We start from the raw sequence: 141,074 nt of genomic DNA on the forward strand, positions 1-141,074 counted from the left end.
ATAGCTGGTGATATACATCTGAGCTTTTACATGTGTGGGAAAAAACGCATCAGACAGTGGGTAAGTGTCAAGTTGACTGCTTTTAAAGTCTTACACGGTTTTCACAGTCAGTGCCATTTTTAATGACAGTCTCCTGTATAGTGTCAGAAGAAGAAAGGGAAAGAGCTCTCATGCTGTTTAGAATGAGTTATGGATGAGTCAGAGTTACAAACAAAGCTATGTGGCTTAACAGTTTTGATACAGGTGCTACACGCGTCATACGGGCTGTAGCAGATGGGAAGGAATTGTTGACTTTAAGCAGGCTCATCATGGGTAGCATCAAACACACTGCAGCAAGGCTGCTGGTAGTTGTACTGCACTGCAGCATATAGCTCTTCACTTCTGGCTTCTTGGACTAGAACACTGCAGTTATGCTGCAAATTAACCACTGTAGAGAAAAGCAAACATTCATTTGTACTTGTCTTCCAGCTTAGGCTAGCATTTACAGTTTCCAGTTTATCACAGGACCAACTATTATTAGGGATGTTAATAAAAGTTCTGATGTAATCATTTGAATATTAGGAGTAAAAGAGAAGTTTAGAAAGTGGCCTTGAAAAAGGAATCTCCTCCACACTGAACACTTCTGTGAGTGACAACTCTTCAGTTTCTCCACAGAAAAGCATCCTGGTGTGCACATCACAAAGAGCTCAGGTGGATAATCAGTTGTCATGTTTTTGGTTATTGATGTTATCAGTTCATTATACAGAGTGGGCATTTTTAGCAGCCCACCACTATTAAAACAAAGAATGTGTTATGAAAATGAATACCAAGTACAGTGGGTATAAAGAAGACTGAGTAGATCAGCGCAGGTATGCTGCAGTGCGCTGTGCTCCATTATAAAAGAACTGTCAGAAACGTGTAAGCCAACACCAAGTCAGCAGACTATAGCTCCAAGATCACTGCGCACAGTGAAATGGAGTGCTAAATAAAACAGCTGAGATATAGAGTTGTCATGATCACAGAGACCAAAATTCAGTCAGGTGTGTATCAATCCATTAAAGGCTCTGGTCAGAAATTCTGGCCATCATTCTGACACATGGATTAGCAGACTAAAGGCATCAGAGAATTCAAAAGTTCAAATGTGCATTTCTCCATAGCTGGATTCTTGTCTGTACTTTTGATATGTTTCTTCTTATTATTCCAACTCTTTTGTTTGTTTGTTTGTTTTTGTTTTCCAAAGAAGTAATAAATTAATAGTGAAGGTCATGGAAACTATTTTAATCCAAGATATTATTTAATTCACTTGCATTCTACAAAGATTACTATCCACTTCATTCTCCTTGTCCCTTATTCCAACAGGGTTAAACAGTCATATTTTGTTTTTACTCTACCCAGGTCAGATTTTCATAGCAAAGATTTTCGTAGCATAGATTTTCTTCTTGTTGAAGAAAAAAATCCTTTAAACAACAAGTGACCTTTAGTTTCATCATCACTACAAAAGAAAAGGGTATCAGTACAGCTCAGTTTCAAAACAGTTCATCATTAAAAGGTGTATACAAGAAAGCCAATCCTGCACACACGGTTCTGCATGTAGATTTCGTGGCTTTCCTTAACACTGTGTTTTATTTATGGGATTTCATAAAACTCCACTATTAAGACAATTTTAAAAATTGAATGAACAACTGTGAGATGACACATCAGTTGCTTCTGTGAAAGTTACTCTTCCTCTTTTTCCTTCACCTTTGTGGTCTGGGGAGGCTGGATGAAGGGAGAGATTGAAGTTAAGAAAAATTATAACTAGCAGTAAAAACTGGTGAGCAAAAATAGAAATTGATTTTAAGGAGATCTCCATTAAAAATTTAAGTTGAGTCAAGCTTGCTTACAGTTGTTGAAAAGGATAAACAGAGCTGCTGTCAATTCTTTCTTAGTTCCAGTACTGTGCTTGTTCAGTTGGTCCAGAGTTATTTATATGTTATAATTCAAGACTGAAACTTTTTCAATTCTTTGTTAACTTTATTTTCTCACTTCTTTCAGTACTTTAACATTGCATTGGTATGTTTAAAAGTTACAGGTTTTTAAATGAATGCTATCAATATGTCTCATATAAGTTTTCTCATTTTATCTGTTGCACATAGTATGGGGGCAGTTGATATTTTCACAGACTTCTGAGGGTGATCATGATCAATAGGAATTTCTGTGTTCTGCTGCTGCTCTTCTTCCATACAGGCATTTTTTATTGCAGGATGTTTCTAGCAATAGGTGCTGTTTGTTCTACTGGAGCAAGTGAACTTGAACTTGTCCTTGGCTGTCCTATATGAAAACTATTCAGGTATTTCCAGATCTTGTCCAGTTGACTTGACTTGAATACTAAGATGAATTTAAAGCTTCTGTACTTAACAAGAGGCTAGCTACTTATCTTTAACGAACGACATACACATAAAGTGATATTTCAAACATATCCAATATCTGGATTGCTTTCAGTTGCCGAAGTGAACAGAGAGGAGGCTATGAACCACTATGAAAGGCTGCCTAAGTTAAAGGGACAAGTCATCAATCATCCATGTGTTCAGTGTGAAAGCGTGGCTTTCTGGGAGTTAATTATATTTGCTATCCTCGAGTTGTTAAACAAGTGCTTCATTTTGTATGACCTGCTATGTTTTCCGTGAGAAGTGCAGATTTCAGGACTAGTTTAAGTTTTTAAGCTTTCAATTGCCAGTTAACAACTCTTGGTTCACTTGACTTACTGCATTATCAGACTTTACTTCTAAAATTCATTTAAGCTGGCCGCTGATTCACAACTGCTGTCAACAGGATCGTTTTTGATACAGTGGCTTCAGGGTAATAACTTAAGGGTTTTATAAGCAGCATATTTGGAGAGGCATGCTAGTATAATTATCCAAAGGTAATGGAGTTTCTGAGGTCTGAATACCTGAACAGGTTGAGGAATGGAATTTACATTAACACGCAGCTGAACAGTCACCTTTCTATTTATTGTGGAAGGCTACCATAAAAGCTTGGTGACATCACTGAAGTTTAGGCATAGACAAAAGTTTTGTGTAAATTTTGTCTTATGGAAAAAGAGCCATAGAAAAATACCATTGTCCATCATGCCATCATGGAGGGAGAAAACCAGAAAACTATTAATTTGCTCACTAGATCCAAGGGCTGTAAGGGAAACTGTTGATCACAGCCTGAACCTCTGATTAACCATCTGAGGCAAGCAACAAGTCTTACAAGAAGGTAATTCAAGCTCCACCCCTCCTAAGATCCCATTTAAGGGATGACCACCACTAAGGTAGCATGCTATTTGTTGGCAGCTGCAACGTTTTCCTGTTTGTTGCAGGGGAATTAGACTAGATGATCTTTAAAGGTCCTTCCAACTCCAAGGATTCTATAATCTCTTTCTGGAAATTGTTCCTTTGTGGAGTTTTTGTGGTGAGTCTTAACACTGACAAGCATCCATCTCAACTGGAAGTCTCAGCACTGGTGAGCCTTTTCTGAGATTTCTTCTGGCTATTTACTCTGCAATTACAACTATACACTTGTATTATTCCAGCTATACAATGGCAAAACTCAAATAATGATTTTTCTCAAAATAATAGGGCAATATTTTGTAATTTGTGTAATCAGGAATCTAGTCCTTTATCTTTGCTAGAATAAAATGTGTGATTTTCTCAGTAAGCTTTTGTAAACGTATGAAACGTAATAAAATAAAACTGTCAGGCAATAAGCACTCCTTGTTTTCCCAAAACTATAAAATTCAAACCCTCAAGAACTGACACCTCAGAACAAATTAGAGACTCTCAAAGTTTGGTCTGTTCAAAGAAGAACAAGAGTCATTTTGAAATGCAAGCTCATGAATAATTCTGATCTCTCTCTCTCTCTCAAATTGTTCAAAATTCAATCTTATGCCAAGAAGTCTCCAGTTAAACTCCACTAAAGCAAAATCCAAAGGTGTTTCTCTTCCTTGCCATTCTGAATAGGTATAATAAAGCCAAGCTGCTGTGAGCTGCTCCTGACAGATCTGCTTCTGTTCTTCACCAGTCTGCCTCACAGAAATTATGTAAGGAGAAAGTCCTTGCAGCAATTTCATGCAGTGAAGATGGGAAGTAACATGGATGCATTCCTAAGGTGGAGACAGTGTTCATCAGTGTTCATTACACTTACATTAAATCTTCTATAGAAGATCCAAGATGTTACCTATCTTTCTGGCAAGTTATATTTCAAAAATAAGCATAAACCTTTCTTCAACTCCACATGCTTTTAGGAAGCAGAGTCATGCCTGAAGCCTTTACCAAGCATCTTGCAGTTTCATTAATCCATAAGTATTTGCAGTGGGTCACTTTGAAACGAAAAACATAGTGTTTCTTAGGCCTTTAAAATGAGCTGTGACTTCTCTATCACCTTCAGTCACTCCTGTGGATTCCACTGGGGTTCTGGCTGATGGCAAGTTGAGCGTAAGCCAGGAGTGTGCCCTGGAAGCCCAAAGGGCCAGCCATACCCTGAGGTTCATCAGGCCCGGTGCTGCCACCAGGCAAAGGGAGGGCTTGTCCAAGTCTGCTCTGTGCTGTGTGGCATCACCCCCTGTGATGGGTGTAACTTTGGATGCCACAATGTAAGACTATTACACAGTGTTCAAAGGAGGGTTATGAAGATGAGGAAGAATCTGGTGGGCACGATGAGTGAGGAGCAGCTGAGGTCTGCAGGTGTCCCCAGCACTGAGCTGAGGATGCTGAGGGGCCATCTTATGGTGGACTGCAGCCTCATGAGGGGCAGTGCTGAGCTCTGATCTTTGTGACAATGACAGGACCCGAGGGAATGGCATGGGGCTGTGTCAGGGGAGGAGCAGGTGGGGGTCAGGGACAGGTGCAGCACCAGAGGATGGTGAGTGTAGAACAGGCTCTCAAGGGCAGCAGGTACAGCCTCAGGCTGCTGGAGTTCAAGGCACATTTGGGTACCACTCTCAGGCTTGGATTTTGGGTGGTCCTGTGTGGAGCCAGGAGTTGACTCAATAGTTCTTGTGAGTCCCTTCCAACTTAAGATATTCTGTGGGTAATACTATGATACTAAAGTCTCAAGCTCACATTTTTTTTCCAAGGCTCAATAGTAACCTGACACAAGAAAACTGGAATTGCAGCTCTAGTTCCACTGAACCTAAGTGAAAGTGCTGTAATATAACCTGAGATGTGATAGAACTTGGATTGCTTCCACAGTATTACAAAAAGCAGATGTTCTTTTCCTTACATTTTTAGTTGCAGGAAGGAAAAAAAAAACAAAAAACAAAAAACCATCAGTACAATTTCTTTTGCATTAGACACATGGTAAACAGCGACATCAGCTTACTTTTAGCTGGAGTGTCAGATGGTTGCACCCTTGGAGATCTGTACAGAATCTCTTTACCATTACATTTCAAATAGTCAATTTTTTTAAAAATACTGACTTTCTAATGAGAAACAGCATGTAGCTTTGTTAAGCTTGATTAGGCAAATTTAATTGGCTATACTTAACGTATTTATGTGAAAGACAACTACTCAGCTTAAGCACGGTTCTTAATCTTTCAGTAATTCAGAGTAATTTAACTAACCATAAAATCTTTAACTTTTAATGGGCTGCATTTCAAGTAACTTCCTACTTTGTCTCTTTATCTCGTCCTTATACACTGTATGCTTTCATTTCTAACTGTGATTCACAGTTTTCGTGCCCCAGACAGATACAGCTATATGCCTTTCCTCTACTTTGGTGGTTTGATCTTTTTCCTTTTATATGCATCTTTTCTGACAATCAGGCATTATCTATTTTAGGATTTTACCATTCTGGATCACAGAACCTATAGATGTAATTAGTATCTCAGCACACCAACAGAGTTTTCCCTGATGTTTATCTCCTTCTTCTCCTTGTTCATTAAAGCAGCTACATTCACATAACTGCAACCACCACAGGAGTCACAAGAACATGGTAATCAGAAAAATCAAACCTTATACCACTGAGCTGTGTCAGTACAACAGATTTGTTTGAGGAGCATTTTAACCTTTCTAAACATGTCCTTCCCTCTGGGAATTTATCGCCTTTTTTTCTGCATTTTGTGTTTTGTTCTCAGTTTGTCAGTCTCTGGTAGAGGGGTAACAATTCAGTAGGATATTCAATACATAGATGGTCAGTGTCAAACATCTGCCAAAGAAAATCCCTCCTTAAAGAAACAATTGTTTTGTTGATTCTTATTTCATACTTCAGTCCTACCTCTTATGGTACACCTCAATGCATGTCCACTCCGGCTACTCAACTGTAATTATTTCCTCTCAACAAACACCAATTACTTTTGGCCTGTTTGTGGTTTACCTGTTTTTCTCTTATAAGAAAATAATTTATCTTAATTCTCACTTAATAGTTAAAGATGTCCAAATGCTTCTTATGCCTGTAAATTTCACTTCATGTCCTATTTTATCTGATGAACACTTCAATCAATCAACTTAGAGTTCATATTGTTTGAAACATACAGTGTGGATTCTAAAGAACAAACAGCTGTTTGAAAAATGGGACCCTGTCTTAGCTTATTCTGTGTATTTTAGCCTTAATCACATCCTAATTGAAATCTAATTTAAACCTTCAGAATTTTGCTTAATTGTTATTATGTGTTATGTTCATGCCTGCGACATTTGAAAGTAGATCTCTTCTGAATCTTTTCAAAATCTTTACAAAATCTCTTTTCAACATCTACTTTAGAAAGCAGAAAATGTATTTAATTGCATTCTCTGCTGAAGAAGATGAAGTTGACTGTGAAAAGGTGGGAGCATTTCATTTAGGTGGAACTGTCACAATGCTCAGAACTGAGCAGAAGCTTGACTTTTGCTAAAATACAAAAGTTCTCTAGTAATCATACATATTTACTGTTCAGAGTGGCATGTGCTATATGATCTGTCAAAAAGATGCATCAACTCATGCTGTTACACCAGAATGAGAACGAAGAATACCAGTGGTTGAACTTGATGATCATTGTGGGTACTTTCCAGGATATTCTGTTTTTCTACTTTTCTCTCTGCTTTTTAGCTTGATAGACCATTATGGCTACTTAGAGCCTTGAACTTAAGGTTTATGAGATTTAAGTCAATTAAGAACAACTCCATTGGATTACGTGTAACCAAAGTAAATTGTTTTGATTATCAAAAGTCTGCTCACATGGATGGTATGGCTTCATTTGCTCTTTAAAATGGCATTCAGTTGTTAATGTGTTACTAAACGTAATGTGTCCATAAAGCTTTAAAAGATGCTACTTAATCCCCTACATTCAACTAGTCACATTCATTTACCTTAAAGTTTATTATTAGATTATTCTCATGAGCTGTAAATTTGCACATAAATGCAACCAAGTGCAGCAGCAAACTGTTTTCTTAGGCTTAACATTATCATCTGATCTTTACACACTACTCCTGCTGATTGTCTGAACTGAGCAATTAACATTTAAAGCCCTTTCCTCTCCTTTGGACTGCTCCAGATGTCTAGCTGTAGGTAACTCATCACCAAGGTCCCCTCCAAGCAGCCTGCTTGATGAACAGAGTCTATTCAGGCCCCTGAGCAGCCCCAGGCTTTATCCGCTGCTTTGTCTGGCCTAAATTGTTATATTTAAGCAGGAGCAAAGATGCTTAGAGATGGCTTGGTTTTTTTCAAGATAACGAGTTGGAAGTTGTTTCTTGCCATACTGGAATGTTGGTGTTAGAAAAGCGTAATGCAAAAAGTAATGTCTAATATTTATAATCTCTAGCTCTTACTTGTTGAAGTAAAATGCTAAATGTTAAACTGTCAGTATGATAATACAGATGAAAAAGTTAAAAGGCAGAAATGCAGACTTATAGCGATTTTGAATTGTGCTGATGAGACTAACAAATGATGCATTTGGACTCTTAATCCCAAGGCAGTCATGAATTAGCGTGTATTTTAGCTAAACTGAATTTCTTTAAGTTATGTATCACATACTGAAAGTGTTTCAAGCTTCTGCATGCCTAGCATCAGGAAGAACCTACCAGTTCTTCTTAGTGACAGATAGTATGAGCTTCATAGTCCTAGCTGCATTAATAGCTAGGTAGGTGCACTGTTATTATTATTATGAACTTAATTCTTGCAAACTATAGGAAAATTACTTTCTGTAGTATATTTACAGGCATCAAATTCAGCTTGTGCTATCACGAGACAGAAAACAAAATATGTTCCTTCAATCTACAATTATTGATGCAGTATAATTTTAAAATAAAAATGTATCTACATGTTAAAGAGATACAATCCTTGTTATTTCTGCAAGTTTTCATTTGTTTATGAAATAAACTCTCCAGTTATTATGCTGTCCATCCCTATTCCTGTGTAAATGAGAGTCCTTTTGAAGCAGCATAAATTTCAGTGCCTTACTTTCTTTAAATTAGGTTGAAGAACTCTCCTAAATGCAATATATAGTACCATTGTTACTTCACTCTCCACAAGGAACAACTTTTAGCAAATGAAAACATTGTCTGTTATAATCTGAAATGCGTTGTCACAGGCAGGCATTTCTCTTCTATGCCATAGCAGACTAAAGAGTTATTAGCTTGCAATATTGCAAGTAAAAGGCCTTGCCCACTGTTTTTGTTATATTGATTTTGTGCAAAATATCCTATTTCTGCTTCTCCTAAGAATGCCTCCAAGCTTTCTTTTAGTGCATTTCATCTCCATGCTACTAGTTGTTTCATCAGATTTTTTCCATTCTCATATTTACTAGAGATCCTATGACTGATCTTTACAGACTAATTAACCCATGACAATTCTACCATCATCTTCCATTCCAGGATTACATTTCACATTTCTTCTGCTAATCTCTATCTTTGTCTGCCCTGCACCATTTTAATTTGATTTTGTTGGTTTTCTTTCTTTCACAAAGACAACTGCCTCACGCTAACATAATCTATCTTCATTCCTTAGTTAGCACAGCAAGCAAATGGCTGGAAAAAGAGTTTTTGTCAAATGTCCAGCTTTGTTGCTTAGTTTCCTACTCCATTTGGAAATACTGCTTGCAGCTTTACAATGGGTTAATTGGTCAGATTATGTTTAACCTTTATTGTTTATTTAGGAATAATTGCAGAAATTTTTCTCAAAGACAAAACTCAAATTTATGGTAGATGCACTTCCTCAAAAATAATACTATGTTATATTCCTTTCATAAAAGCCTTCAGTAGAGAAATGCTTCATAAGTGGTTTTTGATGCCTCTGAAGTAAAATCTCTATTCAACTCAGCAACATCAAGGTGTTGTAAAAATGCAAATCCTCTAAGTGAGCTACATGTTTCCCAAGAGAAATAACGAGCATCCAATCGTTCCTTTTTAAACAGAGCAAGAAACTGTTTTGTATCTTGTGTATACTTAATAAGAACTTGATAGGTCAATTTAAAACTTCTGATGTGGATTGCTGTTTCAGGCTTTAAAGAAGAATATCTAGAGGAGAAACTTTCTTTGTATTCCTGTATGATGTTGTCACATGCCTTATTGTCTGATCTTTAATGCTTTCCATGGGCCAAGGCTGTATGAAGGTTACTGCTAGGCTCTCCTTCAGTTTTCCTTCCTCTTTGTCTTTAAATAAATGCTAACATACAAATTGTTATTTTAAGCTATGAAACTAGTTTGTATTATGAAGCTTCTGCTTTTGAAAGAGCAGTTCATCATATCAATCCAAAACACTTCACACCCTGTCAGGAGGAAGTGATGCTTGTTCAACCTAAGTGTATATGTTATAGTCTTAAATCTGCATTTTCTTGAAGGGCTGATATCAATTGCTTGTCTGGTATCAAAGAGTTAGCTATTATCAAGAAAATTTCTCTTATCTGAGCTCCCTGTTTAACCCTAAACTGCAGCATGAGTTAATTTGCCAGTGTCCGCTGATTTAAAGGCTTGTATATAAAATCATTTCTATGTATCCCTCATACAAATATACCACATCCACAATACTCTGAAAAAAAATAACTCTTGAAATGTCACTTAGAGATCAAAGGTGAGATTTCCTCTGACAGAGAATTGTCACAATATTATTAAAATTAAAGGAAAAAGTCTCCCCTAAAAGACTAAGTCCATCAAGATTACACAAATTCAGATGCCGTTTTATAAAACTCATGCCCAGTGGACTGTAACCTCTTTCATTCTCTCCCAAACTTTCTCTCTGTGGTCTCAAAGACTGATGGAAAATAGACTGCCTTTAAGCAAGAAATGAACATGAATCAAAACAAGTCATTATCCCTGTTGGTAGCAACGATTCAATTTTCTCCTGTTTTTCTGAACACTGTATGGCAGAACTGACCAAGTGGCCTACATCTGCTACTACTGACATCTTTTCTGTAGGCTTCAGCTCCTTCACTCAAGGCTGTCTCAGAACCCTAATAGATGAACAATTATTCTTTTTATTTCTTTTGATCACCAGAAATGGGCTTTGATGCCAGCTCCCTAAGGGACTTTGACAAATGCCCAGTATTAAAGAGTGCACTTTCTGGAATAATTTGCAGGTGGAGCTCCTTTCCCCTAATCACATTAAGAAAGCGCTGGCAGGGCCCTCTGCCATGAAGCTACCTCCATCCTGCTTGGTACGCCTGACTGATCTAAATACCTGTGTACAAATACTAGAGTCCATAGTTTAAATATCTTACTGAATACCATGTCTTTTGTGTGATAAAACATTGGAAGATTGCATTTCAGATTCCTTTGTCCTCCCCATTCTGAGGATAGCCCTTCTATTCATTCTCCCTTTTCTTGTTTTGCAATGTGCCCTGGAAAACCAGTTTAGCTAGTTTTTCAGTTTCATTGACTGATTAACTTTTCTGCAACCATGCCACGCTGAAGTCTTTTTTCAGCAGGACTATTTCTACTTGCATACTAAACTTTGCAATAGGATTAATTGCACTAATGGATGCGCTAATGATAGAATATGCATTGTTTGTTGGCCTGATGCCTGACTGTGACCTCTTTTTTTGATCAAGCTCTGTATAATCTATATAAAGCCTTCCCAGAGTAATGAATTTAGTATTCCATCTAGAATAAATAGCTGTATCTGTCTGCAGAGTGTTTGTGTATAGTTTTCAGTGTTGATCTTAGTATATCACCTTTGAACGAAACTAATAACTTTATCTTCTGCATTGCCCATAGCTTTCTAGCCAAGCAGTGTACTTAGAGCATATTAGGACAGTAAATGCCACATTCTAACAACCAGAATAAGGAAGGATCATTCCACAGGCTGACTCCTGTCCTCCTGTCCACAGAGAGCTTTTAACTTTTTCCAAGTAGGGCTCTAGTCAGTCCATATTGCTATCCAAGCCTGTAAGAGCAAGCTTTGGATTTGAATCCATGTAGCATAGGGGTTCTGCCTGAGTGGCCAACAAGTGATGCTGAATGCTGCAGCTAAACTCATGATGCTGGCAGTGCACAAATGTGTTCATGTTATTTTGGAGGCAGAAACACAAGCGATGTTATGTGCTTGCTGAGCTCCTTTTGCCTCTGGATCCTGTTAGTCATGTCTTCCCAGCTCAGAAGACTGGGCTATTTCTTACCTGGGGGGGATCAAGAATTTAAATGCTCTCTTCCATTCCAATGTTTCTAGACTTTAGTGCTTTCAAAGATGGCCAGATCTCCATCAGCAGTCAGCCCTCGTTAGTTTTCCTCTTCCACTGTGGGCTTTTTATCACTCCCTTAGCAATGCAAAAAAAAAAAAAAAAAAAAAAAATCCTATTCATAGGCAGCCAAGTTTTTACCAAAGGATTTAATTTTAGTTTAGCTTAATGACATAAAGTCTAGAAATATAAATGTATGTTCCTGTAGAGCTTTTAGGGTTGTCAGATTTAACAGCATTTAAGTATGCATTGTTCCAGGCATGTCATTTTCAAGACTTAAAATCTGGCAATATAAATCTGAAAAAAAATTTCTATTACCTGAAGTTTAAAATGCTTCTTCTCCTACTCCGTGTTACCCTGTAAGTAGGGTCAGTTTGAGTTTCTTTTTGTTACTTACGTATAGAAAGATCTATTTTTAACCTTTTCCAGAACTACTCCACAAAATAAAAAATGAGGCACAAAAAACGTGGCACATTTAAGTATCAGCATTTTGTGTCATGGGAGGGCAGAATATGTTAATCTTTTAGTTTAACCTCTTTTGCAGCATTATGAGAAAATTTTCAAGACATTTTGCTTTGCTGGGTATTAAAGCATACAAATTTTTACCGTCACTGCAACACTAGTAGTCATTATTTTATTCTTGTTAAGTACAAGGAGAGTCAAACCATATGGTTCTTCTATTACTTCTAAAGATGCATGAGTAGGGGGAAAAATGTTTTCTTTTTTCTTCATGTCATGTGGGAGAGAGAAAGACTAATTTGTCTGAAATGTAGCTTGTGGTGAAATTTAGAGTTGTAATTGGGATGTTCTCTAAAAGCATACAGGAAACATTAAGCTGCAAAAATCCTCAACTCAAAGTGTGAAAATCATAATGAATGCAACAAATTCAGGTTTTAAATTGCTCAGATATACAGTGATTGGAGATGTTAAAGAAAGCATGATATATGCTTGTATTATCAAAACAGGAACTGAAAGCTTTATTTATGAAATGTCTGCTATTTGGGTACTCATTATTTGTTAAAGAACCAGCATTTTTAATTAAAACTGAATACGTACTGATGCATTTTGTTAATATCTTTAATATAGTGTCATGTTAACTAGACTACAGTTTGCATAAAGTACTCATTTCACAGTTTTTATATCTGAAAAAAATAGATCATATTTTTATTTCCATGCCGTATTGCTGCTACTTACATACTATTTCTAAGTTGTACAAAAATGACACATCTTGGCATATACACCAGGAATATTCATAACTTTTTTTTCTCACATCATTTCTTTTCTTTTTATTTTAAATGAAATTCACTATTTCAGTTTTCGGTATTGTTTTGTAATCAGTACCCACACAATGACCCATTGCATCTGTTACTATGACAATAAAAAAGAAAACCCAAACACCCAACAAAACAACAACAACAGAGAAAGATACTGATTCAGAAATCTTCCTTATGTATGTAAAATATAGCTAATTAGCTGTAAAGTTTTGTTAAGTCATTATTGCCCAATACCTTCCTTCTTTCTCCACCAAAACTCTTCCAGTCCTTCGTCTCTTCTGGAAACCTTCCAGCACTGAAACAACGGTTCCACCATACTTCTCCTTAAAAACATTATAATAGGTATTCTGAAGCTTACTTCATCACAGGCTTGCCACATTCATTTTCACCATATCTTAAAACACTTACCTGAGCTTTCTGCAACTTTAGATTGCATTTCAGGTCTTAGTATATCTACAATTTGTTTTCCTGAAAGTAAAGTAGAGTTTAACAGGTGTAATTACATTGATTTGGTTGTTTCTTTTCTCTACTATTATATTCTCTTATATTATGATAGAATAATCATCTTCTTATGTTGTTTGTTCACACACATCTCTTTCTCATCCCACAAACTGCTTTTTTTCACTCGTACTGAATTTTTCATGTCTGGAAAGGAAGCAGAAACCATGTAGCTCCTTAAGGGCTAGTTTATGCAGAATGCTAATTTTTGGTGGAAATTTCTTTTTTATTTTATTTTTTTTAAGGTGCCTAGGAGGATGGGACTGAATTTTTCTCATACCTACTTTTTAGACTTACAGTACAAGAAGAACACAGATTTGCCTTCTCCTTTCCTCTAAGCAGAAGAGGATGTAGCCAAGCTCTTGCAGAAAATAGGCATCAGATACAGTGTCATGCACGTAGTGACTGTACAAAGTCATCAGCTAAATGGCAGACCAGGCACAACCTGACCTAACACAGAATTTAAAACCCATCTTCCCGTACACTTCTTGGCCAGTAGAAAATCTCAAGGGAAAGAACATAATAAAAAGCCAAGGATAGCACAGTAGTCCTTCTGGTTATAGCTTCCTACATTTTATCCTTAACCATTAAAATGCAATCAACCACAGTTTCCCAACATTGAGAAGTGCAGGTTCTTCACCTCCAAATTATATCTTCTGAATTGCTTTTTAGACATTCTTCCTGATAATTTAGTTATCCAACTATCCAATTAAATTGTCCAGATTTCTTGTTGTAGCATTTGACAAATAAATAAGTAACAATCCCATCTTTTTCTCCATGATATAAATGGAGAGAGGAAAGTAAAAGCTACTGGGAATGGACAGAAAGAATCCTGCTTGTCAAGCCCATATGTGCTAAAAGATCATAGTAGTTCTGGAGATACTTTATTTATTTCCTAAAGTATCACATTTCACACAAAAATGTCAAATATCAGAATGGTAGTCACCTGCAAACTGTTCTTTTTTTCCCCACAGTAGCATTACAGTAAAGCAGTTACTTGTCCTTTTATTGCACTGTAGGTTTTAGAACGCTAATGTGACAGCCACAGTATTAAAAATCAACTTTTGACACATATTAGAGGGTGAAATATTCTCAAATGAAGGAGCATGTAATTCTCTATTTTTCCAAGATTAAAGTATTAATTACACTGCTGGGTGACAAAATAATAATCATAATAGAGATATAATTTATTCTGGGCTTGCAAGGGAAAAAAAAGTTTGAATAGTTGTTTCTAAACTCACCCATTTATGACGATGAACTACTGGAGTTATTAGGATTTGCTTTCCCTTGCAGTGATATTATCTATCTATTTATAGGCACACATCTTTCTTTGAAATTCAAAGTTTCTTCTGTGTTAGTTATCGACATGAAAGGACTAACTCATTTTTGAAGCTTTCAGTTGGGGTTTTTACTGGCTCAGGTTCTTGCCACATGTTACATTCCTCATTTTTAAATTTGTTTTGCTGCAAACAACCAGCACTGCGTTATTTCTGAGCTTTCAGATCTCAAGGACAGTCTGGCATTTAAGGGCTGGTGTCCGCTGCGTGCTTCTTTGTGCTCGAGGAAGGCTGTGAGCAGAGGATAGCTAAACTGCTACCTAACCAATGATCCTTTAACTTATAGCAAAAGTGACTTTCATCAGATCCAGAAGGAGAATTGTAACTCTTTGTGATTTAGCAGGGCTTGCATTTTAATCTGAATGTATGAAAGTAATTGAACCTTCTGTTTTCTGTCAAGATACAGCATAATATACAGTTTTCTGTGCTTGTTTCATTGTGTGGATCTGAACAGAGCTTGGGCAGCCACTGTCTCTGTCCCTTTTGTGCCTCAGTGTTTGTTAATTGTGAACAATGGGTCACTGTCTCTGAGAATGAAGAGAGGCTAATGCTTCCTAAGTACATTATTGCCTATTCATTTGCCCCTAAAATCATTTGGCTGAATTTCATCTGCTCTTCCATCTGTGAAATCATCATTTAGCCAAATGATGATTATACAGAGTTGCTTTTCAGTTCTTCATTACTGTTTAATAGCTGTGTTGCCTTTAAAATATTGCCTTATTTATACTGTAGTTCAAATACTTGAGTCAACCATAGCTTCATTTATGACAAATCATCTTCTTTTACTGCCACTGAATTACACTGGTGGCAGCCTTAGTGTAGCTCTGGCAGTAGAAGAAACTGGAGGGGTTTTGTTTTGTTTTTTGTTTGTTTTGCTTTTTTTGTCTCCCTATAATCAGATCTGGAATCAGGAAACTTAAAATTATCCCCCTACACCAAAGGAACTACCATGGCCCATTACCGTGGGCACTGAGCTATAAGCGATTCTGAACCATGACTGAACACATTTATAACAGCAAATGGTTACATTTTACATAATTTCCATGTAATTTGTCCATCGCTATATTTCTTCTTAATCACAGTGACCTTCTCTGGCAACAGATGACCTCAGATAAAATAAAATAACCATGATTTTATATCTGGTTCTGCGTGTTCATGTTTGAAAGCATATCAAGACTGTACTGGTAACTTCTGTTAGTTCTTTTTAATATTTACATCAAAACTACACCTGCACAGAATATTTTATCCTGGTCATTCTTGGCATGTATCATCGTGTTACTGCGCTTTTGACTGCAATTGAAGTTAATTTAAATTTCTAGAGTGTATATATATATATATATATATTTGCTTTAGTAGCCATTTTATAATGCATTACATTTTTCTGAAAATAAAACTAATCTGTTTTACTGATTTCTAAGAAAACAAGTAACAAAAGCAGGAGCTGTATTGCCCTACTTGTCCTAGAACAGGCAGTGCTGGATTATTATCCATTACACCTGGCCAGCTTGTAAGATGTACACTGCACTCCTAAGTCACAGCCTAACTTCAGCCAACAATCCCTCCCTTATATTTTATAATAATTTGTCTCATGGCTCATTTCCATTAATAGCTTCAGGGTACCCTTTCTGAATGGACAAGGATGGGTATTGTCTTTTAAAGCTCTTTGGCCACAGCAGAGATTTAAATTGGCAGTCAGGTCTCCATTTTCCAAGTGCATGCCATCAGTAATTAACAAAAAAGTAAAATTTTTGTTAAAGTTTTATATAACTGAAATTTCAACTCACCACAATTTACTGTTACATTCGAGGAGTGATAAGAAACCAATTGCTTTTCATCTCTTTCAAACAATTGAGCCACAGTCCTCAGCTGAGGAAGAAAGAGTCCCCATTCTGGGAGAAAGACTGAGTCGTGTTTTTCCTGTCTAATGGAATCCCTCCTCAGATGGAATTACACAATAAAAGCAAACCAAATATGATTGTAGGAAAGTTAGGCACATCTTGCACAACATCCATAGATGTGGTAAACCAGGCTTAAAACTCATAGAGGATCTGGGAAACCAGTCTGGAAACAGTCTCTGGCAACTACTTTTCACTGTTGTAAACACAGTGAAGCTGCTGTAGTGCTGGCACAACCAGGTATGTCTGTATGACCACAGTCCATCATTCTGCTGTCACATCAATGGTCAATTATGTGCCACTCACTTTCATCATACTGAAAAGAATCAATCAGTACTACAGTGCTAGTCTGTTATGTTAATGTTCCCAACATTAACTGGATGTAATCAAATTTTAATTTTAACTGCTTTGCTCTTTAACCCATCTTTCCTGCCCCTTATCTCCAGCACCAAAGTTATCCTCAACTGAAATGATGTTTTCTCTTGATGAGTCTTCTTTTACTTTTTTTTTTTTACATTTACAGAAGTAAGTGTAGAAGTTGAAGTTCAAATTTCCCTAAATCTGAAGACAAAGGTCTCTATTTCCCTCATGTTAGGGGCTCTTCCCTTTATAGAAACAGTGGCACCATGAACAGCTCTACAGGTTCAGATCAGCTAAATCACTCTAGACTAACATCTATCTAATTCTACTAGCCACTCCTCTAATTAAACCTATCTACTATTGATATTAGATAGGCTTCAGATCAACAATGTAAGCTGAAAGTGTCCATTGAAGGCATCTATTTAAATTTATTATCTTGAGTCAAATATATCTGGGCTGGTTATAAGTTATGCTTGTAATAGATTACCAGTCCTGAGAAGAGAGCGCTAGTAATGATAATTCAGCTCCCATCGCTAAGAAATATCTTCTCACACGCTGCAAAAGAAGAAATGGGAACTTTAAAGAGGTTCTTAGGAGGGCATCCTCTCGTCAGCCATCAAAATAAGATTACTAGTATTCCACATCCTTCTTAAATAGACATAAAATTTTGCTTTGTCTTCCTGACATCTTGCTGAAGACCTCAGCATGTTAAAAAACAAAAAGTTACTTGTGCTGGTTCAGAAACAGTTTGGTGTATTTACTTTCTCTATGAAGATGATTTTTCACTTATTTCAGTAGTCTATAAGCAATGCTATCATATGTTATCTAGCAGTTGCATCAAAGGGAAGCATTTCTTAACACAGACAATAATATTCAATAACCTTCCAGATGAACAATGCAGATTGGCACATCATAATGCTGGGTAGCTACCTGATGACATTATCTTTTTTTAAATCTCTTTTGTGGCTTATTCATGGTCATAATGTGCATTAGCAAGAGCTTGAATGAATTTAACTCTCATGATTTGCACAAAACTGCTTTTTTATTTTTTTCACTCAAGAAGAGAACTATTCAGTTTCAAAGTTACTGAGATAATCATAGAATCATAGAATTACCCAGGTTGGAAAAGACCTTGAAGATCATCAAGTCCAACTGCAGCCTAACCATAGTACCCTAACTAACAACCCTCTGCTAAATCATATCCCTGAGCATAATCATGGACTGGAAAAATACCTGAGTTTGTAGAAGCCTTTTAGAAAGTGTTTTATATAGGGCACTGTGAAGCACTGTGGTACAGACTAGCGAACTTCAAAGAGTTGGTGTTACCATAAGGGGGAAGATGAGATCTACTGAAAATATTTTTTTCCATTAAGATTTATTAACCCATCAAAAAGAGAAGTATTAGTATAGTTATGAGCTCACATTTTTTCATCTACAACCAAGGAAGCACTATACATTGTTGAATATCTGTATAATATCATAAGTTTATATATGTATTACTTGTAGGAGACATAAGAAAATTTGGGAGCTTAAAGTCAAAATACCTAGTATTAAGTTAACTGCCATTCATTACACCAAGTAAGGAAGCCAACTTCCAAATAAAATTAGCATTTTTATCAAGAATAGGATTGCAATATTTATTTCCGGTGATACCATGACATAATGTTAAAGTTCAGAGTGTTTCAACACCACTTTTAAAACCTCTAGAAATTAAATAGCAATAGATAACCTCCTGTTAAAGCTAGTGGGGAAAAAAGAATAAGAAAAAAGGAACAATCAAAACAAGAAAACAACAACAAACATGCTTATCTTTTTCATTTTCTTCCTGTTTCCCTTGGAAGCCTGTTATCTGTTCTTATCTCCTTCTCAATGCAGAAAAGGTACAGCTAACTCTGTCAGCCTGTCACTGTACCTCCTCAGTCTTTTAGCGTGTTGTTTGTATGTGAACCCAACTGTTAAGCACAATACACAGAGTTGAGTTTTAAAGTGAAAATGGGTGTCATCATCCATTTAGCCCAATAAAGTCACAGTACTAACAGTGTATCTGCCAGCGTCAGCATATTTATATAGTCAGATCACAGAATCACAGCAATTCGAAGGGACCTCAAGAGATCATCATGTTCAACTACTATGCTTTAGCAGTTTCCCTACAACGGGTCACAAAGGTAGGTGTTCAGACAGGTCACCAGAGAGCAGAGTTCAGTGGTACCCCTCAGCTCCCCTCGTGAGGGGCTGCTGGCCACAGTGAGATATCCCATCAGACTCCTTTGCTCTGGGCTGAACAAAACAGAGGGCCTCAGCTGATCCTCACACACCTTGCCCTCCAGACCCCATCTATGCAGCCCTCCTTTTGACACTCTTTAACAGTTTTATTTCCTTCTTATACTGTGGCACCCACAACCGCACTCAGAACTGGAAGTGAGGCCACACAGCACAGAGCAGAGAAGGACAACCCTTTCCCCCACCTCATGGCAGTGCTGGGACTAATGCACCCCAGGGTACAGCTGGCCCTATGGGCTGGCAGGGCATGCTGCTGGATCACATTCAACTTGCCAAGAGCCAGAACCCCAGATTCATTCCACAGGGCTGCTCTCTCTTGTACACCAGTCTATACAAATACCCCTGCTCTGTCACACTGGCATAGAATCCAGCACTTGATCTTGTTAATCTTCATGTAATTGATCACTGCCCAGTCCTTCAACTCCTCAAGGTAGTGGCCGCCCAGTCCTCTAATTCCCGAGTCCTCTCTGACCTCATGGGATTCAGCAGCTCCTCCCAGTTTCTTTGTATTACATTATTAGTTAGTATGTGAATGGAAACTTTTATTTGTGTGTTATTCCAGAAAAAGAAAAAAAGAAAAAAAAAAAAAAGAGAGAGAGAGAGAGAAGAAAGCACATGCCATAAGAGACAAACAGACCCTTTAAAGAACCCTTTCTTTAAAGAGCACTGCCAATGTGATCTGAAACTTAACAACAACAACACTAAGATTTTGGTGATTTAAGTTGCCAAAACTGATATATCACATTATTGTTATGATGATCTTTAAGGTCTTCTCCAACCTGAGCAATTCTATGATTCTATAAAATGTTTGAAGGTGATGCTCAAGGACATGATTTAGTGGAGGGTTGTTAGTGTAGTATGGTTTGGTTGCAGTTGGACTTGGTGATCTTTAAGGTCTTTTCCTTAATCAGAGCAATTCTCTGATTCTGTGATTCTATTGCATCATACTGAAGGAAGAATGAGAACAAAAGCAAATGTACAATCTTAAACATGACTTTCTAGCAAAAGAAATAAAAGTCGTAAACCCTGCCAGGAATAAATTAATCCTGTCCCAGAGCTCTTCAGCACAACTTTTCTTTCAACACTGAGGCTTTGAAATTTCCAAACAAAAAAAAAGCAAAGAGTCAATATATTTTTTATTAATTTTAAGAAAAAAAGCAGGAAGTCTTTGTAGTAGTTCTACTTTGTTATATCCGAGCATTCTATCCTCACTAAAAAGATAGTTGTTCTTTTTGTGCCTGTTTCTTGGTGGTACTGCGGCATCTGCCCCAAGCACAGGTTGGGATCCTCTTTTTAATTCTAATGTCAGTCAGCTTCTAATGAACACAGCACATTATTTTTAGGATGAAGTATACACATATGCTTTTGCTTTCAGATTCCAGTGGATGATAATTTGTTTTGAACTTCTAGTTTTGAGCACACAGCTATCTCACCAGAAGCTTTGTTGTTACAGGCATGTTTATAGAGAACAAGAAAATGTTTTAAACATATTAGAAGGAAAGCAATTATAATATCTAGTGAAAATTTATGAAATACACACACATCTCCCCCCAGACAGATGGTTAGCTTGGGGCAAAAAACTACATATGTTTCTGATTCTGGTGAAGTTTGTATCTGCTTAAAGAATATATTTCCCAAACCAGCACATACCTCCCAAACAAACTTGAACATAGATTCTCACCACAAGATTTCAAAATATTTACATCTTAGAAGGCAAACTATGTAGCCTAATAATTCACCTCCACCACAGCTGTATAACTAAGAGGTGAAAAGGGAAAACTGAGTTCCATTGCCGATTAATGAAGCAATTGAGAATCATTCTGCAAATGTAGCATCGCTTAATTTCTCTGTCAATCATTTTAGCTGACTGGTTTCCTAGTGTAAGCAATGATTTCCAGTCTGCTGTCTTCATCAACCACATCAGACATTCTAGTCTTTTATGTGCTGGGTGCCCTTTGCAGGATGGCAAGGGTGTACTTGGCACTTCTGCTCACACTGTCAGCCACCCAGGCTCCAGGGCTCTCTATCTTACAGAAGTATCTTGTGCTCCTGATATTCTGAATTTTATCTTTTCTTGCAAACCTGAAATGATGACACAAACCTTAACTGAAATGTGTTATAGAAATTTATTGAAAAAACTAATAGGTAACATTGCAATTGTGTTTTCCTAACATGCATTTTGTATAAGTAGCAGAAAAGGATTTGTATAAGTAGCAGAAAGAAGAAAACTTTCTTAACCTCCTCTTACCAATGATAAAATTTTATATTAAAAACACAGGATTTCCATTTGCTGTAGGAAGCAAGTAACAGTATGATTCTACACTGTTGAAAGAGTCATACAATTATCCCTCAAATTATTAATATTGCCAAATATTGACTAGCACAATATTTTACTTGTCCAACATGTAGTCTCCTTAATTTTGCTAAACTTACATGTGCAGCTAGAGAAAAAAAAGTCATCTGAACACAAGTATTATAGGCAATATGTCCTTGACTAGAGATACAAAGTGAGAAACCCAGATCCTTTCAAGTAGCACATAAACTACATTCATTGATCGGAGAGCAGAAAAGATATTATGAAAAATGAAAGTGGAATATTTCACCACAAAATAAACCAAAATGAGAGGAGGGAAGCTCCTGCAAACAAAATGGATACTTTTTCTTGTAGAGTGAAACTAAGGGTCTGTTTAAAACCAAATCCAGAGCAGTGGGCAAATCTGCGTCTATAATAAAACCTAGCATGCTGAGCATTATTCTTAAGCAAGAAAAGCCTTTTGACGCTCCTTTGTAACATTTGGGAACAAAGCAGGTTTCTGTTTTGCTGTTGGGACAGTCCTTGTCCTGTTGTTATGCAAAGTGCAAACAAGTTTGCTTGCCTGAGCAGTGAGACAGGGCAAGGCACCCATCCACATTGCACTGCTGAATCCGGTCAAGTGCTGCCGTTAAGCAGGTTTTGGCTCAAAACAATGGAGAGATTAGGAGAGTGATCACACCTGGCTGCCCAGATTATGAGGTTGAATCGGTGAGCATCATTCTGTGTGGAAATATTCCCAGATACTCTATAGATGTATCAGCATCTGCTATGTAATATCTGTGGTATAAATTTGACTCTACATTGAATTATTCAACAAATCTAAAAACCTTTCTTTACCAAAGCACTGACGATTTTCCTTTGCTTTCATGCTCTTTTTCACCCATGCGATCCAAAATTGCATTTCTTTTATATCACTTATTCTTCTCTTAAAATCCATGTGTGAAAAAAAAATTGTATGTTATTAATAAATTTCTGTTGGCTGTCAACTGAACCCCGAAACATTTCCAGCTGATCCAGGTGAAAACACCCTTTCACTTTGGGCTCAGCAGCTGATGTCCCCTTCAGGCTGTCATCTGTGGTGCTAATTTCCACGTCATTATGCACAGCATTGTTCTTTGTGGGGCTTCGGAACACTCCAGGAAGGAGGAGTTACATTGCAGTGGGACAGGCAGGCAGAGCTGGTAGAAAAGACAGGCACAACACTGACAGATGACTGGTTTGCTCTGGGGCCAAGAGCCAGCCACAGGAGTTTGCAGTCCCTTCCCTTCAGACTGCTGCAGAGCTGTGCTGGAGAGGAGGAATATTATTTTTCTCCACTTTGAAAGAAGCTACAATTTTTATTCACACACTGATCATATCATGTTCCTCATCCAAATACACTCTATGTAGAGATCTCCCAGGCAGATTAACAACCACGTTTTAATGTCCTAGATTAACAAGCTGAAAAGCAAACATTATACAAATAAATTTCTGAAATGAGCAGAAGCAGAACTTCCCAAGTTTACAAGACTCACAATAGACCAAATACAGAACATACAGAACATAAATCAGAAAAAAGATTGTCATTTATGTTGTCAATATAGTCCAATCCCATTTTGAAAAGATATTGACATATAGAAAAAATCTGTCGGAATGTACTGACAAATGGCAATCTCATGTAATTGAATATTTCTTTAGGCTGGAGCTCTGTTGCTCTTATCAGCATTGATTTATCAATAGATATCAGAGGCATCCCCTGTACACTTGAAATAATTGTTGTCTTATTATCTGCAGAAGTCCATCTTGCAAGACTCCAAAATGAGAGTATTTTACTACAGTACATCAAAAGTAATCCATCTGTTTGCAGCGTGTGTGTGACAAGGAGATTACTCAGCCCAAACAACTCTTCCAAGTATAGTTTATTGGAGATTTTGGCTAGTGAAAAGTAAAATCAACGCCTAACAGTAGTCAGAATCCTCTTCTGTCATCCAGTGATAAAGTGCATGGCAGTGCATAATAGTTTTCTGGGGTTACTCACAAGGTCCTAGAAGAGTTTTTCTTCTGGGGGGTGGGGAAAGGAAATCTCAGGGCTGGCAGCTTCAGATCTCATCAACTTGAACCTGAGTCACACTGTAATTTTCAAGATCTTTGGATTCTTTCTTTCCACTTCTGAATATTTAGAACCACTTTATTTATGGGTTGCTGTGAGAACTTTGGGAAGACGAACATCACCAAGTTGAGAGCTCTTCTTCAAGTATTCTGTTTGAAACTCCAAGGAGACCAAGTAACTACTGCAGGATGGAAACAAACATATAAATTAAGCTAAGAAATCAGAAACAGCTTCCTGGTTCTTCAGCCACCTGTTGTAGTGAAATAAATAGCCAAGGAAAAACAAGAGGGACTCCATGGGCTAGAAAAAAACCATTTTTTTAAAAAGACAAAGAAAAGATGAGTAAATTCAATCCAATTTGGCTGATCCTCTGCATCTCCTACAGTAGTTTAAGCTGTTATCATGAAACAGATGGTAGCAGAAGGGCAGTCTGACAAAATAGCATCTGACAGTGAAGTGAGTATGCAGCAAAGGTGTGTTACTGAAGTCCTCCATGTAGAATAAACAGCACCCACTGACTTTCTCTATTGCTTGCTGAATGTTTGTGTAGACCAAACAATGGATGTGAGCACACTGAAACAGTGAGTGGTGTATTTCATAAGTGGCAACAGTGACATGAATAACAAGCCATGTTTTAGATGGCCATTCAGGCCATCCCCAGTTCATTACTGGGGAAAATGCATAGCTAATGGTGGTGCCTATGTTGAAAAAGAGTGCTTTGTAGCTGAGAATTTGCTCTATCAGATAGCATTATTATTCTCTTTGTATCTGTTGCAGCTTCCATGGAAATAAATAGAAGACATTACTTTCAGAGCAACCTACATACATGAACAACTGTAGAAAATATTTCAAACACATGTTTTACTTACTATTCTCAGCCCTAAGGGATACCTGAACTCAGACAGTGAAGCTGACCCGTGAATATGATCCACAAGACTAAAGACGTACTTATCCTTCCTACGAGTACAGTATTGTACAGTAAGTTGGTTAACACAGTGAGAAAAGTATTCCTGGCTTTATGCAGTCCTGTAATTCATCTTCTACAGAACTACAGCTCAATTTCTGCACATGTCAAGCCCTGGCATTTTAGCATAATCGCTTATATCCAGTGGTGATTTTAGCAAGATTGGTAAATACACACAAATTTTCCACATAAGCAATGAAACACTGACAACAGCTTATGAATGCCGTGATGAATTTATAATCTAAATCCTAGCTATGGTGTACTAGTGTAACAAGAGTTCATAATTCTTTCTGCAGGCTAAGGAATGCCAATAGGCTGCTCCATAAAATAATGAACATTTGTTGTAATAATGTCATGGGTTGACTGCAATTTAATAGGCTTTATTTCCAATATAAGTTTATGAAGGATATCAGTAGTAAACAGGTTCACATGAAATATGGTCTGTCAGAATTGCTATTAAGCTATTGTTAGTGTGCTTTTTGCAGTGTTTTGGTGGTTTTTTTTGCGTGCTATTACTGTTTATGTGATGATCCAGTTTCATAAAGCTTTATGAGGCAATTAAAAGTTGTACAGTTGCAATGGCTTTACTAAACACTCTTTTCAATCAGTTGGAAGCTGGTGTGACTCTAGGCTGCATCAGTTTTATGTCTGTCTGATTTAAATTGCTTCTGAGTAGCTTTTGATCTACACCATGGGTGTCCAACTTTTAAGTTTACTCAGGCAGCATACACAAGGTCACTCCAAAAGAAATGCCTCCTATTTATTTCCATAGAAACTACAACAGTTACTAAGAGCATCATGACACTTTGATAGAGCAAAACTTCAGCTACAAAACACTGTTTTTCAATATATTCACCACTATTTGCTATGAATTTTCACCTGCAGTGTACAAGATGCTGCATGCCATGCTCATTGAAACGGGCAGTAGCAGGGGTGATTCACTGTGGCCACTGCTGAAGTGCACCACCCGCCACCTCACTGCGCTCACATCCACTGTTTGGCCTCCAAAAGCATCCACAAGCATCAATGAATTTTAATGAGTGCCATTTTTTCTGCATGGAGGAATTTAGTGACACATCTTCGCTTCATATGCACTGCTATGTCAAACACCATTTGGTCAGACTGCCCCTCTGCTGCCATCTGTCACATGGCAACAACATGTAAGTGAATGCTGATGAGACGGTAATGTATATATTGTGTAACATTTATGACTAACAAAACTTATTTTAATCTTCAGTATTTTTTTATATTAAAACATAAAAAAGAGAGTAACAAAAACACAGAACTAATGCTATAAGTGACCCTGGTTTTTATGAAACTAAAAGTATCAACCTGATGTGATGGCAGTGGGTGCCACTCTCGGTGAGCTCTCAAGGTGTTCGTCAGAAATTTTTGATGAAATTTTATTCTTCCTTTACTTATTTCATCCTTGAATCCCTGTTCCCTGGTTGCACCACAAACACTGCTAATAGCACCCCAATGTCTGAGTGCTGCTGAGCAGTGGGTGTGCTGGAGCCTGGCAGAGTTGCAGCAGCAGTGGGGGCAGGTGGCATGGGGTGACTGCTGGGCCACGTTGCCTGCTGTGCCAGGCCTTGGTTCGGATGTGCTTGATCTACACAGTGTGAATCTACGCACTTTCACTTTGCATTCTTTCCCTCCATCTGCCTCTGTGAAACGGTGCTGTTGGAAGGTGTCCCGTTCACTACTGAAGGGATTAATTTTCTAGTTGTTCATGGGAGACAAAGGGAGCAGCAGCATCGAAGGCACAGATCTGCCAGTGTGTTCTGTCTTGACCCTCCTCCAGGGCGGAGGGGATAATGCATTCCCTGTGCTGCTGCCTCTTTAGTAAGAGCATTGAGAAGAGTGAAAATCAGCGCTATTTGCACTCTTCCACTAAGAAATGGACCGCAGATCCTGTGATTTGAACTGTTGACCTAAAGATAAAGACCTTGTATGTTCTTATTGAACCTTTGAGATAGTCAGGTTCAGCATTTAAATGTGTGGTTATTTTATATTTACTACAACTAGGACACAGAACATTCACTGATATATTCATGGATTTCCTTTTCAGTAGCAAAGCTGGTCAGGGCAGTTCCTGTTGTCCACTGACACTCCCTCTCTCCTCCCCGCTCCCTCCATTGTGTGTAAAACAAATGTGCAGTGAACCACACTAAACAATGTAGAGCCATGAAGTTATTGAAGGAGAGGACAATGTGAGAGCTACGTACACTAGTGCTGACACCAAAAGGAAAGTATGTGTAACCATGTTCCTGCTTTATCCTGTACCAGTTCTGATAAAGCTGCTCCAATGTATTAAAAATTAACTCTACTAAATAGCACAGGAATTACTTTAACATTCTGAAGCTCACTGGATGAATCCAGACAATGAAGTAACTAATCACTCTGCAACTGCTTTACATTATGAAAACTATATGAAAAACAATTAAAGTAAACAATAAACTATTGAACCAGTAGGGAGGGTGGTGCAAAGTGCAACAATGAGAACAGGAGACTGACCTGAGCTCTGACTCAACTCTTTCTGCAAGTCACTTACAAGTGCTTCAGTTATTCCTTTAAAATATAACAAAAGAAAAATATATATATATAACCTTTCACTGTTAAGAAGCTCTGAGCCACAGAGGAGATGAAAGGAGTTATATAAGTGCAAATTACTGTGCTTACTCATTTATATTAAGAAAACGTCAGTTTTTCATTAAATGTTTTGCTTTGTTCAGAAGAATGAGATCCATATCTCGATGTAACAAACCTTTTTCAGCCCACTCAAATGACCAAAGTGTGTGATTCATTTGCTGTGTGCAGAAGCATTAAGCTTTGCAACAGCTTTTTCTGTCCCCCATAGTGAGATGGGCTATGATCTCAAAGTCTGGCAGCCTAGGGCACAATTCAAGCTTGGATGGGAGATCTTTATGAATGCACGTTATATAGTCTTTTGCTTCAGCAGGTGTCATATTTCCCTGAGGCAGTATTGAATTAAGAACTTAATTTGGCAGTAGAAAGGAGGTGTCCTTTACCCAATAATAAAGTAATACCAGGAACCCATCCACAAGGGCTTACTTCATTTTCTCTGGTGGCCTTTTATCAGAGTTACCTGTAGGGCTCGTAAGCCTTATTAGCCGCAAAGCAACATCTTGGAATTGGTTTCTTTTTTGGGAAAATTCAAGTATTACGAGGTCTTAACTATATTATTTTATCTTATCTTGAAAAAAATACTTCTTGCTCAGTGGGCCTGGCCAGCCTGTTGTTCAGTGTTTATTTATTTGTTTCTTCTCTCTCATAGACTTTGATCTAATAGCCCCTACTGTCTGACTGATCAATTAGCAACAACTGTCAGATAAGGTCTAGCTTTCAAGGCAGCTGTTGCCAGCTGTTTGAAGGAGGATTATCCAGAGGGCCAATATGGAAGTATGCATGGACTGTCCATTTCAGGTAGTCACACACTGCCTATATATACATATTTTAATTTACAATTCAGCACCGTTTTAAGTGAATAGTAATAATACCCACAGTAAAAATGAGCTACAGTTATTAGTATGAGGAAACAAGAGAGAGAAATTCAACATAAAACTTCTCCATAGCATTACAAAGTGCTGAAGATAGAATGATAGGAAGCAGAAAATGGTTTGAACCTGTTTCATGATCTGCTCAGTTCAGAAGCTGATCTTGATCCTAGTCCATTGGAATGGCTCCTGTGCTGCTAATATCAGCCACTCACAACTGAGGGGAGTGAAACATCTCTTACTGGTGACATCCTGTTAAGAAGTTCCCATTAGTCTGGTGACAGAAGAACAGTTTTGAAGCTGAGTGGTGGCTCTGGGTCACCTGGGAATTCAGCAGTGAAGGGACATGTGCTGAGGGGATATTGTACATAGAGTTGTAAAGCACTTAATATTTGACCTATAAATCTCTAACCTGTTTCAGAAAAAGAAAAGTTATATAAATGTAATGGATTATCAGGACTCATCTACTGTTACTTAAATCTCGTGTTTCTATTGTGTTACAAAGGTATTAGCTGTTCTCAGTATGCTAACAAGTAATTAATGCCTACTTGTCATTTCCAATGACATATTTGGCATCCAAAAGCGCATCCTGTTACATGAGCTCTAGAAAGTGTACATGTTACTATTTCTTTACATAAAGCTTGTTTATCAGAGCAAACAGTGCTTAGCTGTTTAACACTTGCTGTTCCTGTTGTTCAGCTTGCTAGCTTTATAATAGGAAGCCTAACGGAGATCTAAAATCCAGCTTAACAAAAGCCAAACACAAGCAAAATGTTCCATATCCGTTAAACCAGCGTATTGACAAAGCCTCCGTTGGTGGTAAGGCTAGTGAGGCTTTTGCAAAGACATCTGAAAAATGGCACTCTTCACTTTTCCTTCTTTAGGCTTGGGAAGTATTCCTATCCTTACAATTACAGGCACTGAGCAGGAGCCAAGTTTCCCGATGGCTTCATTGAGATGCTTAGATGAAAGTTAACAAAACCACCCATGACAGCATTCTCTAAATTTTGCATTTACCTCTCACTTCTGAAGTTGGAGAGGAGATTTATTCTTGAGCTTTGAACCCCAGGTATGGGAAATTCCTTTTGGTTGTGTCAGTATCTCAGAGGATTTTGAATACGAATTACAACAGTGGGGAATACAAACAAATCTTTCAAAAGGATAAATGAGTATAAATACCCACAAAGGAATATCACCGTGCCCTTCAGTTTCATGGAGATTTGAGACTGGAATTATAAATGAAGTTTTGTATCATTTGTCATCTGAAGTGGATTCTGAACAGAGTCCAAATCTGAGAGGTTTCCTCCTGTTCTCATCCACATCTATTTTCCTGTCTGAGATTTTGTAAAGTCTCAGCATCGCTACATGCAAGGCGTCATCCTGACCAGGCTTCAGACTTGGACTCTTTGCCACAAACAGCAGAGCTATGAATGTCGACTCCATATGCCAAAATGCCACCATGTCAGGGAGCAAAATGGGTTTGTTTTTGTCAGCTGGAAGGTTCATTTATGGCAGCTGAAACTGATCAGAAAACCATGTTGTTGTTATTGTTGTTGTTGTTTTAGCATAAATTTAGACTTCAGTGGTTTTAAAATGAAATAATTGTTTGGCATGATTCAGGTAGATGTTTCAGAACTGATTCACATAGCTGAGCTTTAGATCAAGGCTACGAGTTTTGTTACGAAGTTGAGTTAAAAACATTCAGTTCAGCAGAGGAAAGTACATACAAACATGAACACCCAAATGAATCATAGGAACAGGAGATCTAAGACTCTACAGGTCAAGTGACCCACTGAAATAGGAGGCCGAGGACCTCCTGTCCGTGACTAAAATTGCCCAATATGTTCAAAAACTGTTAAGCACGGTTGCAAGTTGTGAAGCTGTTAAGTTATTCCTCTCTGCTAAAGATTCCGGACTTGTTTTGGTCTTAAAAAAAAAAGTTATCCTTAGAACAAAAGCCCGAGGCAATCTGACAGGGTTAAAAATTGTTTGTAAGCGCACGCACATGCCGCTTCACTGACTGCTCCTTCATTGTTACTGGCAGCAGGAACTTGTCGAATCGATGTGATTCAAACATATCAACCCACAGACTTGTGGAGTTTATATTTTTATTAGGAATACATATGTGTGCGCCTTAGCTCATTTTTTTCACAGTAGGAATTCTTTCAGTGTATTTGGCATGGAGGCATATCAGCACTGTACCACCTCCAGTGAGTATTGAGAGGCTTTCCAACATGAAGCTGATGAATCCGCATGACTCAAATAACTATGAGGGGAAGTGTGGTTCAGTATCATCATGCCACTTGGTTTGGAGACCATTTCGCAGGCAGCTACTTCCAAAAGGAAAATGTCTTGCCCCATCCCTCCTACTGCTGGAGAGCCTATGCCAGGTCACACCTTCCTGTCAGAGCGTCATGGGTATGACGGGGAGAAAAGGGGTAATTTCTCATTAGCAGTTAGGGGAACTTCCAAGAGATGCTTTGTGGCAGTTTTTTTTGCCTTAGGGATGTCCTGCAGCAGTCTCTGCACTGGTGGTCTAATTTATTGCTGCCCTCAGGGTAAGTATTTCTGCCACTGGAAAGGTGTTTGCACCCTGCAGCTCTCAGGAGAAAATAGGAAAAACAGGCACCAGCTTGGTCTTTAGCCAGTCCCTTCATATGTCACTAAAAGTGCATTTCTCTGCTGAAACAATCCTTGGCACTTCTGAGAATTCCACTCAGTCATTTCCTCATGCTTTGCTGGTTTTTTATTTGCACTCTGGTGATGCTGCTTCATTCCTTGTATTGTTTTCTGTGGGGAGTGGAAAAGGCATGCTGCCCTGCTAGCTAAAGGTGGTGCAGGCTGTTCTCAGCATCACTTCTGTGTAAACATATACAGATAAAGATTTTGTTATGTTGTTCAGAACTGCAGGGTATTTTCCTAGTTTTGCTGCTGCCACAAGGTGTGTAGCTCTGAAATGGCTGTCTGCCTGTTCCAACCTTACTTTCGGAGGTGGTATTTAGCATTCCTGGCAAGATGAGACTTTAAAAGATAATTTTTATTCTCATTTTCACATCCAGATTTCTATTTGTCCTCCTTACCTAAAACAAAGGTGAACATGGCACTTCTATTGCATGAATGCATTATGATGCCATCACTTAAAACAGGTGCTTTTCTACTGACCACTTCACAAGACTTACCAGATAATAAGTGACATTTTTTCCTTTTCTTTGTATGTTTTTCTCTTAATAGGGGATAAGAGAGTAGTAAAAGGGAAAAAAATGACTTAGAAAGTGATGAATGACATCTAAATGGTTGCATAGGAAAGTTAGGAAGTTCAAAATATAAGGGTACTGAATTAGGAACACGTGCCAAAAAGTGCAGAAGAATTAAAGCAAAATGTAGGTTAGAAATTCATGTTCTGGGGGTATAACTCAAAGGAAAGGCTATGTGAAGTAAAGAATCAGGGAGGTAGCATTATACGTTAAGAATGGTTAGAGAGAATAAATGAATAGCTTGGTTGAGTTTGTTTGGACTGAGTTAAAGAAAGAATGAAAGGATCTTCTACTCATGATATGCTTTCCACAGGAATGCAGACAAATGTGGATCTGAGAAAAGCTGATGCAGTGATGTCAAGGCAGGAGGATGAAAAAAAAAAGAATAAAATCACTGAATTCTACTTACCTGCCTTTGCCACTGAGTTCATAAGCCCTCACTGATCCCTTGACAGCACAGCTTCAACACTGCTATGAAAAGTGCAGGAGGAAAACAAACCCAGGCACTGAAAACACACGAACTGCTCAGGGGGCACAGGCAAAACAAGGAACTGAGTCTTTTGTAAGCAAGAAAGAGACATATTGGTCAGGGAAGGGAATGGCTTTCATTTTTTTTCATTTCAGTTGCTGTCTGCAGTTCTGTTTAATCTATGGTTAATGTAAAACCTTCTGATAATATTTCCAAACTTAGGTGCTTAGATGAAGGGTCTCACATCCATTTCATCACTAGAATAAAGAAGGCCTGGTTTTCAAAACAAGTACTTCAGTGAAGTTTATTGGTGCTCCATAAGATCCCAGTCAGCTGCCAAAATATGGATTTAGGAGCCCAGACATAGTATGAAAAGTTTGGCCACAAATTCTGCTGTTGCAGACAGAGTGCCCGAAGTGTTTAGGAAAAAAGCCTTGGAGGAAAACCAAGTTCAACAGCATTCCATTTGTTGTTTTCACCTGCTCCAAGTGTGTGACCCTTGGGAGTACAATGTGTGACACATTCTAGGAGTATCTTCTCTATATGCACACTTTTATTTGTCTCAACACAAGCAAGGTACCAACAGAAGGTACATTAAATGGTCGCTTTGTTTTCTGAATTTCATTTTATTTGTACTACTCTTTGGAATATTAACAGTCCAACTGAAGACTTTTTAATCAGTCTGAAAATCACCCAAGAACACTGAGCGTTTGAACAAATCTGAAGTCAACAGCAGCTATGCTGGGGATCTATACACACACAAAAAAGCCAGAATTTGGTCCACGGTAGCCACTGAGCAGTCTGCATAATGTAGATCTGTGGCAAATTACAAGTTATCTTAATTACAGATTCCTAACAGTACTATAAAGAACTCACATGAGTTAGAAGTCAGCTGCAGAGCTGCCTTGTTGCTCTTGATGGATTGATCTCTGAAAACCTGGCAGCCTTCATCCTACAGCTCACATTGGTGTCACTGCATCCGAGCACATCTTCCCCGAGCCTTTAAATGTCCAGATTAACATATTGCTTTTGCATATCATCACTTGAAAATCTCTTGGTGAGAGGGCTGAAAGAAGTGCCAAGCGCTCAGAACAAAGAAGCCTGAAGAGAGATATGACTGTCATGTAAATAGCTGGTGGAGGATTTTGATAGAGACATTATCCACATAAGTGCATTAACAGACTCTGAGCATCCATCAGTGTACTGAGATACATGAGATACATGATGTATTAAAGTAGCTAATAGCCAGGACGTGATGCCCACAGAGGAATCTCTGAGACAGTCCTGCAATTTACATGAGGTAACTCCTGAGGTCCACTTTAAAACTATTTCTCATCATTCAAGGATTTCTTTTGGATTAATTAAGAGATTAATGTCTGGAAAACCTTTGAATTTCCTTTCAGCTGCACAGGGCAGCAGCAAAGTTATTTTCCCAATTAAAAATTTCCATTTGATGTTTCACCCTCATTTTAAAAGTGGTGATTTGGCAACCTAAGTAAATGGATACTAATAACAATTGTCTTCCCTTCCCTGGTTTATCTGTGCTTCATCATCAGCTGCTGCTGTTACAATGATTTGGGATTTTATTCGTATTTAAACGTCAGTAAATGCAGACGCAAATTGGACACAAAGCCGCATTTCCTGACCTGCAGCCTGAAAAAACCCTCATTCCAGAGATGCTTCTCGTAGAATAAACAAATGGGAACAACTTGCTTTTTCACAAAGGCTTCCCCAGACAGTGAACTATGGCTTTCCTTCACAGATCGCTATCAGAGGATCTCTCAAACCGCTGACTGCTATAAAATCCTGCTATTGTCTCTACCTGCGACAAATCACTTACTGAAATAAAACTGGAGTCTTTTCACTGGATTATGTGTTGCCAAAGGCTTTGGATTATTTTGTATGACTAGACCCCTTATTTATAACAAAGAAGATTATGGTATTAAACAATAAAGCATTTTTGGACTCATGAGGGGTTCAAATCTTTAATTATTTTACTAAAAATTTCAGGACAGAAGGCTCTTGATAATCTTCCAGTGCAATTGATACTGCAGCAATTGGTACATTCCTGAACACTTTAAAAATTACTGTGTGCAGCCCCTCGAAGTGGCAAAACAAGACCCACTCACCACTTATGTTGCATTAATACTACTGCAGCACTGAGCTGTATTAACAGGACTCTGCCCGTGCTTTGGCAACAGGTTTAATAAAATTGTCTGAGAATCAATTCTTTTCGGCACTAATTATTATTTTCTTGGTATTTCTGTAGAGCTGACTGTCTTGCAATCTTCCATTTATTTGTTCACTGTCATGTACAGATGGGACATAAGTTGCAGCTCACTGTGGTAGGAGAGGGCCCCCATTAAGAATCGTCGCATGGGACATCCCACAAGTACCAGCCTAAGGAGGCTTATTTTCCTGTGAAGGATTGTCTCATTATTGTCTATTTTTGGCTTTTTTGTTTTGAGCTCAAAGTGAAATTTCTGCCAAAGGTGGGAATTTATCACACTCTCATGCGTGCATTCTCAGATGCATTGTAAAATGGGAGTTTAGATGGTAGATTTTGCCATAAAAATGCACAAAAATGGGTCTTCTTCAGCTCTGTGAACACTTACTTATTTTCTTTAAATCTGTGGGAACTGAACTATCTTTTTTAACCTGTATCTCTCTATCAAAGATCATTGAAATTGCCTTACTATTTCAAATCTACTCAGCGGAGGAAAAAATGTGGCAGAATTACATTATCTTGTTTCTGTAGGAAATTGAGCTAAAAATTAAGCATCCTGTTTTACACCACTGGTACAGATGAAGTATGTTCCAGGAACATGACCCTCCTGAGGTTAGAAACAGGAGATGCTGAAGCTGGATCTAATATGACTTTGGGGAGAGGAAGAAATCTGCCCAAGAACCGATGGCGTCTGTGGAGACAGGTGGGTATCCATCCATGGGGACAAGAGGAAGCACACAGATCCCCTTGGGAGGCCTGGGAGACCTTTGGGAGCCAAAATTTCTCTCTGACTTTTTCCCAGCACAGACTGCAACACAAGAGGAAGAATTAACAGTGATTAAACAAGTGAGAAGCTGGTTGGGAGTGAATGCAGTCAAGGACTGTTTATACAACATGTGATTACTCTGGTACCCAAGAAAGGTATTAGTAGTGGTAGGAAAGAACTTTTTTCACAAGAGGTAAATGAAATAAGTGCAGATGCTCTTCAAGAACACATGCTACTTTATTTACACCAGTACTGAATACAGTTCCTGACTCTTTGCCCCATAGGAATTTTGGTCCAGCCTTCACTATAATGAACCTGGCCCACGCAGGAGAGCAACCTGAAAAAAATTCTATTTACTTGTAGTAAAGTGCTTCCAAGCCTTGTAATCTTCATTGCCTGACTATGTGTTCTCCTACTGCAATAACCAGTGACCTTGGAATGATTTGAACTGTAAATAACGTCCGGGGCTTATCAGACGAGGAACAGCATAGAGAATAATAAAACAGTTACTGTATTTGATATTGTGAGAACTCACCATTAGTCTCACCTGCAGTGAGGCAACTACCTCTCCATGAAAAATAACAGCAACTCTCTTTTCTGCGACAAGGATCCATGCTTTGCAAACAGATGGTGCTCCTTTGCGTGCCAAGAATTCTGCAGTTCACTATTTATTAAGTTGGACAAAGAAGACCATAGCACCAGCTCTCAGGCATTTCACAGGAGCCGTGATGCGTGCATTGTTACACTGAACTCCTGTTTACTCTGAGGACATTTTACACTGCTGAGGAGCGGAGTCTGGACATAACAAAATCAAGCCCGCTGATTTTTCTTTTAACTGATTATTGGGGTTTTTTTGGACCCTGACTTTATTTTATTCCCTTGTTCCTTTTTATTTAACTGACTTCTGGAAGATAACAGCAATTACTTTATTATGCCACCAGCGCAGATCATGTTAGTATCTAAAGCTGGTTGAGAGGAAGCACTGCTGCTTTGTCTTCATGCCTTTCTGGAGTCTGCTTTGAGTCCCTCCTGTGACCTAGTTACACAGTTCTTTATGATTGCTCTACTTTCTCTTACTTTAAGTGCTCATACTCCTCTGTCTTCAACAATGACATGCCAGTAGCTTCCAGCAGAGAGGAGAGCAGACCTTCTAGCTTTCACTTGACTCATCTCTCTACTGCAAACCAATACGCTGAAGCCCAGGACAACCCACTGTAGTTTTGGATGTTTGCTGTTTTACAGGGAGGACTCAGGATCTTTAGGTGTTTGGTATTTCTCAGCCTAGATGCTGATGTATTAATCTTCTCAATTTCAATCACCTTTTCACCACTGTAATATACTGCAGTATTATGATCTCCACCAGAAAAAGAGGCCAAACTGAGCTAATCTCTGTGAAGTTGCTGTTTCTGCAAAGAACAATCTCTGTTATTGACTTCGGCTATTTGATATTTCTGTGTTTCAGAGAGAGCTCTGAAAGGAAACTATGACCCTCAAATAGGAGTTTATAGCACTTCATAAGGGCCTAAAGTACTTGACAAATGCAGTTATGTATAACCTGTAATCACCATCTACACAGGAGGCCTACTCTGCCCCTAGTTGTGAAAGAGTATATACAGTGTTTCTGTACAAATGCCTGCAATTGCAGTAGCAAGGCTCCTGAGAGAAGCAGTTAAGGGACAGAGGTGTTAGACCTTGGACTGGTGTATTTACTGCCAAAAGACTGAAGTTATCTGATAGCAGCACACCGATCACTTTTCTGCATTCACTGCCTAAGCTTCTCAACTTTGTTCCTTTTATTTATTTATTCGTTCTTTAAAAGAAAAGCCCTGCATTCTGTTATCTTAAATAGCAGAAGTTTGTCTTTAGTTTGAAGACTGAAAATGGATTTTGTTACAAATAGACATACATCTTTGGATAGCTTAAGTCCTTAGGCAAATGGACCCCAAGACCTCAGAGATCAGAGTGGCTAAGAAAATGTTAATATAGGGAAGTTGTTCAGAGGCCAAAGTCCCATATTTACAAGCCATGGGATCCTGTATAATCACATTTCTTTATGGTTGGTTCTAAAGTCACCTTGGCAGCTGAGTAGAGAAACCACAGAACTTGTTTATTGAAATTCCGGTGTCTCCAGAAATGGGACACAGCACTGAGAGGGGAAAGAGAAGGGAAGCAGCCAACTTCCAATTCATGACTAAAGCATAGACAGAACGTGAGACAGAGCACTGGACAAGGTGCTTTTTAAAATGAAAAGAAAAAAAAAATGCATTGGGATTTTGGCAGGGTGGTGTGCAGATGGGGAACCAAAGCTCCCAGGTAGGACAGTAGGTCACTGTCCAGCAGCAATGGGGGTATTTCTTGCAATGGTCTTTGGAGAAGCACCTTCAGCAAGGTTAAGAGACACCCCTTGAACCACTGTTCCACTGTTTTGCTCTTGTTTTATAATCCAGCAGGACATGGTCCTATGTGATTGGCCCAGTGCACTAATAATTTGTCAGTACCCATGCATATTACTTGCATAAAAAAGACTTCTTAAGTATCCTAATTACAGATCTAAGAAGTGGCATACGTGACCATTTCTAGAGGAATAGTTTCTATTGAATATTTACAATATTTACGTTACTGTATTTATGGACAAGCTGTCATTTCACCTGGCTATCTTGGATGTGAGAAGGTGAAGATGTGGAGATGTTTTCCTACCCTTAATTTTATCATTCGTTTCTGCATTGTGTATTTTTTTTTCCTTTTTTTTTTTTTTTTTTTTTTTTTCCTATCAAAGCCAAAGGTGAAAACTCAAATACTGGCCTGCCCTCCTTGATACTGGTGGTGACTGAAGTCTGAGCTGAAAGCAGAAATACGTTTTCTGGCTTCATCTGTACTTTTAAGATAAAATTTCAGTTTTAGCAGACCTGTTATCTCCTTCAGTTTGAAAAATAAAATAAAATAAAATAAATAAAATAAAATAATAAAATTAAATTAAATTAAATTAAAAAAAAAAAAAAAGAAGAAGAAGAAGAAGAATTGTGAGCATGATCTGAACTTCCACTTGGCTGCTTTTAATTGAAAGCATATTGAACATTTCAATTCACAGCAAGATTGGAAGAAAACTCAAATTCAATCTCCTCATTATTCTACTGAAGCTATGATTTATTAGGATGAAGTTAGCTTCTTCATATTTGAGAATTACAGTATCATCTAAAGTCTATTACTCTTGATACTCATATTTCATACGGAACACATTTCTGAAAGGAGCCACCCAGAAAATGATTTGAGTAGAGGAGAGTGAAGTAGAAGGGGGAGGGAAGAAGGCACTTACAAAACTGCATTGTAAAACAGTGGAGCGAAATCTTAGTTGAATTGATATAGCTGCAAATCTAAGTCTGTGTTTATCACCCAAATCAGTACCTAAAATCTCAAAAAGCCAAGTATCCACTGATTCTGGTGCTTGCTCCTTTTATATGCACGTAGGTAAAATAATCATTAAAGATATTCAAGGTGCATAATGACATTTATGCGATAATTCTTATCTTCAAAGCTTTTATTCTAGCTTTACAGTATTTCCATCACACAACAGCAGTGTTTACTGAAAGTGATCAGCAATCACATAACTCATCTGTGGATATTCCAGTAAATGTTCTTTGGAACAGTTTCCTGCTAATGTAATGGTAAACACGAAGTGAATGGGAAAATGCTGTGAACCTCTTCCCTTGGGTCCAGACTCTGCAAACACTTGAGCATCCTCAAGATTGGTCACACAATGCTCAGTTCCTCAGTGGAAATGGTCTACAGTTCACAGAATCAGGTCCTTTAATGTCGAAATGATTTAGCAATCTGCTTCAGTAATGCAGATAAAGACAAGTAACAAATGCCTATTTCCAAATTCTATGATTGCTTTGCATCTAAACAAGATATTTCCTCAATAAAATCTTAACTACAGGTATTCAGACAGCTTTGTATGAATATTCAAGATATGTCAGGATGTCCAATAGCTTTCCTGAAAGATTAATGACATATAGCTAATAAAGCATTAAAATGAATTGCTGAACTCAAAAGTAAGAATAATTTTCTTCTGTACCATGCAATAGTCTGGGTACAGTCTTGCATGTTGTGACTTCACAGCTCTTCATATCAGCTTCTTGGTTTCACTTACTGACAGCACCATATGATAGAATCCATCACTTTAATCACTGGCAACATGGTGATTGAAGAAGTCAGTTAAAGCTATATACTACACTTTCTAAGCACATCTGGATTTGTCCAGCTATGAAGAAAGTATAATCAGTAATTTATTAAATCACTTCTGAGAAAAAGACGGACTTTACTGGAATGAATAATTGTGGTGCCAGTAAAATAGAGCAAAACTTAACGTTTATCTGAAAAAATAAACTCATTTTTCTTATTTTGTGGCTTACACTCAAGACTGGAATAAATGAAGTCAGTCTGAGTCTCTTCTACTTAGTTATCTTAACTAACATTTTCTCAACAAGCATTTAGCTCCTGCAGTTCAGTCCTTGTTATAACAAACACCTTCACATTTGAAGTAATAAAATGCCATGCATTCCCATGGACAAAACGAGAGCTTAAGAAAAGCTAAGAAAAGATTTTGCACAGTTCACAAGGCAGACAAACTTGTGCAGGCTCAAATTGCAACAGAAGACAAAGATCAGAGATTCCTGGAGGATCTGTGCATGTGCCTTCACTAAAGTTGTCCATAAGCCTTGAGTAATATTGTTTCACTGCTGAATGAGGGGAAACAATGAACATCTTACAGAAATCTGCCTTACTAGGAGCTTGAAGATCCAAAAAGCCAAACTATAACAAAATTGCAGCTCATAGGGAATTCAGATTCTGGAGTTTTGAGCTTTGCTTCTCTTCCAGCACTTGGTTGTTGGCCATCCTCTCCTCTTCACCAGTATCAATGTATATGAGACCTGCCATCAGCTTCCACGCTTCCATGACACGGTAAATACTGCAAATATGATGGCAGCTGCACACTGCATAATCTGCTTTGTACATTTCCTGGTTCTCATTGAATGACAAGATACCAAAGCATTATTCTGTAGAGTACGTAAGTGTGCAGACACATTTCCTGCCCTTATACCAAAGTCTTAGACAGAACTATGGTGTAACTGATGATGATGGCAATGATGGCAAAGTAAATTACAGTCTAGATATAGCTCAAAATATCTGAGATAGAAATTATGCTTATTATTGATGTGGATTTGAAATCACATCAGTGCAGTTTCAGAAATATGATAAATTCTGATACTCTACATCCTGCAACTGGTTTTTGGGCCTGGCTTTTTAGTGCAAAGATTCTGAAGGGAACATAAACTAAGCTCTTGAACAGCACTTCTGTCTCTCAGACATATGTCCATTAAGCAGCACTAGACACTGAATTACTTTTTCAAACTCATAGTTCTAGAATTTGGTCACACACTACTTCATCACAAGGAACATAAATTAGACAGTTTTTTACACAGCTATTCTCCTAAATATTTATAATTAAAACACTCCCTTGTTTTTGCTTACCACCACTATGTGGAAAGTTGTAATTGTGAACAGTCAGTACTTTGAACAGTAAGAAATCATTTAAAAAATGGTTTTGAAAAAGGATATTACTTACTAAAGCTGCCATGTTTGAAAAATGATGACCCAAACTGACATAACATAAGTAAGATCTTGGGTGATGCATGTAACATTATGTTTTTAATTTATTTACATCAGGTTTTAATTTATTACATCAGAATTTTGCATGATTTTACATGAATTCTGAATGAAAAACATTATCTACTTGGATATCAATATGTATATATATATGTTTTTTCAGTCTATATCTAACTTAAATGCTCCCGAGTAAGCAGTGACCAGAAATAATAATGAAATAAAAGATTTTTGAGCATACTTAAGTATCTATAAGAAATTCAACTAAGACATCTTTCAGAGTCAATATTTAATGAATTATTAATTGTGGCAAGAGTAGATCTTTTCTGTTTAAATTACCACACTTTAGAGAGCAGATTATTCAAAGAACTCAAGCTGCTGGTCAATGACGACTACAAAAACACCTAATAAATTAATTGCGAGTATACATCTCAATATTCAGGTCAAATATTATTTTAGAAAGATACATTTCACAGAATCAGAATCACAGAAACGTGGGGGTTGAAAAGGATCTCTGGAGATCACTGAGTCCAATACTCTGCTAAAGCAGTTCCCTACAGCAGGTCACAAAGCTAGCCATCCAGATGGATCTTGATATGAAAGTAGAGAAGTCAGTTGACATTGAATAGCTGCTCTTTGATACAGTTATGAAGTTTTTAGAATAACCTGACAAGTATTACATGGCTCAGGTGCAGGACCTGTAACTCAGTGTCTTGTCAGAAGTCTTTTCATATGGCACTAAGCCAGAAAAGAAATTAACAGCAGGTCAGTAAAAATTACTGTGATTATACGTCAGTGTGTTTAGGTTTCAGAATGTTAATCTTTCCTGAATCTCATCCTTCATTGGAACTAAAGTGTTTTTCATATTAATTGAAAATGTGGGGGTATGTTTTGCAAGTTACTTCCCTAGTAGGGTACCATAGAGCAAGAAAAAAGGCGTGAGATTTCAAATTTGAGATGGAAGCCTCTGAAGGGGAAATTCTTGGAGTGGAAAGTGGGCTTCTAGTGCCATTTTTGTAATCAGTTATAGGCAAATCTTAGGAAGGAATGATTTCAGACATTAACTTTTATGCTTATGTTCTCATACACATGGATAATACAGTACCAGCAGACATCATTAATTACACCAACACCCAAACAAGCTTGTGTATGCTTTGAAGCCCAGCTCCCCTGAGCGTTTCTCGTTTTAGAAGGTACATATACAAACACTGCCTATACACAGCTATGTTTGGGATTCATGTCAGAGGAAACCTCAACACAAAAAGACTGATTGCTATTAAAGCCTCTGAGGTTTCAACATCAGCCTGTTAGTCTCTTCTTGTGCAGTCCGTGATGTTGCCAGCCTCAACAGCTTCCCTTAGTGCTGGTGATATGCTCTAGGAGACAGCAAAGAAAGCAAAATCTGGCAGAAGTTTAACTTTAGTTAAGTGGAAATAAGTAATCAAATTCAGAACTTACAAGAGGTAGTCCTACCACATTTCTTTTACAGCTGAGGAAACAGAAGTCACTTTTGGCAGTGTTGTTAGATCTCTGCTATAGAGCAGGTCTGGGAACAACATCTAATAAAATTTTGGACTCTCCTTTCTGAAGCTGTTCTGTGCTCAGGTTGGTTAACACACATGGAATCTACAGCTGGCCTTGTGATACTGCCAGCAATGCATGTACATACCTGTGGTTGTAACAGAGTTTAGTCAGTGACTGTGCAAGGTCTCTTCCTTTTGTCCTGTAAGTCATTGTGCCAGTTTTTACTTTACGTATGTTCAAGCACTTTTCAGTTTCCTTTTACACCAGTATGGAGGACACCAATCTGCCTCCAGTCACATAAAGTCTGCTCAATGCATATGTGGTTCTTAAAAAAAGAATGCATAGATTATGATGAGTCTTAGTGCAAAATATATTCATGAGGAATGGACCTCCTCTTTCCTGATTTATATGCCTATCATGCAAAAGCCACAACTGAGACAGTTAGCTCAGTCTTTCTAATTGTTCAAAGTAAGAAGCAGACACTTTTAAGGGTGAACCTATCTACCCTACTTCAGCATGAGGTGAACAACACCACAGAAATAACTTTTCCCCTCTGGCATCTATGGATCCAGCCTGGTGAAAATACATTTACTTTTCATTAGATTAATCTTCTTGTGCTTTTTAAGTCTGAGAATACCTAATATATAATACAAGACTCTTCCTTTAGGTGTCCACGATGTTATCCTAGAGGTGACCATGGTGGTAGGTAGACTGTTGGACTAGATGATCTTGAAGGACTCTTTCAACCTTAATGATTCTATGTCACTATACTGCAATACCCTTAGGGTCTTTCTGTAGGATCTATGTGATAAATCTAGTAGCCTTAGTTTGGTTTTCATGACCTGCTATGATTTTTTTGTTTCCTGGAGAGTTATGCTGAAAGAAGAGGGGAGGGAGCACTGTTATTATCTGTTATGTGACTGTCATTAAACCATGTCATCCGAGGGAGGTTGTAATTCCTTAACAAGAGGAGGGTAGCCATAATACAATAACATCGACATTGCCAAACACCTTTGCAAGACTTCCCAATGGCAGCTGGATATGCCATGGGTATATAGTCCATAGGTGCCAGAAACGTGCTTCTCTAGCACAGCTTAACCCCCCAGGAAGTAGCTGTCCCAGTTGTTCAAAGACTGAAACCAGATCTGTTATGTAGCTGAGACTTGATCCACTAATTACTCCGAGGATTATGTCTGTGGCCTTCAGCTGACTTTGGAGATGGTCTGAAGTCAAAGGAAGGAAAGAGGCAAGAATCTCTTGTACTTGCAAAAGTCTGATGCTAATCAGCATAAGGTGCTAGATTTACAACATAGTAATTTTACTTGTCATCCTCACGTAAAGCTGCAGGTTCAGTGAATTATAGTAATCATGCATGGAAGTGAACAATGCAAAAGTCACTGTTCTCTGTTTTCTCAGTAAGTTTGTGATTTTTACTTGTGTATCAGAAAGTTATGCATTTATGTGAACTTGGGTGTTCAAATACCACTAGTATCTATTCTAAATGATTCTGACTGTCAGCTGAACCTTACATGAGAAGCTGAAAAGAAATTATTCTTGCTAACAGGAAAGCAGATTTTAAATATTCAGATTCTTGTTTGGAGTGACCTATGGTTGGTTTGGAGCTCTAGAATGGGCAGGATTTTTCAGAAGATCATTGGATGTGGCAGTAAATTTCTGCTGTAGTTCTCCATAAAGGCATATCTAAATAGAGAAACCGAGCATTTTATTTCAGAAACACATACGAGACCTGACAGTGTCACAAGTGACAAGAAGTGATCATTTCACCTGGGATGGGATAAATATAAAATCAGAGTATGCTGTGAAAGTGGATTCTGTGGTTTGAAAATGGAGATAAAATGTAATTAATATTGTTTGTATATTTTCAGTAGTCCTGCCGTCACCTTGTACTTAGTGTTGGCCATGAAAGGATGACAAAATCAAACTCGGTAAATATTTATCTAGCTCTAAGGTATTAAGACTAATCCCCACAGTTTTCTTTACACGCAGATGTGAAAGAGTTGGCACACGCAAACTTCAATTTACTACTGATAACCCAGGGGGATATAGAGCCATTTCAACTTACAAAAGGAGCTTGCATAAGCAGTTATAAAATAGCTGATTTTTTGCTGTAATACAGGACGAAGAGTCAGAAGATTGCAGTATGGAGACTCTCAGTAGATTAGAGGAACACATTCTGCACAAGGGCCTATCACAGGGTCCCCAAGCCCTGCCATTTCATTAGAATTCTGCACTGGGGGGGTTTGTGCTGTACCAGGAGCCAACAGATGCCTGGTGGAGCATCACTGGATCAGCTTTACAACAATTCATTGAAAAAAATAATAACTGAAAGAACATGATCTAACACAGCTTCTTTAATACTTAACACTTGTGTGCCCTGGAATTGTGCCATGCATCTTAACTCTTCTTTGCCCAGTTTATGAGATCTGCGTGTTCCATGCCAAAGCTCTAAAGCATGGCTCTGGTGTATTTCAAACATATCTTCCAGAAATTCATTCTTGAGCACATCAGTCTTTCTGCTCCTATAGCTTTCCCATTCTGCTTCTTCAGCACATCTCCAAGACTGGAGGAAATAAACAGAGCCCACGCCTTCCCTTATAACTGCATATATTGTATGGCCTGAAGCCAGTCTTGCAATGAACTTGCAATGGGCTTTTGATGAGGTCCTTGCTGAAGCAGCTTTTCCTGAAAAGCTGCCACATACGGCAGAACCAGGACTCTTCATAGCTCTTCTGCTAACATGCATTGGCTCTCAGGACCTTGTCTGGACAGTCATGCACTCACACATGGTGTAGTCACCTTTGTTGCTTTGTGTGGCATGGTAGCATTATGAAAATATACAATGGCATTGATACACAGATCTGTTGTTTTTCTTCTTCCTTCCAAAAGGAAGGATCTGGGTCTAAACTGAGATGCATACATTGGGCTATTGACATCTACAGTCATTAATAATGCAGAAGAGAAAATGATGATTTTTTTTTTGTTGTTGTTACATAGAATACTAAGGATAAAATTGTCTGCTCCACTGAAATAAAAATGAATGTTTTGTGTGTTTTTCATTTAGACGTTCCATTTTGCTCTCAGAAAATGTACCTCTAATTCTTTCTTCTTTAAAAAATATAGACAACTTACCAATGAAAAATGTTGTTTGAAAGAGAAAGGAAAAGCCAAAATGATTCATTAAAAAATGTCAAAATAAGCAGTTGGTGTCTCTGAAATGAAACATTTCAGATCTTTTTATATTGCTTCCATATTTTTTTCAGCCATAATTGTTTGCCAAATTACACTCACTGGTGTGAACAATTTTGGTCACTTTACAACTACACTTTCGGTAACTTCCCCAGTAACTGGAAAAAAAATAAAGATCTATCCTTGCTGTTATAACAATAAGAGATGTAAAAATATTCACTCTAAAATGGAGCAGGAACAATAGGCACAGTCATTACAGCTGAATAAGAAACAGTATTTCTCTTTAATGGAAGTAACCTAGTAGGCCTTTTTCAGTCTGTCTACTGAATATCTGAACTTAACAGTGATGCCTCTGAAAACCAACCTTCCTGTCACTTGTTTCCCACTTTTTTCACCGCTCAGCTTCATGCTTCTTTCTTGCCCAAGCCAGAAGCTGCACATGGGCCTCAAGTAGCACATCTGCATGTGAATCCTCAAGTGAACACCTCATTGGCTTCTTCCTTTATCAGTTTGTGTTTGTCTGTCTAGTAAGATGTCTCATCTAGCAAGTGTATTTCAGCAAAAAGGCCCAGGGGTTTGCACAGCCATCCTGCAAAGCTAATGTTTAGTCTTAGATACCTCTCTCACTGGCAATTTCAGTCTTTCTGAAACTGGGACATGCATTTTAATGGGAAGTTTTGATTTGAACTCGCACATTTTCTGATGAAAAAAGGAAAAGAAAAACAACATTGCGTCACTAAAACTAACATAAAATGGCCACTTCAGCTTGAAACAATTAAGTGAAAATTCCAGCCCACTCACAGCTAAAGGCAAGTGACATAATCTTTGGTAGGAACATGGAGACTTCTTGGAACACACAACTTATGGGCTGGATAATGCCCTCGTCAACCACATGCAATGATTTACACAAACAAAATGTAAATACCTTTTTAAATCACTTTTGTTACTTATCTAGGTATAAAGAGCTCATATATATGAAGAGATTTAGCACAAAGTCATGCAATTTCATCCACACACATACGCTGCAGAGGGGTCAGATAATGGGACTTTAAGCTCTCACTGATGTCAAAGTGAACTCAGCCACTCTGGAAGAAAAAGTCTGAAAAGCAGGATATGTCAGTTACTAGTTGGCATAATTCTTCGTGTGCGTCAAAATGTTTAGGGAGCTAATCTGAAGCACAAAGAGAAATGAGATAGCATCTGGTGCAAAAAGATCCTCCAAGAACATTTGATAGACTATAGATGTGTGAGAAAGCATGGCTCTTTCGCTGAGGGAAGGGGAATTTCAACAAAGAACTGAATTTATTATGGCTATACTACCTATTATATCTGGGATCACCTTGTAAAACAAAGAAATAATGCATTTTTCTTTTCAAGTGCAAAGCAAGGCTGTGTTTCATTATGTTATTTTTCTTCCACAGATTAAAGCCCAAGTGTTACAAACATGTTTTCACACCACAATATAGATATATGAATAAATCAGTAAATAAAAATGATCATCTGCTGCAGGGCAGATGTTAACAAAGCACTTGTGGTACAGAAGTGAAATTGATATAAAAAACATTTGCAAACAACTCGAGGACTGGCAACCGTCAAAAGCCAAGAGATTCATATTTAATGCTGGTGCTTGTCTCTAATTCAGATGCCTAAAAGAAGATACCATATGCTCAGGGGTGGGAACAGGGTGGATATACCAAAGTATGATTACACAGAAACTATAATAAAATCACTGTCAAAGAATTGATCCCAGCTGACATGTTGTTGATTGTAGTTGGATGTAAGTGAGCTGACAGAAAATATATAATTAAACATATAATTAGACCTTGGAACTTGTTGCTGAAGGGTATTATTGAGGATGCAAATAATTTTACAAGGTGTATTAACAGGTGTGAGTTTGTGGGCAGGGAAAATACGTTTTACGGTCCTTGTTTAGCAAGGTATTTACATACACATACAACTTAGAGCAAGTTTTCTTTCTTGCAGTTGGGTTCTTCTCCTACCTAAATCTACACATGTGCTTTCTATCAGTTTAGTCTGTATTCTTCCTTGATTTTGTCTATTATAGGAAGAATTACAAGCAAATTGCATCTCTCAGGATTGTACACCTAGAATTAAAAAATCCTTCAAAATGATTGTTTAGCATCAGCTTAAAATAGACTTTTGTATTTTCATTGTAGCATAGCCTGCTTTGGGTTATTTAATCCTTTTTGAGCAGATTACAATAAATTCAGAGAAGAAAAAATTCTCAGGCCTTGTGAACCCTCCCGTAAGGTAGAGATGTATCCTTGCCTCCACCCACGGTGCTTCTGACAAAATAATCATAAAATCATAGAATGACTTGGGTTGGAAGGGACCTTTAACATCACCTAGTTCCAACCCCGCTGCTGTAGGGATGTCCAGTATTTACAGATTCAGAAAACACAAATTTGGTACAGCTTCCAGCAACTGGAAGAAGAGTCCAGTTCTCGAGAACTGAAACAATGAGACTGTAAATATTTCCAAACTGAAGCTCTGATACTTCACAGAATCACAGAATTATCAAGATTGGAAAAGACCTAGAAGATCACCCAGTCCAACCATCACCAGTACTTCCCAGCTAAATCATATCCCTCAAAGGTGCTTTTGCCCAGAAACTGACCTAATTCAAAGGGGGCAGAAACGTTAATTTAAAAAAGCCATAGTCTTTTTTGGCACAGATTAAGTTTGTTGATTTTTTTTTTCCCCCACATTTTGTCTGAACCACCAAAGAAAAAATCCTCTGCTCACAAGCGCTTAATCTACGCAAAGTTTTGGTTGTTACATAACAGGTTTGATCAGGAGGTAAAAGCATTACATAAATGCAATTTAGATGCAGTTATTAATAATAAAAGTACTTTTATACAGGGGGAAAAAAAAAGAAAAAAAAAAAGAAAAAAAAAAAGAAAAAAAAGGCTATTCATACCTGTATAAATGCATCTTTCTTTTCTACATGGGAATAATCTAAGCGGTAGAAGATACGATGTAGGTGAAGACTTCAACCTCAATAATGTTTTGTATGTGGACCAGTGTTTACCCTCTGGTTTAAAGGCACACCTTGAGACAGACCAACAATTGTCATGTTAAAGTAGAGATTTATCATACCGTATTGTATCATATATTGAGAATTGTGTATACGTATAAGGGCATCTATTACAAAGCTATATAGAAAAGAAGCACTCAGCACACAGAGACTAGTTTTTAAAGTTTAATAAAGGTGTCTTCAGTTTACAAATGGTTTTCAAAGGATCAAAGGCATGTCGGCACCTTCTAGGCTAGTCTTTTCAGGTTGAAGACAGAAGGGCAAATTCTGAATTCATAAGTTTAAAATAGCTGTCAAAAATTAATACACACTTCTCTTTCCCACTCAGAGTTTTAAAAGACTTGATCTGTAAAGGATTGAAAATATACTCAACAATTATTCAGAGGCTGAAATCTTCATTTAGTTTCAGGCCAACACTAATTCTGACAGACATTCAAAAATGTCATAGCAGAACCTGCAAGGTATGCTGGCTTAATGCTTAATATAGCAGAAATCTACAGGTACGGTTAAGGTGAAATTTTCTTAGTAAACCATGGCATATTTCAATCTTCTGCAGGTCTTTGAATTTGCAGAAGTTAATATGGTTATACGTACAAAACGAGGATGTAAACAGCAGGAATATATATATTACTGCAGTTGCCTTGTGACCTTACACTGATTCATTTTTCTTATATTACGTATGCAAGCTGTGTTCCTAGGACAGATGCAGGCACAACCTTTGGGTTCACGTACCCCACTCCCAAGGAATACCTGTTGCATTTAGCAATTAGAACACGGAGGCAAAGATGATAGGAAAGAAAAAAAAAAATAAGGTTACACCCCTTATAGAAGTTGAAATCTCATGCAACGTGTTATTTCTAAGGCTAAGTATAAGTACACTCATAGAAAATTAAAAGGGAGGAGAAGCTGAGAAGACAAAGAGACTAAGTCTAAGAAGGAAAAAAAAACCAGAAAATTTCTCTGGGGAATTGTAAGCCTGCTTCTTCTCTCATAATTAAGTAAAGCTGGTGTAACAGTAATGATACTAAAAATGAATAAAAGATCCCATTAAAATGAATGCTAAAACTGCTTTTTCCTTGAATCAAGAGCTAAGCTCTCACTGGAGCCGGGACCATGTCAGTGAATAAAAGCAATGAGAAGATCACCGTGAAAGGTCAGCATGCACTATGAAATTGTGACCTCACTGGGATAAACATATATATATATATATTGTTTTTTTCCAGGAATTAATCTTTGCTCTTTTTGTCCCAGCAACAAAGAAGATTCCTTGAGCCATGAGCAAAACATCGAGAGGGACAGCAAGCATCCTCTCACATAGCATAGGGACTACCTTGGTTGACAAACTTTCCCTTTTCTCTTTTTGATCATCTTAAGTATATACTGCTCATGCCTTGGAAGGAAACGTGTTCATTTCAAAATGATATACACAAGCTGTGCATTTGTCTACGCAGCTACACATGAATCAAGGGGTATTTCTGTACTTATTAGTGTAAAATGTCATATGTACTTATCTGTGAAGTACACCTAAATAGTTAAAGATGAAGAGAGAGAAAGCACAGAGAACAGGCTCACAGAAAGAGAGCAAGAGATTACAGTAAAGGGAAGCAGAGCAGAAAGAAAACAGAGGAAGCATTGTCTGGCTTGCAAGCGTCCTTCCAAGAGGAATCCTTATGTTTTCTGTCCTCTTTCTCAGGGATGTTAGTGGTAATCAGAGAGCTGTAACTGCAAACCGGACCATTTCCTTGCCTACTTTTTTTTTTTGCCTGTCAGAAATGGATAAGGAATTTGCTTCTTTGGCTGGGAGTCTAAAACCTCTTGGCTGAGACAACGGAGCTCTCCATTTAATTGAAGAGGGGATGATGTGTACATCTGACCATGGATATGAAACGTAAGGTTAGGGATAATTACTGTCGGGACCTACTTTACTGTGTTGTGAAATGAAGCATGAGCTCTCAGACTTTGCCGAGACACAGAAAAGGCCTCTCACAAACAGATGAGAGCAGGGCTGCTCTGTGTGCAGGAGAACCAAAGTTTTCTTAATCGCGCTCTGCAATACAGAGGGAGTCAGTCATTCAGACTTCTCCCTAAAGGGACAAGATTTAAACGCCATCTTCAATTAATAATATATTTGGCAAATGGATACTTTAAACATCATATACGATACAATTGCATGTATGTTGCTCTCGGCTAAGCTTGCTTATGATTTAAATCAAAATGTTGTGATTGAATTTTCTATGCGAGGGCATAGCAGACCACTCTGCATCACACAAAGCAGGAAGAAAAAAAAGTAAGAATAATCCAACTTTAGAATTTATTTCTAGCTTTAGTTATCTCTTAGTAAGAAGCATAGTTATAGAGCACCCTTTACCTAAAGATTCCTAAGTGCACCCAGCACTATTAAAAGCGTATTTCAAAAGCAATAAACAAAACTCTGCATTGTGAGGAGCCCTTCTAAGCCCTTCCCAAACAAGTTCGTGGACGACCAGAACACTGAGCCCACAGCAGAGATGGGAGATACATGCAGATAAATATGCAGCCCACGTTCTCTGCACCCTTGACCCTTCAGGAACTGGCATCAATCATGCCTGCAGAGATGCATTTCCGTGGCTTCCTGGAGCAGGAATTGGACAGACATCTGTCTCCATACAGGACTGTTAACCCCGTCTGAAGTTTTGCATGGACAGAGACAAGATGACTCCAACTTCAGTAAAGATGCAGCGATGGTCTCAGTCTCTTTGTGGTAAGGCAAGAAACTGGTAGCAAATCAAAGACGCTCTACCCACCAGAAGGCAAAATGTCTCATCTAGAGGATGGTGTGGGGAAAAAGGCAGGATTTCTGCTGAGCTGCTTCATTGTATTTTTATTTTGAAAGGCCATAAGGGGTGGTGGTGCAGAAACATTGCCAGGGAGGCCCCGTCCCATCCATGAGAATGGCAGCGAGGGTTTTCAGAAAAGCGCATTGGTTCTGTTACAAATCTATTTACAAATTCCCACTGAAGTGAATGGCCCTTCATTCCAGCGGGAATTTGTGCCGTCACTTCAAATGTTATGCATATAAGTTAATTTCACACTGCTTCAGAACTTTGTTTTCAAATGACCACAAGGGTTAAGAACTGAGAGGAGAAGCCTTGCCAAAAAAACCCAGCCTAAATGAAGGGGAAGGGCTTTTCTTCATGGGGGGAAGGGCAGGTGGGTGGACAATGGTGGGGGGTAGGGAAATGGGGAAGGGGGAAAGCAGGCTGGAAAGAGAGTCTGGTCCTTTGTGTCTCTGCAGCACAAAGATGCTTTCGAACAGGACCGCTGCCAGCTTTGGGAAATAAAAAAACATCTCCTTGTGGGAAAATATGCCAGTAACAATGGAATTACAAGAAGTGAGCCACTGTGTCCCATATGTATTTATTCAATATTACGCGGGATTAATTGTTTGGAGCATCGTACCTTCAGGAGCGTTCTAAGCATCGGAGAGCCAAATTTAGCTTTGATGTCATGAAGTCAAATTTCCTTTCCTATCACAAAGTCCCCAGGACACCTGATTACAACAGCACTGAACCTGGCACCAGCAGCAGTTACCTACAGACTGGGCACGGTTTTGCTGAAATATAACAAACTGCATTTGCTTCCTTAGCCACCGTGAATAGATGCACATATTTTGGTGCTAGCCCTTCAAAACATTTCCCTTTAATGGAATTAATGCCTTTTCTTACTTTGGAATGAGAAGAAGTGAAAATAATATAGCAGATGACAATTTGATTATAGCTGCCACAGATAGGATTTTAAGGGTTGCGCTCTCAGTTACGTTATGGCCCCATTATATTTCCTGCCCGGCTTAAGAGTGCCTTGAACTTGGTGTAAATGTAATTATGAGATGTAATTTGATTCGATTGTTAAGTATAAAGGGGGATTTAAGGATTTATCTATATGGGACTCGTCTATGCAGGGAAATGGAATAATTATGCCCAATTAATACATCTACCTGGAATGTTGCATCAGCAAAGCTGTATTAACGTAAATTATTCTGCTATAGCTCTGCTCATCAATTTTCCCATGTAAAAAGGCTCTAAGTATAAAAACAAATTAGACTCTAATGATTAATTCAGTATTATATTTATCCAGATTTATTGGCGTGGAGGGATATACTGGTTTCCATGGAATCAAAACGACAAAGATTCCAGCAACAGATGAAACGATCAGACTTTGAAGCATCAGCAGTGGGAAGACCACTCCACTTCATACTCCTTCTTCCTTTAAGCAAGCTGTCCCCTAAAGTTGTTGACACAGTTTTGGACGAGGTCCTATGGCACCACCTGCACAGCCTGGAATCCCAGTCCCAGGTGAAACTGGTTGGAGAAGAATTTCATCTGAGCTGAGCTCTAGACAATAGGGAATCAAATTGATTTGACAAAGCTCTGAAGAGTACTCTCAGTTATATTTGTTTGCCCTCCAAAATGGTGATGAATGTACATCTATCACTGCTAACAGTTCGCCTCAGTAACTCTTTGCCTGAATTTGGTTTTGTTTCACAGCTACAAATTAATGAGGGCAGTTAGCTGGCAAACGTTCCGCATAGCTGAGGACTGGATGAACATTCCATTGTGAGCATCTGATAAGCTTAGCCATGTGTGGCTGAGGGAGAAACTGCAGTTTGTGCCCACAACTAAGGGAATAATATTACACTCATATTACACTGTATTGTGGTTTCCTTCTCCGAAGGTGAATTCAAGACCAACCTAGATGATTTCCAGTGGGGAACCTGCATTAGCAGGTAGGTTGGACCTCCAGAGGTCCCTTCCAACCCCTATCATTGTGTGACTGTGTGAACTGTGGGCTTATAGTGAACCTATTACCAGCTGATATCTTAGCACTTCGTATGAGATAATTGGCCATTCAGTACTTTTCTTGATCTCTTGCAATGATAGTGCATCTGAGATGAAAAAGCCTATCCAGATTGTAAAGACACCACTCTCAGCCCAGTTCTTCCAAGCTTCCACACGTGGCTGCTCAAAGCCCAATTTAAGGGTGTACCCGGCAACACTGAGCATATTCAGTTCGATGTAGGGATGCAGCAGCAAAGCTGCGCTGCCTGCAAGAGCCACCTCCAGCCATGGGACGGACCCCGGGGACCTCAGGCAGGGGCGTGAGGCCCTTTCCCTCTTCGCAGCGTCACCAGCCTGACCCAGGGGACAGCCGGGCACCGTGCCACAGCCCAGGATCCCCGCCGCTTGTGTGACAGAAACTCCCTGCGGGGCCCGAGGGCTGCGTAGGGCCATATTTGGCGTTCCTCGATACCACCACCCGCCCAGCCCCGGGGGGCTTCGGCCTCCGCTCCGGGCCTCCTCGTCCTGCCAGGCTCCCGCCTGTGGGTCCCCTCAGGACTCCCTCGGTGCTCCGGGAGAAGTTCGTGTCGAGGGGACCAAAGCCTGAGGGCACATGCCGAGGACTTGAGGGCGGCCGTGAAGGCTGAGGCGCGATCCCGCCCCGGCGACCCATGAAGGAAGGAAGGAAGCGCCTTTCCCTTCCCTTCCCGCACGGCCTGCCCGCATCGCAGCCCTCAGGCGCGGCTCCAGGGCTGCAGCCGGCAGCTCGCGTGGCGCAGCGTCCTCCCTTCCCCGCGGGTCGGGCGGGACGGGGCAGGCGGGCAAGAGCCGAGAGGGAAGTGAGACCGCCCCTCCCGCTGAGGAGCGCGGCGCCCCCGGCCCGGCTCGGGGCGGCGGCGGGTGGGCGGGCGGGGCGGGGGAGGGGGCGGGGCGGGCCGTACCAACACCCCCCGGGGGAGGCCACCCTCACCCCCTCCCACCGGCTCCCCGAGCCGGCCGCGTCGCTAACGGGAACCCCCCGCGAGGCGGGCGCGGTTCTCGGTGTCCCCGAGCGGGGCGGGAGGCGTGGGGCGAGGCGATTCGGCCCGGGGCGGGGAGGAAGGAGGAGGGAAGCGGGGGAGGAGGTGGGGGCCCGGCGGTCCCCCCGTCCCCGCGGCGGGGTGGTGTGGCCCGCTCTGGAGGGCGGGGGGCGGCGCAGCGCTCGCTGCTCGCCGCTAAACGCGCCCGGCGCGGGGAGGCGGCGGCCGGTCGTGGAGTGGCTCCGTTGAGCCGAGCCCGGAGTATGGCCGCGGTCGGAGCCGCTCTTCGCGTCTCGCCGGCTCCTCTCGGTCGTCGGCAACTTTTTCCAGCGGCCGGTGCCTCCCCGCGGTGGTGGCGGTGGCAACAGCGGCGGCGCCGGGCGGGCTCGGCGTTACCCCCGGGGTTGGGGCTGCTGGGACTGGTGTTCTCCCGTTTCTGCTGCAGTAAGTGCAACTTTTTTCCTCCCCGGGGCGGAGGGGCGGGCGGAGAAGGAGGAGGAGGAGCGGGGAAACCCGAGCCGCGCCGGGGTCGGGGTTTGCGGGAGAGTTGGGGGAAACTTGGTGCGGGAGCCCGGCACGAGCGAAACGGGGCGGCCGCTGGGCCCCGCCGGCGGTGCGGGGACCGTTACTCGTTGCGGGCCCCGCTGCCCGCAGTGTCTCCCTGCGGCGCGGTCGGCTCCGCGGCGGCGCTGCCCCGGCGCAGCGGGGAAGTTTGTGGCCGCCGCTACGAGCGACGCTTCCCGGCCCGGTGCGTTCCCCGCTGGCTGCGGGCAGTGGCCGTCACCCTGCGGGCAGGGCGGGGGGCCACGGTGTCCGTGGGGTGCCCTCTCGTCTCCTCGTACTGCCGGTCTGCGTCGCTCTCGTTCGAATGAAGGTGAAGCCGGTTGTGGCTGTGCTGTAGGGTGGCTTCTGGCCTCATACAGGCAGGAGTTGGAGTCGGCGATCCCCTCAGCTCCGGATATCCCGTGTGCGGCCAGTTCAGCCCCTCCGGGCAGGTGCGGCGAGGCCCTGTGCGGAGCCTCCCCGTGTCCTCTCGCTCTGCGGGCACTGAGGAAGTTGGGAACTAAATCACGGCGCGTTTATTCTTTTATTGCATGGGAGCCCGTGTGCGCGGTGTGGTTTTATGGCAGTGGGAGCGGCGGGGCCGCTTTTTTTTTCCCTCTTCTCCTTCAAAAGCACATTGAGGACCGTCGTTCTGCCGTTGTATTCCCAACGCGGCAATGAGGAGTTGGCAAGGATGTTTTATTATAGGATGTGTCGTGTCCTTCTCCTCTTGAAGGAAAGAGGAACAAGTTAGGAAGAAGCCTCTGGAGGTTGGTGTGATAAAAATACTGCGAGCAGCCTGCAAGCCGTGCCACCATAAAGCAGCTGTGGAGGAGCTCAGAAATGCTTTTGTGGGGAGGGAGTTGGGGCAGTGCTGCTGCGAGATGGTGCTCTTGCATGGAATAGTCTCCCCCCTCTGGCAATGGTGTAGCTTTCCGAAATAGATGATTATTACTAATTTAAGCTTAAAAACATGTGTTTGCTGAAGAAACTATGTAGAAATTGCATGTGTTCTCTGCGTCCCTAAAGAAAGGCGGCTGTGGGAAGGGCAGAAGGGTGGGTCTCAGTGTACCGCGGGTTGATTTCAGAGGAAGAGAAGCAGTTTGCCAGCGCTTCTTGCTTTGACGGTGAGCCTGTGGCTGTTACAGTTTGTTGAGACTTAATGTGCTTGCATGCTTTTCTGCTGGGTTGAATAACAACTGCAGTGCTTCATCACGGCACAGGAGTTCTGCATGACTAGGAGACTGCTCAGGCAGAGATCACTGGGATGCTGCCTTCGAAGAGAAGATGAAATGCTTGTTAGAGAAGTAATCTAGAAGTTGAAGCGCTTATGCAGAAATGTCTCCTGTGTTGCACACAGTAAATATGTATCAATGTCTGTCTTATTTTTTTAATGATTCACGAGATATTGTACCACACTGCTGCAAAAGTAACTGGAACAAGATGCGCTGCCTTACGCGGTGTTTTCTGGAGCTACTTGGCTGAATGCTGTAAGAGATGCTGTAGACTGAACTGCTTCCGCTTTGAAGTGCCTTCAATAGTTAAATGTTCCACATATAAGACTTTAGAGCACTTGATCAGCTCTAGCAGATCAAGATGAAGATCAAGATAGCAAGCACCTTTACTAGTATTTGCCTGTGTATGTTGCAAATTGGCTCCTATATTAATAAGGTGCCACATCTCAAAACTCGTAAGATTTGAAGACTTAGCTTTCATAGAGTTTGCAAACGTCTTGCAGTAGCACATCACTCTCTCCTTTTCACGAACTTGGTAAGGTTGAGGAAGACCACCAAGATCATCTAATTCAAGCAACAACTTATCACCACCAGGTGTTGGGGTGACTTGTGCTCCTTGGAGGTGAGAAAGCTGTAGCGGTTGGCTTGGCATAACCTTGCCAAGCTAATTGTCCGTGTAAAAATGTGAAGATAGCTGTAACAATGACGTTGAGAGCTGTGTCATGTGGCAGCTTACTATTTTAGTCTTAATGAGTGTAAATGAGATGTCAGTCCTCTCAGATTGCTTTTGGCATATGTGAACTTGACTGATAACACTTCAGAACATCTGTCAGAAGTTGGAATGTTGTCTTGAAATAATGCTCTCAAAGCAGACAGTTTTGACCTGTGATCTGTGGACAGAAGGGGGAATCTTCAAGTACAGATGACTCATGGACTGTGAAGTCAGAAGCAGGGGAAGGCAGATTTTGGTTGCTACCTTACTGCTTAGGTAGCTTTTCTTTGTGCTCCTGAAGTTGCCCCCAGTAGTTCTCATTATCTCCTTAACTGTCACAGGTAAGTATGAAGGGAGAAGAGTCTACCCAGTGAATGTGGCTTTTGAAGATGCTAGTGTCGTCTTTTTTGACAGAACCTGAAGCTGCTGATTATATTTGTTCACTGTTCTTCCTTCTCATTGGTCAGTGCTGTTAGTACCTGCAATAGGCAGAATTGGAAAGAGCACCACCAAAAGAGCCCTAGCAGAAAAGCTCCAGAATAAAACCAAGTTTTTATGAAGTCGCTTTGACTGACAGTCAGAAGTGATGATTTGATCTGTAATTCCTTAGAGAAATATTGCCCCCCCAAATAATCAAATAAGAAGGAAAGGAGAGAACGCCTGTGGAATCTGAAATGACTTCTGGATTTTTTTGATTACAGATAGAGCTGCATTAGTAAATACTACTTTTTCAGTGAGGTGTTGAGGTGAGTTCAGGAAAACAAATGCTTTTTACGTACATCAAGGGAAAAGTACAATGTAGTGGTTCATAGAAATTCATGTTGGAATGTGCTTTTTTTTTTTTGAAGATGGTGGGGAGAGATGTGATTTAGTAGAACCAATAAGACAATATTAAGAGGGGGAAGGATAGTATACAAGGGGTTGTGGAATGGTTGTGGAGGATGAAATATTGGTTAAATATGTGGTAGGTACAGGGGTGTGAAACTCCTGCATGAGGAAATAGAACAGCAACTGCACTGGGGGAAGTAACTTGTCTCTAGTAGAGAGGGAGAGTCAAGTCTGGTTTGTTTGAGAATCAACCAAGGTGGAACCAGAAGTTTATCCAACTTCTACCTGTGGAGAACTCTATTTAATATGCATTGTACAGTTTTGGAATGGTTCTGAGGTCTGTTTCGTTTTTTTTATTGAAGAGCATTATTACAGTGTGGTAATTAAACTCGTGTAAAAAGGAATGCATAGTAACTAAATGTAGTTGTGTGAAGTAGTGTCTGAGTTGTTCTACCTGAAAGAAGTGATTATAAAATTTGTATGGACAGGGTGGAAGCAAGGGGTAGGCTTTATATCTGTCGGGATCAGAGGAATCACCAATTTTAGGATGAATGAGAAACAAAGATACCGAGTATCATTTTGGTTTCTGGTGTGTAAGAATACTTCTAAGCATACTGAAGTGCAATTTAATGTTGTTTTGAGGTGTTAAGGTCTGAACACTGAGTACTATAACAGAAGTATTGTGTTGGTTGTAGACCCATTAAAGTTTGACTCATTTCTTGATTCAGTGTGTTCCTCTTCATTGCCTCCTTAAATAACTTAATCTTATGTCATGGAGTATGAAGATTTCGTTGAGCAAAAGAGGTTTCTAGCAGGACTTCTTGTACAACTGAGCAACCTTTTCAGAAACAGTCAGGTTCAGGTTGTTCTTTCCCACCCCTTTATGCAGTATTGCTCACAGGATGGTATTAGAAAACAGGGCTGTTCTGTTACAGGAGAAGCATAATATGTTGCCTTTACAGAGCATCTATACCAGCTGATTACCTTGTAGGTGCTGGTAGCTTTTAAGGTATGCAGCCTTGCAGATTTAAATGCATTGGCTCGGAAGAGGGCATGGGGGTGTGCTATTTCAGCAAGCAGTGTGTGAGCCTAATGAGGAGATGTTCTTAGAGCCTGCTGAGAAGTTGAAAGCTCTAGATTTTCAATTCTGAAGTCTAAGCTTCAATTTTTGAAGTGAGATCCGCATTGAAGAGAAGTAAGGCAGCTGAGAAACGTGGTATACAAACTGGAAAAAGTCTGGCTAAGCAGTGACTATTTGCAGTGCTCCGAGTAAATGTTGGTGGGGTTTCTCTAATTCACTTATCTGTTGAATAGCAGTGGACCTCAGTATTACTTTCCATCCTATATCACACCATATTGTTGCTATAGTGTTAGTCTTGGCCTGCTGTCTTGCAATAGAAGGCAACGGTTGTTTTTTTTTTGTTTGTTTGTTTTTTTTGTGCAAACCAGGTTCTTTACTGGAATCTATGACTACAGACTGAGTAGATAAATCTGCAGTGAGCTGAGAGCCCGTATGGGTCCCCATATTGAAAAGGAGGGGAATTGACTTTTTTCAAGAGTAGCCAGTGGTAGGACAAGGGGGAATGGTTTCAAGCTCAAGGAGGGAAGGTTTAGATTGGATGTCAGGGGAAAGTTCTTCACAGAGAGTGGTGAGGTGCTGGAACAGGCTGCCCACAGAGGCTGTGGATGCCTCATCACTAGAGGTGTTTAAGACCAGGGATGGGGCCCTGGATAACTTGGGTCTAGTACCAGATCTAGAGGTTGGTGGCCCTGCCTGCAGCACAAAGGTTGGAACTTGATCCTAGGGGTCCTTTTCAACCCAAGTGTATGGGAAATTGGTAACCACAGCCTGAACCTCTGATTAATCAGCTGAGGCAAGTGTTGGGTCAGCTGTGGGAGCACAGGTGAGAGTAATTGAGCTGTGCTCCCGGAAGGGGTGGAGCTTGACTCCACCTCCTCTAGACCTCATTTAAGGGCTGACCACCACTAAGGCAGCATCCCTTAGAGATTGCTCCCTGGTGGAGATTGCCTCAGCAGTTCCCAGCAGACCAAAGGCTTCCATACGGGTGAGTTTTTCCTGTAAATAACCTTTTGGGTATTTACAACTACTATCTTTTCGTTATTGTTACCATGTGCCAGGCCATTCTATGAGTGGTCATGTTGTGTGCTTATGCTGTATTCCTTGTTTATTTCATCTTAAAAGAGGAGCTCTGTGATAAGATTGCTTCTTGCTAGTGCTGTTTGTAATCTGATTTTAGGTTTCCAGCTTTGAATGGCTATATTGTGTTAAAGGCTGTTGAAATGCTTTTTTCCTGATGACCACTTAACTTGGTGGTGTATAGATACTGATACATAATTTCTCATGAGGAATTTCCTTAAGACCTTATAAATGGTGCTCACTAGCCAGATTTCCTGTTACACTTGAAGAACAGCTGTAGGTGCAATTCATTAGTTATTTTGTTATAAGGTTTTGTTCTTTTATGAAGGGTGGGATGTGTGGGGCTATTTGATTAAGTAAACTATCTAAAATCAGTTTTTTAAAGCTGCTTATTTAAAGAAGAGTGACATTCAGTGCCTCAGAGACCATAACCAGGAATATATTTTGTTGAAAGGATGGTGAGTTACTGGGTTAGGCTTGAGAGCAGTTGATCAAACTTTTGTTTATAAGGAACTGTAAACATGTCCTGTTTCCTGGTTAGGAAGCAGAAGGATTGAGTAGGGGAGAGTATTATTTAAGTCTGGGGAAAGAAATCCAAAAGGAGTTAAGGGAAAGGTAGGAATAGCTCAGTGTAGGTGAAATAGAGGCAGTTAGATAGGAAGAAGACTGAAGGCTTCTATACAGCTGAGTTTTTCCTGTAAATAACCTTTTGGATATTTACTACCATCTTTTCATTATTGTCACCGTACAGCAGGGAGCAGCCTTCTTTGGTAGCCAGTACATGCAATATAACAACTTATTCAGGTTGCTGTTTGTAGGAAGAAGCTGACTAAAGGTAGGTGGCATTCAGCTGTTTCAGCAGTTTATGGTATCAGAGGTGTAGTATAAATATATGCACCTAGCTTATGTTTTAGACAACTGTTAAGTTCAACGAGTATGAAATAGGTTTTTGACTCTTGTGAAGTGTCTTGATTGTCAGTTGATATGTCAATGTTTTCACAAACATCTAATAGCTTACATTGCCTTCTGCCAAGTAATGAGTTAGTCATGTGGAAGAAATTGTTTTGTGTAAGCTTCAAATGGGTCTTTGTGAAAATTGAGTGTTGTGTCTCTTAGAAAGAAGCAAGGACTGCAGAATCCAATGAAAATCTGGTGGGTATTCCCATGGTTGATAAATTTCTAGAGCCATTTTGCAACTGTGTTTCCAGAGATTTAAGAGGCAGGTGAGCTATGCATAGCTTAGGTGAGCTAAGGCAGTTTAGTTGTAAACTAGGTAAAAACTAAGGGAAGTGAAGGAGTTATGGAGACACTGATTGGAGACTGGACTGTGAAGAGGTCCTGATTGCTGCAAGCAGATGGGATACAGCTATGGGGCAAGGACACGTATGAAATCCTCAAAGGGAGGATGAATTAATGCAGCAACAGAAGTGTAGTGTCAACTGGCAGAAAAGCAGCCTTTTGGGAAAGAGCCTTGGGATCCTTGTAGGTCAGCAGTGTGTGTTTGTGGTGTAAAAGGTGAAGAACATACCGGACATAGCCAGTTTGTTGATAAAAGTAATTATTCTCTACTATTCAAAGCTTCCTAAACTGTACTTGGGATACTGTATTTACTTTTGTGCACCGAGATACAAGGCAGGTGCCGATGCTTCTGTGGAGGTCCGCTGAGATAATGAGACTGCAGTGTGTTGTGTATGAAGGGAGTCTGAGGGTTTTCCCAGCCTTCAAGAAAGTCTTGAAGTATGTGGTGGGAGGAAATAACTTCTGGCTGAAGTAGCATAACAGGAGTGACAGGAAAGGCTTTCCTTAGAGGTGCCTAGGGAAACAGTAAGAGGCAACAGACTATCTACAATGAGAGAAATTCCGATAGTGTATTAGCAATGCTCTTTTTTTTCCCTCCTCCCTACAGCACAAATGAAACACTGAAACATGTTGTGGAATCTCTGTCCTTGAGGGTATTGAGAACCTGACTATGGTATGACACAGAGCAGCATGATCTGACTTCAAAGTTGGCCCTGCTTTGAGTTGGGGATAGGGCTGGATAACCTCCAGAAGTCCCTTGCCTTCTAAAAGAGCCTCATATTTTGTGCATGAGTAGGCAGGGGCTGGTGTAGTGTAGTTGCTAGCCCTTGACGAAATGTAGAAGTGCTTAGAAGTCTCTTTCTATTAAGCTTGAGATGTCCAAGTGCAAGTTTGCAACAAGATTTTCTGTTAAAGCTTTTTCACTTGTAGGTTAAGAATTCTTAAAGCTTACTTGAACATTGGTTCTTGTTGTTAACCCCTGAAATAAGTAACGACTTATAAGGCTTTTTTAACCACTTGATTGTATCTCTTCTGTTAGTTCACTAAGTAGCCAGGAAGACAACACAGCTCAGAGTAGTGCTGGCAGTGTGACAAATACCGAAAATGTGCTTTGGCAGCAGCTTTAAGGCATTAATTTGTTTGGCTATCAGTAACTCTAGCTTACTCTCTTGATGTATATTCTGTAAAGGAAGGGTTAACTTCAGAACTGATTTGCAGAGGAGAGTGGCCTTAAGAGCTTAAAGTCAGCAATGTAGGGGGCAGCAGGCACATTCATAGCTCTGCAATCTAACTGTTAATTCAGTGGATCTTATCACGAACAGAGGAGATCTAGGCATAATGTTTTACGATTTGCTGCTGCTGAGTGTGTTCATTTTGTGTTTTATGATATGATTGCAGTTGTTAACTATTGGCAGGTAACACTGCAACTTTCTAAGTAGGTAGAAATGCAGACTCGATGCTTAGCTGTCTTCATGAGCTTTTGATTTAGCTACTTAATATAGCATGAAATACAACTTAATTTCTCTTTCCCCAGACCTCTGTTCTTCCTAGAATAGGTGTTATGTGCCCATAAACTGACAAGACTGTGTATAGAAAGGGAAGGACTGGATGACTAACTTACTCTTTAAAGGAACTGAGGCTTTCCTGAGGGTTGCATGTCTTGCTCCTTCATCTAGAAAGCCATTGCACACTGTATTCCTCACCGTTTTAAAATGATTTTTCTAATCTGTGTGGAAGGCAGAGTTATAGGAACAGGGAATGCTGAGTGCTTAGAACTATTGCTATAGGACTGCCAGAACTCAGTTGATTATTTTAAGAAACTTAGAATTCCTGTTTGTGCAGGTTTCTCTGCTAGATTATCTTTAAACTTTCTGGAAGTACTGTGTGTTTCCTTAACACAAAATTCTGCTGGCACTCAAGTATTCCACGTGCCTAACTCCATTAGTATTGGACAAGCCTGTCAGCAGAGTGGTGACTCAACTGTCCTCTGCAAAAAAATGTCAACTGAAAGGCATTGGGATAGCTTTTGTTTACTTGCTTAAGGAAGCTTAATAACTTGCTGGCTGCTAGCTGGGATTAGTGTTGATAGGGATATACCTAAAACTTTGATCATATCACTTCTAGTCATCACATGAAAGACATTAAAACTAGTTTGGGATTTCATTTTATGCTTGAACTTTGTTCTGTGCATCATAATAGCTTTGCGTTTTGTGAAAAGAACCTAGTGTCACTGGAAGGAATATGATAGATACCAGGTTCTTGTAGGTTTTTAAGGCATCTGCTGACCTGACTTGATCTGAAGACTTTGGATACATCACCTTTGGATGCAGGATGTTGTGGAGAGAATATCTGGTCTCATGATTACCATTCACTGGAGATATCCCTGCGGTCACTAGTGATTCTTTCAAGGATATTCACTGTAAGCATAGGATGACCCTCGGTCATCGAATGACTTAGTTTGGAAGAAACCTTAAAGATCATTTAGTTCCAACTCCCTTTCCTGTGACTAAGGTTGTCACCCACCAGACCTACTGCCCCACCCAACCTGGCTTTGAATGTCTCCAGAGATGGGGCATCTGCAGCTTCTCTGGGCACCTTGTGCCATAGCATCATCTCCTTCTGAGTGAAGAATTTTTAGCTGACATGTAAACTAAGTTTCCCTCTCTTTTAGTTTAAGACCATTCCCCCTTGTCCTTTTACTATCAGATCCCTTCCCATTTATAAACTATGTTTAAGTACTGAAAGGCTGCACTGAGGTCTCCCTGGAACTTTCTCTTACGTAGTCTAAGCAAGCCCAGCTCCCTCAACCTTTTTTCATAGGAGAGATGCTCCAGCCCTCTGATCATCTTTGTGGTTGTCCTCTGGACCCAGAGTGTGAAGGGCATGGTGTTTTTGTAATCTGAAGTGCAAACATAAGGCACAAAAAGGAAATAATTCAAGAGCAATGTGATGTGAGACTTTTTTTTATTCCCACTTGAGTCAGCATAAACAATTGACCCTATCTCTATTGCCTTGGTGCAAATGTATCCACTGTGGAAAGCAGACAGAATGAATTGCAAGTGTGTGCCAAAAGAACAATATGGCTGGCTAAAAACCATGCAGGAGATGTTTGGGATATGCTGAAGACAATTTGTTGACGTGGGTTATCAAAGGCTGAATAGGGAAGATTGCTGTAATCTACTATGTACCAACAAAGCTGTGACTTTTTAAGGCTGAAGTTTGAAATACTGAGAAAAGTGAAATGACTGGTAATCCTGGGCTGTAGAAGAGAAGATTTCACATTATTCAGCAATCTGCCTTGTAATGGGCAAGCTGTGCTGGTGGGCAGATGTGCTGAAGACAACTATCTGGCTTTCAAGAAAACAAAATCCTCCAACTACGCAAAGTGTCCACTGCACTGTGCATGAAATTCCTATTGGCCATCTGTCAGCCTTGTTGGAAGAGCAGGGAGTTGATCACTGAGATTGAAAAGCACAAGGGAAGTCTGCTAAAAGCTGAAGCAGGAGGAACATAAAGACAGTATCTGCAGGTATGAGTATAGAGCTAGGAAAGCTCAAGCTCAGTGCAGGTGGAGTGAGTAGAAGATGCTAGTGGATGAAGGAAGGGCTGCTATGGCTATGCTGGCAGCAGAAGAACGACTGAAAAGGCTTGTGTACTCACTGGTTGGTGGAGTGGAAGACCTAGTGAGGTAGAACATGGAAAAAATGGAGGTGTACAGTTGTAGTGGAAGTGCTGAGTCATGGCTTGGAGCAGTGATTGAGTACCTGGTGGGAGGACTGTGAGAGCTGTGCTTGGGCCTTATGGACTTGATATGGTAGTTACATTTGAATAAAAGTGGACAGAATTATGGAAGACCTTAAGTAATGGCATTTGATTATTGAAATAAACTTGCTAGTGTAGATGAATTTTAAGTGAAGCAACTGAGGCTGCTGTCATGGAGGGTAGGAGTAGGCTTGCTTATGTTATGGCATCCAGACTATTTGGGAGAAGAGAGGGAGATGTATTGTGGTGTCGATGAAATGAGTGACTTTTGCTTCTTATGCTTCTACATGTATCTGTTCTTGTTAATTTTTTCCTGGATGAGAGCGTAAGTGTGGGTTCTCTATTATGACAAACTAAGCTAGTCTTGACGGAAGTATACAGGGAGTGAATGGAAGAAATCACAGTTCAGGTCTGCATTCTCTATCAAATCTTCTCTTTTTTGCGGCATTTCCAATGATGATTTTTTTGTAGATGAGGCTATGGAAATGGTATCGTTGGTTAACTTTTTAACCTCTGTGGGAATTCTTAGTAGTGTAAGTATTCTTATTTGGCAGGGTATGTAACAGAGGACCTCTATTGGGTTGCCTTCTCTGAGAACAAAAGTGAGTTCTTGCAGTCCTTTCTTGTAGATAATACTTTTGAGGTGTTTGAGCATGCTTTGTTTGCTTTGAGACTCCCTAAGGGGCTAATACCCTGAAGTACAATGTTCAAGCTGAATTTCAAATCAATTCTGACTGATGTTACCCAGAGCAGACAGTTTACTTTCATGTAAGCATGTTCTAGAGCGGCACTTGAGATACAATTCTTGAAATACAATTACCATATGTGTAAATTTGCTGTATTTTCCAGCACTCCCCTGCTACTTATATTCGTTCCTGCTGACTACTGTTTTAATTTGGCTCCGGTAGGATTTGGAGTCCTGCCTTATTTCTTTAGACTGACTAAGACTTGTTATGCGCAGCTTAATGTGTGTTTTTGTCTCTAACACGGTTTCCTGGCAGCCCCGCAAAGACACAGAACAGAGGCACAACCTTACTTCTGACCTTCTTCTGTATTTGTTAGCATTTTGGTTGTGTTTAATCTGGATGCCATGTAGGAGAACCTCAGCCCTTACCTTCTGGATGGTTTGTCAGGGCTGTTAACTCATATGTTGTCTTCAAAGGTTTTGAAGATGTAGAATATTTAATAAACCCATCAAAGATTTGAGTAGTAATGTGAAGAACTTCACTTTAATTTCCCTTGCTTCTTATTTAGTGTTTATACCTAAATGCTACACCTGAGATTAAATTCGTTTAAAATGGGTTTACAGAGTATTTAGTTCTTGGGTTGCAACTGAGTGCATAACTACAATACTCTTATTAGAGTATTTGAGGGAGCAGAACTAAGGGTGAGATCTTTTCCTCTCGTCCTGCTTTTAAGCCTGGAAAAAGGGTGTTTTGTCTTGCCTGCTCCTCTTTAAAAGTAGTGAAATTGGAAGTTTTGTCTGTTTTAAACTGAGGTTGGAATGTTTATTGTGGAAGAACATACAGCTGCCTTGTCGATTGCCTCAGTCTTTAGTTTTGTAAACATCTGAATGCTTAGGATCAGGGTAAACACAAGTGTCTTAATTTACCATATGCTAACATACACAGAAGATAATAGTCAAGGAGTGTGTTAAGCAGACAGTGACGCTAACTTGGTTTAAGTTAAAGTTCCAGAGGAAGTTTTCAAGTTGCCGAGGCTCTGTAAACATTATTTATGAGTAGTTGGATTTAAAGCTTTAACCTTATAAAACTAGCTTACTGAGACTGTCCTTGACAACTCAATTTGAATCATGAGCTTAACCTTTTTAAAGAACTTAGCTAGTATCTTAGATTGCATTTAATTTTCTACTGCTTGATATGAAAGGTCTTCAGAGCGTGGTAGAAAGCAGCATAAAAGGTTGTATGAGGAGTTGGTGTAACTTGTGCTTCTGCTTTAGCTTCTTGTGAAGAAAAACATTGTGAAATAACAATGATGGTGTAGATGTGGACCTCTATGACTGTATAAGTTGAGATATACTATGTTAAACACAGCTTAAAATGACTTGGTACTTCACTGGAATAAAACAGCACTTAGTAACAGATTACTTTGCTTCCCATGATGGAAAATGTCCATCCAATGAACAAAATGCTTCATGTGTTAGACAGTGCTAAAGAGGGGTACAACTGTATAACTTGTTGACATGAGGAAAAAATGGGTGCAGTTACAGATAAAACAAATGAATATTTGGGACTTAACACATTTGCAAGTGAAGAATGTGGACAGCCATGGTAGTGCTGATACATCAGTGCCGTAGGAGAGATTTACAAATATGCCGTTACACAATTGTTTAGGCAGTGTTCATGGTTTCCTTTTGAAATTCAGTGAAGTGGACTTCTATTTTCAAAAGTTTTGGGTCCCTTGAACCCTATTAAAACAAAACAAAGGGGGGGTAAAATGATAGCTAGGGAAGATAGATAAGGGGCAGAGTGAATGTCTTTTGCCTTAAGCCAATACTTTTCCAAGTCTTTGTCTTCTGGTAGGCATTTCCATGCATACTGTACTGTAGTGATCAACACTGAACAAGGCTTAAGAATTCTCCAAAGACAGAAATAATATACCTGTGTGGTTTGTTTGTTTTTAATATTTAAAAAGAAGGTGAACTGGGGTAGTGAACGTAATGGTCAAAGAAGCCTGCCTCATTCTTCATTTGTGCTCCTTACCTACCTCCTTGCAAGGGAACTTTACTTATGAAGTAGTTTCCTGCTTCAAGCAAGGGTTGTGACAAAGCAAATGATGCTGAAAGAGGAATAAGTTTGTTAAAGTAGTAATTCATTGGTCTATATTCAGGGTTTTTTTTTTTTTCCTAAGGACTTGGTTAACAATTTGAAACACAAGCTGATGTTGAAAAATTTTCTGTTGCCTTAGTTCTGATCTTTTTTTGACACTAGTTTGTGTTCTCTGCTGCTGAAGATGTGCACGGATGACTTCTCAGCAATTTAAACATATAATTTTATGAAGCCTCAAGTGGTGATTTTGGGCTTACTTTCTGTAGAGTCCTTAAGTGCTTTGAATGTCTAGCTAAACAAATCTTAAAATGCCATTGGAATGTGTGGCTGTGCTATTGTTGCCACTGTTGTATTGCTACTTTGACTGAACAGGGACAACCCGATGTGGAAGGCTGGTTCAGAAAGAAGCAAATGAGTTTTTCATTATTTTCTAGTATGAGCTTTCTTAGGTAGTTGATACTGATGCAGTAGGGAAAGGACTAGAAGAATGTCTGTTAGTTAAAATTAGGCTGACCTCATGATGTTTAGTCTGACCTTGAAACTGTTATGTGGTAAGTTCTGCTGACCTAGCAACTTGCTGTTACTGAAATGGGATGTCTTCACTGTTTTCACAGAATCACAGTATTGTAGGGGTTGGAAGGGACATCTAGAGATCACTGAGTCCAACCCCCAACTCTCTTGGTCTCTCTTGCTGTACTCTTGATTTCAGTTCTTGTTTAGCTGCTTCATGTGTTACTGAGTGCTAAAGCGGGATGCATCCTTAACTTCTGGGATAACTTGCTGATGTGAAGAAAAACTTTAGGTTTTCTGGTCCTGTGGTGTTTGTGTCTACTGTCTTGTCGAGCTAGTTAATAAGTTGCTAGGAAGTGGCAAGGTTGATTGTCTTCCTTAATAGTATCAGACTACTTAGTAGTAGGCCTCAGTTTTATAACATATAACAAAAATTGAGTGTTTCTGTAATTGTGTATGACCATTCTGTATAGAAACATCTCTATTCTGTTTATGAATAACAAAGTTGGAAATGTGGAGACTAATCTCTAATTTAATAGCATGAGCACTTTGGTGTATTAAGGCTGCTATGTTGTCACGACCTTATTGTATTTTGTTCAACAAATAGGAAGTTTAAGTATTATCAGTGGACAGCTTCAATTGTTGTGGTTGATATTTGGTAGCCTAAAGTTCTGTGGCTTTTAAAACTAAAAGCAAGTTGTGGATTCTTTGAGCAGCCTAAGACTGGAGAGTTGCTGAACCCAACATAAATCTTATTTTTATTTTAAATTTAAATTTTAAATTTCAGTCAAGGTTTTCTTTATGTCTTGGTTTAAACACACAGCCACAACTAGCCTATGCAACTTGGTCTGATATACTTGCAGTACTGTGCCTTGAAATCTGGCCTCAATTTAAATGTGATGCAAAATATGATTGGAAGAATGAAGAAAAGTACTGCAGCTCATTTGGGAAGGGAGCAGTGTCAGAACTCAGAGGGCCAAAGTGCTCTTCCAGAAGGTGTTTAAACAAGGAGTTTATGCTTTCCATCCCTGCTTCCATGAAGGAGCTAAGTCTGTAGCTTTAATTTTTAGACTATGTGTCTTGAGACTTCACTCTCAGGTAGGACAGTCCTGAAGTATTACTAAATATAGAACCATGAGTAGTAAAGGAATACTGATTAAGTCCTCAAAGCTCCTAAAACTGGAGATAAGAGGGACTGTAGTAGTTTGAGAAGCTCGTTTGGTTGTCAGTCCCTGCGTGTGTCTTAAGAGTTATCTGTGAAGTAGATTGAGAGGCTTACTAGTGTGCTTAAAAGTAGAGTGGGGAAGCAGGTACTTCAAGTTGTAGATCAGTTATGAAGGAGACTCAGCTGCTGAAATTTTGTGTTTTTTTTTTTTTGTCATTCTTTTAAAGCATGAACATGTAGGCAAAGGTTTAGCTAGTAGGAGCCTGGCTGGCTAATGCAAACAAGGGTTTTCCAACACTTGTAGAGGCTGAATGTTGCAGCTATGTTGAAAACTTGATGGCATTGGATGCCATCTCACAACAAGATACTGCAGTAATTTTTTTGTAACCCACCAATAGAAGTTATCTGCAAGCATCAATTAGGTGTGTTATGTGGAAACATTCTGTGCTCAAAAGACATCCTGCAATGTGCAACTTGTCAGTATACATGATTGAGGAAATCAGAAGGGAGATAGGAAAGTAGCTTCTGAGAGAAAAGAAAACTTATCTGCAACAGCTTTGAACATAAAGAGCAAATACAGTAATACTTGGATTTGAGCTGAGAGTTTGCAAATCAAGATCTCAGTTTGAGTACTAATTTCTTCCTTCAGGGATCTTGAGAATGATGGTGAACAAGAAATCCAACGTTTTAAGTATGCAAGTAAAGAAGGTCGTATTTCAGTCTTAAGTTTTGAAAGGAGAATAACTAAGTGTTCTTAAAACACTGTGTCCTGTGTGTGGGTGTCTTGGATTAATTAAGGAGATAAAAAATGTGGCCTTAAAGTGACTTGTGCATTATAAGCTTCTAAAGCTGTGTTTTTGAGTAGACATGTGACTTGCTCACTATTTAGCTACAGTCTTTGAGCAAAACAAATTCTTGAATGGAAGTATTTGTGTCAAAGGAAATAGCAACCTTTAATAAAGAACTTTGGAGTCATGAAGTGCCCTGAATATCAACATAGTAATTAACTTGATAGTTTAAACTCTTACCTTGATTGTTCAGCAACCAAAAGAAGTTAAATACTGTTAATCAGAGATATGAATGCAGATAGAGGATGGATGTTTTTTCCTGAGTTTGGGAAGGACAAAGTAGGCTTACAGATATAAAAGTGATGTGTTGGCCTAGGAGGAACTGGAACAAAGAATGCTTGTCAATTCTAATAAACTTTAATGAGTAATTGCTTACATTACCTCTATGTAGTCTTTTTGGAAGGCAGTCTGCTGGTTTATTTAACAAACTTTATAGCCATCCTAAGCCTAACATCAAAACGTCAAGTGATGCGTATAAGATTATGATGCCATACTTCAGAATCTTTTCAGATGACTTTAATAAACTGTCTTCAGTATGTGCACTGTTTTAATCTCTTCTGTAAACAGTGAAGGTGAACAATAAGAGCTTCTGATAACTTTAAGTGCTCTTTGACAGTAACTTGGATGTTTGTCTTCCTTTAAATTATTTTTAAAACAGGTGACTTTAAGAGTTGGGATTTCTTGTGTGGAAATGCTTGAGGTAGAGTCAACTCTGAGCTTCTGTGGTTAATGCAAGTTGCCTGTCAGAAGGCAGTAGAACCTCTTCACCAAACAAAATAAATTACTTTTAGTTGCTTTGACTCATTTGACTGGAAGTGCTAATTTCATTTAATTGTTCTCTTTAGCTAAGAGGAGCTGGATATAGCATGCATCAGAATATGACCTTAAAAGAATAGGAAGGGAAGTACTGTTAGCAAGGAGCTATTGATCCTGAACAGTCATGAAAACATTTAGTGACCAGTAGAAGTGGCCCAGAATCTTGAAGTTCTGAAATACAAGAATAGAATCTGTGTGGTTCTTGTCTACTCTTATTTGTCTTTTAGTACTGAGAATTAAACTGGTGTGCATGTGATCATCAGTGGATTATTACTGCTTTAGGATACCGTGTAAGAAATGACTGTAAGTCCATATGACAAAGACCTCTTTCTTTATCTGTAGTTATGTCTGGAAAAGTTTTGCATGGCATTACAGTGTTTCTAAACCTCAGTGGTATCTAAAAGCTTCTGTCAGAAGTTTTTGGCAATTAATGAAAATTGCAATTGCTTGAAATATGGAACTGACTATATGCAATATCTTCCTCATGATGAAGTAAATGAAGTCTGTTTTTTCCTACAAGTTGTTACTTTTTTGGGGAGCAGAGTCTTGCATGGTCATAACTTTCATGTTCTGCGCAGACCTAACATTCAAACACTGGTCTACTTGAATGAGAAATACTTAGTTTTTCATGTTTTAACAGTTTTCCAATAAAAGTCTCAAAATCTCTAGTGCAACTGTATGCTTTGTTCTGTATAAGGTTATTATTCCTAAAAATCATACATTAACTGTTAGGTTTTGGGGGACTTGTTTATAATGATGAACCTTGTGTTGTAATCAAAGAGAGCCTGCTGGCTTCCCTGGTATTTATTATTCTCAGCCGTGAAAACATGGAGTGTGTCCAAAGTAAAAGCATGTAGACTCTTGCTGTAAGATGGGAGTTTGCAATTGAAGTGAGCAACAGTCTACAGTGAAAGTAGAATATTGTGTTTGATAATGCAAGTGGAAGTACAAAGTGAAGTTATGTGCTGTGTATGCTTCAGCAGTGTATTACAGAGTCTGGAAAAGAAAAATTCTTGTATGTGAAATTTCTAGAACAATCTTAATAGAAAAACTGGATTAGTATAGATGGGTTGGTTTTTGTATTTGGAGTTAGAATGTGTCAAAAGCAAAATAAACATGTAAAATTGAGGTTAATGTTCTGTTGGCTCTTTTACTGGAACAGGTAAATGAAGAACAGAATATAACTGATGAATGTTCTGTGGCTGGAGGTCTATTTAAAGCCTCTTCCTGAAAGCCTGTAAATCTTGAGAGTAACAACAACAAAACTTCACTGCTGAAAATATCCATGCGATCAATATAAGAAATTACACAATGTTCTCAGTGCACAAATGAGCTGTTAGAAGTATTGGTAGTTAAAAAGAGGTTCTTTTTCACAACTCCAAAGAAGGAGTAATGGTTAGTTGAGTATCAATGTGTAGTGTTTTCTTTAATGTGCCGTGGTCATCTTTGTGTAGCTAATGCGTCTGATTATTAGAAGTAGACTTAGCCAAAAAAAATATCAACCTGACAAAACAACAAAAAATCTGAATCCAATTTAAATAGAGACTGTTTGTCTGCTACCAAGTAGAATAAGTCTTTTTAGTGTTGCTGGAAGTCTAAGCACCTTTGGTGTAACTCTCCTTCAGATGCTTTTCTAGGTTTGTTGCTGTTAATACTGCTGATCATTCTATTCAGTACTGTGTAAGATTCAGCGCAAACTAAACAAAACTATTTTCTTACATTAATGGCAGTACAGAGTATGTTCTGAAATACATTGTTTATATTTTGAGATTTCAGAAATCTATGAGCTTTCTACATACCATAAAATAGTTATCCTTCAGAATCATATTTCACCTTCAAATATCTCACTTCAGATTTAAATGTAGTAATAACACGTTGAGAAAGATTTGAAGAGAAATTTCAATTGTCTATGTAGACACGTGAGAGAGAGCAGCATTCTCAGTGGTGTATATTGGTTACAGAAGTATGGAAAAGGTAGAGAGAACATTCTTTTATTACTTGTAGATTAAGAGTATTAAATATTCTCTACTTGAAAGTTGCTTTATTGCTGTTTTGAAATTTGACTGCTTTCCCCCTTATCCTTTCCCAGTGACTGGCCTATCAGTTATCTGTGTTTTTAGTTATGTTTTAGTTTGATTTATTTGTGCTACTTAATGTTTTTGAAGAATTCCTGACTAATGTCAGTAGCATACTGAAAGAAGTCTTTATCTGAATCTTTTATCACTCATTCAAATTACTTCATTGACTTAGCTAAGATTTGAGCACTGAAAAATTGTTTGGAAATAGAAACCTTCCAAGGATGGATTCATGTTAAGATGTATAGATGACTTTTTCCAGAAACAGTATTTCTATTTTATGGAGGCTTGTTGACTAAGATGGTGGCTATTGTATCCATTGGAGTGATTGCCTTGCATGTGAAAACCAGGCTATTAAAGTTTGCACTGCTACTGAGGAAGTTAATCAAGATATGGTCCATGTACTGATTTGACAACTGAAGGAAAATTGGGAAATGCAGAGTAGTTTTAAAGGAGCTTTTTTTTTTTTTTAAACTGGAGTACAGAACAAATAAATTCAGTGTTGACTAAGACTTTGCAGCTTGATTTTTATTAGTTTACTAGAAGAATGGATGACTGAAGTTGGAGTGTCTGTTTAGCAAATGAAGTTGAATCTGTGGTTTAATGAACTTTGTGTGGTTAAAAACTGTTCTCTGGTGGGTTTCTTGAAAGGAGGTGGTTTATGATGCTGAGCTCAAAGTGCTGTTGCTACTTTTGAAAGTACTGTAGGTTTTAAACAGAAAAAGTGTAGTATGAAGACAGCACCAAAGTGTGTCAGAAAAGTTGTATTTGTGTGATGATGCTTATTTTCATGGGGATCTAGGATCTGTAGGTATCATAAGTGGTAAGAGGTTTAAATTGTCTGTCTTGTTAGGTGGTCTTCATTAGCATTAACTTAAGAAAGCAGAAATAACTGAAGTGTTTTTTCCTGATGCTCTAGGTTAGTAATCAAACTGCAAAAATACCCTGTTGGAATGTTTTCCAGTAAATGTGAACATATGCCATGCTTGTAACTAGTTAACTTGCTGGAAGATTGGTATACTAGTTATGTGATCTTTAGGTAACTTTTATGGAGTGGTGCATTTTGACATTTGTGTTCTCAGAAGTATGACTGATCTGTATCTAGCTTGGTCTCTCCTGAGGCAAACTTTTGTTAAGTTCAAGCTGTATTCCCACGTGATTGTGGGTCGGGTAAAAGACTATGGTTTCTCAGAGGAAGGTAGGACTTCTCTATGTTAAAGGTAAGCTAAATAGCTAAATGATGAAGGGTTAATGTGAAGGCCTTCTTATGTGCTAACTAATACCTTTGTGTGTTGTTTTTTTTCTTTTTTTAGGTGCCTTAGCTGGACCAGTTGTTGATCCACATGTGACAGCAGTTTGGGGGAAGAAGGTTGCACTGAAATGCATAATTGACATAAATGAAACAATAACACAAGTTTCCTGGGAGAAGATTTACGGTAAAATTTCAGAGACTATTGCCGTTCATCATCCTGAATATGGAATTTCTATTCAAGAAAAATACCAAGGAAGAGTGTCATTTAAAAACTACTCACTTACTGATGCAACAATCATCTTAAAAAATGTAAGCTTTTCTGATGCAGGAGAATATATCTGTAAGGCTGTTACATTCCCTCTTGGAAATTCACAGTCATCAGTAACTGTAACAGTATTAGGTAAGTAAACCTAAGGGAAGGAATTGAAATCAGTAGCACCAACTTGTTTGTGAAATTCTGTTAACTTATTGATATATTGCATTTTACTTTTAATGTATTTGCTAGGCAAAAATGTGTTCACTTGTCTTTTGAAGCAAATATTTTGATGTCATTACTGTCTTCATTGACAGTGTCAATTGATGTGTCTTATGGGCCTTACTTCTTGAAGAGTTTATATTTTGATTGTCCTTTATAGGTATCTTGGTACCTTTATAGGTACCTTGGTCGTTTATAGGTATCTTGTTAATCCAGACATTTAGACAGTGCTTTTTAGTATTTAGAACTGGAGACAATACTGATTCTAGGGACCTGTGTGTGTACTTGCTGAGAAGCTACTGAAGACAGTGTTAGTCTTCGTTCCCTTCTAAGTTTGCTGCTAGTATGGTACTTTGGGTTTGTATTATAAATTGTTGTCTACACCTTGCAATTGTAAAGTAGTATTATTCAGACTTTTTCCAGGAATTCAAGTCCTTACGTAGTTAGGTAGTTATCTAATGTGAAGTTTTATATAAACTTCAATTTAAATAGTAATTTTGTCTACCTCATTGAGAGTTCTGTATTGTTGTTTGTGTTCTGTTGGAAGGACCAATACTGGTTAACTTAGCTGTGTAATGTGAAGTAAACTAGGATGTTTGTCATGAGTTTGTAATCGTCTAACAATCCAGTTATTTAGATAACCATTGCAAGTAGTCAAGTGCTGTTTTGTTCAGCGGAGTTGACTGTCAGTGACTCTTCCTGTACATAAATTTTAATTTTTTTGTTTGTTTGTTTAGGATATTCTTGGTTTCTGATGTCTTTCAAAATAGCAGAACACCCTATGAATAAATCGGTTGTAACATAGTATGTAAACTGAACTCCACCACAAGGTGGGGCAAAATAGATGCATCAAAGCAAGTGACTTAATCCAGTTTAATACCATTAACTTCTTTAAGGAAGCTTTGTTTGATACAAAACATGTAGTCATCTGATTCTTTCCTGACTCTAGTTTACCTGTTACGATTTTGTCTGCGATGAGCAGTTACTTCCATGGTTAAAGCAGTCTCTCAGCTTTAGGGTTCATTTCTATCACTAAACACTGGGAAGTTCTTATTGCTATCCCTCATCTCTTTGGTTTGGTCTTCTTTTGGTTTTCTTTTATCGCACCTTACCAGCAGCTGTCTATTTCTGCCCCTTTGAATCTTGTGTGTTTTGAAGCGCAAAGAGTCCCTGCAACTTGGAAAGCAAATGTATTGTTTGTGTGCTCATTGTTCTGCATTTAAAAATGTAGTACTGCAGTGTGCTTGATAAGTTGTATATAACAATGTTTATTAGGATAAATGACGTGTAGTATGTCTGGGATAGTGGTCTTCGTCATGGCTTTTTTCTTAATGATGTGGATAGCTACTGATAGTTGTAAGCCTGTCAGAGTGGCATGGTGTCAACCTCTGAATTTTAAAACCTCATCCAATTCTTTGCTGAGATGGATTTCATACTGATAGAAGTTAGTAACAAACATGCATATTTGGGTAGTAAATGTTCAACAGAAGACTAGCTGTTATGGAAGTAGGATAGGGGTATTAGGAGGTCTAAAAAAATATATATGTATGTCAAGCATCTCCTGATGGAATTGAGTCTATTTTTCTTCCTTTAATTTGCAGTCTTAACTGCTTGCTTTTCCATCCTTGTTAGCAAATGCTTAGCTTGCAGGTAAAGCTGGGTAACTTGGGATTTACTCTACCTCAGTGTTTTCTGTTCTTCTCACAATGTTTTGCTACAGTGATGCTTAGAGTTAAGTAATAGGGGAGTGATGGTTCAGAGTGGTCTTCTGGGTTTTCAGTTGCTTGAGTTCAACAACCAGAAGCTCAGATCTGTTTTAAGCCATAGAATAGCTCTAATCAGAACTTAAAATTGTGATGTGACTTAATCAGCTTTATTTTGACTGATTTCCTGCTGTTCTAAAAATTTGTCCTGTGAGTGATGAAAGTCCAGCTGAGGCTGAAACTGGTTATTTCCACTAGAAACATTACCTTTTTACTTCCTGGTTCCTACTTAGTAAGGAATTGATTTGCTTACTACTTAGAGCTGGCATGTTAATTTAATCTAGTAGTAGGTGCTATTAAAATGTAAAACAGAGGGGCTGAGGAAAAAATAACTCCAAAATTATGTCATATTTTGCCACATATATTGATCACTTAAGTTGGTATTTAGAAACTCTTATATTCTGAAGTTTAACAGATGCAAATACAGTGACTTCGTTTAGTCTGATTAGTATTTTGTTGCTTTAAGGAAATGCACTGTAAAAGGAGAGGTAAGATGAAGAAATGTAAGTCAACTTTGGGTTAGAGAGGCTATTAATCTATCTAAAACTATAGTTCTTCAAGCTTCTATTAGCTAGAGCAAAAAAGAAATTTGTGTGTCAGACTGTATGTTCTGCGCCTTCCATTTCTTATGATAGTGAATAAACTGGCCAAAATGGTATTTGAAGAAATAAGAGGTGGTGTATAGCAGGGTGGCTTGCAGAGGTATTTCTGTTGCTAGCTAATTGAATACTGTATATGATGATTTAAAAATTGGGTGTTTTTTTTTTTTTCAATCCCACTATCTTGCAAAGCTAGAATTCACAACTGCAAAAAGGTAAGAACTGAAAGAAGGAAGGTCTGCCTTCTATGAGTGAAAATCAGGTTTTATCCTGCAGAAACAAGTCCCTTCTGCTTTTGAGTCTTTGTAGAAATGTTTGGGATTTTTTTTTTACCCCTCACGTAAATATTGCCTCTGCCATGTTTTTTATTTCACTTGAGCAGAGCATGATCACAGAATCATGTATAATGGGACATAATATTTCTACTGATGGTGGGAGTAGCTTCTCTACTACTCTCTCAGCTTCTTCCTTTTGGTCATCCTTTTTTTTCTTAGTTGCCCAGTGTGAAAAGCATAACTGGGAGATAGCAGTAGACCCTTGTAATTAAGGATTCGTTCAGAAGATAATTTTCTTAAGCTGTAAGTAAGACAACCTGAAAAGCTACAGAATGAGTAGCTCAGTTTCTACTGTTAATTGGCTTGCTGGAGTGGAGTGACTGTGAAAGACAACCTCATTTTTCTCTTAGTTGGTTGGTATGTAGTTCAAAAGCCGTGATTTATGGAAGATGTGACTAAACACTTTAAAAGTGTGCAACAATAAAGCACCAAAGCACTTTGGACAAGAAAGAGCTCTATTTTATCAAGTTGAGTGACTTATCACTTTAGTTTTATCTTTCTGGTGAGTGGGAGACTTACTCTGAGCTGAAGCTGTTCACTCTTAATTATCAGACATCACCTGAGAAAGGAAGCTTACAATTTGAAGGAAAGTTAGTATTAGGTGAAACTAAGCTTTTAAAATCCTGTATCCTGTTCTCTGGAACTGGGTATTCAAAGACAATTTATTTTAATGAGTTTAGTAAGTGTAGTGTCATACTGCATAATCTATTCTGGGTTTAGAGATACAGTGTTAAAGATGTGAACTAATAACTACTCCTTCATAAACAGTGGGAGAAATTATGGAGTTTTATCTTTAAGAAAAGTTCAAAGAGATAAAATAGATGAAGATTTTCATTCCATCTGCCAGAATTTTCAGATAGAAAGTTTTCAGAGAAACCAAATATTAATGGTGGAGCTTTTTGATTTTGCTGTGATGGAGAACTTGTGACAGGGTGAGGAGAGGGGCTTGGAAGATAGTACATTAAAGGTGATTATCCTTATGCTTACGAGGCACAAAATGTAGCTTTGAGTGTTTACTTCTGTGTTAAAATAATAAAAGATAAAGCTTCTACAAAAGCTGTTTAAGAGGTTATTGTTGCTAGTGATTTGGGAAAGCAAGGGGAAAATGCTGATGCTAAATAAGAGAAATGAAATCACATGCCACATGGTAAAACTGTAAGTTAAGTTTTCCATGCTAGGTTTTAAATGCTTTTCCAGACAGTAGAACACTTATGTAGACCAGTGCAAATTTCCAAGCTTAATACAAAAAGCTTCAGTTCTCAGTAGTGTTGGAGAGTAGGATATCAAACTGAAAGAGGAGCTTCATTATAGATGTTACAAATCTAGAACAGCAAACGTAGAATTTGGTGGAAGAACTTTTGCTGTTGGTTTATTTTCAGTAGGGTCATTTACTTAGCACAGCAGGAAAGGCAGTCAGACAAATGATGCAGAAAGCAATTCTGTCTTGGTGTTCCTTCTGAAACAACAGCCAGCCTTCAGTTTGAGGTATATTCTTCAAGCACTTGTTATATCCTAAGCATAGAAAAGAGAACAGATTTTTTTTGGATAATGTTATCCATTTAGTTGTGATCTTTCATTTAAGTGTAACTGGATGAATCAAACTTCTTCCGTGGTGGAGAAGTGGTATAGACTGACTAGAAAGCAGTCATACTGATTCTAGAAGTGAATCCACTCTAGCAAAAATAACTTGTTACTCTGTTATCTCTTTCATGGTTTTGTTATCTTGAATATCTTGCCAGCTCATGTGAAGTGTGCTTTATTGCATTTTAATGTGCACTAGCTTCAGGTTTTTTGGAAGAAATGCTGTGAACTAAACCTCTTCTATGGGGTCTTGAGAAGTATGCAAGTGGAAAGAATTGCCATTGCTTTTGTAATTGAGGACTGATCCACTGAGGTGGTTTGTAAAGTGTAGTGGTGACTTCACTTTGGAGAGCTCATCTTAACTGAATCAAGATCTTGTAATAGGGTGCTGTACTACTGAGAAGCCCAGATGTTCCAGTATTAGAAAGGGAGATGAACCATCATAAAACACAAAACCTTAGTTCCTATCAGAAGCAGAAGACAGTCTGTGGATTTAAGTCATAACTGGTGTATAATTCTTGTTAAGCTGAAATAGATGACTGAAACAGGAAGGAGTAATTCTTAAAGGCTTACAGACTGTGGCAGACCGATACATCAGTAATGTAGCTTCTGTTCTAGGAAGAAGTTTGCTCCCTAAGTCTCTAAACCTGTGGCCAAGCAATGGATTTGCAAGGAAGTCAGGTTCTTCTAGTTGAGCTTCTTGAGTCTTGGACAAAGTATTGAGGTCAGGTTTTTAAATTTCATAGCTGATAGCGTCTGTAAATACATTTTCAATTTTACATACAAAAATTCTGTAAATTATACATATGAGCAATTCCAAGTTTGCACTGTGTATGTGTCTAGACTTTGTATCTTCTTCAGAAAGGCAATTCTTGATTGCTCTTGTTTTTAGCCTGGAATTTGCTTGAATTGTTGCACTTAAGAACTGAGAGAAACTTAGGTTTGTAATGTCTGGTGTTAGGACACTGAATTAAGTAGTTTTGAAATACACAGAATGTCATTGTAGATTAATCCTTTAAATATAGTACTGTACTTTGCAGTAGAATCCAGGCTTTCTTTAATGTAGGAGTATATTTTCAATCTAATACATAACAATAAATAGATATATTTGTTGTCAGACACTGGCAGCGAAGCACTGTAGTTTGTGTTTTGAGCCTAACAACTCTGGAGCTCTCTGTTAGAGCATTAACGAAGGAGCAGCATTAAACTTCAAGTCATGGGCAAACGCAATATTAGTGGGCCAAAGCATTGCAGAGTTTTCATCCTTGATAATGATTTGATCTTATTTATATATTGCCTTTTTCTTTTTCCCCCGTAGTTGAACCTGTTGTGAGCTTAACAAAAGGACCAAACCCTCTAATTGATGGTGCAAATCAAACGATAGCAGCCATTTGTACAGCAGCCACTGGAAAACCTGCTGCAGAGATTGACTGGGAAGGAGGTCTTGGTGAAATGGAATCCAGCTCCACCCTGTTTCCAAATGAAACTGTGACAGTCATAAGTCAGTATACTATCGTTCCTACACGATTTGCAAGAGGAAGACGAATAACTTGTATTGTGAGGCACCCAGCTTTGGAAAAGGAGATAAGATTCTCTCATGTGCTAGATATACAGTGTAAGTATTCTTCAGTAGCTGTTACTACTTGATGAATTTACTATAACTACTGTCTTTTTGTGTGTGTGTTTAGGTTTGATAAGGAAGTGTTGAACATGTAATTCATCAGAAAAAAGAGAAAATAAAAATGTTTAAAGAAGCATGTGGTAAGGAATCAGCCAGGGGTAAAAGTCTAGTGTTTTTGTCATAATTAAAAAAGAAGTTTAGTAAGAAAGCTAAAATAGCATTAAGTTTGTTTGAGATGCTGGCTCATGGGTGAACATATTATTCATAGTGATACTCAGTAATGAAAAAATTACCAGGTTTGGTCTATAAACTGTTGACAGTACCTTTCGATTTCAGCAGTATTACAGGAATTTAATAGAGGTTCATGATTGTAATTATGAGTTTAAAGTATGACTAAGGGAGGAGGGTGTTCAGTAAGTTAGTTTTAAAATTGTACATAAAGCTTTTTCCTTGTTTGCATAAGAATACAAGATCTTAATACATTCAGTACCAGTACTTGTAACTCAACATTAAATTGTTCATGTACTGGACTTGTTTAACAGATTTGTTTTAAATTGTCTTTAGAAGACATGAATATGAAGCAAATTGGTTTACGGCTCTGCTTAGATTAAAACTGCTTAAAAAATAAGGCTTAGGAGTGTTTATTTTGTGAAGCAATTTTGTTAAACACCAAAATAAGTTGTTTTTAATTCGTTCTGTGATGATATTATGATTAAAGGACTTCAAAACAGCATACAGCTGAAGGCTGACAGTTTAGTGGGAAGTAATGTCATGACTGGAAAACATGAACTTAGATACGTTGGTGTGTGACTAAAGTTTCTCATGCATTTTTTCTGTTTGGCAAAGCTTTGTTCAGTTTGTGAAAGGAAACTGCCTTGAACTGAGGTAGCCTTCGCTGCTGCACCTTATTCCCCTCTTTCTGGAAATAATGCTACTGTCCAGGACTCCAGACAGCTTTCTTACATGGGTAGTTTAACACTTGGTAGATGAAGACTTTGAACTTTTAAAGGATGAATGCATATTGTCTTGTGTACACAAGTATCTGCTCTTTCTTAGCACCAAAGAGCAGTTGTTCATTTGGACATGCAGATCAGTTATAATCGCTGTCTTATTGTTGAAATGGTGTCACAGATTTAAGTGATGCCAAAAACAGAAGCAAAGACTACTTGCCCTGACAGTGAATGAGATTGAAGCTCTCATTAAGAGAATCAAGTAGACCTTAATAGCTGAAAGTCACTGCTAGCATGTATTTCAGAGTCTGCAATGCCACCGTATATTGGGCAGCTCGAGAGCAAATNTTGTAGTCTTTTCTTCCCTTCCACTTGCAGCTTTTGGATATATTGCTTTGTCTTTGCTGTAGGAGCTGCTCTAAAGGATAACGATAGTTCTTTCTTTAGTTTTAATAATTCCACTGGGTCTCTTTCACGTGTCTGAAGTGGTCCTCTTGCTTTTAGTTGCAAAACAACATAGTTGCACATTGCAATGGCAGTGGATAATGGTTAACCTTTTCAACTGGCAGGTGTGAACTTCTTGATTTCCTAATTACACTGCTTTTTCAAAACACTGCTTCTGATCATTTGCTGTATCTTACTAGTGAGAAGTAGCTTTGAATTACCAAGAAACATGAAAAGAATGCAGAATTGATTCTTTCCTTTTGTATTTCTTTCACTTTAGTCAAGTGCTATGTTTAAATAAATAAAAATGCAGTGGAACAGCTGCACCAGTTAAAACAACGTTATTATGCCCTTTCTAATCCACTGTTATGCATTGTGCTTATGGTTTAGGGATGTATTTTATTTTTTTTCTAGTAGTTGTGGCTCTTAAAAATCAAAACTAGAACAGCAAAACTGAAAAGCCTTTGCCTTTTGCATCAAGTTGATCATTACTCTCAGTTTGTGTAGAAAGAAAATACTGTGGTTACTGATATGGTAAGCTCTTTTTTTTGGCAGATGCCCCAGAAGTTTCAGTAACTGGATATGATGGAAACTGGTTCATTGGAAGAGAAAATGTTCAGCTCAGATGTAATGCTGATGCAAATCCATTACCTATGGAATTCACGTGGACCAGGTAAATATTTACAAAAAAAAAAAGACTTGTGACTTGATTGTGGTGGTGTAATCTGAAGTGGTATTGTAAACTAGACAACATGACTTGTGTTGGGTAGGATGTAATGGTGTTAACCAGTTTTCTAATAATAGACTAAAGGATTTCTGTGTTGGGGAAGATCCAGGAGGGCCACAAAGATGATCAGAGGGCTGGAGCCATCTCCCCTATGAGGACAGACCGAGGGAGCCAGGCTTGTTCAGCCTGGAGAAAAGAAGGCTGCAGGGTGACCTAATTACAGCCTTTCAGTACCTGAAGAGACCCTATGAACAGGAAGGGGAGTCAACTCTTTGAAAGGGCGAATAAAACCATTTCCCCTTATCCTGCTATTAAGTTGGAGGAGGGAGAATTTAGGTTGGATGTCAGAGGAAATCTCTTTACCAGGAGAGTGGTGAGGTGCTGGAACAGGCTGCCCAGACAAGTTGTGGATGCCCCGTCCATGAAGGTATTCAAAGCCACGTTTGATGGGGCCCTGGGCAGCCTGGTCTAATATTAAATGTATAGGTTGGTGGCCCTGCCTGTGGTGGGGGGGAGCAGGGGGTTTGAGATTCGTAATCCTTGAGGTCCCGTCTGACCCTGGCTATTCTATCATTCTGTGAATATGGATGGGTACATATTTTCGACATTCACAAGCTTGCAGTTTATTGTTACCATTACAATAAGATCTTTGATAGTTAAATTAGTATATCCTGTATGTTGCATTATATTTGGCAGTTTGATAGATCTAGTAGGGAATCAACTACTTGATTAGCTTAAAAAGACTTATCAATCCTTGCATTTTAAAATCTGTAAACTGCAGCTGAGAGGGTCAGCTACTCTTTACTGAATTGTGGGACTTACGTTTTTGAAGAGTGTTTAAGTAATTGCTGAGATTGATAAATACTGTATTTAACTTAATGGAAGTTAAGCTTTTAAAGTATATCTCTAGTTAAAATAGGTAAAACTTAATGTAGATGGGTATTCCAAAATAATATCTTCTTTTAATGTATAAGTGGATTGGATGGCCCTACTCTGAAATTTGCTGTGTAGCTTTTGCAGCCTTACTTGTCCATCAGGCTAGAAACAGAAGATGATGATAGAAGTAAACATAAATCAAAGTTGGCATTGGATAGAGGAGGATGAATGAAATCAAGCTACTTGAAATTGATTTGGCGCTTGTAGAAACCAGAGAAATAACTTCTGTGAGGACAATATGAATTCATATGCAGCTGTGTTACAGTGCTTCTTTTGGTAAAATACTAGAATATTTAATTTTCTTCAGTTGTAATCCATTTCCCTGCATTCCCAATGGCAGCTATAGATTGGCATATAAAAATGATAATCGTTATAAGGTTGGGAAAAAAAGTGGGAATTGATAACTTGAGAATAACCAAGTGGCAGTTTGATGGGGAAACTAAGCATTACTATCATGTAACAGACTTGATCCTAAACTTAGGCGTAGACATATTGAGTATTGCAGAACAATGTGGCTGCACTCAAATGTTTTATCTATATGCTTAACTTAAATTTAGTATGATGAGAGATTGCAACACACAAAAAAATTGTATTTGAAGTAATATGCCAGGATCTTAAAAGCACTACTGCTTGTTTCTTCAGTACTCAACTTTTATTTCAACTTGAGATGAGTTTAAGAACTAACCAATACAATTATTATTAGTTACTGAAAAAGCATGCATAGCTTTTAACACTTCAAGCTTAAGAGGTCACTATTAAGTCACTAAGGCAAGCGGTGAACTAACTTATACTTGAAAGGCTTAAATTACTGGAGTAGGAGTGTGCTTTTGCTTTAGCGAAGATGAAATTGACCTGAGTAGCTGTAGTACTGATGAATGTTGAACTTTTAAGGAAAAAAAAAAAAAATCATGCTTTTTTTCAAGGAAAACTTGAGTTGTTTAAGGAAAAAAACTGGTTGTATTGAAAGTGTGTGCTATTGTAGTGTTTTTTAAGTCATGACTTTTCTGGTGTGGTATCCTGGAAGCTTTAATTACTGCGAGTATGATATTGTCTTTACATCTTAAAGTTGTAAGGAATATTTTAAAATGCTGTGTATATTGAAAGCATATTCTAATGTTTACAAATGTAACAAATTGATTATTTCATAATCTTCAAAGTGAGTAACTAACTCAAAATGTATTGCTAATCATTTGTATCACCTTCATACAGACGAAGAAATTATAGGCAGTAGTCTTCAGGGGAAAAAAAAAAAAGACTTCAAAGGTTAATAGCAAACCTAGTATAGTGTTGAGGTGGCTTTTCTTTTGATGCTATTTATCAAATCTTATTTGCTAAATGCTTGTGTGGTGTGCAGGCCTGGTTATCATGCTTGATCTAGTTCTAGTTGACTTCTAATGGTTAAATAAATGAGCGCAAGATGAGATGCAACAGGATTGATCTTAGGCATTAGATTAGGCGTGTTTCAATAGGCACTTGACAGCTATGTTAAAGTAGTTCCAGTGTCTGTGTCTTTTCTTTTTCATTGTTGTCTTACAGTTATTGCAATTATGTTCAGTTAACTTTGGGAAAATAGTTTTGGAGAAGTTGGTGGGTTTTTTGTTTGTTTTTGAGTGCTTTTTAACCAGTTGATTCCTGAAATGGGTCACTAAGCATCACGTTGAGTGAAGAAGCTGTTATGTAGAGACAGATACTGGAGACAAGGGAAGGCAGGTTGAGAGAGAAGAAACCATTTCAGTTCCTGCTGAGAAGTGCTAGTAACTTTAACCCCATAAGCTTGCACTGCCAGAGGTATTCTTTAGTATGACAGCTGAAGTGGCTGAAAAAAGGCAGATCTGTTAACTTGACCGCACTATAAATTCATCCTAGTTTGACTACTTTTACAATTTGATTTAGTTTCTTCCTCTGCTGTTTTGTTCATTTGTTTTGAGATGGCCTCCTTAGTTGTAGTATTAATTTGTAGGTATCTTGCTCGTACCTTACTAGCCTAGTACAAGCTGCATTTTAACCAAATTGCTTTAGGGCTTCAGTCTTGAAGATTTACAGCTGAAGTATAGCCAACTGTTTTTGTTTTAGGCTGGATGGACAGTGGCCTGAAGGACTGCTGTCTGTCAACAATACTCTGCAGTTCAGCAGCCCATTGACTTACAACTACACCGGGACTTATATCTGTAAGGTGACTAATTCTCTTGGTCAGAGAAGTGATCAGAAGACCATCTACATATTAGGTAAGTCTTACTTCTTAGCAACAACACTATGTTAACTCTAACTTTTATCAGTAATTGAAATAGCAAATTTCAGGCTTCAAGTGGCTCTTCAGTATGTGTCTTCATTGTACAGAAGGTAAGTATGGAGTTCAAAGCTACAGTGAAACTTGGGGTTAAACTGACTCTTCATAACAGCAACAAAGTGGTTGTTTTTATGGTTGAGTTTGTTGCCCTAGTGCTTCTGAGATTTACATCTTGGTAGATTAACTTGCTTTTTCCAATTTTAGTTTATGTTTTAGTAAGATTTTGACTACCATAATCAATACCTGGTCCATAATGAATAGAAACTGATGTAAATGGAATGGAATAGATGTCTTCAGAGAAGTAAAAGATGCTCTGTATTAGGGAAGCTGAGGTAGTATTCAGTGCATGTGCATTGCCCTTAACTGTCTGCTTTTCTCAGTATTAAGATAATAGTAATCGTAACGTATTTCATAGAACTCCTATTTGCTCATCTGTGTGGCATAATATAGGAAACTGGTGTGGTTTTTTTTTTAGCACTTTTTCTGTTGGGAAAAATATTTATCTGTATAACAAAGTACTGTGACTCATCTGAGAGAACACCTTGACTTAACAAGGTGCATTTGAATAGCATTGTAAAACTGTGAAAGAGCTCTCCCAAACTCAACAATGGATCAGTTAAATTAGTATAACCAGCCAGATCAATAAGTGCTAATATTTATCACTAATGAAATAAGATGGGCAAAACAAGTATTTAACTTCTTGTGTGTTGCTGCTTTTCAGTAAGTTCACAATAGTAGCTATTTCACAATATGAAGTAGCATTAAAATGTATTGACAGGTTACAAGCTACATGAAAGGAAACATAAATGACTTCCTAAGAACATAAACCTAAACATGAACACTCAAAAGGTTGAGATGAGAATGAAAGCTTCAGATAAAAACTGAAGATAGAGGATGCCTGAAGCAGTGTCTGCAAATTCATTTTGGGTAGATAGCAGCATTTTTAGAAGGTGCAATGATTCAGTTAATGACACTGATGTAATCATGCTGCATGTCAGTCTTTGCTCCATAGAGTGCCTTTGTGGACAGCGGTTCTAACTATTTAATGAGCTAGTTAATTGGAAATGTCAAAGTACTTGCAGACAATGGAATTACTTAAAAATGGAATATTAAATGCTACATGAAACTTGATTCATGGCTATGTATGTCTGAAAATATTTTTCTATTGTAAGGATTTAATCATGAAAACTAGCAGAATGTCATTTGAGTTGATGAAATATGCTCCTGGAACATAGCTCTGTCATGAGCCCTGTACTAATGTTAAAGTTTGGGGGGAGGGGAAACAAGTTTGTAGTTGTTAGAGTTGTCAATTCTGTGAATGCTGTATGCTGTCAATAGAACTTTTTTTCTCATGAGTGTCACACATAAAAATGTAAGACTGCAAATATAATTTGAATGATAGTGTTTACTAACATACTGGAAGGGCAAGTCTGAGTTCTCATACTAAGTATTTGAAAAATGAAGTAGAAATGCATGCCAGTTGAGCTATAGTTTAAGGTATCTTCTAGCCCATGATAAACACAACAGCTCAAACTAGTTTACAGCAAAGATAGTTAATCTGCATTCATGTTTTGTGCGCATCTTTCTCAGTTTTACTCAATACCTCTTCTTTTTTGCAACAACTACAGTGCGAATCATACCTTTTTCTGTAAGGTTCAGTTTTGGAACTTCCTATCTAGAGATCATTCAATGCTATGGTTCTATCAGTATTATGAAATGTTTTAGATGAGGACAATTAAATCTCACTTCTTAAAAGCATAATCATTATAATTTTGGGGCATACAGCATCATGAACATCCAAGAAAATATGGGTGACTTTTCAGGCAAATGAGAATCTGGTGCTACACTAGTGCAAATAGTACAACTTATCTGAGCACACATTAATTAATGCTAAGTATCTAGCAATTTGTAGTCTCTTGTGAACTAATTAAAATAACAAAATAATTAAAAGCAATGTGTGTCAATTTATGGAAGAGTTGATTAAAGAAGCAGTGGGGCATTCATCAAGTCCAAAAGTTTTATTGCTTTCAGAAAATAATATCAATCTCATTTAACCATGGCTGTAAGAGTAGCTTTTGTGTGTTAACTGGATTATTAAACAACTGAAATGTGCTTGAAATTATGTAGGGTGAGTAAATTGTGAAATAAATTTTAAGTTACGTAGTAACCTCCTTGGCTACTTTGTGGAGGGGGCAAAGTGAAAAGCATAAAACGAGACTGAAACGGTAAAACTTTAAGCTGTTTACTCTCTTAATTCTGTACTTAACCGATCAGATGCTATCCAGTCATGATGAGCATGGCACTCCTATGAGTGACTACTTTGAATGTCCCTCTCCCCCTATGTAAGAGTCAACAATAAACAATCATCATTTGATTGTTTATTTTTCTATCTTAATCATTTTCCATTGTCTGAGTCCTGGCAGTAATGTTTTTGGAAGGTAGTTGACAAAGCTATGTTATCATATGTTATCTTTCAGATTTTAATAATGAACCTGTCAAAGGTGACTTGTGGAGTTGAACAGTAATGGGTACTGGTAATTGTAAAGCTCTTTAACTGCTTTATAAAGTAAATAACTATTGATTTGAAATGTGTCTAGGATTGGAATGTAACCTGAGCAAAAATAATTTTATCCTTTAATATGCATTAGTATTTTAAAATAGTTTGTTTAGAGGCATTGTTTTACTTTGACCTTTAGCTTAATACTTTTGAAGTCAGGAGGCGAGTAGCTGATAAGGATTAAATGATAGATTTGCTAGATTGTAGCTACAGTAAATAATCTGTCTTGATATATTGAGCAATAGCAAAATAGTATTTGAAGCCAGAGGGATTTCTCTAATTTAGTGGTACAGATATCTTCACATCACTGAGCAAAATATTAGGAAGTTAGTATGCTTTCCTTTGCTGAACAACTGTTCAAAGGAAGTCATGCTTCTTATGGGATTTGGAGGTGATCACATATTGTTAAAGTTCCTGATCTAGCACTACAACAAGAAGACTTCCAAAACTGGTTTGCAGCTTAATATGTCAACCACCTCATCTGGTAAAAATATTGACTTCCAGTTCCTTGTGTGAAGCAGGATTCTTATTTTCCTGGCAGCTTGTTCCCTTGCTTACATTGTTGTGGCCTAATTCCTTTTATTTAAGAAGTGACTGGTGAGACTTATGTTTAAGTAAGCACATACCTGCTTCTTTTGTTACCTCCTTCAAATCTCCTTTGAAGGAGATTGTTTCTCTTAAAAGTTAAGTCTGGCTTTACCTAGCAGTTCTAGGAAGATGCAGTTTGTAATTATAGAGCCACCTTCTTGTAGGGTGGGTTTTGTAAGGATTGAGGGGAAAAAAGACCTTGTTCATTATTTTAGCTTTTTATGTTCTTTATATATACGCTTCTATGAAGGAGAGTGAACAGTTTTTTATTATATTAAATTATAATAACACAAACTAAAAAAATCTAAGATATACTGGTAAGCTTTTTCATTCTGTACAACAAAAGGTTTCCAGATACTCCAAATGCAAACTGAAATGCTGTCTCTAAACTTCCTTTCTGAATACATCTAGCAAGCTTGAGGTTGTGTTGAAGAATGCTGAACTTTGAAAATAAGTTATTGATCTAAAATTGTCAGTTGTTTCTGACCAATCTCAAATCTTCCAGTATATCATGCTGCTGAAGTAGAAAAGAGGAACAAACTCAAGATAGAATCATAAAATCAACGAAGATTGGAAAATCCAAAGGAAAACGTTTATTTTTAAATCCAGTGTAGAACCTGTGTATGAAAGACTCTGGGGTGAGGGTTATGGTGTCATTACCTTATACCTGACTTTTAGAGAGAGAATGGTTGGGGAAGAAGCAACAGTGATTTGAAGGAAAGAATCTCAGACATTCACAGAGTCTTCTTTTATAAAAAGGCTGCTTCCCTAGCTTTAGTAGAGGACTTGAAAGGTAAGCTTTTCAGCAGTTAGAGCTATTTCTATAATGCTCAGTTATGTAAGACACTCCAAAAGTAATGGCTCCCTATTTATTTTCATGGGGGCTACAGTGGTTGCAAAGAGCACAATAACACTTACAGAGCAAGTTCTCAGCTGCCAAACATAATATTTTTCAGTATAGTCACCACCATTAGCAGATTTGCACAGATGAGCTGATCAAGATGTTCTTTATTTCATGGTGACAGCTGTGTAGCCATCCAGAACATGGCTTGCCTTTCATGTTACTGTTGCTACTGCTGAAAGTTCCACCCACCGTCTGCCTTGCTGTACTCTCATCTACTGTTTTTGATCTTCGTAAACATTCAACAGGCATCAATGTCAGCAGGTGCCATTTTACTGCATGGAGGAATTTAATTATACCCCTTTGCTTCGTGCACACTTCATCAGATGCCACTTGGTCTCTGCTGCCATCTGTTGCAAAGCAACAGAATGTTGATGGGAAGGTTCAACCTTTACTACCCTACTACCATCATCCTCCTCTGATGCTGTGGACTAATATAATAAGAGTCGTTAATTTCAGAGCAACCCTTGTGCATAGTAATGGCAAGTACTCTAATGTTTAGGTTCTTATTATCAAATTGGAATTACACAATAGCAACAAGTCAAGAAGCAAATAGGGTTATTTCTGTGCAAATAGGTAAGTAATGCACATATAGGCATGTATTCTCTCAGGTTAGAACTGCAAGGTATTTGGTCTTATTAGTGCAAGGCCAACATGCTTCTGGATTGTAACTGAGAATGGTTCTGTCTGTAGAGGAAGACTACAAAAAGGATGTAGGAGTCAAAGTGTGAGTCTTGAATTGTATGGAGTGTAGAGAACTGGACTTACTCATGCTATTTGAAACTAAGCAGCCTTCAGCTGTCAGTGTTAATACACAACTACTAGGCCAAACTGTTTCTTTCCAGTATATTATTTCTGTGATGTGTAAGTGATAACTTGTAGCTGAAAGAAGTTTTCAAGTGCTGATTTATTCCTTTTTCTTTTACTATAGAGTTGATATTCTTAACCCTAAAAGATTTTAGTTGGGCCTAAATGCAAAATCGTTTACAGTTGAAAAATATTGTGCTCTGCAGTTGGTTTTTACAGTGATATACTAGTTGGTACTGAAACACAACTTCTTGAGGGTAATGATCTGTCTGATTCTAAGGATGACCTACCTCTTTATTTATGTGTCTTTAGGACTTAGCTTCTTTTGACTTTGAAGATAAGTCCAGAGCATTTGAATGGGGATATACTGCAAGGGGATTGAGAGGGGCAGATGCGGTATTTGGGGCATGAGGTAAATGATGTTGTTAGGTATCTTTACTGAACTTAATTATAGAAACTTACCTGTCTAAGGTAAGGGTCTTGTATTGGAAGAGGTGGGAAAAATGTTTTAAGAACTTTGGTTAAGGGGAAAATAACAATTACATGACACAAATAGAACAAAACCATTGTTAAAAGATGTTACCAATATTTGCAGGGGATATTTGGAGACAAGTAATGGAAAAGAGACAAACTGTATTGTACTAGGACTGTGGTGCATTTTGAGAAGGTACTAGAGCTATGCTTGATGTAGAGAGTTCATCTCACTTTTTATGATAGAAAATGAACTAAGACTTTAAAATAAAGGAAGATACAGTATCAGCTTGAAGGGAGCAAGTGACTTTTTTCAGCAGTGGTAGAAGGTTTTTGATTTCTCCTGGTTTAATCAGTTATGGTTCCTATTTTAATGAAGATAGAAGCTATGTATAATGGAATAATATTTCTGTGCTTCTTCACTTGTCCTTACTACTTCAGCATGTGCAACTTTAGGATTTGAACAAAGGCCCCCAACACTGTAAGAGATGAAGATAAAACACTGTCATAAGTTAGGAGGTTAAGAAAAATATCAGTAGGAAATAGTCTGTAAATTACCATATAAACATTTAATGTAGGGTTAAAATGATTTAGTTCAGTGTGCTGTGGAAAGCATACAGAATGCAAAGAAACAAGTTGCTGATGGTGTGAAATATTACGGTAATGAAGACAGCTGTTTGACATGCAAGCATCTAGTTTTTCTAGGTTGTTGTGGAAGGGTGAATTGTCTTAATTTAGGGAGATTGCTTCAGACATAAAATTTCAGACAAATGAAATTTTATGGAGTGGAGGTGAGGTACTCCAGTATTCTTGTTTTTAATGTTGTTTTCTATTTGTGAAATATGGTTAGAGATCAGGAAGTAGGGAAAAATTATCTGAATGTATTTTCAGAAAGCTCTGGGTAAAATAAGAAGGTAACTCTGCATGTTCTTGATTGTAATTAATCTTACAATAATCTTACAAGCATCTTCTCCTACAGCAGAAGGACTGACACAGATGGACAATAAAAGTTGCAATGATTATACACTCCAGGGATGCATATAAACAAATGCTGAATTGCTACTACAACTGTAGTGATCTGAAGATCAAGATGCTAAGTAGGGTTTGTAGATAATGCAGTTGAACAACTTGATAACTAGTGAGTAAGATCTAACAGATGTACAAAAATCTTTTATATTAATAATAGTGTGGATCAGCAGTGACAGTTACACATGGTAATTAAACTTCCCAGGTTGCATGTACTTGTGAATGTGCAGGATGAGACTTAAGACTTCATTATCAGAGGGAAACATGAAGAATTACAAGTTAGTTTATGTTTCTGTGTACATATATGCTGGAAGTAAGTATTGCTGGTTCTGTCTGAAACTGTATACTAAGCTAACAAATCTTGTATCTAAAAAATTCAAGAAGAAGAGGTTTGATTTTAACTTCTTGATCTGTGAAACTGTAGGATGTGGGAACCCTGGTAAAAATTTGGATTACTTAATCTCTTCTTCTTTGTTAAGTTATGAAACTCACTTTAAATCCATTTTTACTAAAATCACAACCTGAATTCCTCTTGTTCATTACGGTAGTGCATCTTCCTTGTTCAATTTCCTGTCTTCTGTCAAATTAATTTCATTTATGTATGCCTCCCTAACAAATCACCACTTTTACATAATCAGGTAATATAATTATCTGCTCTGAAAATCTATTTAAAACTTAACATGTCAAGCTTAAAGTGAGAAGAGGTCTGAAATGCAATATGCAATGATGATGACCAGTATGGCAATTCTGTCTGATGTGAAAGAATTGTGTGACAACCTCTAAATAGTAAGACTGCAGATCATGCATTCTTAAGCTTATGTTTTGTCAGGTAACTGGATGCTTAACAAATCTCCAGTTCTAGCCATTTTATTTTCTGTGGTGGTAAATTTAGGGTGCCTCTGTAATACTTAGTAGTTTGATGAATCTTGCTTTTGGGCTTATAAATAACGTGGCTACTGGACTGTCAGTGCAATATTCTCTCTAAAAGATGTAACCTACTATAATATATTTAGGACTTGTTACTTTAAAAAAAAACTACCTTACATTGGGTGAGACAAAGTTATTTTTATTTACTTCACTGCTGAAGTAGAAACTGGTATTGCATGTCACCTTGAAGTTGACTTGGATAATCTCAGGAAGCATCTTTGTGTCAACAGCCCAAGACTTGAAACCTTGTTCTCAGTACAGCTGCATACATCTCCTCCAGTAAACTTAAAGAGCAAAGGACAAAGTTAATGCTGGACCAGCACTCAATATCTGGCAATCTCTTGTTTCCTTGCATAGTCTGACAGAAAATCAATTTTTTATTATTGAATGAATATAGAAACAATTTGACTTCTCAAAACAATTCTAGGAGGAAGGAGAGGTAGCACTTTTCACTGCAGATCTCCTAGTTTTTATCTTGAAGTTCTGAAAGCTCCTTGCTCAGTGGTAGTGTTATTTTGAGATTAATACGTGTGATTTTTAATTATGCTTCCTTTGCTAACCCTAAAGGTGAAGCTGAGTGAGATGTATTAATGCAACAGATAATTTTGGAGAGAATAGCTTGAAATCAGTAGTTCATGTGCTGCTGACTGAATATACAACTTATAGTTTTTCATTCTTATAATACTTAGTACCCTGAACAATATTTGATGGGGGAGTTTGTGGAGTAATTTATTCTATGGCATAAATAATTTGAGTATTCCTAATTGCTGTCTGAAAAGGTAAGAGATAAGGTTTTGTATAGTAGACAGCATTCTTCCACATGGGAGGTTAATTCTGAACCATGAATGGTGAACGTCTGAGTAGAAAAGCAGCTTACATTTAGTGCAAGACAGTTACTTAAGTATGATTTTTCTTGGCACACTAGAAGGAAGTTTCCTATCCTGCAACATAGATCAAACCAAAATGTACTGAAGTGATTCAAGGCTTGTGGAAAGTGTAAGACTTCATAGTAATATGAACTTGAGAATGAAAAACTATTCTTGTAGAACATACCCATCAACTTTTGCTTTCTTATAAACCCTTAACTGATTTAGCTTGCATTGACATTCTGTGCCTTTTCTGTGTCTTGTCTACTTCTTTGCTGTTTTCATTAGATCCTCCTACTACTACCACTCGACTGCCCACGGTTCCCTGGCATCCTTCGACTGATGGCATCACAGGTTTAGCAACAGAACCTAGAGTAATAAATTTCCCATCATCAACTTTGCCAGCAATGCAGGAAGACACTTGGGGTACTGTCATCGGTAGTGCTGTGGGTGGGGCCCTCTTCCTCATACTGGTCAGTGTTCTGGTTGGAATTATCTGCTATAGGAGAAGACGGACGTTCCGTGGTGACTACTTTGCTAAGAACTACATTCCACCATCAGATATGCAAAAAGAGTCTCAAATAGATGTTCTTCAGTCAGATGATGTGGATTCTTACCCTGACAGTATAAAAAAAGAAATAAAACATCCAATGAACAGCTTAATATCTAAAGATTATTTAGAAGACCCTGAAAAACCAGAGTGGAACAATATAGACAATATTAACAGGTACCAGGAACGTTATGAAAGACCGATGGATTACTATGAAGGTGGAACATTGGGGATGAAGTATATGGGTGGTGATTGTTACGATGACAATGAAGAAGACTTTGTTTCTCACATAGATGGCTCGGTAATATCCCGGAGGGAGTGGTATGTGTAGTAGCCACTGAAAACAAAACTTGTATCCACCATTTCATTGGCTGATCACTTTCAGATTGTTTATACTTACATGTGGAGAAGAATAAACTTTTTGAAACTGATTTTTTTTTTTTGGAAGGTTTTTATATTGTGATTTGACAACTGCAAATATTGAATTTGGGAGAAATGTGTTTGAGCTGCTTTTTTTCCCTATGTTGTACTACTGTTTAAGATTTGAATTTGAAAGCGGGATGCTTATAATACTGCTTTGTCAGAGGTTAAAAAAGAGAAAGCTAAATTAAAGCTACCAGTCAAATTTGTGAAAGTATATGAAGTGGCTGTCGTGGGTCTCTGATTTAAAAAAAAAGAAAAAAGGTTTACGTAAGAGTGATCAAATAAAATTTTGTGGGGCATTACATATTTTGCAGATGTAGTAAGTGATTTACTCAAATCTAGTTGCCATCTGTGGTAATCTTAATGCTTCTATATAACAAATAATTTACTGGTTTCAGTGGAATCAAAGCTTTATTTTTAGGTTTTTTTTCTGCACAAAAATGAATACCTCTTAGCATTTTAACGAGCCTTCTTGTAACTATGTACTTAAAGAAGTCATTGCACTGAAAGTAACTTATCTATGAACAAGGGTTTGAAGAGGAACTGTAAACTAAGTAAAAGGCTTGTTTGAATAAGAGAATTATTTTTGTATAGGCATTGATTTATAAATCTTAAGCTTATGTGTAAATATACATACAGTGTGGTATTTTGTTAAGCCTGTACTTGTCAGGATGTCAGAATTCTTTATTGAACATCAGGCTCCTTTTGCAAGTACAGAGTACAATTTTAATGAACCCTTTTAGAGATGGTAATCTCAAGTTTAAACTGGACACTGCTCTTAAGAAAACTCCAATAATTTCTAAGCTGGAGGTGAAAGAAAACTTGAATATTTTCTGGGATGCCAATAAACATTGTGTGCTAAGAGGTGTCAAAATGTTTGCTGGAGTTTACACAACCAGAAGCTAAAACAGTGGTTTTACTTTACTTCTGTGCAAGTTTGAACGCTTCCTTTGTTGAGAGTACCTTGAACTTCAGTTAATTATTAGGGAAGTGAACACCTGTGCTGCTGCTTCACATAGTGAAGATGTGCAATGCAATGATGCAGTTACAGAATCTATAAGACACAGGAATTGAGATAGAAGTATGCAGTCTTTGTACCGCAGTGGATTTGTTTTCACTGCAAACATTTTTAGTGTTTTAAGTGTGCTTGAATTATAAAAAAAATGAATACAGAATGAGAAGGAATGGTGTGGAAATGCCATTTTAAAATGTCTAGCGTGGAAGAAAATGAAACTGAGAAGTCTATTAGGATTTGAAACATGTAAAAGCAAAAAAATACTTAAATTTGAAACAAAATGGGTCACATGCTTGCAGCTACTACATGAGTGGAGTTTCTTGCTGGAATTACTTCGCTATCCTCATGAGTTTAAAGCATTTAGAGCTTTGCAAAAATAGCTGTTTTGAGTGTTGTAGAGAATACACTGTGATTGCGTATGACTGCATGTCTTCAAAAAATATTGATAATACTAAAACAACTTTATTTGAAATTCAAATGGAGAAACTTCCCTAAACAACTCAAGTTCACATTTGGATTAATGGAGTACTGATACATGATTAACCAAAGTCTCAAGAACTAGAAAATTATATTGTGTATCAGTAGCTAGAGAGCAAACTCAGGGTTTGTTTCCAGCTGAGGGTTCTGATGCAAATTATTTCTGGAATAAAGAGACTATACCTCTCTTCAAATAACAGTGCTTGATATGTCATCTTCAAAAGATGGTGTTACAAAAGAAATATAACCATAAACATTTTCTCCACATGGGTTATCTTTTCTCTGTGGAGTTTTTTGCTGCCATTTTTGCTTTTTAAAGAAAAAAAAATCTTTAATTCCTATTGGTTAAGAAGTTGAAGTGTTTTGATGTTGAAGCTGGTAATAGGTATAGGGCTTACAAGAGTTGCAATGTTTTTGTATATTATGTCTGCTGTTTAAAGAAAACAAAATTGATTGTAAGTATAAATGGCTGTTGTGTGAATAAACTTTTTGTTACGTTCTCGAATATAGGTAGTGCTTAAAAAGTTTGACAGATGTACTTAAAGGCCAAGGAGAAAAAGCATAAAACCAATGGCTGGGTAGAAGGAACTGTTCTGATTAGACTGTTGAAACAGCTTTCTAGCATCTCCTCTTAGAGACTCTAAGCTTTCAAAATGAATTTCTTTAGAAATTACTTATAGACTATGAACCTTAGGAATAAGGGGTAGTTGTTTTCCATACAACTGCACATCAAGCATTGTAGGTGCACTGTCTAGGATTCATAGAATTCAAAAAAGAACCACAACAAATAAAAGCATCCTCTTAGCTGCTGTAGTTCTGTTTTAACTACATGTTGTAACTTCACTGCCATCTACTTACAGTTCTTGGTGATCAAAGAATGATGTACATCTTAAGTGCCCTCTGACTTGTTATCTTGGCAAAGTAGTCTGGGTTTATTATTGTTCTTCTAGATTGAAAATCTGTTATCTGCCCAAAACAGTCCAAAAAAGTAAATTAAGTGAGCACTGCAATAATTGCACTTCACGTTTTGTGTACTGAGACACTTGCCTGGATATTGTCTTGTTTCCTGGATGGAAGTGAATTGGTGGGTGCTTTTCTCACACCCAAAACAGAATTTTTCATCTAAGCTTATACTAAACCTAGTGCTATGTATTAAATTCTGGCAGCTCTTCCTTAAATAAGATGGTACTGAGTGTAATCTGAATTTAAAGTATTTAAAATGCAGCAGTTGAGCTTTCTACTGTCTGATGTGCCCCCCCCCCCCCCCCCCCCCCCCCCCCCCCCCCCTTTTTTTTTTTTTCTTTATAGTAAGAGGGGAATTAAGGTTCTCATACATATGGTTCTTGTATATACACTGGTGTCTGATCAGCAGATAAGGCTTGTGTTAGTAAAGCTGTATGGTAAAAGCAGTGGACACCTAAAGCGCTACGTTACACTGATTTTTCTGTAATGAGATTGTTAAAATTAAGGGATAAAGTCATAAATTCACAAATTAAAACAAAACCAACAGCTTAGTTCTGTTTAATGCAGTTTTTTTTCTGCTGCTTAAAAATTTAAGTGGTTCCAGGGGTTTATTATTGCCAGGTCTTTCATATGCTTTTTCTTTTAAACTGAGGGATAAGAAAAGGGATGCTTCAGTCCAGTGTAAAATGACATTTGAACAGCTGGAGAGTAATTGATACAAACAACTTCTATAGTTGTTTTGTTCCTGCATATTTAGGCTGCTGAAAGGGCACCTAGAGTTTCCTCATCTAGGAGGCTATATCAGGGAGGATTGTTTGGAGAAAGGATGTGTGAGCATTTCTGAAGGGAAATAAATGGAGTACGTTGCATTAGAAATGTAACTGTAGAGTTAAATTTAACTCCAAATTCCTTCTGTCTTTCTGATTCTGTGATGTAGATCTGAACAGTTGTTTCTGTATGTCACCAGTATTTTACAAGTAGTGGTTTTAATGAAGCAGACCTGAATAATTCCTGTTTACACAACTTTTGATAAGTTGCTAGAAGATGGGAATGTTGAATCTAATGTTGAAGCAGAGCTTGCTAACAGGTTTTGCACTTACTTTAAGAAGTCTTTTTGCAGCTTAGTGAATTCCTGGCGTAGTGAAATGAGTAATCTTTAATGACTGATATGTGCTAATTCAGTATGACAGTTTGTTAAGCATAAGTTGTAGCACTGCTGTGGTAGAATGAAAAAATGTTCTTTTTTTAAAGAAAAAAGTTGCTGTTCTTCACTCAGCCCCCTTATTAAGTTTACTAGCACAAATGGTTGTTTCTCTTAACTTTAGGTAGTAGAGAAATGTAGGTAGTCCTAGGAGTTGCTTTGATTGTGAGCAAAACATAAGATTTTGAGCTGTTTTTCATGGTATATCCTTTCTTGATTTTATGTTTCACTTTTTCCTTTCCGTAGACTCAATGAATATGAAGAAAAATCACCGATAACATTATAGTTTTTCTAGCTTTTTGAATTAATACATTTGTTTGTGTAAATACAAACTTAGTATTTATCTTCATCTTGCCTTGAAATTTAAAATTGGAGTGTGTAGGTAATATAAAATGCTTGAGTTTATCATTTAAGAGATTGCTTAATTTTACCAAGTTTTGAAATGGGCAGCTGGAGCAAGGATCACAAGAATGCTAGTACAGGAAGAGGCTTTCTGTTTGGTGATGGAGAGAAGAGACGTTCCTCAGCAACGCTGAAATAGCTTGTTTGAGCATTGGAAGTATGTGAACTTCATGAGAGTGTAATCTATGCTATCACATTGCAGATATGCCATTTAAGCAGACATCTTCTGTTGCTGTAGCAGGGGCTGTGATTGGAGCAGTCCTTGCTCTTTTTATCATTACCATCTTTGTGACAGTGCTGCTGACCCCAAGGAAGAAAAGGCCATCCTATCTTGACAAAGTGTAAGTATGTACTGATTTTTTTTTTAATTGAGTGCAATGCGTAGAAAACACTTAGTTCATATTATAATTCAAATGACTGAACTTTCTTATGGTCTGTAAGTGGTCATGACTTTAGGGCTGTATTTTCAGGGTAATCACCTGTACAAATCACTTGCTTTATTTTTTCTTTTTTTAATGAAGAAGTTAAGGATTTGTTTCAAAGATAGTAAATATTCATTTATGTATTCTTCATCTTAGTTGTTTTCTCTTATATTTTTTTTATTGCTTGGAGTTTAAGCTAGAGGGTAAAGGCAGATCCATCTTGACTTGCCACGGGCATAAGACTACTTGTTTATCATTACCGTAGATCAAATATGAAAGTAAGCTTTTGCTTTGTAGAAGTAAGGGTCCATTAAGATTTATCTTGCTGTGCATGTGAAATGAAGCAAGCGTCTTATAGGTATGTATGCTCAGGAACAACTGACTTAATGTGCTTCCTGGCACATAAGTTGTAAAGTTTATGATACAGGCACATGGTTCATACCTGATATCATAGAATTGTGTGGGTTGGAAGGGACCACTGGAGATCATCTAGTCCTAAACCCTTTCCTAAAGCAAGGTTCCCTGCAGTAGGTAGCACAGGAAAGTGTCCAGGTAGGTGATATGGACAAGCAAAACTAAGCAAACAAATTCTGAAGGAATTTAGTCCATATAGCTAATATGTATATCTGGTTTGGAGCATGTATTAAAAAGTGGCAGTGGTGGTGAATATCTGTAAATAAGTTGTTGTGTTTTTTTTCACATATGCTGTATACAGTTAACACTTGAATTAAATGGGAAATGAGTGTCCCTCATCTTTGTATGCTTATTGAGGAAGAATAATGTGCATGAATCTCTTGACCTAGGAAGATAAATCAGATGTTATCCTACAGATGAGAAACTTCTAAAGTGATTAGAAATAATTGTTTGATGTCTGTTTCTAGTAGATTTTGTAGTTAAAGAATATTTACTTGAAGTCTTAGGCATTTAAGTTAATAGCCTTTTGTTTTCACTGAGAAAGCTCTTAACTGGTTATATGCAAGACTTTGGTTACAAGCCATTTCTGACCATTCAGCAGGACTTTACAAATGTGGTTTGTCATCCTGTCATACCTTGATCTTTTAATACAGGATTGATCTTCCGCCCACTCACAAACCATCTTCACATGAGGAGAGAGCGTTCTCTCTACCACAGAAAGAAACTATGATTCAGGTGAGTAAAGGATTATACATAAATAAAGTGGTAACTTTGCTGCATTACTTTAGTTTGGATTTGCATTGCTGATAATATGCAGAGACTGGTTGTTCATAATTGAAAGGTTACCCTACAGATGTGATATCTAAATGTTTACATTCTTGATGTTAATGGAGTCTTCAAAGATTTGGGAGCTGGTGGGTAGATCCTTTTTGTGTCTCTAATAGTGTTTGATAGGCTTTTCTACTCCTGAAGTAGAAGTTAAGTTTGAAATTCTGTAGTTAAGGAAATATACATAGTTTGATTTAGAAAAAACTATTGTACGAGGAGCAGATATGTGTAGTGGACTTAACAAAAGACTTGACCATAATCTTTTTTTGCTGGTAACAGTTGCCTTTTTCATAAGCTACTATGGTTTGAGTGGTTGGAATATTTTGGTATTTTTGCTTTGTTGTCATTAACTCAGAGTGTGCTTTTTTGATTCTCAGTAAAGATTGTGAAATCACTCTGAGAGTCTGCAGTTTCCTAGTTCCTCCTTTTTTCTTGAATATATAAATCAGCAACAAAAGATTCTACATTAACTGTGACAAGCACTTGAATTTTTAGTGGTACTTTACAAATGATATTGGCCTGTGTTTTTTAAAATGTCTGAATATTCCATAGCTGTAGTTTGACATGGAAGTCTCAGTTATTGATGTTCTCAATAGCACTGGAAATTCTGTTCAAGAGAGTCTACAAGTGATTGCTAGCTACTAAACCTTCCAAAGATGAATTGCCAATAAAATCTTTCCTCTATTCCAAGTAATGCATGAAAAGAATATTGTGCATTATAGATTAGATTATATGCTGAGTAACAGTTGCTAGTGTTGTTGCTAAATGAGGTGGGAATCTGAAGTCTACTGTTATTAGTATGATTATATTGATATGAAGGTCCAAAAAGTTTAATTGGCAAGAAATATAGTGAATTTTCATCATCAGGAGTGATGGTACTATAGTTTATGCTAAACATGAAAATAATAGATAATTGAATTGCTTGCTTAGAAGGACATTATAGGTTTTAATTTTGTAAACCAGAGCTCAAGAGGGAAAAGAGAAAATGGAGTAACGTTTGGATGCTTTCTACTACTTGTAATATTTTAAATCTATAGAGCTTAAAGAATAGGGTTCCATTGGACTTAAATATATGGGCAAATGTGTTCTATGTAACATGTGCAATGTATTAGGTGAAGCACAGAAAAAGGACAAGTAAGCATTTGTTACTGAAGTGGTAGAACTCTGTCTTCCAGGTATTCTCTCAGCGCTGTAACTAGCAACTGCGTGGGAATACTTTTCAGCTTGTGTATGTACGTAGCCTGCTCTGAACACAGTGCCTCCTATTTATTGCCATGGAAACTACAACAGAGAGAGCACAGTAACACTACTTGATAGAGCAAATTCTTCGCTACAAAATACTGTTCTTTCAACATAGGCAGCACCATTATTAGCTATGCATTTTTGCTAGCAATGAACAGGAGCCTGTGTGCCTCTTCTGTCAAAATGCTCACTAGCAGAGGTGACCCATTATTGCCACTGTGGAAATGTACCACCCTCCACCTCACAGTGCTCACATCCACTGTATGGACTCCATCAGCGTTCAGTAAGTGTCAATGAATGTCACTGAGTGCCGTTTTTTTCCGCATGGAGGAATTCAGTGACACACTTTTCCTTCATATGCACTTCCATGTCGGATGCAATTTGGTTAGACTGCCCCTCTGCTGCAATCTGTCACACTGCAAAAACATGTAACAGAATATTAACAGAAAGGTTCAGTGTCTACTGCCATGTGGTGAACACCCACCTCTAATGCAATGGGCCAAATTAAGGAGGAGACATCACTCTCAGAGCAGCTCTCATAGACAGGCGCTAGGAACAGTGAATTGTTTGACCTGAAGTTGTGAAGAGGAAGCTGTATCCAGCTAAGTAGGTTTTTATGAACAGTACACAGTTATAGGCTTTGTATTTAGTTTTGAAATGAGCCCCTTTATAGAAATTAGTTTTATATGATATGGTGGCTATTTGTTAGCCTTGATTATTTTAAATGATTCTGTTGCTCCCGATGCAATGTATTTGCTATTGCCCTGTGGAGATAATTACAGGCACCATATCTTTGTCAGCTTTTACTTTCTTTTTGTCATTTAATCCTATAATTTCTAAGATTGTACTCTGGTTGTCCACTAAGTTTCACTTTTCAAGTCCTCTCTCTCTCTCTCTCAGGCCACTGACTACATAACCTCAAGCTACAGTTAGTTGCCTTTGGCCTCATAGCCTATTCCAAGTTCCAGTAATGTTTTACAGCTGTTTGCCTACTTAGTCCCCTTGAAGTTGCTGGTGGCCAGGCAATGGTGAAGCTGTGAAATGGACTAGTGATAGACTTGAACTAAAGCAAACAGTCATAAGGTGCAGATATGTCTGTTTTCTGAATAAATTTGACCAGTTCACTTAGCTTTCAATGACAAATTAGTTGTGTTCCTATGAAGAAATCTCCCTTTACTTGTTTTCTTCACACAACATAGTAAGGCTGCTGGCAGACATAATGATTGTCTTTTCCAAAACAACCCCAGAGGTTGATAGAGGGCTGACTCTTTAGAAAGAAAGTGACTGCAAGAGTAGAATGAATGTTCGTCTTGAGCTTTGTAGAGTAGGGTTTACATTTTGGAGTTGGGGTGGAACTATTTCATTGAGAAGTGCTGCTATTGGATCATGAGTCAAATGGTAGAAGTTATAAGACTTAGCTTGGGTGAGACATCAAGAAAATGTAGATGCCTCTTGTTTCTTGCTGTATCTGTGCTGTGTTGTTCAGATAAATTCATTCATATCTGCTGAATCTAACATTAGTCTCACTTCTGAGTTGTGAGCAAATTTCTCCTCTAAACACTGAGCACATCAGAAGTTATGCAAGGCACTTGAACGTTGTTTAGCATGATTGGTGCTTGAAGCAATATGAGTAATGACTGAAGAAAGTGGTTGACCATTCTGAGAGGAAATATAGAAGGGTGGGGTTTTTCTTTTATGAAGTGACAAAGAATTACACAGAATGGAAAAATCTGTTCTATACCTGTTGGTTAAGACAAAAAATATGTATTTGCAAAAATGTATTTAAGTATTAGGAAAGCTTGCAAATAGAGAAATAGCCCACTGTAGGAAAATTGCTTGTAGTCCAAGCAGGTTTTGAATAGCATCTCCACTAAGCTGTTCAGGCAAGATATAGGTGATTGTATTTTAACCAAATGTCTGGAGGAGCTCTGGATGTTCAGTTCTATCATAATTTTCTAGCTCATTTTCAAGTGCATGCTATATCACTGCCTGTAGTGCTGGTTTTCTAACAATAGATGATACCAATAACTTTCATTTGCTCTGTATATGCATGTTAACCATATACTGTTAACTATAGATAATGAGCTAGCTACATTTAGCTTTTTCTTTAGATGTGTAGATGACTTTAAGCTTAGCTTGTTATGGAGTATTTATGCACTTCATTATGGTTTTATTTGCCATTAATATGTAGTGCATATGTTATATAAACCACAATTATATCCTACTTACAGTATCAGCAGTAGTAATACTCACCATCTGTTTCAAAAGCAGTATAACAACATATAGGAACTTACTAAAATATTATTTTCTATCATTGCTACATCTTCAGTCTTTAAGATATTGCTATTTATCCCCTACTGAATATTCTAATGGACAGGTTTAAAATCTTTGTTTCAGCATTTTTTGTGTTTGTGTGACTTTATTGATACTTTTGTTCTCTGACTGCTAGCAGATACACTTAAATTACAATGAGGCTTGCTTACTCTATTGGTAACAGTAGTTTGCTATGTATGGAGCATCTGGAAGTATCAAAACAAAAGTGATGCAAAGCCCCTAGCACATGCAGGAAGAGCTGTGTTATGAAGTATATGAGATACAATATTGATACAGGTGCTAATGAGTTTGGGAACTTCAGTATTAGGCTTTCTGTAAAAACTGTATTGATCTTGGTCGTGATGCTGTTCTTCAACCAATGAAGGGCACATCTGCAGAACTGATTTAAGCCACTTTTGAAAGTAGGAGGAGTGATCAAATCAGGCCCAGTCAGGTGGAAAATTTGTGGGTATTCTTGTGTCCCAACATTACCAATGTTCCAAAGGACTGGTGGGTTTAATTGAGCAGAGGACACTTGAGTTAGGAAAGTTCTTACTGCTGCTTGTGGCTAGAGAAGAAGGGATGCTATCCAGAGGGACCTGGGCAGGCTTGAGATGTGGGCCCATGCCAACTTCATGAATTTTAGCAAGGGCAAGTACAAGAAGACAGACTTTTTAAGGGACAAGTGTAGGCTTTGCAGAATGAGAACATGGAAAAAGATACAGGCAGTGTGGACTGCCAGTAGGAAAACTAATCAACAAAACAGATGATGAGCAAGTAGATGAGTGAGCTACAAATATATCTATCCTGCTTTAATCAACAAGGCAAAAAGCACTTTGATTTGTTTGGGATACTGCCACTAGAAATTTGTATTTATCTGAAGAGAAGGCTCTACTTAGTTTCATCAGACTGAGAAACAAATGTGTTGTCTCCTTCAGCTTTCATTAGTATACAGTTGAATTGCTTTTCTGTTAAGTACTTCTGCATATTGTCAAACTCATTTATCCAAAGCTGTGGAAACTTTTACCGTATTTGAATTTCACTTTAACCTATCTTAAGATCAATGTGATGAATTAAAGCCTTTTCATCACTTCAACATAGTTGTATTGAGAGTAAAAATAGAATACATGGAAAATAACATTTCTAAACTGACAATAGCACTTTGCTTCTCAATAGATACAAGTTGGTAAGTAGTATTTTAAAAGGTGATCAGTTAACACGCTTTGCAATGCAGAATGCATTTTGTGATGACTAATGTTTTTGTGTAAAATGGATCTCTTCTAGTGTTGAGTTTTGACTTGTTTCCACTATAACTTGTTTTTTGTTGTTGTTTTTTGTTTGGTGGGGTTTTTTTTTTGTTTTGTTTTGTTTTCCAGAAAGAGCATCTTGGTTTGCAAAGTCAGTATGGAGAGAAAGATACTGGGGACTTGCAGCACATGGTAAATATTCAGATAGCTTGAATTCTTAATCAAAACCTTGATTTCATGTCTCTTAAAATAAGGGTATGAAGATATTTCCTGGTAGGAAAAACAAAATATTTGGCCAATCCTAGTCAGTCATTATTGGGCATGTGGATCTGCTATCCCCACAGTGGGATTGGTCAGTATCAGTTTAATATCCTGTATGTCCTAGTTTTGCTGACTAATTCAAATGCATAAATGCTTCCAAGTTCTTGTTTGATGGGAGAAAACATAACAAAATACAGGATTGCTTGACAGATGCTTTCATAATTCTGCATTTTGGATTAGAGTTAGAATTTATAATGTCCTTTGAATCAGATATTTTGACATTAACTAAATAGTTATTAACATTTGCCATCTATCATTCTTAGTGGTTGGAGTTCTTAAGTTCATGTTTCTGGATTTTTTAGGATTATTTTGGAGATCATACTCTTTTCATTTTCATTAGAACTAACAACATTAGGTACTGTGGGTTCTATACATGAACTATAAGACTGATTAGTTCCTGTGTGTGCTTAGAAATCTGTGAATGAAAGGCAACTTATCTGCGAGGCTGAAGAGCTACAGGAACAGCAGTGTCTTCAGCATATGTACCCTGTTTATCAGCAGACATACTACAAAAATTGGAGCAGCAGACACCCTGAAGACTCCGGATGTGGAAGAGTCTACATTAATCCAAGGGAGCACTATGTATGATTATGTATATATACTGATACTAACTTTAAGATGTGAGGTCTTGCATACTTACTGACCATAGGACGAATAAATCTTTTTGGCTTCCATTTCTAAAACAATTGCTTTTTTTTTTTTTTTTTTCCTGTGGGAAGAAATTGCATGGCAGTTCTGTATAAGTAAACCCTATGAAATTTGTGACTGAATTTTGTTTCTAGCATTTCGTATCTATTTTTGTAGTTTGTAGTGCAATGCCAACTTGCCAAAAGAGGAGAGAGCCATCTGGCTTTATTATTTATCCTTTATAGGCTTAAGAAGTGTAGTTTACAGTTCATTTAGTTGACAGACAACAAAATGTGCTGCCCTTTTGATTCCACAGGGAATATTTTCCCTCTAAATGGGTATTTTGAAATTACTAACTTTTACATAAGTGAGGTAAATACTGTCAAGGGAATTGGATCCCTGGTGACATGAGTAGTCTCAGGCTGTGAATCAATTCCTTTGCATCTTAGAAAACTTGAGATAATTACCATTTTGACTAGCCTTAGCAACTGGTTTCTCCACTGCCTCTACCTCTCCGAGTCAAATGAGCAACTAAACTACCTCTCAAGTTCTAAATTACTGCTTTATTACATATTAGGTGTCTTCTCACCTTGTAAAAATAGATGCAATTTCCTTACATCAGAAGCTTTTCCCTTTTTTATTTGGATCTTGGCTGTGAATTGATATACTTTGTTATAGTTTCAGGTAGGACTATATGAAATTTATTTGCTGGACGAGGATTAGTAGACAGATAAAACTATCTGAAAGTGTCTTGCATTTAAGTGCATCTTAACTACAAATTACTGCTTAGCCTTCTTCCTCAGTGAAGTGTTGCAGAGTTTCTTCTTGCTTGGCAATAAATACATTTTATGCTCTTTGTGGTAAAACTACTGCCATGAGGCATTCTCACATCTTAGCAAGATAGGGAGAGCTTTAGTAGTCTAAGTTTTCAGCACCAGTTTATAATCTTAGCCAGTACTACGAAATAACTGCTGAATGTCCTGATGCTTCCAGTTCTAACATTATTCCAGGTAAATTTTTATCAGTGTGGGTAATGGTTGAAAAAAACTTGCTCAGGATCTTCTTAAAGAAAACAAACAAACAAAAAACTTTCAAAGTAAAATAAATATTCTGCAATTAAGTGTATTAATGCCAAAATGAGCTCATGGGACTTCTTTAATTCTTGCTGTCTTAAAATACTTCACAATGCTGACTGGGATTTCTTGGAGAAACTTGCACATAAGTACAGAAAAATGATTTTCAGTCAGATTACTTTAAGATAGAACAGAAGGTATGTCTCGTCCTGAACTAACTGTTGTAAAAGATTAAACATTGCTTCTGTAATATTGGTGTTGTTTTCTCAAAGGTGTTTGAAATTTTTAAGACAGGAGAGTCACCATTGTAGAAGCAATAGAAATGAAAGCTGATAGGTATAGCTAAGTGTGCTGCAGGCAGGATGTTTTATGAAACTTGTGTTCATCTCCATTATAGGGAAGTTAATGACATCCCTAATTACAATAGGGTTAGGTAAATACATTTAGTCTGTTACAGGTAGCAGCTAGAAGCTGATGGCTTAGGTGTTCATGTTCTGGAACTGGATGTTCATTCTTTTCTTATTAAGCAGCTTGGTTTTGCGTAAGTTGCTCCGAAACTAATTTTTCTTATTTATTTCCATGGAAACTTAAGACAGATAAAAAGAGCAGAACCAACACTATTTGATAAAGCAAATTCTCAGCTACAAAACACTTGTCAGCAGTCATCACCATTAGCTAATTAGCATGGATGAGCTAATGGATGAGCTAATGGAGGCACTCTTCATTTCATGGTGTGACAGCTGTGCATGTCTGTCTAGAATGTGGCTTGTCTTTCATGTTGTTGTTGCCACTGCTGAAATGTACCACCCACCACCTCACTGTGCTCACATCCACTGGTCTCCACTAAATGTTCAGAAAGCATCAGAGAATGTCAGTGGGTGACATTATTTCTGCATGGAGGAATTCAGTGACAGACCTCTACTTTATACAAACTTCCATCTCAGATGTCATTTTGTCAGACTGCCCCTCTGCTGCTATACCACCAACACTGCCTCTAATGTCAAGGGTCAACATAATAAAATAGAAGGCATTATTTTGGTGCAGCCTTCACATATGGTGTAGTTTAAGTTGATAGCTAAAGGAGAGGCAGAGCAAGATGTTGGTAAAGATCCTGTTTGGGAGCTTTTCTGAACCACTGAAAACTTGTTCTTATGGACTTATGAGCGTGTTCATTTAAGTTCTGAACAATAATTCTCAACTTGAAACCTGTGTTTGAGACCTGATAATTAGGCAAAGATCACTAAAACTTTATATGAAAATATTTTGAATATGCATTACAGATGGTTCAAAACTTGAAGTAATGCTTACACTAAATTTGTTAGCTCAATATGATGCTCAGCAGCTGATAACTTCCTATTATGTTGACAGACCAGGATTCAGAACTTAAACTTTATTTCTTCTTTGTATTTGTTACAAAAACTTTGAAACAGCGGGGCGAGGGGGAGGATGATGTTATCAATAAAATTTTTAATTGTATTTGAAAAGAGTACGAAGGATGTGAGAGTATGTGTTGCTCAAGTTACATGGGGGGTCTGGGTGCAGGGAGGGAACCTATAGACAGTCTTGCAAGCTGCCTGTTAGCATGTACTTTTCCCTGAAGTAGTCAGGAAAATACATTACTGTGGTTATTATCTGTGAGGACTTCTTTTTGTAATCTATTCAGGGATGTTTAGAATGAGTTTTCTGAGATGTTGCCTACAGTCTAGTGTGCGACTAGATGTTGTGAGATGGAGATTTTGCATAGAGTTCTCTAAATGTAAGAGTATATAATAGGTAGGATTTTGCACAGAAGTTGCACACTTAGAAGTAAGTTTCTGCCTTTTTAAGATCTAGAAAATGTCTTATTTTTGTACATATCAAATGTTTGTATTTTGGATTATGGCTTAAATAAAAAATATACAAAATAAAAGTTTCTGTTGTTGTTTGGATCTAAGATTAAGAGGTTAAAAACACAGCCAGTTTCTTGGTGTGATGGTTTTTTTTTTATCTCTGGTTGTGTAGTTGAATCTTATGACTTTTTTTCTCATGGTACCACTTGTGAATATCAGTGATGATGGATTCTGAAAAACGCTCAGTCAACATTTGTTTTATTTAACAGGAGCACTCGTGTAAACTCAACTTTGATCCTAAGTCTACTTAGAGAGCTTTGCATTCTCTATACATCTGTGCATTTAACAACTGTATTTGTTGCATGTGTCTAAGTGTGATAATGTGCAAGCATGTAAATCACTTAATGATTCTTGGTTGAGTGCATGATAACCACTAAATTTGGAATGACAGTTGATTTGGACTTAATTGAATACCTGATATTTTCTGAAAATACCATAATATTTTGTATCGCTGTGAAAGAAAGTAAGAGGAAAAAACACACAGCTGATCAAGTAGGAAGCTGATAGGAGCTTCCACACGAGTATCGAAAGCCCAGTCTGAGGGTATCATCTGAGATGCTGCTACTCCTTTCTGAAGGAATGGAGTGAAGCTGGAGAGTAGTAATTGTTGAGTAATTGTGCATCTGGGTAGTGCTGCTCTCTCAGGTTTGTTTTATTAAAGAGCTTGTTTGTTGCTCTGATTCACATAAGTAAATAATTAAAATATGAACAGACTCTCTTCATTAGAGGTATTATCAAAACCTTTCAAATAATTGTTTTAATTACTGAGCATTCCTATAAGGTAACAGTACATTCCTTCTATTCTTTCTTCCTATATGCTGGCCTCTAATATCAGAATAAGTACACATTTGATTAAGTGCAAGTCATTGAAAACTTATGGGTATTTATACAGACACAGAAAAAGACCAGTCTTTCTGAAAGGCTGGAATTGCAAAAAGTTAGTATATGAAGAGAGCTGTTCAAGGGATAAGAGATGGAATTGAGCTTACTACATTGTTTATTACAATTTAGTACATTGTTGAACTCTGTATGCCTGGTACCCTAACAGTGATTATATTTATCTTATATCTAGTCCCCAATCTTAAATCTCTGATACAGACAAAAAGTTACCCGGAACACCTTTTTGGTTTTGCCTGATTTGTTATGCTGTTATTAAAACGCTTTTTTTGTTCATCATATGTGTAGCAAACACATACAGCTAATTACTCTACCAGTATATTATTTCATCTTTGTATGGGAACTGTTGAATCATGGCCTGACCCTTTGATTGATCACCTGAGGTGGGCACTGAGTCAGCTGCAGGAGCACAGGTGAAGGTAATTTATCTGTGTGACCAGAAGGGGTGGAGCCTGGCTACACCTCTCCTAAACCCCATCTACAGGCTGACTGCCACTGGGAAGGATCTCTTGTTGGAGATTGCCCCCTTTGCAGTTTTTTTCAGCAAGCCCAGGACACAGGTGAGCATTTTCATTTATTTTGATTATCTCTTTCCACTGTGATAATCTTTCTAGTTATACAACCTGTAAAATACCAGCCTAACCACACCACTCTGCTAATTGTATATTTGTTGATTGTAAAATCCTCAGTTGAATCAATAAATATCATGACAGTGCCTTTCTAGTAGGACTGAACAGCTAAAGACAGCTGAAGGTTACTGACAGATATATGGTCACTATTAATACCCTCATTAGGCCTGTGATTCTGATATAACTGTTGAGTCGTGTTCAATTTGTACAGTTGGTTACAGGATACACTGAGTAATAAAAAAATCAACCAAAACATTATGACCATTGCAATGACTTGACAGCTGCATCCTTTCAAGTGGTTTTTCATGTCCTTAAGAATAACTTCTCCCTGCTTTTTGGTTATTTGCTATTTGAGAGAACACTGCGTGTATTGTGACGTTGACTGGGACAGAAGAAATGGAAACGCTCTGTTTCCTGAGCTGTGACCCTTTGAAAAAAGATAAATGAGATTGTAATGTGCCTGGAAGCAACCTGACATTGTTCCAAAGGAACCTAGGCTTCCTTTTAGCCTTTGTGAAGTCTGAAGACACATATTTGTTTAACTGTTAAGTGAAGCATTGTTGCATCTCAGTCAAGCTCCTGTTCAAATCCTGCATATCAGATAACAAGAAAAAAAATATCCTGGAAGGGGAACAAATTTGTTTTATTTCTGTCCCATTTCAATTTTGTTCTTTGTCAGTATTGTTACATGTTTTGTTTTTCCTTTAATATTTGTCTGAAATGTAATTCAGATGTGATTATTTTGCAATCAGCTGGATGCTATTCTGAATTGTTTCACTGGGTTTTTGGTAACAAATTATAGTAATAGTCTAGACAGAGAATAGAGGACTCCTTAATCATACATCTGCTGATAGTTCCACTTTTCTCCATTTGCTGTTGTGTGACACACACGTTAGAATCATAGAATCACCAAGGTTGGAAAAGACCTAAAAGATCATCCAGTCCAACCATTTACCTATTACCAATAGCTCCCACTAAACCATGTCCCTCAACACAACATCCAGTCATTCCTTGAAAACCCCCAGGGGCCAGTGTCTCCACCAGCTCCCTGGGCAGGCCATTCCCACTGCCTTGGGATGTGAGGATGAACTTGGGGAAAGTGTCTTTTCAAAGAAGTCTTTGCATCAGAATGGGAGTACCTCCAGCAGCTGAAAATACTGCATTGGTCTTTGCAATTAGTCTACAGATGTAGTTTCCTGGACCTCTGTACCTATATGCAATGGAAAGTGCAAAGATTCTTTTCTTACTGTAAAATGTTGCTGGAAGATAATGATTGTGTGAGAAGTTCTAGCTTTAAAAAGAAATGAAATGAACAGGTGAGGAGAATTTGATTTAATTCTTAATACTGTAATAGCGTGGGTTGTCATAAAGGCATTTTTAGAATTAGAAAGAATTCAAATGTAGGAAGAAACTCTCCTAATGACCAAGTTCACAGGCTTTTAAATTATGTGAGTAACTTAAAATGGGAGGAATAACTGGTGATAATCTAGTCTAACTATTCTTTCAAGTCAGGGCAGACATCAGAATTACATCAGGTTGCTCAGAGCCTTTGTTCAGTACATCTTGGAGCAACTGCAAGGATGGCAGTTTTACAGGCTCTGTACAACTTGTTCTGTTGTTTGACTGCTGTCATAGCAGAAAATTCCTTCTTAAATGTACTGAGAATTTAGCTTGTAGCTTCTGTTGCTTCTCATACAATGCAAAACTGCCTGTGTAGAGATTTAATCTTCATTGCTATAACCCAACCCCAAGGTAGCTTTCCACCTGAACAGCCCCAAATCCTCAGCTGTTCCCTGTGTATCCTGTGTTCCAGCCCCTGACATCTGCGGCTCTCCCTGGGAATCACTCCTGTTGGGCCGCCTCCCCTTTGTACTGGCACTGCTAAGTCACACAGTGAGACTTAACAGATTTCAAAGAGGGAAGTAATAATTTCCTTTGACCTGCTGGCTACAGTCTTCCTAATGCTGCCCAATGGGCAATTAGTCTTCATTGCTGCAAGGGCATGCTGCTGGTTCATGCTCAGGTTGTTACTCATCAGCATTCCCACATAATTTTTCCATAGAGGCCAACTTCATCTTAGTTCCTGTATTTTGTGAAGATACTGCTCAAGTTAAGTTTCCATAGCTAATGAACTGAATCCTACTGCGTACTCAGTTTAATACATCTGCACTCTGCACATAGTTAAGAAAGGTAGTCATCACTAAACTTTGACCTTGATTTAAAAAAGTCTCTCATATTAAGTGGAGAACTTGATCATATTTCTCCATGAATTCCACGTAAGGATGGAATCGCTTCAGTGAGTCATCATATATTCAGTAATGAAGGCCAACTTTCAGTAATGATACTGACTTAAGAAACCAGTCATTTGCTTTTGTCTGACTTGTATTGAGTAATGAATTGGTAACTAACGCTTCTAGGAGGACTGACATATTCAGTCATGTTCCTAAGTAGATATGTACAATTCAATCCTGGTATCTGCATGACTTGTGTTTGAAGCTAGAAGGGAAAGGTGTTAGTAAGGTACAGCAGTCTGTCATAATTGTCTGGTGTCCTGCAATTGTCTTTCTCTGTTGGAAGAATTTGATGTCATCTGTATTGGATTAAAGCATAGATGGATTTTTGCCCTCTGAATCAATGGAGCACTCAGGTTTACAGCTTGTGGAAAAGGAAGTTGTATTGAGGGCTGAGGGATATGACTGAAAAGATACTGCTTACTATTTGTCATAACATAGACCAGTTTTTCATGTATGGCAAGTCTAATTAAAAAGAAAGCAAGACCATTTGAAACAGTGTTCTACACACACTCCACCTCACTTCTCACCTTCCTCTCAAGAGAAAGCAACCCCAGATGGTAGCATGATGGGATTTGCTAACAAGTACTGAGTTGTTTGCTTCAGAAAGAATTAAAGGAGGGGGGAAAGCATGGTCTGCTTCAGAACAGTGTGATTTTGAACTGTTTTTCTGTTAGCTGTTGATCTGTTCTGCAGTTTCTGAGAATACAAGACTTTGTTCTGAGGTCACGACACACAAGGAAGGACGAAGTTCCTAGGTGCTATTTTCTTCTAGGAGTTAACAGCTCAGTACAATCTGATATAGCAGCTTCCACCACATTTGTAATGCTAATTGTGGAAAACAGCAGTTGCCAGACTTTACTAGGGCTGCCTAAAATGGGCAGTGCAAACAAGCTTGTAAGTGCAGTGTGGATGGAGAAAGAGGACAATTAGTTATATGTCAGCAATTAAATCTCCTAATGTCCAGCAGACTTAGTTCTACTAGAAACTCAACTTATGTAACATTTATGAACCTGATGAAAAATGCTGTCTGACTTAACAGCAGCAAATGAAAGCTGCTGAATGACCTAAGCTGTAAGTGAAACTGTAGGACAGATAAATTTTTGCATTAGATTTGTTGAATGCTGCACTATGTCTGCCTTAAGTCTTATTGAGTGCTGATTGCATTATGTCTGTGTCAAGGAAGTGCTTACTTGCAACTTTGGAATGTTGTTGTCTGCTCCTGTGTTATTTTAACTGTAGAAAACATATGGTCACTACTTACCTACACCTGTGCTGGTGAGTTCAAACGATTTCATATTCTATTTTAGGTAATAGGCTGCTGAAAAGCCTACAGGGCTGTTTCCATGTTTTAACAGTACTTGAATTCAGAAACTTAGGTGGGTACATGTGAAATGTCATGCTGAAATCTACTGGGATGTATGGAGTACTAGAGAATTTCAGTATTAGACTGGGAGTAAATCTCAGGCTATGAAAATGTTACCCTGCTGTCACATCTCATTGGTCTTACATACACCTTAACAGGCTGACATTGCTTCATCTGTGAAGCTGTGATTTAGTGCTCAGTGCTCTAAATGAAAGACTCAACACTTGAAAGTTCTGCTGGCTAGGGATCTCTGATTGCCAGTATACAGGTGTATTTGGTAAATCCATATTATTTAATTTTATGATGAATTTGTTATCAGTCTGAAGCTTTCCTGGAGTCACTGTTATCCTTTCAGTGCATCTGCAACGTCTGTTTTCTTCCTTGCCCTTCACTGTGCTAGATTAAAGTTGAGCTCTTTGATAATGCCTAACTTATGTATGTAACCACCTTAAGAGATGCATAGCTCCTGACCCTTTTCAAATCTCTTACTGAATATCCCCATCAAGTCTCATACCCAACATCTATACTTAAGCAAGTAGTGTTGCTTATTAAAAATGTCAAGTGTTGCTACTTCAGCCCATTCAGATGTGTGGGAAACAATGGTTCCTTAGCTGCACGTGGTTCTTCTGCAATGCATGGTGGCATTGTACATGTTTCTAGTGGCTGGCAGAATAATTAACCTGGCTTTAACTACTTGAAATGCTGTTTTTCTTGGAGGAGGTTGCATAGCATCAACACTGTGACTTCAGGATGAAATTAATTCCATCAGAGTGACCAGGAAGTCCTGCAGAGAAGTAATCTATTGCACTTGAAATCCTACCAATTAGTAGTACCTTAAAATCTGCTAGTTGAACAGAACACCTCAAAAGAGAGGGGATATAATTGCCTGTTGTTTTTTTTTCCTACCTGACAGCTTTGTGGTGTGTATTAGTGGCTTGTGCTGGTCTTAAAAGCCTGGTTGTTTTTGCCTGAAATAAATACATTGTGCTTTACCAACAACAGGGATGTGAAACTAGTAATTCCAATAGGCTTTGGATGAGAGCAAAATAGAATGCAACAACCCTGTCGTACTATAACTCACTAGGTCACTTTGTGCTCTGTTAAATATGGAGCTAAATTGAGTTTTCCTTTTTACCCATATTATATATTATATGCAGTATATTATAGGTAGAGTGAATAGCAGTGATTATCCAGCACTGTGAAAACTTGTGGGTTCTGGGGACAGGGAAGCTGTGTATAGATGCTGTCAGAACACTGCTGTGATCTGAGTTTGCACTGAGTCTGTTGGACTTTGAGTCCTCCTACTGCCACAAGGCCATCGGGTTCTACTCATGTTTTCTGAATGATAAAATGGTTTGGGTTGGAAGGAACCTTTAAGACCTTCTGGTTCCAACCCTCTGCTATAGTCAGGGATACCTCCCACTAGACCAGGTTGCTCAAAGCCCCATGCAGTCTGGTCTTGAATGCCTCAGGGGGGTGGGGGGACATAGGGGCAACCCTATTCCAGTGTCTCACCACCCCCACAGTAAAGAATTTCCTCTTAATATCTAGTCTAAATCTATTCTCTTTCAGTTTAAAACCATTTCTACTCACTCTGTTGCTCCATGCCCTTATTAAAAGTCCCTCCCCAGCTTTCCTGTAGGCCCCCTTCAGGTTCTGGAAGGCTGCTATAATGTCCTCCTAGCGCTTTCTCTTCTCCAGGCTGGAGAGCCCCTACTCTCTGTTTGCAGGGGATTTGATCAAGATCTCTGAACATCCTCATGGTCCTCTTCTGGACATACTCCAACAACTCCTTGTCTTTCTTGTGTTTTGGACTCCAGAACTGGGTGCAGTACTCCAGATGGAGTTTCCTGAGAGCAGAGTAGTGGGGCAGAATCACCTCCCCTGATCTGCTGGTCACACTTCTCTTGATGCAACACAGGATGTGGTTGGTCTTCTGGGCTGCAAATGCACATTGCTGGTTCAGGTCAAATCTTTCATCAACTGACACTCCCAAGTCCTTCTCCTCAGGGTTGTTCTCAAGCCACTTATCTACCCAACCTCTGTGTGTGCTTGGGATTTCCCTTGCCCCAAGTGTAGAACCTTGCGCTTGGTTTTGTTGAACTTCATGAGGTTGGCATGGGGCCCACTTTGAACCTGTCCAGGTTCCTCTGGTCATCTGTGCTCTCTCTGCTTCTACTATGAGAGACCTGTAGGATTGATAATGGAAAGTGATCAGAGATCCTAAGGCATTTCTCTGGTAAAGATGTGTTTTGGACAAATAATAAGGTACTCACTAAATATGAGAGAATTCACTGTCCTTATTATCTTGGTGGGAAGAAAGCAAGGTTTCTGTCACTGCTCCTGAAACGGACTGAGCAAGTGCCGTGTACAATAGAGGTGAAATAAGAGTTTGGAGGTGGTGATTTAAGATTGTTTTTGGTGTTAAGTATTCTTACTTGATTTGCTGACTGTCCTGTTTTTGTCATCTTACAAAATAGCAACATGTGCAATGTGTCCTTTATTCTTTGAAGAATGAGGAAGTACTGGCAACTTAAAACTTAAAGCATTAAGAACTTTTTGCTGCTCAGGTTTGGTTGTGGCAGTTCTGCCTGATTTTGCTGTGTCACTTTATGTTTTGTGGCTGTTTCAGCATCTGCTGCTAAGTATGAGTTTTGCAGCTCAGAGGTGTCCGCATTTCATTGCTGGGTAAGTTATTAGATATCTTGAATGCATTTCACAAAATGTACAGAATGTCTTGGGGTCTTCCAATATTAGAAAACAATCTAAGGCATAGATGCTGCTATTTCTTGTTATTACGGAGTAGGAGGTGACAGAGGCATGATTAAACCAGGCAACAGGGAAGCTTAAAAAACAAACAAATCCTGTTGTGACACGGTGAGGAATAAATGGAGCAATCGTAGTAGCCCAGATCTGATTAAATGAGGATGAACCCTGTGTTGTTATAAAGCCCATGCTGTTCATTTCAGCTGTTTTTCCTAGTATGTTTGAAATGAGCCAACAGACAACTAATCAGCTACAAGCCCCCTGCACAAGGGCCAGCTAAGCACTGGTCAATGCAAATTCCAGTCATTGCTGAAGCACGGCAGAAGTTAGGCAAACAGCTCATGTCTCCTCAAATTTGCAGCTTGAGCGCTCTCATTGCTGCTGTTGCCAGATAATTTGAAATCTGATGGTTTTGTGGGTTTCTTCTCTTGGTGGAACTAAGCTACGTAAATCAATGTTGCCATGGAGAAGTGCCATGTAATCGTGAAGGGCAGACGACGAACTAATTAATTGTAGAAATCCAACTGCAACAGTGATAATACCCCTGGGATATAAAACAGTTACCATTAAATTCAAATGAGCGTTTTTAGGGAGCCAGTATTTCCTTGAATAAAATGTAGTACTGTCCAACCAGCTGTGACAAGTGGAAGTTGAGGTAACAATGGATGTAACCAAGAATGTGCATGCCCACCAGCCATGTTGGATTTCTGCTGCCTCTTGTACTGATGTTAGGAAGGGAAAGTGGTGGGGGACAGGTTTGGCTATGCTCAGAAACATGCATGTGCTTGGTTCACAAGCCATTTAGCTGACAATATGTAAGAAATGTTACTTGTTTGATACTTTATTAGTCTGAATGTGATACCTTAATGAAACTAATTTGCTCATTGTTATGACTTTCTATGCATCTTATCTTTCATGCTTACCCTGATCACTTTGGCTATGAGAGTCATTAGTCCTGTCTTCCAGCTCTAAGCCATTTGAGGAAGTGCAGTAGTAAGTAGCAGCCTTTAACATGTTTAAATAGGGGCACTCCTTTAGTAGCAATGATTGCAAGCAGTTTCCAAAACTCATAAGTTAATCTGGGAGGCTGCGTATGAAGCATGAATTCTAAAGATATTATGTCTTACAAACATGAGGTCACTGATCAGCGTCGTACTGAGAGCACAGCAGAAATCTCAAAAGGCTAGAGATGGGGGAGATGAAGTTGTTTTGGCTTTGAAAACCTAGTTGTAGTTGTTAAGGAGAGCAATTAACCATAAGAGACACCCTGTCTTGTGTGATAGCTCAGGGAAGAGGAAGATGAGCAGTGCTGCAAACAGCACATCAGTAGTGTGTCAGAGGGGACTTGGGATGCCCTTCTGGTGTACTCTGCAGCTCAGAATGCATAAGCTCATCATTCAGCACCAAAAAGGGCAGAGAGCATTTCTTACATCACATTCAGAAATGCTTCTTAAAAGAGCACAGGGACGTGTCCTTACTGGATATAAGCCTCAATAGGCACATGCTCTGCTTGTCCAGGTCTGCTCAAATTCCTTGTGACTACAACCCTCAGCAAGAGGTGCATCAATGATTGTATAGTTACCTGGGCATCTTGAGCAGGTGCCTTTAATAGGCTATGCCTGTGCAGAAAGTGTTTAATAGGAAGGGCAGGCTGCTGTGTTTGATGCTGGTAAGCTCAGCTGGGAACTCAGCATTGTGTGCGTGTGGGCTGACTGGCCTAAACAAACCTGTTGTGCTCCTGTCCCCCCCTTGCAGTGGGGAGACCTGGCTGTGAGGTTACTGGACTGGATTAACCAGCAGCTTGAACTAGGGAGGAAAAAGCTGCTCTTTCAAGGATGTCTGTTGTACTAGTGCTTGAGAAATGAGTGCATTTGTAGTGAAGTGCAGCTGCAGGGGCGCGTGAGGAGAGCTGGCATTTGCACAGCAGCAGACCTTCCTATTTGTAGGTTATCTTACTTCTAATAAATTGCTTTGACACTGAGAGGGAGAGCAGCAGATGCTTCTTTCTTCTAGTTGTCTGTTTACTTGCCCAGTTGTTGAAGCAATGCCGAAGGGATCCCTGCCACGGAGCTCATTTGCACAGGGTCACTGTTTCTTATTGTCTGTAGCAGCGAGCTCAAATGCTGGAGTAACCTTTTCTGGTATGACACAAAGGGTGATGCTTGTGTCTTAGTGAAAAGCTATTGGAGTCATTGAAACACTTCATACTTAGTTCAGCCATGGCCACTACACTTGAATGCTGATGAATAAATAACAGAGGAGTCAATCTGCAAGGGGCTGCTGCTTAAGGTTAAAGAACAGTTACAAGTCAAATCAGCAAGGAATGAAAATAAATAGATATAAGAAAGCTGAAGTTGTGCCTTTGCTGATGTGTGTTTAGGAAGTGCTGACTGTTTCTGACTGTGAAATAGATCTGAGGTTTCCAACCAGGGTGGAAGTGTTGGGAGGTCTGTACCTAAAGGTGTTAAAATGGAGCCTTAGTGCTGCCAGCATTGCTCTGAGCTCAGAGTGAGGAATGAGATCCTTTGGATGAGCTACTTATGGAGAATAGTAGTGGCAGTGCTAAACACTACCTCACCCAGAAGAAAACCTACAGCTGTATGTGGTAGTATGATGTGAAGTGAGAGTGCTGTCACTGTTCACATTTCTTTGGCAAGCACAATCGTGATTAACACTGTGGGGCTGCTCAGAATTTAAGTCATTCTTCCTGTGCTTTTACTTCTTGTCAAGTGTTTAGACCCAAGTCAAAACTCTTCTCTCTTCCTTGCTACCACACACTGTCAGTTTCTTCCCTGTCCTCTCAATTTGGTTACCTGGCATAAGAAGCTGTAGTTTTTAACCCAGCTGTGCAGAGACTGGTCCAGTATCCTGGTGACTTTCATCTGTAGTGCAAGAAATCCAACTGTTGATCTTGCTGTCAGGAATCTGAAGATGAATCAACCCCAAACTAATTATGCTCAGTCAGACTGTAGGGGGCTGTTAACTTTCAGCTGGGTTAAAGGCCTGCATTGCAGCCACTTGGCTGCGGAATCCAGTTAATAGGAAGCAGTGAGAGTATTTAGGTAAGAGTGGGTGTTGTGAGAGAGATGGGCCACCTGTCTGGCAGCATCCTCCTGTTTGGCTGTATCAAACAGGTTCAATCTGAAATATTAAGCTGTTGAAAGTTAGGCCTTGTATTCATCTTCACTCAAGAATTAAGCAATATAAAATCATCTCAATAAGATAAATGTAGAAAGTTCACTTCTATTTCTTCTCAAAGAGCAGGTGCTGTCACTGGAATGTCTAGTCTTCAAAATCTTTCTTCCAAGGAGACAAGTAATTACTGGTAGAAAGAAATGGAGCATGGGCTTCAGCAATAAATGTCTACAGAGTTAAATTCAGCTAGTTAAGGTGGCAGGAACAAATCTATCTCTTTTAGAACTTGGAAATATATAATATATTTCTAAGTTTTAAACAACCAAAAGCTGTTCTTCTCAAAATAAACAAATATCATTGATCTGGTTATTTGTCAGGTTTTATGTTCCTGTATGCAAGCAAATCCAGCCAGGAAATGCTGGGGGTTGTACTAAGCGCAATTAGAAGTGAGAAGGAAACAAGACCATGGAATGGGGAGAAAAAGGAAGATTCTGTGGGTAGCCCTGAATTCTTTTTCTAGAAAACAATCTGAATTTCTGGCAATTCTGACTCCTTTACTCTCAGAGTGAGTGGCAGAAAAGCTAAGTGTGTGTTGACAGGTCAGGTTTATTCTCCATGAAGAAGCTGTTAAAACTCACTGGAAATTACAGAAAAGCACTTCAGAGGGCAAAAGTAGCAACAGATTAATGCATTGTCTGCACAGATGTTGGATTTGAATATCTCTGAATTTGATTTAAAAATCTTTCCTACCGAAGAAATCAATCTGTTTGATTTATGTAGGCCTTGAACCTGTTACAGCAATCTCTCCTAAAGCTTAGCAGAATGGTCTGCTAGGAACTCAAGAGACCCAAGTATGTGATTGCTCTGAATAGGATATGGTGGACTCCATGGATGATACCTGCAGCAGCAGTGCAATATGTTATAAGGGTACAGGTAGCACAGATGTCCTCAAAACAAGTTTCCCCATAGTCTCCAGCGAGCCTTATGACTTATTAATTTAACAAAATGTTAGCTGAATTGTACATTTGCCACCTCTCCTACTGAATTATTTATTTGCTTCCAGCATTTACATGCTCATTTGGAGTCCCATGCTGTCATGTATTCATCGAGGAATCTGTCTTTTGTTGAGCTTGAGCAACTGCTCAGACATTCAGTGTCCAATAATGTGCTCTTCCTGGGAGGGAGGATGTTTCAGAAGAGTGCATTCCTCTGTCCCACATCTTGGGCGCATAAGAGTAACGGACTTGGAGTCAGAATGCAAGTGTTGGATCTTGCCAGAGTATGAGGCCCTGGTGAATTCTTGTGCATCAATCTTCTCGTGGAGGGATTTTATGATAGTGTAGAAGCGTCTGAGAAAGGATAGCTATGAAGAATCAAGCCAGGTATTCAGAAACTCACCCTTGTGTGGCATATTCTATGGTAAATGGGGAGCAGGAGAGTCTTAAGTTAAAACTGATGTTACTGTTGTGAATCCTGGTGTCTGGTGTTTAATTACCACAAGGTTGCCTTCATGGTTTTTGATCAAAATTTGGAACCTGCTTTCTAGTTTTCTGCTTGTTTATGACTGGAAACAGGTGCACTTACTGTTTTACTTGCTTTTCTCAATGTGCATTTAAACAGCATTGTAATAGCTAAAGCACCTGTTCCAGAATCTATTTCCTATCATTATTATAATATGTTGTCCCTGTGAGAGTGCAGTGTCAGTTCTTTTTCCATTTCCTTGGTCTAAGAGTGGGCTGCACCTTTTTTTCATTACCCTGCTGCAAATTTCTGCTACTAAAGACAAGGGCAAATGCCAGTGTTAGGACATAGGCAGGAAAATGGAGAAAAGCAGCAGGTTCCATGCTGTCCTTGTTGCTGAGCCACTGATTGAGTGTGACTAATGGTTGGACACATTCACAACCCCAGTGGGCTTAGGATGTGGGGCTGAGGGAGGCCAGCTGGCCTGGACTGACAGCCCATGCTGGTGTAGGGGTTGAGATATCCCCAGGCTACGGTATTGGGCTGCCTGGCATGCCTGTAGATGGGGTTACAGCCAGCAAGCTGGCTAGCAGTATATTCTGTTGCATGAGTAGGAGTTGAAATGAAGGCTTTAATAACCAACAGCATCAAAAGGATACTGTCAAAAGTTCAAATTTCCTACTGCTTTTCTGAAGATTCCCTGTCCTGTTGGGAAAGGTGATGCTGTCTGCTAAATTTCACTGGCGCTATTGGAGTATCTGTTTGTATACTGGGCTTATGTGTAGAAGGTTCTTTCTTTAAATGGGAATTCAATCAGAATTAAATAATCTTAATTGAAATAGATAGCAAAATGATATATTTTTAGCTTGGATGAGAAAATGATACCCTAGTAGAACTCCATATGGGGGAGAATTATAGTGACATAAAAGCATCTTGAAATAACTTCTACCTGCAGTTAGTGGCTTTTTAGTCAGGTAGTTGTAGGTGAAGCATGCCTATAAGCAACACAGGAAGCTGGAAGATTGGAGAGGCAAAATGCAGCTCAGCAGGTGACCAGCAATGTGCGGCCTCTGACCCAGGCTCAGAGCAGGCTGAGAACTGGAGGCGGCTGCCTCTCCCCGCATGCCACAGCTTCCACTGCTGCGGTGTCACTCCAATCTTGTCACAGTCTGTTGGCCACATGTGCTGGTGGTGGCGGAACCCGGAGGCTGCTGTGACTGATCTCTATTCTGAAGTTATATCTGGAACAAATTGTAGCATGGAGCAAGTTGCCAGAAATGCAGATCTTAGCGTTCATGCATGCGGTTCCCTGTGTGATTATGAAGTCAAATAGAGCTGGATGCTTCAACTACTCAGTGAACTGTTGCTTTGGCCAGGATGAATCTTCCTCTTAAACCTTAAAACTATCATTTGTTTATTTTTTTTCAAAGAAAGAAAAGCTTTTTAGTTGAAGTAAATAATATGGAAATCATAAGTCATTCCAAAGTCCAGGCACATCTTGAAGAGGGTGAATCATTGCGTCTGGCTTCTTTAAAAATGATTGTTTTAATGCTCCCAGTGCGTATTGACATAATCTTGTGGAAGTTTTCCAGCAGTGTTTCATCTCTTGCATTTACAGATCAATAACACCAAATTAGACACTGTAAAGCTTTTTTTTTCCTAGTGGCTTTTGCTGATGGGCTCAAAAAAGATTCCAGTCAACTAACTTACTCAGAAGCTACTGTCTCTAATTGGAAGATGCTGATCAGTTATATTATACGGATGATAATTGAATCATGCCAATAGTCAGATCAAGAGGTTTAAGCAACAAATCGAGATATAAAAGATACAAAGAAATTGAAGAATCTGAAGTCAACTACTCAGGCCATGCTAACACAGCTGTTGGAACAAACGGGGGACTATAGTAAAATTTGTTTACAGTATGAAAAGGTCAGCAACATTCTGCTGTTTCTTACAGTGATATCTAGCAAATAACTCTGACTTCATGCTAACCACGTTTTACCTGTGCAATCTATACTATTGCTAGGATTTGTCCACTTGCTGTAGACATGTTTTGGTTTGTTTTTCTGCAGGAAGTTCTTCTCTACTTCATTTTTACCATTAGTAGGAGAGGGGCATGAAGACACCTTTCTGAGACTTCCCAACCTTGAAGCATGTCCCAGGATGTACAGCCATGAGTGAGGGCAATGCATGGGAGGGAGTTGCTGCTGGCTTTGGTATGGCTTAGACATACAGAAGGAGGTACTGAATCTAGAGAGTAGCTCTCTAGTGTCAGTGACAAGATCCAACTATAGGTTTTAATCAGCTGTTGTAGGTCACAGATAAATGCTTCCACTAATGATCAGTTACACAAAACCTGACGGCTCCAGTGAAAGAGCAAGAAAGAAGTGCTAGATACTAAAACTAAAGCAAAAATCCTGGAAGAAACAAAATCCAAATAAAAGCTGGTTAAGGGTAGGAGCAGCTGAGCTGCTGGGCCATCTGGTAAATAGAGGGGGGAGTCTGGAATGATAAACTGATGCGTCCCATGTACTTGTGAATGCAAGAGTGTTCCTGTGCAAGCAGTAAGGAGCGAGAGGCTAGAGTGTGAGAAATGCACAGTTTACTCTGACAAATGCATATTTGCTAACCTGGCTAAACATTACAGAAATCAATACATTTAAAAATGAAATATCTATTCCCTGTGTTTTACCCCTACTGGAATTCTAAGCAAAGAGGTTGTGTGAATCCAGATGACATTTCTGATTCTTTAATGTCATGCAGAAAAGCCAAGGACCTGATATTGAAACCATTCTCCTGAAACTGAGGGAGTAAATGGCTTTTAAAGTTAATTGCACAATTGCTTTGGATGTTGCTACTGCCTGTCAACCTTTGGCATCGTTGCAATAGAGATGGCTTGCTAGGTGCTGTATAAATAGCAAACAGAAGCCTCATTTTTGGGAGTTATTTCTTAAGAGATCCACTACTAATTTCTTTGATTCACAAACTTTGTTTTTTCCTGGTTTGTTTTTTGTACTCCCTATTATTTTACAAAACAGACAAGAAAACCAACCTGTTCCAATTGTAAAGCATCCTTTACAGCACTATCCTGAATTTGTGCATTTTACCAGTTCTTGTATCTTGTTGAGTTAATGCATTATCAGTCCTTATGAAATCCTTATATCTTTTGTATGTGAGGTAGTTTATAGATGTTCCAGTCATGCCTGCGGTTCTTAGATCCCCTCCTTTACTCCTTGTGTAGGCTACTTTGCTGATAGCTGCATGTTATAAAGGGGAGAAAAGAAAATGAATTGGGTATAGCACAGAAAAATAGAATATCTGAAGTTGGAAGGGACCGATAAGGAACAGTGAATCCAACTCCAGGCTCCAGACAGCACCACCCAAAATCAGTTCATACGTCTGAGAGCAGTGTTTAAATGACCCTTGAACTCTGTCACATGGGGCTGTGCCCACAGTTCTGGGCAGCCCGTTGCATGCCCACCTCGCTGTAGTGCAGACCCTGTCCCTGACCCCCAGCTGCCCTCCCCTGACACAGCTCCATGCCTTCCCCTCAGGACCTGTTGATGTCATAGAGAGCAGAGCTCAGAGTTGGCCCTCCATTCCTTGTGAGAAGTTGCATCCACCATGAGGCCTCCCCTGAGCTCCTCCACTCTGCACTCAGCACACTTGGGGTATGTATCATATGCTTGCACACTCAGACTAGAGCATTACGCCCCAGTGCTGGGGAGGAGAGGAAAAGCAAGAAAAGAAGGACAACGTGTCCTGTATGCCTTAGATAGATTGGCGTTCAGAAGACATGCAGCCACATCAATACTTCTGTTTTAAGTTCTTAAAGGGATGAATATATGCAACAGTTTTGTAAAGGAGAAAGTAATTCGTAAGGTTTGTTTCCATGTACATTCAGAACTTTAAAAAGTATGACAAGTGCAAGTGAGAAAACCTTTGAGACTTCAGTACAAAATATAGCACTCTTCAGTAAGAGTACATCTCAAACAGTCTTGACAAGTAAAAATATTACCAAACAGTACCTTTAGTTGTGCTTAAATGGCTACAGCAGTAGGAAAAACTTTGCTGTGAGCATGTTAGCTCAGGTTATCTAGCACAGGTGCAAGGTTTGTGCAGCTTAGCCCAGGGATGGCTCAGAGCAGCTCCCTTGCTTCAAGACAATATCCCAAAATAAATGTTTGGCAGAGCAGTTCAGTGGTTCTTTAAGAGCCGGAAGAAAGAGATAAATCCCTCAAAACTTCAGTTAGACAATAGGACTTTCCAGAACTTGTGCCTCCATTTCTTTTGCTTGATAGTGGCATTTCCAAGTCTTTCTTCCCAGAGACATAGCATCTGAGGAATTTGGGAAGGATCCCAGATGAATCAGAAACTTGAAGTGAACTGGTCTCTAGGAAGAGTTTTTTCTGTGCAGTGCCTCCTGAATAGGAATATGATTTAGCTACATCAGCATGGGCACTCTGCATGACAGTGTACTACTGGTGCTCAGAGACTGCTTTCATCAAAGCTGGAGCAGATCTGCTGAAAAACTGGTAGTCCCAAAATAGACGATGACTGATGCACTGAAGAAGTGCTACATGTGTCTGTAAACAGCAGATGATGAAGCAGCTCCATAGATGCTAAAGCAAAGGGGAGATTTCCTTGAGCAGCCCACTGATTGCATTCCAATGTGTCAATGGTTTGTTGTAGCTATTTCATGCAATGTTGTTCACACCAGTGGGTTGAAAGAGGGAGAGGAGGAATGATAATTCTTGCCAAACTGTTCTACATCATGGAGGAACTTCTGTGAGTGTCATATGAAGTCAAAGTATCAAAGGACTTGTGGGTGGTGTGATAATTTTGACAGCGCTCCACTGAAGGGAGACAAAATGTACTCCTTGGACAGCCACATGCCTTAGTAGCACAGAGACATATTTGTTTTGTGTACTTAATATTCAGCATTATAGAAAGGGGAAGAAAAATGTGTACTAAAACACTTCCTCTGAATGTTACTTTCAGCACACTCTGCCTTGTATAAAAAGGAAGACGTTAAGGCAATAAGATAAATGCTATTCTTAACTGTCTCGGGTCACTGTTAAGCAAATGTCTCATTCATTGCTTCATTTCCACCAGGGGTCAATGAATTGAATTACAGTACTTTTATAGCAGCATCTGTCTGAGCCCACTTTGGAAATGTTAACTCATTAGCAGGAAAATTCTCTGAAATGTTCCAGTTTGCTTATGTGTAGCTCAGCACAACCAATGTGCAGGAAAAGCATAATTTTTTCCTCTTAAACTGCAGAAGTAGAACTACTGTGAGCTTTCTGCATCTGGATCATACCATGGGATCAGGACCACATAGGATGTGATGGATTGCAGCCTAGTTGCAAAGCAGTCCTGGAGGATGAGTATTGTCTGTGTGTAGGAGGGTCCACACAGCTTGACTGTCTCACAAGGTTGCTGTTGTTTGCTTTTTCCAGCTGAGCAATTTACACTATGAACTCTCATATTATTGCAACATGTGTGTTTCCCCCATTACTTTCCTCCTCCGCCCTTGTGAATCAGCAAAGACTTTCATAGAAATGAAAAGAGAATTTACTTGGCAAGTATTCGGAGTGAAGGAGGGATGGAAGTGCATGTTCAAATGAATTATCCTGCTTATGTCAGCCTGCTGTTGTGTTTGATTCTGAAGCACCAGAGCTAAGCACAGTGCAGACATAAAGTCATACCAACAGGACTAGTTACTGGCTGAAATGCAAGCCCTCTGTGTTCTCAGATTGAGGTTGAAGGTGGTGCAGTTGGAATTTTCAGGGCATGCTCTCTTTTTCTGGTTCCAGAGGTGACAACTGATAGTCTACATCAAGATGTTCCACTGTGTTTAGCATTGGTGCACCTTCATCTTTAATATTGTGAGTTCCAGGCTACACAGTATAAAACAACGTTCAGGTACTTGAATACATCCAGAGGAAGGCAATCAAACTGAAAATGGACTGACAGGCATGTCATGGACTGGCACTGACATGCACTGTGTGGGTGGTCAAATCCTGGAATTACAGAGTCATAGAGATTGGAACAGGTCTCTTGAGTTCATCTGGTCCAACCCTTTGCTAAAGCGGGTTCCCTACAGTTGCACAGGACAACATCCAGGGAGATTTTCACTATCACCGGAAGAGACTCCACAACATCTCTGTGCAGTCTGTTCCAGTACTCTGTCACCCTCAAAGTAAAGAAGCTTTTTGTCATGTTCAGATGGAATTTCCCGTGTTCCAGTTTGTGCCCATTGCCTGTTACCCCATTACTGGCAGAGGATACAAGCATGATCACCCCCCTCAACCTGCTGGCCAGGTTAAGGCTGCACCCCAGGATACCATTGTCCAACTTACAGTCCTCCTCTGCAGAACTCCTCTCCAGCAGGTCAGTCCCTAACCTGTACTAATGCATGTGGCTATTCCTCCTCAGGTGTAGGACTTTCACTTACCCGTGTTGAACCTCATCAAGTTCCTCTCCACCCAACCCTCTGGGCTCTGTGAGTCAGTCACCTTCCTAGGGAGGCATTTGGACAATGCTTTCATTAACAACACCTTCTTGAATTTTCTTTAACTTTGATGGACTAGATTATCTTAGAGCTCTTTTCTAACTTCAGCGATTCTGTGGATTTGGTTAGCACTGAAGAAGTCAGGCAATTGGACTAGATGATCTTGGAAGAGCACTCCTAACTATGCTATTTCAATGTATTACTGTACATAAGTCAGACATGAGGATGTCTGAGTGTTTTCAGACTTGCTGTAAGCTGTTTCCAGCTGCTCCCTACCAGTCTTGATGGATAACTAAGCACAGAACAGCCATGCACCCTCATGGTAGAGATGGCCAACAGCATCCTGAGCTCTGTTGGGAAGAGTGTAACTGTGAGGGAAGTGAACCTTCCCTTCTATTCAGCGCTGAGAAAGATGCATCTGGAGCGATACACTTAGCTCACAGCAGAACAACTGGTCTTGTTTTGTGAACATATAAAACAGTAGAGGATTTTATTATCTTCATTCTTTTATAGGCAGTACTCTGTGGTAGTTGACATGAGTGTGTTCTACTGCGGCCCCTGCTGGGTGTTAGAAGAGTATGTTCTCTAATGGCTATCTCCTTGGAGATCTCATAAGAAAGCTGTAGGCAATTATATGTTTTCACAAGTTAGTTAGACTTCCATAGACTGCACCAAGAATTCTACTATCCAGCTCTCTTGTTATGTATGATGAGTCTGTTTTGCCAGAATGTGCACTTTTTTTTCTATGCCCAAAGGTGTTAACATCTGATGCTCTAAACTACATTATAGTCTAAGAAGGAAAAAAATTACATATCTCACTTGGCTTAGGCTCTCAGGACTTGACAGACTTTTTCATAACGTAGTAGACTGGGATCCACTATATTTGCTGTGAAAAATATGCAAGTAATTCATGGATTTCAGATGTTGTCCAGGAAGAACCAGGGTATTCAGCAGAGCAAAGCAGCCCAGCTGTTTCCACTCCCACTCATACTTGGAGATGGACATTGAGGGGCTGCTTAAAAAGAGCTCTACTAAGGCTGCAGTTCAGTCTTCCGTGGTGCATTTCAGTACAGTGACAGCTTTGACTGAAATTTGGCTGCAGCATTGTGTAAAATGAGACCTTAGAAAGGTGATAAAACCTACACAGATGAAACTATTATAATGAATATGCCTCAATGAATTTCAGCACTGTGTATCCACCCATCATCAGAGATAATGCGTTACTGGCTGAGTAGTAATGGTAATTGCTGTAGTCAGGAACAGCATATATCTGATCAACTTGTGCTTGCTGTTTCTAGAATGATTCTAAAGAGCTGCACAATTCTCCCATTTCCAACTGCTAAACTTAAGATCCCCATCACTTTCAATCTCATGTATGCTTGTAGAAAAAGCAAAAACAATGATTCTCTGGAACAAATGTTTCTAATCATAGAACTTTGCATTCACATCCATTAACAGCTGGATCTGTTTTTTTTTCTAAATTATCTTTTAATTATCTCCCAAACATTTGCTTATGTAGTGATGTAACTTGCCTTGTGGGATTGGAAGCCACACAGAAGTACACGCTACATTTCAATGGCTGCAGTTGTGCACAGAACTTGGTAAGACTTAGGCTTGAGTTTTTATGCTTTGGAAAGGCTGGCGTCACCTGGTCATTGCAGTCATGTAATCTACTTGCTTTATAGGACTGCTCGCTTTACAAGACCTCTTTGTCAAGCTTTACTTGAATTTGTCTTTGCCAGCATAGAGCTTTATTTCAGTTCGCAAGATTTTTTTTTAACGATAAGGAGGCTATTGCATAATTTGCTCTTGCTTAGTTTTCTAAAAGCACATGGAATTATGATAATTATAGCAAGTAGTTATTAAAGTGAAATACTTGTCTTTAGCATAATGTAGCATGGAGGAGTGTAGTCATTTCGTGTTAGGAGGTGCCACCAGAAGTGGCACTGAAAGTGATGTAGAGACAGAGGCATAGGGAGATAAGTGTCAAAGGATGAGTCTGGAGCCCTTAGAGTATCAGTAGCTTAACAATACTTGGTTAAATAACTACATGGCTTGACAAAACTAGTTCCAGTGTTGACAAAGAAAGCGGGCAGGTATCCAACCTATTTTAGATCTCCATGTACTGGAGTTTGCTTGTAATATTGAGTTCAAAATCAACAGTGAAAGATTAAGGAGTAACATTGTGTTAGGAAACATGGGAAAGTTCTTAAATATAGGCTTATATGGAGAGAGAGAGAGAGAGAGAGAGAAGAAACCACCACCAATGTAATGCTCTGCAAAAGGCTAAAAAAAAAGCCCAACACCCAAAACATAAACATTGTGTTCCTCCTAGCAAAGGAGACAGGATGCTAGTAAATTTGTTGCAGTCCCCACAGCTTATTCTTCAGTATGACTTACTGTCACACTTAAGAGCTGAAGAAGCAGGATAAGGGAGAACATAGTACCAGATAATGCTTTTGTACAGCAATCCTTCATTGTGTTACCGAGATGAGCATTGAATTATTTAGATAATTTATATTCTGAACGTTAGCATCATTATAACTGAAATCTAATAACAGTTTATTGTATTTTAGTTAGGCTGTTAAGATTTTAATTAGTGTAACCATAAGTGCTTGGCTTTCTAAATGAAGCATTTCCCCTTTTGCCCGTAATAAGATTTTGAGTGCAATAACTTGTCACAAAGGTGCTACAGGAATTGAGGAACGATGAACATGTTCACAGAAAAACAAAGCACTGTGCTGATGCACTGAAAGAAATCATGGAAAGAAATAGACAAAGGCAGAAATGATCTTCATTTGAGGTGACTAATGATAGAATGCTTTTGCTGTATTACTTATGTTATTTCAGCAGTCTCCCGAGAAACCCAGTAGGAGGTATTCCTGGTGATGTATGAAAGAAGCCAAAAGAAATAACAGCTGTCTAAAAGAATTTTCCTGCATTAGGTAAAGCAGGGATATGATGAGAGGGAAAAAATGTTCAGTTGAGAGATAGCTTGCATAATTCATTCCAATTTCTGCTGCTAGTTTTGTTCACAGTTGATTTGCTTCGTACCATTTGCAGGAAGGGAAGCACTAAAGACCTGATTCTTTAATGTTCCCTGTATGTTCTTGGTAACTTTTTTTCCAGTTGGGTAGTTTCAGCAATGTGATGGAGTTGGGAAGTTGCTTTGAAGCTGGCATCAAATAGTGTTAGCCACAAACCTAATCAGCGCCATCTAACAGGTTCAGTGCCATAATGTAATAAGACTGTGGGGAGATATGAAGGAAATTCAATCCTACACCTTCCATACAGAATCTGACCTTCTTGATAATTTCTGAAATTCTAGGCCATATCTTTCTCATGGAAGTACGATCATAAAACTTATAATGGCCACAATGTTTTAGGACAATTTAAATCATACATATCTCATCCTGGCACCAAAAATTACTGTGTAATCAATCAGTTGTACCAAATAATTTTGACAATTCCTGAGCAGTAATGAAAGCCCATTGTGTTACTTGAATGTAATAAAAGGCTTTAAGCTTTACACAGAAGCTTAATTTTATACAGATTTTTTGGTTTTCACTGAAATAATCATCTAAAACTGACGAGTGCGACGTAAGGCCATGGGGAGTAAAAGGTTGCTTGTTTACCTTGCAGGTATTTGGAAACCAGCGTTTGTATTCTTAATATCTGATCTTTGATTTGGGGAATGTCTTTTTCCGTAAGGCATAAATATGTAAGTAAACAAAACAATATCATGAAAACTCAAAAAACAAACAAGTAAACCTGAAAACAAATGGGAATGTGCTTACTGACAAGCAAAACAGCTCAGCCTAGGACTAACATACATGGGGATGTTTTCTTGCTGCTTACTGTTAAATACATTTCACATTGGTTCACTAAAGTCTTAAATACTTAATTTTAATTAATTTTTTCGTGGCAACATTAGGGAAGAAAGTTTTTGTTGTTTGGGATATCTGTGAAAGAAGCTTCAGTTTCTTCCAAAACAAATTTTAGGAAAAGAAAAAAAAAAAAAAAAGAAAAAGAAAAAAAGACTTAATTTGTTCAAGTCAATTTTATGTTCACCTCCAGGAAAATACTGTTCATTTTACCACTGGTGGAAATGACTCCGTAGTTCAATAGTTCTCCTAGCTTTTGAGTTTCAGTGAAGGCTAGTGGCACTAGAGGCATAACAGTAAGCCATCATGTAGCTGCCAAACAGAAAGAGAAATGAGGTTGGAAATAGTACAAGAAAAGCTCTCATGACTTTTTCAGAACACACTGATATGGAAGAAATAGGTTTAGATTTTGTTCTTCATGAGCATTGCTTCAGACCTTGTCTTGGTGGTGGTTTTGAGGGGCTCATAGTTCAGATATTGTATGATTCTAAGGTGGTGGCTGTCTCAGCCTACACAGCTGATGCCTTGTTCTGCTTTGACTGTAGTAGGCTTTGGGGTAGGAAAAGGCCTGACTGCTAACTCTGGAAAAGCAGTGTACACAGCTTGGGCTGGTCTGGAAGGGAGAACTTGGCTGTCCTGTGGTGGAAGGGGTGTGTGGCAAACTGAGGTGAGATTAATCTCATGCCATGCTGCGCAGTATTCCTGGGTTTGTCACCTGGTATTATCTTGTCCCAGCAGCCCTTAGCTTAGGGGAAAGACAAAATATGGAAATAGGGACTGGTGCAACAGCACCAATTGCTCAGCTGGGTCTGGTGTTTTGGAGAGCTGTTAGGAGTAGTACTGAGGGTCCCTTCTGGTCATGGTAGCAGCCTCTGAGCTTGGGGCCAGGCATGGAGACATTGCTATGAGCACTGATGTTCTTTGGTATGAGGGGAAACAAGCATCTTCCAGGAGGAGTGTGAACTTCCAAGTTTTGAGCCTGCTAAGAGGAATGGCTGAGACCTAAATGTGATGCCCCAGCAGCATAAGCAAATAGGGCAAAGTAGAGAAATTCAGTGAAGATCCTTGCACTTTGGGTTGTATTCCATGGATTGAGGCTCCATACTTGAAACAGAAGTGCCACTAGAATACAGATTCTCGTCTGCTTACAAAGCAGGCATTCGCCTAAGGCACAAAGGAATTGATCTGATTTGGCAGCCCTAGATGATACTTCTTTCCTCTGCACAGTGGAATCTGTTCAATTTTAGCAGGGCCAGGCAGATCCACTTCACCTACAGGTGGGAAAAACAAAACAAAACAAAACAAAAAAAAACAGAAACAGAAAGCACTGATTTGCTTTTACCTTATATTCAGCCCCATGACACAGCAGGTGTGTTTGTTTGTTGTGTATTCCACCTCAGCCCCCTCCCCCAAAGCAGAGATGGACTTCTGGGCCCAAACTCTGACGTCAGTGAGTGCTCTTCTGATATGAAATGAGATGCCAACCTCAGCCTGGGGTGATCTACAGAGTGGTCTCCTCATGAGTTTTCTTTAATCTGTGTAAGAATTCTGCCTTCCAGTGATGCATCTGTTTCACTTTTCAGTGTTGAGAGCCACATTGATTGCGTTATTTGGTGCTACAGGAATGCAAAATATGAGAAAAAGGACTCTAAATGGTTATTAATCTTTTGGCATCCACAGGTGAAAGTAGGTGGTAATTTGATCTCCTCCACCACATGAATTATTCACAGATTTGTTAGAATTAATAGGTAGACATTGAACAGTTCTGTATCCAGATGAGATGGATGTCTGAAACATTAAAACAGCAAACAACAAAAAAAAAAAAAACCAACCCAACACTCCTTATTTCTGCTCCAAAATGAAAAATCAGTATATATTCTCATAATGATTTCAGTGTTCTTAAAGCTTTGGATCATTTTAATTTGTCTAGTAAATTTGAGCGAGTGGGAAGGGAGGGGGTAACATGATGAAGGACTGCTTATGAGAAATATACTGAAAAATAAAGCAGGAATACATGTATTTGGTATTCACTAGTACTTGGAGGCTCCAGAAACTTAAATATCTATCCCCTCTGCAGGTAATTTCTTGGAAGAAGTCTACTTTACAGGAAGACAAACCATATTGTCTTCAGCCTGGGGGTACCACTGATTTATCATTTGATTACATTCTGATAATGTTTTGGAAGATGAGATGAAGTGTTTTCCAATACAGGGCTGACCCTTGGCTTTAAATTCCAGTAGATGACAGTTGCTGGGCATATTGCTGAGTGGATGCTGAGAGTCTGGCACACTGTACTGTCGCCATGAGGCAGTCTTATCTCAGTTTAGTAGCAAATTCTGTAAGGAGCCAAAGGAATCTCTGACTAAGAGATGGGCATATATCAATAGAAATGCCTTCATTCTTTACTGTAATAACTTTGATGTTTTAAAATCTATTGGTCTCTTCCTGAGAAATTACGTTATGTGAGGTGTTTGTTCTGTTCTTTGCCATTCTTTCTGGTTCAGTTTCTGCTCCTCCTGTGGTCACTGCAATGTTTTAATGCTATCTGCTTTTCTTGAAGTGCTGAAGCTACTCATCTTTCCCACCTCATCTTCTGAAGATAAAAATACCACATTAGCAGCAGCTGTGATTTTTTGAGGCCTGTTGAAACATTTCAGATGTTTGTTGTGAATTTCCTTTTCAAATAGGCTCTGAACAGAATATTTATTAATCAATACATATATTTTATAACTCCATCCCAATAATGTGACTACCAGAAGGAACAGAGTCCACAGTCCCACAGCTGCTACAACAGTGTCATCACTAGGAAAATATTGTGCATGTGGCCCAGCTTTCACTGTGCTCACATCCACTGCTTGGTCTCCATTACATGTTTGGCAAGCATCAATGAATGACAGTGGGTGCCATTTTTTCTCAATGGCGAAATTCAGTCACACCCTTTTACTTCATTTGTACTTCCATGTCAGACACCATTCTGTCAGGCTGCCCCTCTGCTGCCATCTGACATGCAGCAATAATATGTAACAGAACATTGGTGGGAAGGTTCATCCTCAACTGCTGTACCACCAATATCCACCTCCTACATCACTATCTGGGCCAACATAATAAAATAGGAGGTATTTCTCTTGGAATAGCCCTTGTATATTCCTTCATGTTCCCTCGTGCTCTTAGTGAATAGTTGGGGATGTGATACTGCAACAGAGGAGATTTGGAACAGGTTTGAATAAGCCTTGGTAATGATAAAGGTACAATAGTTCTGGTGAAAATGGCATACAGTGACACAGCTTTTGGTGTCTAACTTAATAAAAGTTGAAAACGAGCCAGGCCAAATTTTGGCCAGACAAATTGTAATTAGTAGATGTTGTTAACTCTGGCTTGCTGCCTTCCCTCCGTACTTAAAATTTGACACAGTGTTTCTCTATTATATAGAAAGTATTTTTTCTGTAAGAACATGGTTGGTAGATAGTGTTCAATTACAGTAATTTATCTGTAAATTACCCTTCCATATTCTGTTATGCAGCTCTAAAATGTGAAGGCCTTAATGCATACTGGGAGCTTTAGCAAATCATGAAAGCCCGTAGGAAGTACTCATGCTAATAAGCCTACAGCCTAGAATAAACAGGTGAAAGGCATGTGAGAGAATATGATTTTTTTTTTTTTTTCTGTAGAAGGCCACATTTTCCTTAATAAGATGTGACCTGAAAGATATCTTTTGAGTCCTGTTATCAGTTTGCTGTTTGAGCAGAAGAAACTTCTAGTAAGGCTGGAGGTGACAGGTTTTACAGGGTTGTTTTTCTTTTTTTCTATGTAGTGACAGACTATAGCTGAAAAGCTTAGAGAATTTCTGAGCTCAGTTTTTCTATTGAGAAATATAAGAGGAAGGAGGTATTGTTTGTAGTAGTGAGAGAGAGCTCTGCAACTCAGCCATATGGGCTCTGTGCTTACACATGGTTTGGCTCTGCAGGGGATGTTGTTGTCCAACCTGTCAAATCTGAGGATGCAGCAAAAATTACGGATATAACTGTTTTTTTTTAGAAGAACAATCAATTTGTATGGAGCCTTAGCCTTTAAATCTGGCTAATGAGAGTTCATTGGCAGACAAAGACAATACTGAAGTTTTAGGTATTTTTGTCTTGGAAGTATCTGAGTTTTCTTTACATCACTTTGATTATAAAAGTTATGCTTTTAAAAACGTTTTAGTTAAGTACACTTGTTTATCTGCTTTCTGGCACATGGAATTCACATCTCTACCTGGACAGTGCTTAACGCTTTGTATGCCAATGCACGTGTCAGCTGATCAATTTGGAATCACCTTCTATAAAGAAAGGTCAATAACAAAGATGGCTCTTAAGGACTAGGCTACTAGCCTCTCTTTTTAAATGTGCTTTCACCTTTAACAGGAAATATTTGCCTAATTTGCAAGCCCCAGTATGCTGCTGAAACAGCGCTTGGGTACAATGTGGACAAACAGAGTCTGTACTTGAGACAAACTGCAGCTAGACTCAGTTGGTCAGGGTACCTTCATTGGTCAGAGAATCTCTACAGTGACAAAAGCATCTGATAGACAAATGTCTTCAATTCTAAGGGGGGAGCTTTCCATCCCCTCTGGCAGCTCCACAGCCTTGATTGTGAAATGGGAGTAAATACTGCCAGACAGGGATGAAATTTCCAGTGCAGCTTTTCGTTTCTTAATTTACACATCTTGATGCAACGTCAGTAATAACTAATTTCTGAACTGCATTTTTCCAAGTCTTCTATGGTAAAGAAAAAATAATGTGGTTTTGAATAACAGTCTTGTTATTGTGAATTAGCTATTCACTGTAAAATGGAGAGTTCTGTCTGCTTCTAGTTTTGATCCAACTGATGTGAAAATGGAGGAAAAAAAGGAAAATATTAAATCTATCCATAGGTAGGCTGCCATTACAGCTGGATGAATAAATTTTCTGTGGGAGTATGGTACTCCAGATAGCAAAAAAGGCTTCCTGCTTCCTTCTTTGTTGATGGCCTGATTCTGGTTTGCCTACTTGATGGAGGGCCCAGAGAGCAGCAGGAGCAAAGCTGCCAGGGTGTGAGGGCAACCCTGAGCTGTTGCAGAGTCTTTCAGTGGCCCCAAGGAGGTGGTCAAGGTGCTGTGGCCAGACACAAGTACGTGTAAGGTACCACTTCAGGCAGGGCTGGAGTTCTGACCAAGTCAAAGTGGTGTCTTTGAGTGTTAAAGGAGTTGAAAGAGAGGCAGGTCAAGGAAACTAAAGCTTTTCAATACTCTAAGGTCCTACTTTGTGTTATGAAGTGTAAGAGACTGTCAACAGTTTATGGGCTGGTTCAGCCTGATTCCATGACTAGTGGGGCAGAGAGATTTTGCAAAATCTGTGCCTCCTGTAAAAGGAAACAGGGAACCCCAAAATAATTAAAAACAGCAGCAACAATCTCAGGAGAAACAAACTAATTTACTAAACATGGTATTGGAATGCAAGATAACACACTAAAATACAATATAATTAGAATTAAAGTTAATAAATCAAATATAGTGAGAGTATCTGAAAGCTGTAGGCCTTACAGTAATACTGAAGTCATGAGCACTGATGGGGTGGGCAGCAGCGAGGAGAGACAAAGAGAAGAGCTGAAGACCCCCCTCAGGTAACCTTGCTAGAAGTTCTATCTATCTCCTCTCTGACTGCAAAGCCCCCTGGGGAATGTAGTTGTTCTTCTCTTGCGGACAGGTACGTAGAACTGGAGCATTAACACTTTAACTCCCAGTGCACTACATGTTGTTATGATGTGGAATATCAATAACCAAAAATCATAAAACCATGACAAAGACTTATACCTGAAAAAGTGACCCATAGAGACTTAGGATGTTGTCTTCCTTTACTGTGTACATATTTCTCTCTCTGCTTTTGATGCTGCCTCAATTGCAAATGACTTTGAAGAGGCAACTGCAGAATATGGCTATGGGTGAAAAAGTACCTGGAGTAGCTGTGGGCTAGAGAGGAATGTTGTTATTCCAAGTAACTTCTGCTGTATGATAACTGACTTCACTGCAGCTTGTCATGAACGTAAATGAGCAATTGATGGTGGTGTTGTAGGTCAGTGAGTCACTGGACCATTGCACTGTCATTAGTTACTTATTCTTGTGTCTTCACTGCTCTTCAGCCTTCCCAGGCATGAATCAACTGTAACAGCATTTGAGTAAGCAGACAGTTTCAAGTCTGACCTCTTTTTCTTGTTGTTCTTTTTCTGTCGTCTTTTTTTCCTTGTTTACTTTTCAAAAGAAGGATCAAAATGATATTCCCCATCTGCCCTTCCAGCTTATTTTTTGTGATGACTAACCAAGCAGACTGAATATGGAAAAGAAGTCTGTAAGAATGCACAGGACTAATTTGGTTCTAAGAACCAGCACAGTAAATACTTATATTTTGTGGGTTGGTGAATAGAAGGTAGTCTTGGCAGGTTGGCAGAAGAATGCTCTTTTTCAGCAAGGTTGTGCTTCAGAGGTAGGAAAGAGGCTGGGAAGGCAGTTTACTTAATTTTCGGGCTGTATGTTAAGCGGTTTATGTTAAGACGGTCCTGTAGGTACAATTAAGCTGGGGAAAACGGTGCAGCACCTCGGACAGCACCCGCATTCCTCCGTTTTATTGTCACGTGCAGCGTTTCCCAGTGCTCTTCCCTTGGCATCTAAAATTTATCCCCAAACTTCTAAAGCCAGTGATCGATCTAGGCACAGAAATCCCTGTCCCAGACATTGATCTTCTCAAAGTGATGTTTATGTCTTAATCAGAACTGAGAAGCATCTTTTTTTATTTGGTGGAATCGGAGAAAAAAATGTCAGGAATCGTCTAATTTTTCGAATTCTAGAAGCAGAATTTGAAGACCTTTCTTTTATATGAGGGTTTTCATCCCAATAATATCAATTTAAAACCTTGCTTAATCGCTCTACGATGATGGGGGAAAAAAAATCAGCTCCACGTATAAGACACTGCCCATAGAAGCTGTGGATGCCCCACCCCTGGAAGTGTTCAAGGCCAGGTTGGATGGGGCTTTGGCCTCAGCTCTGGTAGATGGCAGCCCTGCCCCATGGCAGTGGGGTTGGAACAAGGTGGTCTTTAAAGTCCCTTCCAACCCAAGCCAATCTATGATTGTATGATTTACTAAGCTGCTAAAGCATGTAGGAGCACGACATACATATTGTTTTGGTGTCTAAATGCTTCGGCAAGGGCCATAAAAGAAGATAAGTGATCTATTCCTTGTGCTGCCATTGTTTCATCTGTTGTTAAGAAACTCAGCCTTTCGCCCTACTACTGATTGTGAAGGAGTTGAAGTAATCAATAAATGCATGTTGCTTTGCAGACAGTTGCAGAGTGCTAGGGCATTTGAGTAGCAAAATCTTGCTGGAGAATTTCAGGAATCTCTTTTTCTTACAGAAATGAATGGAATTAAAATATACTTGTAAGTTCCTTTTCAGTAGATGAGCTGCTATATGTATGTCTTCATTTGTAGCACAGTCATTTGAATATTGGACTTCCAATGTGCATATCAAAGTAGTAGCTTAAAAGGAGCTAAAGTAAAATTTTTACTGAAATACTTATAGAGCAAATTAGTGGAAATGGTTCACCAGCTTCTAAACCCAAACTAATGGCCACTCATGCTTTCATCTAGCTGTTGTTTGTGAACAATGGGAAGTGATTCCTTGTGTTACAAAAAGGATGCAATCTTAGAATAAAATTTTGTAATGAGTCGTTCCTTAATGAACATGCACGTATCCTGTGAAACACTTAATATGCTTAGCATTATTTTCTTCCACCTGAACAAATCACACCAATTTGCTCTTGGAAATGTGTAATTTGCTTATACGTAATTTATATTTCCCTTCTCCTACCTCATTTTACTACATGACAAGCATTTCCTGATGAAAAGAAATACTGAAATAAAAATCTGATCGGGAGCATAACTCCTCAAAGTGTAAGATTGTGCTGCAGGAGAAAGTTGACAATTGCACAGCCCATTGCTTTAATCTGGTGCAAAGTCAATCAAGCCATGAAGCAGAAAGCAAAGACTTTGATTTCTGTTGCTCCCATTCACAAGTATACACGATGAGTTGGCTCCTATCCTTGAAACTTCCTGGGGTACCTTTCTCCTGATGATTCAAACCCTGATAAATAAACTTAATCTACTTATGAGGATTACAGGTATGTAGTGAAGTTGTACAGGGAGAAAATTAGGAAAGCCAAAGTGCAGCTAGAACTGAACTTGGCTGCTAAGGTAAAGGAGAACAGAAAATATTTTTATAGACACATCAACAGCAAGAGGAAGGCTAGGGAGAATCTCAGTCCCTTGTTGGATGCAGAGGGCAACTTGGTCACCAAGGATCAGGAGAAGGCTGAGGTACTTAATGCCTTCTTTACCTCAGTCTTTAATAGTAAAACTTGCTCCCTGGGAACACAGCCTCCTGTGCTGGTAGCCTGTTCCAGGACCTAACCACTCTCTTAGTAAAGAACTTCCCCCTAACGTCCAACCTAAATCTTCCCTCTTTTAACTTAAAACCATTTCCCCTAGTCCTGCTATTATCAGCCTTTTCGAAGAGTTTACTCCCCTCGTGGGAGTAAGTTCCCTTCAGGTACTGAAAGGCTGCAATGAGGTCACCCCGCAACCTTCTCTTCTCCGGGCTGAACAAACCCAACTCCCTCAGCCTGTCCTCATAGGGGAGGTGCTCCAGCCCCCTGATCATCTTTGTGGCCCTCCTCTGGACCCTTTCCAAA

At 38.8% G+C, this 141,074-nt stretch overlaps 1 protein-coding gene across 2 annotated transcripts; it reads left to right on the plus strand.

Moving 5' to 3' along the window:
* The first annotated feature begins 54,030 nt into the window (after positions 1-54,030).
* NECTIN3 (nectin cell adhesion molecule 3) lies at positions 54,031-109,392 on the plus strand. 2 transcript variants are annotated; one of them, XM_015878165.2, is made up of 9 exons: positions 54,031-54,556; positions 74,166-74,504; positions 80,176-80,472; positions 82,428-82,545; positions 85,609-85,760; positions 99,199-99,337; positions 100,486-100,567; positions 105,592-105,654; positions 106,195-109,392. In XM_015878165.2, the coding sequence occupies exons 1-9, from the start codon at positions 54,376-54,378 to the stop codon at positions 106,369-106,371; spliced, it is 1,548 nt and encodes a 515-aa protein (XP_015733651.1). In that variant the 5' UTR covers positions 54,031-54,375; the 3' UTR covers positions 106,372-109,392. The 2 variants fall into 2 exon arrangements, with proteins under 2 accessions (XP_015733651.1, XP_015733641.1); XM_015878155.2 differs by lacking the exons at positions 99,199-99,337; positions 100,486-100,567; positions 105,592-105,654; positions 106,195-109,392 and adding an exon at positions 94,254-96,935.
* Positions 109,393-141,074: the final 31,682 nt, after the last annotated feature.

This window comes from Coturnix japonica, chromosome 1 (assembly GCF_001577835.2).
Source record: "Coturnix japonica isolate 7356 chromosome 1, Coturnix japonica 2.1, whole genome shotgun sequence".
NCBI lineage: Eukaryota > Metazoa > Chordata > Aves > Galliformes > Phasianidae > Coturnix > Coturnix japonica.

Bases quoted from the DNA above. Each gene is read 5' to 3' on its own strand.
- NECTIN3 (XM_015878155.2), top strand. From the start codon at position 54,376: ATGGCCGCGGTCGGAGCCGCTCTTCGCGTCTCGCCGGCTCCTCTCGGT. The intron at 54,557-74,165 runs GTAAGTGCAACT...TTCTTTTTTTAG, and splicing joins GTTCTCCCGTTTCTGCTGCA to GTGCCTTAGCTGGACCAGTT. The intron at 82,546-85,608 runs GTAAATATTTAC...TTTTTGTTTTAG, and splicing joins ATGGAATTCACGTGGACCAG to GCTGGATGGACAGTGGCCTG.